Genomic DNA, 125,085 nt, shown 5'->3' on the forward strand with positions numbered 1-125,085 from the left:
AATGGCCGCATCATCAGTGTAGAGTGAGCAGCAGAGCTTAGCTGCTTTGGGGAGGATCTGGTTTATGAGGCCCTTTTGAGCTGCCAATGCTATACTTTTCTGCAGTGGATCAATTGCTAGGATAAACAACATTGGAGACAAAGGATCCCCCTGACACAGTCCTCTCCCATGCTTGAATTTTTTGCCCATGCTTTCCATTAAGTAAAACTCTAGATGAGGATGTAGCTAACAATGTTGCTATCCAATCTCTCCACTTTTGGCCAAACCCCATTGCTTGTAAAGTTTCTAACAAATAGACCCAGCTAATCGAGTCAAAAGCCTTGGAAATATCCAACTTGATAAACAATGCTGGCCTCTTCGCTTTGTGTAGAGTTTTTATCACATTTTTTACGTAGACAAAGTTGTCATGTATACATATCTTTTTGATGAAGGCATTTTGACAACCTGACACAAAATCATTAAGTTTTGGCACTAATCTATCAGCTAAAATTTTTGTGACTAACTTGGCCAGACTGTTGATGAGGCTGATCGGTCTGTAATCGCTCACACTAGTTGCATCCTCCTTCTTGGGCAGCAAAATGATGTTAGCTTCATTGACCAGCTCTAGTCTTCGAGTTTTGAGTGAATGGAATGCTTGTAGGGCTGCAGTTAGGTCTTTACCAATGATCGACCAACATTTCTTATAGAACAATCCAATAAAAACGTCCGGCCTAGGGGACTTCTCGGCCGGCAAGTGCATAACCGTGTTTTTTTTATCTCCTCCTCCTCAAAAGGGTCTTCAAGCTCGCTCAGGTTATGAGGCTGGTAACCTAAATTGGCCCAATTAAAGCTTAGAGATCTCTCTTGCGCCTTTCCTAGTAAATTGACAAAGTGATAAAAAACTATCTCTTCTTTCCGTTGGTGACTTGATGCAATTCCAGTGGCAGTGACTAGGGAAGGGATAAAATGTTTCTTTCTTCTGTTATTTGCATGCAACATAAAAAGCCTAGTGCAGGCATCACCTTTTCGTATCCAGGTAAGCCTAGAATGTTGTCTAGCACGTGATCTCTGAATTTCCACGAGGTTAAGTGATTTGGCTTTCAGGAATCTATGGAACTCCGACTCCTCCGGTGTGAGAACCGTGCCCCATCCAAATGCTTGAGGATCTCCTTAACAATCTCCCACCTAAGCTGCACATTGCCCATGTTTTGTCTTCTCCAAAGCTTGAGGGCTTTTGCCATCCGAATTAATTTGACATGCATGCGTAGAATGGCATCTTGCGTGTTGACTGGCTGGGTCCATGTATCTTCAATTACTTCTTTAAACCCAGGCATATTAACCCAAAAGAACTCAAATCGGAATCCCTTGTAACTCTGTTTTGCAATATCCCCAGCAAGAAATAAAGGGCAATGGTCGGATCCCATGGTCAGGAGTGGCTGCAGATCAATGTTTGGAAACCTGAGGTGCCATTCAGGTGTCCCAAACATGCGGTCAATGCCTCGAAGATCAATCTCCATGAGCTGGGCCTCATCGATGGTTTGTCTGAAATAGCTCATCATACGCCTATTTAACCTGTCATTACTTTTGTCTTCCGCTTTATAAATCAGATTAAAGTCACCTACTATAAGCCATTCGACCTGCACGATTTGCCTCAAGCCCTTAATCTCATCTAAGAAAGATAGTTTATCACGGTCCTCCTGTGGACCATAAACACCCGTGAGGGTCCAAGAAATATTGCCAACCCTCATAGTAATATCTGCTGACACATTATACTCAGTAGTATGGGAGTTGTGTAGGTTGAAGAAATTTTCATCCACAGCAATGAGGATGCCCCATCGAGTACCACTAGCTGGGAGGGACACAAAGTTTCTAGCAAAATGCTGACCGAGCGTATCCACTACCAGGTGTGTTGTCCAATGTGCGATCTTTGTTTCCTGAAGGCAAACTATAGATGCACCCGATGAGGTAACGGTGTTGTGGACACTCGCACGTCTTGCCGCCGCATTAAGTCCACGGACGTTCCAGCACAACAAGTTAACATTTTTTTTGCGACACAAAGAAACATCAAGCAACTCAGCAAATACTTACCAAACCAGCCTAGGAATGGACGCTCTACCAGTAGGGCGATTAGTGACGATGATAGCTTGGCGTGCTTCATGAACAATGGTACTAGGCGCCAGGCCCCATACAAAGCACCCATGAAGCTGCAGGGTCAAATTGCCGGCCCAATAGTGGTTACAAACAACAAGTTCTGAAGTCTCTTACTTAACATATCTAAAACACAAACATGACTTGATAACTAACTGACAAAATCCCCCACTTCCTCCTGGCGATTAGGCCATCTGTGTCCCAGCCTCCCCCGCAGGCATCCGGGCCACCTTACTCTTCTTCTTGCTCACGGCCTTATTTCCTTGCTCAACAAGAACTGTGAGGGCATCCATCGTCATCTTTGTGACAAGCTGCTAGAAATGCTGCACCACAGAATTGAAATCCATATTAGCTTTCTGTTTCAACTTAGGCGACAGCTCTCCTAGTTTATTAAGTAAAACTCTCTGAGCAAGATTCAAGCTGCCCTTCACTGGGTTAAGCTTAGCCTTGTCAGCTAGCCTGGTGCTTTTCCTCTGTGCCAATGGTGTTTCTGTGCTGATATGCTGCACTCTACTTGATTACTCATCATGTGTTTGCAAGTTGTTCACACGTGGTGGTGTGTGCAGTACAGGAACGGGAGGGGCACACGAGATGTAATTAATAAAAGAAGTCAGGTCATTAATTTCGTTATCTTCAGGACTCGTACTCACAACAGCAAACTTCATACCATATTCTATGATCGGGTGGTCATGATTATCCAGATGGCTCTCGTGCCTACGAAGCGTGAGGTGAAGAATGCTTGGTTGCGAATTGTGAGGGGTTTCTATCAAGTGGATTTGTCTTGCGTCTCGAGGTATTTGTAGCCAAAAGCTCTCATGTGCGGCTCTTGAACAACCAAAACTTTACTTGAAATAAAGATTGCTCCTTGTTTAAGTTTGTCCTCTCACCTACTTTCTATTTACTGGAGTGGTCTAAAACCGAGAGCTGCCGACGTACTCAATGATCATGTGAAACAGCACAGTTGAACTTAAGTGCAATTAACAGTACATGTACCACATTTTTCCCTTTAATACAACACCAACCGGTTGGAGAAGCTACACCATGTCATCGGAGGAAATGCAAGTAAATTTGCACTCAAGTGAACGTGTCTCAAAATAAGTTCACATTACAGAATCACTATGCGTATAAGGTATATTTTCTGTACAACGAGCAAAATGAAGCAGTGATGGGCTTTGCATATATTTACATCAATTTTTTTGCATATGTTCACAGTACTCTAAAGTAAAACATATATTTACATCATTTTTTTAAAAATAAAATAGATAAAATATCTTGAAATAGGCCAACTAGATTAGAAACTAGAAGAGAAACGTGGCATGCTTCTTGTACATTTTTCCCCTAACATAATACAGATAAATGAGAAGTGAGATATATGACATTTTGGAATGCAAATACAAGAGATATCTCTTGTATAACTAGAACAGCAAGTGTCAATTGCTTGTAGGTGTTACATTTTTTTAAGGTGTAGATGACACTATGTTCGTGACATTTGATTCAAAAAATGTATCTCCTTGCTGGAAAATTGCTTTTGTTTGGAAACAGTGGCCGATGTCATCATTAACTTCGACGCCCACTCTACCTCAACAAACGAAAATTTCAATTTATTTACACTACTTTTGGGGAAACCTTCCACCCTTCCGGTTCATAGTATCTGTTGTAGAAAAGACTGTTTGACATTGTCGGAATTATTGGAGGCCTGTTTAACATAAATGTTTTATTCACTTTATTTTATCTTCATTTTTCCCACTGTGGGCCAAGCCCGGATTTCATTACTTAAAGCAACAAAATTACACAGAGTTCACAGTAAGCCAACACCAGCCGGTGAAGTTTAGTATTCAGGTTCGCCCCCCAGAAGGTAGAGCAGCAAGATTAAGCAAAAAATATAACCAGGTCCACGAGCAAGAGAGATCGAACTAAGGAAATGACAAACAAGCCATGCCTCTTTTCCAAAAAAAAAAACAAGCCTTGCCTCGCTCATAAATGAGCCTAAATGCGCGCCTCTGACCACGCTATAGGATCAGAAACGAAGCAGCACGTTAAAGAAGCCTTCATCACTGTAGCCTGCACCTTCACTAGGATCATGTGAGTGGAAGTAGAGCGCCGCCGTCTTGAGAGCTCCCGCACCCGCCTCCTCCAGCTCTTCGCGGCCACTTTCATCTTGAAGCCCTGCCCAGTAAGATATGAAGGAACTCGCTGTGCAAATTTTCTCCGTTGGAGATGAGATTTGCTTCTTTTCAAAACAGATATTATTTCTAGCTTTCCAGATGGCCCAACAAATCGCAGCCAAACCCACCGTATAGTAAATGGTTTTTATTTCTTATAAACCTGGCTACCCAGTAGGCCAGTGCCAATATTGAGTAAAGGAGGAGGGCCAATGACAAAGGCCACCGGGCTCCACACATACTTAGCTACTCCCTCTATTCACTTTTGATAGCTATATTTCAAAAACTTAAATGTTCAAAAATGATAGCTATATTTACTATTAGCATGGGTATTGGCAATAAATAGCACTAGTTACAAGGAGTTCTTAGTTAAAATATTGGATGACCAACAAAAAAGTCTGTGGCATTTATTAGATTGATAAGCACACTTGTGGTGCTCTTGGTCATTGTGTCATATGGAAATATATCTATCAAAACTGAATGGAGGGAGTATGTCACACTCAAAGAATAAATGCACAATCGAAAAGTTGCCGAGTTCTTGCGTGCTTCCATGGTCGCTGACCAGCAAGAGACATAATCTAATGCCACTCGAAAAGATAGCTTATGCAATCTACATACTGGTGCACAGATCTGAAACAAGAAATTAAATCAAATCAACCAGTTGACGAAATTTAAGAAACAAAAGCATCAATTTCCTTGTAATACCTGTGAGCTGCAAAGGGATTCATTTTCCTGGATGGTTCTACATCTCCTTCGTCAAGCCAGGGTTTTACGTGTGAGGAAGAGCAAGCGGAGGGGGGAAGAAGACGGTGGAGACAAGGATGCGAATAAACCACATCGGACGGTTCCGCCATCGAACCACGAAAGAAGGGATGCGTCAGGGATGGCGATCTACGAATGCAGCATGAATGCCGGAGCTCGCCGCCGCCGTGCGCCCATATGGCCGCGCCGCCACAGCGAGCGGCAAGTTGGGAGGAGATGAGACTAGAACATGATGCGCGCTTTGCGCGCCCTATTTTTACCGTCTATACAAACATTACTATGGTATAATTGGAAATTACTAAAAGAAATGCTTGAAATGAAAAACTTATCACAACGTCTAATGCAAATATCTTAATAACATTTGTACTGCTAAATATGGCATGTGCAGTCCGTAGGTTTTGTCAGGCCATATATTACATTTGATGACCAGCATTAGTGCATCTGATCTACTACGTCTTTGCCTGATATGTCATTCTTGGATATGCTTGTAGGCTGCAAGCATGCCATGAGGTGCGTTAGCTGAGATCTAGGAGCCTCCATCAACGAAGAAAGCTGACTGCAGTGAGGTGAGTTCGTAGCTTTGTCTTCCATTTTTTCCCCGATAGATACACAGGAGAATAAAGTTTCTTATTCATTAGCTGATATATTTGTTGATCTTCTACATTTTTTCCATGGTGGTCCTCCTGTAAACTAACTGCATTCATCTAGGCTATTAGATTGTAGTGATCCTCCTTTGTCACTTTGTACTTGAATTGAGATGTGTTTGATGTGCAGTATCTACTGCAAGTTGTAGGTTTTAAGATAGAAATTTATAGGTTGTCTTCAAGAAATTGCTTATGACAGTACTGTGTCAACTGTTTTGGACATAGAATTTATTCCCAGCTATCTCTCTATTTTTAAATCTATTAAATATTGTCTGTATCTGGCAATAATTGTAGTGAGTTTAGTGTAACATACTTTCTAAACCAACTGATACTTTATAAGATGATAACAAGAGAGAAGAATAGAGGAACCTAGAGTTATGGCTTCCTGCGGCAGCTAGATCGACGAGGTGAAGCGGATGGAGTGGGTAGATAAAAGAAGAGGAGGAACTTATCTCGGCGACAGTAGCAGGAGTAGGTACTGTAGAGGGCCCGAGGCACAGCATGAAGCAGTGGCCACTATCCCCAGCCATCACTCTTGCTCCACCACCAAACGCGACTGACAGTAGGACCACTAAATCAATTGTCCATCAATCAGCCAGCGGTTTTTCTTTTCGGACCTTGTTTAGTTTAGATGTAAAATTTAAAATTTCAAAACTATTTTGCGGCACAAGCATAGAGTATTAAATCTGAACAAAATAAAAAACTAATTGTATAATTTATTTGTAAAATTACGAGACGAATCTAATAAGCCTAATTAGACCATGATTAGATAATAAATTGCTACAGTAAAACTACAATAAATATATGATAATGATAGATTAATTAGTGTTAATAAATTCATCTCATACTTTACAAACGAATTCTATAATTAGTTTTGTGATTAGTCTATATTTAATACTTCAACTATACAAAGATTTTATTTCAAAAATTTTACACGGTGCATCTAAACAAGACACAGTCTTCACGAGTTCAACAAAGTCACAAGAAATCCTGCTGCCCCGTAGCTGGCGAGCCTAGCCTGGCCACTTTTTGGGCGTGAGACGCGAGCGGATGAGTCAACGCTGGAGGCGAAGCAAGCCGCACCTCACCTGGTACCGTTCCTATCACTGCCTATGGAGCCAGGCTCATACAAGCCCCACCATTTGCAAGGTGGTCAAGAATCAGCATGGACGAAATAGCTGCAGTTCGCTCCTGCGCACATCTCACTCCTATTTATTGAGGTAAAGGAGCCACAACATCTGACAATGGGCCAATACCATTGCATGTTCCACCGGCCAGCTGCCCTTCTCAGCTCCACCCCAAGTGCACAACGTACAACCTCTCCGTGAACTGACTGGCTGTTGGAAACATGACCTTACTGCTCCCTGTTCACCTTGACTACTGCTCCCTATTTTTTTCTTGGAGCGACAGCAGCGAAGGATCCAAGATGACGTGACACACTGCAAACGACGCCGTACCCGCACAACACTCCAGTGCGCGGAGGAGGCACCTCTCTTTAAGAAAGCCAATAAGGGCTATTACGAATACGATGCCGTTCAAGGGCCTTTTTGCAAGTACGACAGAGCCGGTGGATTCGTGGCCATGTTCATCCTGATGGCTCTCATGCCTATGAAGCGTGTGAGATGAAGAATGCTTGGCTGCGAATTGTTGAGGGGTTTCTGTTCAGAGGATTTGTCTTGCATCTCGAGGTATTTGTAGCCAAATGATCTCATGTGCGGCTCTTAAGCAGCCCAAACTTTTATACCAGAAATAAAGATTATTGCTTCTTGTTTTGTCCTCTCACCTAGTACTTTGTATTTACTGGAGTGGTCTAAAATTGAGAGCTGACTTAATGATCATACATGCATGTGAAACAGTTGAACTTAGCCCAGTCTCAGTGGGAGTTTCATGGACGTAGATACTTAGACTAAGAACTAGATAACCGTGTCAGATGAGTTTTATGAAGATGAAACTCTGCTCACGTCCTATGAAACTCCATTCTTATCTCTCCTTACTATGTCAGCAAAATTGATGATATTTAAAATCATAAAACTCTCCATAAAACTCACATTGAGATTGGCCTTAAGTGCATGAGCATGAATATTTCAGTGCAACTAAACAGTATATGTACCACATTTTTTTCATTTAATACAATCTACCGGTTGGGCGAGCTACACCATGTCACTGGAGGAAATGCAAACAAATTCGCAATTCAAGCAAACGTCTCAAAATAGGTGCATAGAGTCACTATGTATAATGCATATTTTTGATATTACGAACAAAATGAAGCAGTGATGGGGTTTGCTATATATATGGTACTCTAAAGTAAAAATATATATATTTATATAAACTTTTGTTTTGAAAATTAAAAATAGGTAGAATATCTTGAAACAGCTTAGAAGTGACAAGAAGAAAAGAAAAAGTCTATATCACCCCTCACCTATTGGGGGTGGACTACATAACCCTCCCAAACTATAAAACAATCTATATCACATCTTGAATTTTCCAAAACCGGTCAAATTACCTCCTAAATCAGTTTTAAAAAATCATAGTAAATCACAGAAAAATCATAAAATGGAAAATCCAATTGTGTTAGACTCCAAATGAGTAGATCTACACAATGAACATATAATATGGTATGTTTTAGTAAAAATTTTTATAGCTATGAAGAAAAACATAGATCTAAAGCTACAGCAAAAAAAAATATACTAAAGTATACCATATTATATATTTATTGTGTAGATCTACTCATTTGGAGTCTAGCACAATTGGATTTTCTATTTTATGATTTTTCTGTGATTTACTATGATTTTTCAAAACTGTTTTAGGGGGTAATTTGACCGGTTTTGGAAAGTTCAGGGGGTGATATAGACCATTTCATAATTTGGGGGGTTAGAGCATCTCCAGCCATGGCCCCTAAATCAGGGCCCCTACATGCTCTTTAGGGGCCGTCCCTCATTAACAGAGCACCTAAAAATCATCTCCCAACTCCTGCACTAGCCCCTATTTGACAGCCTCTACTACATTTTTCTTCTATTTTCTCAAGAAAAAAATCTAAAAAAACATCACCACACTACCTCCTCCTTCCGCCTCCTCCATCTACTACCGCTCGACACTCCTCCCTCTCTTACCACCGCCACCTCCTCCCTCCGCCGCCGCCTCCTCCCTTCGCTGTCGCCGTCGGCTTCTTTCTCCTCTGATGGCGCTGCCTCTTCCTCCCTCCTCCACCGCCGCGGAGGAGCTGAGCCGCCAAGAGGCGGATCTGGCCGGGCGGAGGAGCCGAGCCGCCGAGTAGCGGATCTGGCCGGGCGGAGGAGCCGAGCTGTCGAGCAATGGATCTGGCTGGACGGAGGAGTTGAGCATGGCCGCAGGCGGCGACGGGGGGAGGTGGTGGCTGGATGCAGCGGTGGCGGTGGGGTGGTTGGATGTGGCGGCGGCGGTGGCTGGATGCAACGACATCGGTGGTAGCCGGAGCCAGGATGAAGGCGGCGGTGGTGGCCGCCAGTGTTGGTAGGGGTGGTGGTAGCGGCCGACGCAGGAAGGGGCGGAGTCCGTCGGCGAGCAGAGGGAGTTGGGGGGGCACACGGGAGAGAGGAGAGAGGGTGGTTGGAGGTGGGCCCCACTGGATGGGGGCTGGGGGGGAGAGCCCCCAGGGCTGGGGGCTGTGGGGGGAATTTGGGTGCCCACCTAAAATGGGGGCTGCTGTAGGGGCCCTGCTGGAGCTGGGTTTTTGCCCTCCAGCCCTCAAAATAGTGTAGGGGCTCTATTTAGGGGCCCTGCTGGAGATGCTCTTATGTAGTCCAACCCTCATAGGTGAGGGGGTGATACAGACTTTTTCCCAAGAAGAAACATGGCATGCTTTTTGTACATTTTCCCCTAACGTAATACAAATAAATGAGAAGTGACATATATGACATTTTGAAATGCAAATACAATAATAAGATTTTGGTGGAATGCAAACATGGGAAAAGTTCAAATTACTCCCCTAAGTTTGGCTAAAGTCTGAATAACCCCCTTAACTATTTGATATGTGAACTAATCAAGGGTTTAGATGTCAAATGTACAATACACTCCTGCTCAACACAATGGGAGACGCTCGTCGATCTCTCCTCGTCCTGCTCTGAAAATTGCAGCTAGTATGTATACTTCACTGAACGGCTGCACAAATTGGCGTCGAAAAACTGCAATTAGTTGCTGTGTCTTAGACTGATTTGGACACACAAGCCTCGTTATTAATTAAGTTGCGGCATTCATAAATAAAAGGTACTATACAGCATAGACACTATAAGAAACTGCAAATTTCGTACGAATATCCTGACGGCTCTTGTTCCTATGAAGAAGCGACATGTGACATGAAGAATTCTTGGTTATGACTTACGAGTTGCAAGGATTTCTTCTGTTAAATGGATGTATCTTGCATTGCTTCTCGAGGTATTTGTAGCAATATGTTCTCATACGCAGCTTTTAAACAACCAAAACTTTATTGGAAATAAAGATTGCTCCTTGTTTAATTTTGTCCTCTCACCTACTTTCAATTTACTGGAGTGGTCTAAAACCGAGAGAGTTGACGTACTCAATGATCATGTGAAACAGCACAGTTGAATTTAAGTGCATGAACATGAATAGTACTTCGTAGTGCAATTAAACAGTATATGTACCACATTTTTTCCATTAATAATAATTAATACAACACCAACCGGCTGGAGAAGCTACATCATGTCATCGGAGGAAATGCAAATAAAGTCACAACTCAACGTGTCTCAAATAAGTTCACATTACATAGTCACTATATATGCATATAAGGTGTATTTTATGTACAATGAGCAAAATGAAGCAGTGATGGGCTTTGCTATGGTACTCGAAAGTAAAATTTATATTTATATCAACTTTTTTGAAAAATAAAAATAGGTAAAATATCTTGAAATAGGCCCACTAGATTACAAGTAACAACTAGAAGAGAAACGTGGCATGCTTCTTGTACACATGTTTTCCCTAATGTAATACAAATAAATGAGAAGTGACATATATAAATAAAGAATCATGTTGTTTCACCACATCATCTGCGGGTGTACTACAACTTTATGAGTGTGGTTGATCTGTCGCAAATAAACATGTGCTCTCTTGCCTGCATGAATCCAACCGGGGGATGAGATAAGGTCGCCACACCAGAGGCTCCAATGCGACGCGAAGACAAGGGTATGAAAACCACAGCTCCTCTATGATTGCAAGTCCCCAAGGGTAGGTGTCTTGCAGGGGATCGAAGAAGACAACATCTCTCCAGGACAACAATGATGCGCACCGCCATTGCTGAGTTCCTTATCAGTGTCGTCGAAGTGGCGATGGACCACGAGAGCATCCAAAACACCATTTCATTTCTTGGGCCTTTGGAGTGGTTATTTAATAAGATGAAAGTTCTTGTCCAAAAGATTCTCTCAGCCAGTTGTTTTGCCATTGGACAGTGTCAGACTTGTACAACTCAACCAAATCATCCTAGTTTCTTGTTGCCAAACTCTAAACAATGGCAGCATCAAGTGCAAGTTTATTTCTCACTCTCTATCACCCCATCTCAAAGGAGCTGCCACATCAAATTTGTCTTATCAACCATGGTGACCGTGTTCTGTACATCTCCATTAATACTGTCACAAGAACTACATGGATTTATATACATGAAGCAACTAAGAAGATAGATAGAGATCAACTCAGACATATGATCAAACAATTGCAGCAACCATGGCACCCTGGAGGTTTAGAGTTTCTGCATCGACTTGAGGGCAAGTCGAATCTTGACTAGGGGAGAGAATGCTAGGGATCGTCCATGGTTTGGGCCTGGGGTTGTGATATGGGTCGAGCGGCAGACTAGACCAGGCAGCCCATGTGTAAAGCATACAAAAGAATAGCAAGACTAAAGGAAACGGGTCGATCAATTATCAGAACCAACTGTTCATCTTCCTCATCAATTCTCTCCCTCCTCTACTGTTCTTCCTCTAGATTATCTCCTACTCCCTGATGTATCTCTCGTCCCTTCTCTGAACCATTGTTTTGCTTGCGTATCTCAAACTCTATTTCTCTCGTGATTGTATTCTAAACTCAGATACTACTATAGCAGACCCACCACCTGTGTTGTTCTGTGGGACTAGGGAAGGGGGTTGTTAACACTCTTATCCGGTGGTCACGAATATCATGACGCCTCTTGTTCCTATGGAGAATGCTTGGTTAAAACTTCTGCGAGTTGCGAGGGATTTCTGTTGTTAAATGGATGTGTCTCGCATTGCTTGTTGAGGTATTTGTAGCCAAATGTTCCTCATGTGGGACTCTTTCATATAAACAACAGAAACTTTACTTGAAATAAAGATTTCTCCTTGTTTAATTTTGTCCTCTCACCTACTTTCTATTTACTGGAGTGATCTAAAACCGAGAGCTGACGACTTACTCAATGATCATGTGAAACAGCACAGCTGAACTTAACTGCAAGAACATGTATATTTCATAGTGCAATTAAACAGTATATGTACCACATTTTTTTCCTTTAATAAATACAACACCAACTGGTTGGAGGAGCTACACCAAGTCATCGGAGGAAATGCAAATAAATTCGCAACTCAAGGGAACGTGTCTCAAAATAAGTGCACATTAGAGTCACTATGCATATAAGGTATATTTTCTGTACAATGAGCAGAGTGATGGGCTTTGCTATGGTTTACTCTAAAGTAAAACATATATTCATATCAACTTTTTTGAAAAAATAAAAACAGGTAAAATATCTGTAAATAGGCCAACTAGATTAGATGTAACTAGAAGATTAACCTTCATAACTGAAAATTAATGATGTCCTAAAATCAATGTTTCATTAGGATCGATATAAATAATAAAAAACATGTTGCTTCACCACATCATCTGCAGGAGTATACAACTTTTCGAGCGTGGTTGATATCCGCCGCAAACAAACACGTGCTCTCGCGCCCACATGAAAACCAAGACGAGATAAGGTAGCGACACAAGAGGCGCCAATGTGACGCGACGATGAGGGGATGAAAACCAGAGCGTAGGTACCTTGTAGGGAATCAGAGAAGACAAGATCTCTCCAGGACGACAATGATGCGCACCGCCATTGCCGATCGAGCTCCTGAGTGTCCAAGTGGCGATGGACCACGAGAGAGCATCCAAAACACCCTTTCATTTCTTGGGCCGTTTCTCCTTGGCAGCTGGTACGAGAGGGCATCATAGAGGATGAACCCTAGTGAAGAGTCCACCTCTATCACGTCGACATCGAGCTAGCCAGAGCACTACCTAGGTTCTGCTATCGTGCTACCTGCTGGTAGCCTATGATTAGGAAATGACGAGCATCCTACCAAATTGTTCTTTCTTCTATTTTTTTTCGTTTTAAAAATAAAATTAAAAGTAAAACGCCAACATCGTACACGTGCCTAAATTCATCAATCACTCAATCAGTCTGCTCGCCTACATATAAGTGGAGCCATGCATCTTTATCTTCCATGTCTATGCAACCAATCAACCAAGGGAAGCAAATGCACATGGCCAGCAGCTCCGGCCACCGCTCTCCACGGCGCGCCGCCGCGACGGCGCTGCTCCTCGCCACCGCCGGCCTCCTCCTCCTGGCGCCGCCACTGGCACACGGGTCGTCGTCGCCTGAGCAGCAGCAGCAGAATGCCGACCGCATCCTGGGGCTGCCGGGGCAGCCCAACGGTGTGGCGTTCGACATGTACGGCGGCTACGTCACCGTCGACGAGCAGGCCGGCCGCGCGCTCTACTACTGGTTCCAGGAGGCCGACCAGCCGGAGGCAGCGCCGCTCCTCCTGTGGCTGAACGGCGGGCCCGGGTGCTCCTCCATCGGTGGCGGCGCGCTGGAGGAGCTCGGCGCCTTTCGCGTCCACACCGACGGCCAGACGCTCCTGCTCAACGAGTACGCATGGAACAAAGGTTTGGTATTGGTACACAACAATGATGGCTTCGTTAAGACTGAAATTAAACACAAGCAAATTAAACCGAGAGATATGAAACACAAGCAAATTCTAAACCGATTTCACTACATATAATTTGAATCCGAGATTATATTAATCAGCAGTAAAAATATTTCACATGTAATTAATGTGATGTGTCTGATGTGTACTACGTGGATGCAGCGGCGAACGTGCTCTTCTTGGAGTCGCCGGCCGGCGTGGGGTTCTCTTACAGCAACACCAGCTCCGACCTCGTCGTCGGCGACGACAGAACGGGTCGGTGACATAACGTGACCAGCTGCTTACATATATGATGATATCATTTTGATATGGTTAAATTGAACTTTTTTCCTTTTGTTTTATTTGCAGCTCAGGACGCGTACATTTTCCTGGTGAAATGGTTCGAGAGATTTCCTCAGTACAAGTACCGTGATTTCTACATTGCGGGAGAGAGCTACGCAGGTCAGTAGTACTTGTCACTCCCTCCGTCCCAAATTATAAGATTCAAAATTTGTACAAGGGAGATTTATTTGTTTGTGATTTGTTTGGTGCATTATATATATCCCAAATCCCCACATAAATCCTACTTCAAAAGGACATGCAAAATGTTGATCAAATTTCCACTTATCAGTCGAATTTCATCTAATATGATAGTAATTTGTCAAGATTTCTAATTTGCAGGTCACTATGTTCCACAGCTGTCCCAGCTTGTGTACAAGAACAACATCGGTGTAGAGAAGCCTGATATCAACTTCAAAGGATTCATGGTAGATTGACACTCATGATCAAAATCATAATAATTCAAACAATGGGTTTTTTAAAAGAATTTGAACCGAATGAACGAACACAAGTTAGACGACAGGACACATAAATAAGTAATTTATTAATTAAAAATGCATATCTAATCTTACTATTATTAATTGGAGGCTCCTTTCGAATCCTCCAGATCAAGCTAGGGGGACAATTTTTAAAAAATAGAGAAATCCTACAAATTCTCACAAAAATCAGAAACATCCGGCCATCGATTTGGCAACTCTAATCAAAATAGCCATTGGATTTGTTATATTTTTCTAATAATTACCCACTTTTGCTATTATAAAAATAGACTAAAGTAACCCCTATACATATATCTAAATTATCTACCTCTGTCATTATAAAAAATAATATAAAGTAACCCATTAGTCTTCATGTAAATTACCCACTTATGCCATTACAAAATAATATGAAATAACCCCCTAAATTTTTATATATATTATCCAATGATATCATAATAAAAAGTTAAAATAAATCTCAAATCCGAATCAAAATTATGTTATTATAATAAAATCTTAAAGCGCATTAATATAAACTTCTAAATTACTATTTTCATTATTATTAATATACTATTTATATAAAAATACTAATCATAATGTGTGTGTCATCATATATTCATGCTTAAGAGAAGAGATAAGAATACCCATTTTCATGTTGTGCACATAGCTCAAACAAAGTGTTCAATTAAATACATATCGAACATATGTGAAGGTGTGATGCAAAGTGAGAAAAATTGTTAGTAACTAAACCTATCACATTTATTACAATTACGTAATGATAAATATGTATCTTTATAGTACTATATTATAATATTTAATTAGTTAAAGAGAGCTTGAGATAGATAATTAATAGATATCTCTAGTTCTGTGCGGGAGCACGAATTTATAGACTAGTTTAACTAATTTAATCAATTCAAGGTCGGAAACGGCGTGACCGACGACCGCATCGACACTATCGGCATGTTCGAGTACTGGTGGCACCATGGCCTCATCTCCGACGAGACCCTAGACAGCGGGCTGAAGGTTTGCCTGGACAATAGCACCTTGACCAAGCCCTCGCCGGAGTGCCAGAAGGTCATGGACAAGGTCGCCGAGGAGCAAGGCAACATCGACGTCTACAGCATCTACACGCCACCGTGCGACAAGGGGACCCCATATGCGCACAGGCGCCGCCGTGTAAGTCACTTGCCGTTCATCTCCGGCCGCCGGCGGCCATCATCAGTTCTACTCTAGCTCTCGCCATGAAATTAATTAAAGTAACCTGACGATGATCTTGATGGTTGGGTCCTTCATATCAGACATTGATGCTGCCTCCGTACGACCCGTGCACATCCTTCTACTCGACCAACTACCTGAACATCCCCGAGGTGCAGAGGGCCATGCATGCCAACGTCAGCGGCAACAAGGGCCCATGGATTATGTGCAAGTCAGTATTATTACTCTGTGTAATCTGTAAAAAAAAATTTCCACACTTCTGAGTTCTGTTTGATCCATCCGAATATATATATATATATATATATATATATATATATATATATATATATATATATATATATTATATATAATTTCATTTTTTAACTGAATTTTTTTATCACATTCTTCTGAGTTTTGTTTGACCCATATGAATTATTTCTCCTGCAGCTTGGCCATATACGATAACTGGACAACAGACACAATCATTTCCATGCTACCCATCTACAAGGAGCTCATTGCAGCTGGCCTCAAGGTCTGGGTCTTCAGGTAATTACACACCCGGTGTCCCTTCGTTCTTCAGTGAGTTTCTTGTCGATCTGGGTGCAAATAAAATGCATGCTTTTGCATTTGCAGTGGCGACACCGACACTGCGGTGCCGCTGAGCTCGACCAGGCGCTCCCTTGCTGCCCTGGGCCTTCCTGTTAAGACCAGCTGGTACCCCTGGTACATTGTCCCAACCGAGGTCAGTGTTCAGAACAGGAGAAAATACCAATAACCTTCATTAGTAGTGTCTCTGAATCCAGCAGAGTTTCTTACACAAACAGTGTATTTCTATTTCCTCCATGGCCATGCATGCTGATATGAAATACATTTAGGTTGCTGGCTGGAGCATGGAGTATGAAGGCCTGACCTTCGTCACCGTCCGCGGCGCCGGGCACGAGGTTCCACTGCACCGCCCGGAGCAGGCGCTCGTCCTGTTCCAGCACTTCCTGCAGGGCGAACCGATGCCGGCCGAGGTGAGTTCAACTTTTCATGATCAACTTTGCTCGATCATGGAAATTAACAAACAACTGATCGATCATGCCTTCAGTTACTTATATTGGTCTCTGAATAATGTTGATTTTAACTTGTAGGCGAAAAATGGCAGCGTCATCCTCCTTCCTAGTGAGAAGGCGGCCTCCTACTGAGCACGGAAGCACCTGACGCTTGTGCTTGACGACGACACGACTCCACTACGAATAAAAGCTGCTGTTGATCTGGATGTTGAGAATGATAAAAGCTGGAGTACCTTGTTTCTTCAAAAAGCTATGAATAATGTGTAAACCGTTGGCTTGGCCATGGGTCTCTGTTGTTTTTCTCCTGAAAAGCCTTATATAAAATTATGAATAATGCATGTTTTGACTGTGCCGAGTTCAGCCACATGAAATTTTGAGGAATTTTTAGTCGTATTTCAATGACAAGGCCAACAAAGGGCTCAGACATATTTACTAGTCATACAAATCACGTTTACTAGTCATCATGCGAATTTTTTATTCTATACAGTATTTAATTACAAAAATATTGATAAGGAATGTAAATAACGAGCAGAGTAATACGAAGATAAAAAAGTGGATGGAATAAATTGATAATTTCACATTTATTTTGCATACGTGAGAGTGCGAGGCTATTTCATAATGTTATCCAACACCTGTTTGATGCTGAACTGAGAACTCTGCACTTCTCTTATAGGCATCGACACTATGAAACTCTGCGTACGTTTATTGAGAGCTTGGCTTAACAAGAACAGAATTTCGAAAAAACTAATTTACTTCGAGGAGTCACGCTAGGTTTAGCAAATACATATGACCATGAACTACCAGATCTCTCCCAGGCCTACACTGCAACATGTCGAGATGAAGAATGATGGATCGCCGTGTTCAATGGAGTGCCTCTAAAATTATAGTCAGAAAATGTTTGAATTTACAATGACATGTCAAAGCTTGAACCTTTTAGTGTTTATTCAATTGTATGCATGTGCAGCTCAGGAAAAAAGAACTTTAGTTGGGGAAAAACATAATGGCCCTCGCTTTAGTTCTATTACCTACTCTTGGGTTACTACAGCCAAGTAGGCATGCTGTTTCATCAAAAAAAAAGTACGCATTCTATTATTATCTTCATTTAGAAATGCAATTCATTTCAAATGTTCAAATAGAGATTCTTGCATTGCTTTCTACATAATTCTTAATATTGGTACCATGACAAAAGTTTGGACTATGTATACCTTTTGGTATACGTAGTCCAAACTAAATATTTTCATCTGCAGCTCTGAAAGCTATTTAATTTGGACTACATTTACCAAAATGGTCCTCGCTTTGTTAGTGCTCTCACCTACACACTGTACTGCATGCCTGATGAAAATTAGAAATGGCTTGCACGCTTGAGGAAGATGAAGCAGGGCTCGCTGCCTCCGTGCGCACATGGGCGCACCGCCACTGCGAGCGGCAAGTGCGGAGGAGACGAGATCATGAGCAAAATTCTTAGTTGAATGGAGTAAACTAACCGAGGGCTTAGACATCAAATATACAAACAAAACTCCTGCATGCTTAACGTACACATCCTGTTATCCGGACTGGACGTCTAGGCACACCCGGTGGTGCTTGACATGGTTTACACACATGCTGCACAAGGTCGATTGGAGACGGAACAGCTTGTCCTGCTCTGAAAACAGCAGCAAGTACTTCACATGTCATGGCATTGAAAAACGTAACTGCGTCTTAGACTGATTTAGACAGATGCCTCGTAGCTTCATTAGTCATCTTCTTGTGCTTGTGTCATATAGTTTTTAGCTCAACAGCAGTAAGCTAGGAACTGGATCAGGCAATGATTACTATAACCAGCATAACCAGTGTCATATAGTTTTTTTTACTCTGTTCTTGGTGGTTATGATTATCCTGACGGCTCTCATGCCTATGAAGGGACACGTGAGGTGAAGAATGCTTTGGTTGTGAGAGGTTTCTGTTAAATGGATGTCTTGCACCACGAGGTATTTGTAGCCAAACGTTCTCTTATCAGGCTCTTAATAAACAGCGAAACTTTACTTGAAATGAAGATATGTTGCTCCTTCTTTTGTCCTCTCACCTACTTTCTGTCTATTACTGGAGTGAAGTAAAATTGATAGCTGACTCGATGGTCATGTGATCCACTGATACAGTTGAACTTAAGTGCACGAAAATGTATATTCTGTAGTGCAATTAAGTATATACCACATGTTCCTTCAATACAACTAACCAACATCATAGGCGGAAATGCAAACCAATTCGCAATTCAAGTGAATGTGTCTCAAAATAAGTGAATGTAGAGTCACTGTGTAAAAGACATCTTTTCTGTGCAACAAACAAAAGAAACAGTGATGGCCTTTACTACAGTACTCTAAAATAAAACGAGCTCTTTTACCATGATTGTAAAGTACCCAAGGGTACTTTCAGGTACTTATTCCTTTGAATTTTTTCTGGTCGTTGATCTATAAAAATTAAATTAAATTAGTACTTGGTCCCACCATTTTTGCTACTTAGTCTCACATTTTAGAAGTACTAGGTACTTATCTTAGGTACTTCTGGGTACTTCCTACCTTTACCACCGTAGGATTTTACCATACGGACGGCTCCTATTTTTTTCAATCATTGTAAAATTTCTCAAATAAAAAATATATTTATCAACTTTTATTAGAAACAGTGATGGCCTTTACTACATAGAAAACTAAGAGTGCCAAACACCCACATTGAAAAAACTACGACTATTTGTAGTGTGGTTCTTCTTTCAGGGCATGATAGTATATGTAGTTGCGCTTGTTTGAGATTACATAGTGATGCAGTGTATTCTCACATTCAAACGGGTTATGCGAACTAATGTATCATCCAGAACCAAAGCTACTAACTACTAACGCATAAGGCAGACAGAAACAGAGGAACCTAGAACGTTCATGTCGAAATTTCCCCGCATTGCCTACAGAGGAACCTGTAATGAAGACTAATTTTCTTCGTCAATTTCTTTGGCTGCAAAGAATGAGTTTCGAGCCACGCTACATGTTCCTAATCCTTTCCATGCCTACAGAATATGATCGAGGAAGCAGGTTTGTATTTCATATTAATGTTTGATCATAAGCATTTTTCTCTATGTTTTTTGTATGGAAGTCCTTTAGCATCAATGTATATAGTATACTTCTTAATACTGAAAAATGTATAAAGTTATTACATAATAAAATTCAAGTATATTTTAGTTGCAAAAGGCATGTAGTCTAGTAGTGACAAGAGCCTTAGTATCATCTCAAGTACTAGGTTCGACTCCACATGGGAGCAAATATTCTAAGATTTAACTATATTGTGCTTTCAGTGATATGCGACGTTTGACTTTGTCAATCTTGAGGATTTATCGGCTCAGTGTTAAAGAATGCTAGTAGGGGTAGGATTCGCATTAATTAATGCATTTATAGGAGTGAACATGTGTGTGTTATGAGTATCTAAGTTGTACTATATAATCATAAAAAATATATTTTAGTTATTTAAAATTTTAAAATATAGGTCTCTTTTTATATTTCGCCCCAGGGCCTCAAAAACTTTGGTTTCTTCCCTGGGCACAACGCTAGCATCAAGGAGCAGGGACGGTTGGGAGGCGCGGCATCTGCATCAGGGCATGCAGATAGCCAGGTGGCACGTTTCGATGTCTGGATGGATGGCAGGTGGGGGGCGCGCGGCCGCGCGGCCGCTTTCGGCGTTGCGAGGGAGGGCAGCGCGCAGGCCCGCCGCCGCTAGGGAAGAGCTGTGCGCGGGTGGCTGTCGGGAAAGGCCATGCGTAGGCCATCACGCCGAGAAGCAGGTCGCGCCACTGTCGGAGTTTGCAGGCCGCCGAGTGTGATTAAGATTGAAGCAGTCAGCAATGGTCTAACCAGTTATTGGAGTGACGAACAAGACGTATTTGTGCTGAGAGTAAATTGACTAAACTGCCTCCGATTAAAATAAAACACCCTTAATTAAAATTAACGCTCCAGAAAACTTAGGCGTGGAGGAGCCACCGGTTCTTCCCAAGCACCATAACAAACCTCTATGAACAATGCATACTCTTGTACGGTGCTGAGATCAGCCACATGGGGCAATGGTTACTATATAGCAGAGCCACTGCAAGCTTCATACCATATGCTCTGATCCGATGGTCATGATTATCCTAACGGCTCTCATGCCTATGAAGTGACATGTGAGGTGAAGAATGCTTGGTTGTGAGAGGTTTCTGTTAAATGGATGTCTTGCACCACGAGGTATTTGTAGCCAAATGTTCTCTTATTATCAGGCTCTTAAACGACGAAACTTTACTTCAAATAAAGATATGTTGCTCCTTTTTGTCCTCTCACCTACTTTCTGTTTATTACTGGAGTGAAGTAAAATTGATAGATGACTCAATGATCATGTGATACACTGATACAGTTGAACTTAAGTGCATGAACTTGTATATTATGTAGTGCAATTAAGTATGTACCACATGTTCCTTCGGTACAACCAACCGGCTGGAGAAGCTACAGCAGGTCATCAGAGGAAATGCAAATAAATTCGCAATTCAAGTGAATGTGTCTCAAAATAAGTGCACATAGAGAAAGAGTCACTGTGTAAAAGACATATTTTCTGTACAACAAACAAAAGAAACAGTGATGGCCTTTACTATGGTACTCTAAACTAAACTATATATTTATATCAACTTTTATTGGAAATGGTAGTGATAGTTTGATATGCATTTCATCTTGAAAATGCATGAATTGTAACTTAAATACCTAGTGGAATCTTTATCCAGATTAACACACTTTTAATGTCTTCTGTAGTTGTTTGGTTTGCAAACTGTTGCTCCACGGCTGGATAACTAAGTGGTGGGCTGGGGCAAGCAACAGGTTTTCTGGTCAAGTTAAAAAAGGAGTTAACTCCATTATTATTCTCGGAGCTTGGTTAGTTTGGAAGCACCGCAACTACTATGTTTTTGATGGAGGATCCCCTGATCTGTCCCGTGTCATTTTTGCTTTTAGAGAAACAGCTCAGCAGTGGTCTGCAGTAGGGGCCCAAGGAGTTTCCTATCTCCTTGCCCTAGCTCCTGCTTCCTAGTTGTTCTAGTCTGGTGGTCTGGTCCTACTATTTTCTCCTTTTTTTTAGAAAGACAAGTTGAGCGTGTTCTTCGGGGTGTGTTACAGACTCTTTAACCCTGTAACTTTTTTCTGTTTTGGGAGCTCTTTATCCCCCTTTTCTTCTTAATATATTGATGCGCAGCTCTCCTGCGCGTTCGAGAAAAAAAACACACTTTAATGTCAGAGTTACTGGTGACAGCCTTTTGCAATGTTTACTGCTTAATTTCCGCCATCTCAGACTGCTGGTCCATTCGCTGCAGATGATGGGAAAAAAATGGATTTTGTTTTTGAACCAAATTGACAAGAGATCTTTGCCATTCATTAAGATAGGGAATAGAGTTTGAGAGCCACAATCACAATCCAAAGATCTTGGCCGTGATGAACCTTCTCTGCCTTGAACAAATATGCAAGGGTTGTAATCACAATCCACAATCACTACTCGACATCTGCAAGGACAAATATGCAATTTTCTCTGCCTTGAACTGATCAATATTGATACAAAAATTGAATCTTCAAGTGGCGAAGAGGACCAAAAGCAGGGTTGTAATAATTCTTCTATTGGCATCCCGGCATCTCCCTAGTTAATATTTTGTAGGGGTGATTCTTGCGACTGTCATATCATACATGGAGAGTGCAGCTCCTACCCTGCCTCTCCAATTTTTTTTTGAAAGAAATTCACTCAAATTTTGTCCTGCAGTCCTGCTAGGACTCCAGACCACGTTCATCCCATCATTCCCAAAGCCTCACAAGCCTATGCCTTACGCGGAAAGGGACAAAACATTTCTTATGCATACAACTGGCTGAAGACTCGTGAATGGGATGATCCGAGTCATTTTGGTGCGTCCTATACTTCCGCTCAGAGCAAAGTGCAAACACAAGAAATAAAAGGCTACACTAATGAGCTGCAACACTCACATTCTTATATAGTGCTTACTATCAGCTTGTTCCGCCAAGATGTCAGATGGTGTGGTGTGGGAGCAGGATCTCACACAATAACAAACCATGCACCCAAAAGGCTACTGCACCTGTGGTCGTTCAGTTGGCAAAAAGAAAAATAATTCGTGCGAGGCCAATTTAAATAGCAGTACGCCGACACAGTCATCCACCGTTCATGTGTGAAGTTTGAGCGAGGTGCACTACTTCAACAACATTGTGTCGACGAGCGCGAACCGTAGGCGCAAGTGGCCGTGGAGGCACGACAGTGTTGAGGCAGGGGCGGGCGTGGCGGCGACGGGTGTGAGTGACGGGTCCCGGAGCCACGGAGGCGTGTAGACAAGGGGGGCGTGGAGGCATGCACGAGCAGTGAGCTGTGGGAAGAACAGATAAGGATGAGAAAGAGGAAAGAAAAATAAGGAAAAATAGAAAGAAAAGAGAAAAAAAAATTAGAAAAAAACCCTTAATCTGATTGTAATATAATTATGTACTCAAGATACTTAAAAAATACAACAATTATTGACTTCAGCTCGTATTCAGTAAGAAAAATGAGATATGATTATCCTCATGGGCACTTCAGACATTTTACCATTCAACTTAGAGAATCAACTCAAAATAATCTGGATTGTCAAAAATATAGCTTATTTAGACAGTCAATTCTTCAGACAGATGCAGAACCGTGCTTTTCAGAGAAGGAGATCCAAGTAAGCGGAAACAAACAGGCCCACGTCCATTCCATCATTCCCAAAGCCTCACAAGCCAAAGTGTATCGACGAAACAATGCCTGCGAGACTCATGAATGGAACGAGCCGAGTCATTTCAGTGTGTCCTATACTTCTGTTCAGAGCAAAGTGCAACACACGAGAAACAAAAGGCTACACTGACGAGTTGTAACACTCTCATCCTTATATAATACTGCTAATTAGCTTGTTCTGCCAAAATGCCAGAGGGTGGTGTGGGAGTAACCATGCACCCAAAAGGCTGCAACTGTAGTAATTCTGAGAGTACAATCTGCTCATTCCGTATGCACAGTTGGCAAAAAAAAAAAGTACGCCAGCATAGTCATTCACCGTTCACGTGTGAAGTTTGAGGTGCACTGGCTACTTCAACAACATTGCCTCAATTTGCCTGCCATGGGCACACACAGGCCAGGGCACTCTGTTCGTAGCAGAGCATTCCTGTTCTTTCTCTGTTGTTTTTTCTATTTTTTTGTTAAACCTAGCGATTCAAATATACTGTGATGTAACTAAAATCTTTGTAATCATTCTATTTTCTTGGTATTGTGAATGCATAAAATTGCCATTAACGATCCAGATTGGTGGCACATTTAGCATGGGGCCGGTAAACTGAGTATGATAACAATCTTGTTGGTCTAGTAGCAACTACTGTTTGTTGATAGTGATTGTGCTATGATGGCCTGCCCTCTATAGAACAGGGCAATTAAAGTGTAATTCATTGTCTAACTCTGAAGCATCAATGATAGAGTATGTGCGACTGTAATTAAATTCACTCCAATTGATGATAGTAGCTGTATGGTAATGAAAAGGTAACTAAGAGGGAGATAGTCTTGCTAGTAACCTTGGAGGAGGGTGGTGTGTAGTGGAAACCATAGAGCCAATGTATACTGGAATTTATGCTTATTGTTTTACATCACTGGAGAGATCACTTCCCCATAAAAATCCATACGTAACTCAAAATTACACCGTGATGTATGGCTTTAAAATTGTTGCTCATAGAGGCGGAGTGCTAGTGCTTTTGCAATCGATGTTCAAATAACGCTTTATCATTGTAGCAACCCGAATTCTAGGATCATTTAATAAATTCACTAAAACATTTAAGCTTTTCGGTTTTTCAACAAAACCCAAGTAATTGGATTTATTCAATTAGTTTAGGAATAACTAAATTTTTTTTTTGTCCTCATGAACCCCAAACCCTAGATTCTCTCGGATCTTGATTACATTTGAATTTAGTTCAGTTAAATTTGTATTATTCCAAACCCAACAAAAAGAAACTGCAAACAACTTTCTAGACCAATTCCAGCTTCCGGGCCAAATTCCCTATCTCCTTTTATCAGTAACTGTTCCTACAGGACCACATTCCCTGTCATCACTAGCTCGGACCAACCCCCTCCAGCACAACACCTATCAGCCCGAGCTGGCGTGATAAACTGACTGTGTTTCAGTCGATCTACAGAGATTATGTGCATTTAGACAAAGATCTTTGACACAGAAATGCCATTAGCAGGCTTTCCATGTCCTGGTCACTTGCTGGTTACAGTACTGTCTCAGGATGATGGAAGTGGATGGAACAAGAGAGCCCAGGGAGTACTCCTAATGACACTCAATCCTATGAATATGCGTGAGAAACGGAATGTTTGATCAGACAGAATGGAGAATGCGAGAGGGATCCAGTTAGTGCCACTTGATGTAGAGGACAACAGCTCTCGACTGACCAACAAGCAAGCGCTTTACCAATCCATAAAGTGATACTGAGTTACATATGTACAGAGGTCATTGCGTGCATGCATTTGCTGCACCTTGCATGACAGTCTGTCGTAAGGTGACATTCAATCAGCTGTAAATAACATCCTGGTCGCCCGACAAAGGATCTGCACATTTTACATCTTTCTTATTTCTCCTAAGTTTTTATAACAATCCATCACGAACTGTGAAGAATCAATGTTTTTTTTTCTCGAATACGTAGGAGAACTGCGCATCATTGTATTAAAAGGAGAAGAAGAGTCTTACATAGACTCACACACAGACACACTCAAAACGCACACAGAACAAACACATCCTGACATGCTCCACAGATGGGCTTCTTCCTTTGCCATGACCAGGGCTGCAGCAATGCTGGGTGTAGCACCATTAAAGACACAATCATTCCTATGCCTCCAAATGGTCCAACTTCCTAGGATGATCAGTGAGTTGAGTCCTTTTCGCATGTCACCAGTGACCGATTGATCAGCTTTTGACCACCATTCATCAAAGGAAGTGTCACAAGGTTGAGGGGCAAGAACAGCTAGGCCGACCTGTCGGAGCAGGTCAAACCAAAACTGTCGGGCAAAAACACATCCAACCAGGAGATGCTGGATATCCTCTTCAACTTGATCACAAAGTGGGCAGCGTGCTGGGTGGGGAAGATTTCTTCTGGCTAGGCGGTCTGCTGTCCAGCAACGCCTGTGAGCCACTAACCACATGAAGAACTGACATTTGGGAGGGGCCCAGGACTTCTAGATTCGTTCATAAGGTGCAAAAGAAATTGCACCCTGAAATAGAGCATCATAGGCTGATTTGGCTGTGTATTGTCCTGAAGAAGATAACCTCCAGATGTGCTGATCTGGTGAGTCTTGCTGCAGCACCACCCCTTCGATGAGATCCCAAAGAACCAAGTATTCCATCACTGCATCAATTGACAGCTGCCCTTGAATGTCTTCCGGCCACCTCTGATTTGTAAGAGCTTCCAGTACAATCCGTTTGTTTGCCCTCCTTTTAGGCACTAGAGCAGCTACCTCTGGTGCAATAACTTGTATGCTTTTTCCATTCAGCCAATTATCTTTCCAGAAAAGAGTGGAAGCACCATTTCCAACTGTTGTAGTGACAGCAATAACAAGAAGGCACTCGATTTCCTTACTGACCTGGAGCGGTAGGCTCGCCCAAGGCTTATTGGGCTCAGTTTTCTTCAACCATGGCCACCGGACTCGTAAAGCATAGCCCAGCAATTTCAGGTCAGAAATCCCCAAGCCACCTAGTTCCCGGGCGCGACAAACTTTTGGCCAGGCAATGAGACAATGTCCCCCTTGTGCTTCTTTCCGTCCTCTCCAGAGAAAACCTCTCCTTATCTTGTCAATAGCTTTAAGTGCCCAGGTTGGTAGGCCTGTTGCCATTAGCTGATAGACTACCATCGAAGTGAGGACGAATTGCACCTGGACAACCCTCCCTGCCCTTGTCATCAAATCAGCCTTCCATCCAGTTAATTGGTCTGCAATTCTGTCGATGATTGGCTGTACCTGATCTCTTGTCAATTTTCTGAGAGAGAGAGGTATGCCAAGATACCTACACGGGAAGCTTAGAATCTCACAAGGCAATAGGTTCTGAATAGCAGATATACTATCATCCGAGCACTGGATTGGTAAGACACTGCTCTTTTGCACGTTGGTCTTGAGTCCAGAGGCCTCACCAAATAGTTGTAGGATGTCTAGTATCAAGGTGATGTCATTTGCAGCAGGTCAGAGGAAAAGAGCTACATCATCCGCATACATAGAAATCCTGTGTTGAATCGGTCGACTAGAAAGGGGCTACAGCAGCCCGTCCCGTGATGCCTTCGTGACCATTAAACTGAGGACATCCATAACCAATATAAACAACATGGGGGATAGAGGATCGCCCTGGCGAAGTCCTCGTCGATGTTGTATAACCTCTCTCGGATGGCCATTCAGGAGGACCCGAGTAGAGGAGGTGACTAGTAAACCACTCAAAAGATCTCGCCAACGTGGTCCAAAACCCATTTTAGCAAGCACCTCTAGTAGGAAAGGCCAAGAAACTGAATCAAAGGCTTTTGTGATGTCCAGCTTGAGGAGGATTCTTGGCTGTTTTTGGGAGTGCAAGAATCTTACAGTCTGTTGTACCAACATGAAGTTGTCTTGGATAAAACGACCCTTGATGAAGGCGGTTTGTCTAGGAGAGACCATCACATTGAGGCGACACGCCAATCTGTTAGCTAGAATTTTTGTCACAAGTTTGGCAAAGCTATGGACTAGACTGATGGGCCGAAAGTCCTTCACCTGTTCAGCATCTGCCTTCTTTGGGATCAAAGTGATATAAGCAGAATTCAGCATCCAAAGGTTCATGAAATTCTTCCCCCAAATGGTTTGAATAGCAGCCATTATGTCCTCCTTGATAATTGGCCAACAAGTCTTGTAAAATCTCCCAGTAAATCCATCAGGACCCGGGGCCTTATCAGAAGGGAGATTTTTGATAGTATTCCATACCTCCTCTTCCGAAATAGGCTGTTCCAAATCATCAAGCTCGTAGCTTGGCAGTTCAAGTGCCTCCAGGTTGATGGTTCTATTCCGGTTATCATCCGAACCAATCAGCTTGGAGTAAAAGTCCAGGATTGCTTCAGCCTTCTCCTCATGCCCAATTAGGACTCTATCTTCAGTTTTCAACTTGGCGATGAAGTTTTTCCATTTTCTGTGACGTGCGTGCATATGGAACATCCTGGTATTTGCATCCCCATCCTTCAACCAGCCAATACGAGAACGTACTCTAGCCACCGTCCGTAGTAGGGAGGACAGAGCAAGAGCATGCTTTTTGAGGCTGTTGCGGAGCCAGATTTCATCAGGTTGGAGTGCCCGGTTGTCTTGCACAATATCTAGCTGGTGAATAACCTCTTTGGCAAGGATGAGCTGTGAGTTTAGATGGCCTATCCTTTTTTGGCTCCAACTTTGTAATCTTTTTGCTGTTGCCTGAAGCTTTAGAGAGAGGGTCTCCAAAGGACAACGTCGAGGCTGCACCGATCCCCAAGCAATCTCCACTGTTGAGGCCAAGAATTAATGGACAGTGATCTGAGTCATGCGAGGCACAGCTTTGCAGCAAGCAGTATGGGAATCTATCTTCCCAGTCTGTTGAGCAGAAGACTCTATCCAACTTCACCAAAGTAGGGGAGCTGCTAGAGGACGAGCTGGACCAAGTGAATTTTCGGCCGTGCAGAGGGATTTCACTGACTGCCATGTCGTTAATCCATTTTTTGAACCTGCCCATCATGGCCCGATTTAGGTTGGCATTATTTTTGTCCTCATCCCTATAGATAAGATTGAAATCTCCCGCAACCATCCATGGGCCAGAGCAATGAGCACGGGTATCCCTGAGTTCCTGTAGAAACTGAATTTTTTCCTGATTTCCTTGAGGTCCATAAACACAGGTAAGCCACCAAGCAGCACCATTATCGGGGCAAAACTGAACTGATACACAGTGATGATCCACTCGGCTGCCACCAACTAGCCCAAGGCGGCTCCTCCATGCAACTAGGATTCCCCCACTAGCACCAGCCGAAGGTGAGAAACAGAAGTTATTATCAAAATCAGTTCCAAGCATCGAGAGTATTATCTGTCTGGAGAAGGAAGCCATCTTTGTTTCCTGCAAGCAGACGACATCAATTTTCGAAGATTCCACTGCAACTCTTACAGCATCACGGCGCGCGGTTGAATTAAGGCCCCGCACATTCCAGATCAAAATGTTGGATGGATCCATTAGATAAAATAAACATGACGACCAGGAATACAATCAGCCTATGCCACAAGCATGTCTGACTCAACTCCGAGATCCTCCGGAGGAGTCAGACCAAAAATAGCAGCCAATGCAGCAACATGTGAAGCAGGAGATTGACGAAAGCGTCGAGCATACTCATCGAGAACCTTCTGATCAAGCAGCACCCGCCCATGAGAATCATCAGCAACATCCATGTCTAGCGCCCGCATGACCTTCTTCTTCAGGTGAGGGGGGCATACCTCCGGGCTCAAGACCCCCAGGCCAGCTAATCTTCGGCTACGCCGCGGTGCCTCACTTGGTGTTGGTCTTGGTTTCTTCCTTCTTTTACTGATATGAGGGGCCGGCAGCAGTCCCCCCGCTGTCTTGGATAGCTTCGCAATGAACACAGCCGCCGGGGTGAGGAGCTGCGAGGGCGGCTGCTGGTTCTCCATTGGCGTTTGATTTTCCAGGATCAAGCTTCTCTTGAAGCGGCGTCGGGAGTAGACCTTCATGGCTCGTGGGGACCTCGTCGACCTGTCAGGGCTCTGCAACTGCGGCGGCGGCGGCGGCACACCCACTGTAGCTCGAGGGGGCGGCGGTGTGGGATTCACCGAGAGGGGGAGTTGCTGCGCCTGAGTTGGGATGTGCGGATCACTTCTTTCCTGGGTCGTAGGGGCGATAGTATCCAGCCCACAGGGGGAGAAAGCGGATCCAAGAGGCATGGCCTCCAACGTAGGCGACCAGGCACATGCCTCAATTGGACCCAGGCCCAAATCCGGTGGGGAAGACACCACCCGGGCTTCCAGATGTCCAGCCCCAGAAACAGTACATGCTAGCCCATTATTGTTTGGCGTCTGGGGAACCACCTCCCGGATCTCCTCAGGGTGTGCTGCCTGGGCCATCGCGCCCTCATTAGCATCTCTAGTAAAGTCTTCATCAACGGGCGCGCTCGTTAACGACACCCGGGCCATCTTGTGGGCGATCTCCGAGACCCCCTCGGGAGTTGATGCGGCCGCCGCCGCATGAATGCCTTCTGCAGGAGCTGAAGCATCACACGGCTGGGGAGCCGAGGAGGCCGCGATCCTCTCCAGAGAGTCCACGTGGCCACCAACCGTAGGGTGTGGCCCCAGCCGTGCATGCACCGGGACCCGGCCGCGAGGGGCGCTCGCCTGCGCCGGAGAGCCATCCGGCGAGTCTTGCCGCCGCCGCCGTCTCTGCCAGCATTGCTCGTCATCGTCTGCAGGCGGGGAAGGAGGATCCGCTGTGCCCAGCGCAGGCTCGGCAGAGGGGACTGAGATGGTAACTGGGTACACCAGCGTACGCTTTCCAGATTGCCCACCATCAGTTCCAGCGACGGGCTCCACAATCTCCAGTTCCATCTCCTGCGGGATCAAGGCCGGGTCCGAGCACCAGGCCATTACTGTGAACACATCTCGTCGATCAGCCGTATCGGGGTGGAGGCCTCCGATCCAACCGTGATCATTAAGGAGTAGCTCCGCCGTAGAGAGTTCCCAGGCATGGGCCGGGATTCCGCGAATGCCGACCTCGACAGCAACCGGCAGAGAGCCGCCCACCGTGGATTGCACGAAGCGCGTCCACCGCATGACATGGAGCCTGAGGGACGGTGTGATGAAAGCCCGGCCACCATTGTACACCCTCTCCAGTAGCTCCTCGCTCGGCAAGATCAAGAGGAACCTCCCATGCTCGAAGCGCATGAGAGACATGGAGGTTGCCTCGATCTCAAACCGGCTTGCGATGTTGTCGAGAATGGAGTCCGCACTGCCGCTGAGCACGGAGACAACCAAGGCACGATGAAGTCCATCCTCCCTTTGCGAGATAGTAGCCGAACGATCGAGAATACGCCGGGGCTTCCGTGGGGCGAGCGCTTCGCCAGTGGGCCGCCCCGCGCTGGAGGCAGACGCCGGGGCAGGCGCCTCCTCGCCAGAGTCGGGACGGTCGGCCTCGGGTCTCCCAGCTCCACCTCCCATCTTGCGACGCGGCTTGCGCCTGCGCTTCCGGCCGCCAGAACCACCAGGAGCCTCGGACTGGGTCGCCGTGATCGCCCGAGCGCCCGGCTCACCTGCCGGCATAGTCTTTGGCCGCCAAACGAGACGTAGGGGCCGGTGAGCATCGGCGGAGTGAGCAGAGGACGGTCGGCAACAGTCGTAGGAGCGGTGGCCCAACGCACGGCAGTGGAAGCAGCGCATCTTCGACGGGCAGCATGCTGCCCGGTGATTGGGAGAGAAGCAGTTGAAGCAACATCCCCGGAGATCCTCAGGGACCGGTCGACGGGGACGAAGAGCTGGACGCCGACGATCCTGGTGCTTCCGGCGGCATAGCACATGCGTCCATCCATCAGCATCAGGCGCTCGCGCCGGCAATACGATCCCGCACTCTGCTGCCCGCAAGACGATGCGAGGCGTCGCCAGTGAGGCACCAGTACCAGCAGCAGCCGAGGCTTTCTGGTGGATATCGCCAGGGGCCTGCAAGGCCGCCGCCGCCGGGGTCACTCCCGAAAGCAGGGCCTCCATGTACGACGAGGGACCGCCGCCACCGGACTTCCCCGTCGGAGGTGAATCGTCGGTCCACCGCTGCGCCTTGGAGCGTCCCGCCGTGACACAGGTGGAGCCGCCGGGGAAAGGAGTACAGAGGAGATCTTCCGGCACCAGGGGAGAAGGGGAAGCCGGGCGGCAGGGAGCCGCGGCCTTGGGGGTGGCCGCCGGACCCGGAATGGGCGCCGGCGTGGGGCTGGTGGTGGGGAGGGTGCCGGGAACCAGAGAGTCCATGGGGGTCACCGTTTTAAGAATCAATGTTTAGTAGCTCTGTATCTTAATTCTTAAATATTACTCCCTCAGTTCTGGTACAGAATCTTTTTTTTTTAGGGAAATGGCACAGAATTGAGGTTGCAGAGATCGCCATCGCCAATCTCGATTCTGGTAGAGGCGAAGAACGTTGCTTCAGCTACCGGTTCTTGGTCTATCGTAAGGCTGGCCAGCTGCGCTCTTCGGTTCTTTGCAGCCACAAGTTACATCTCATAAGAAGAAGACTCATGGCTAATAAATTGACACTGATAATGACGGTGAGCAAGCAAAGCACATAAGTCTTCCAATTCACCAGAAAAGAGTGCGCTGCTTCAACATCCATCCTACATTTCCAATGGCTCCCAAACCTACTTGTCTCGACACAAAGGGGCAACTCTTGTTTGTTGAATGAATTACCAGTTGTAACATTGTGAACTGCAACTCCTATAGGCTAACCTTTTCTCATTTCTCAAGCTTCCTGATAAAATGCCACAATTGTATAGTACATTCCACTTAATAACCAACCAGACACAGCTACAAGGCTACAACAACAGTATTAACTCAGCGAATACTTTTCCACTTAATGCGATAGATTCTTCTCATTCCCTGCAATAGCTTCCTCTGTGCTCAAGTACAAGCATTTCTAGGCTTTGTAAACTATATTAAATTTGGCCGAGTTTGGATAAAAGATTATTATCAAGGTCTAGCGCATCAAAGAAATATACTTGAAAAATAAATTTCATTAGGATCCAATAATACTAATTTGATGCCATAAATGTGCTATTCTTTTCTATGAGCATAGTCAAACTGACGATGGTTCGACATGCCTATATTTTGAAGCCGAGGGAGTATGTGGTACGGGCAATAGCAATATGCTCTGATCTGTACCAACCATCCATCGAACTACTAGGCAGTGTACCAATAAAAGACTTTTTAATTTTTTATATGTATTCTGAAATCTGTGTTCTTAGTTTAGCCTTAGTTACTTCTTCATCCAGCATTTTGCTACACACTTCTCTATTCCAAGATTAGGACAGTTAGATTGGATCTTCCAGTTACAGTAAAATGATAACACAGAACAAATGTTACTGACTCTATACGCTCGGCCTTAGCAAAACATGCAAATGTCTCAAAGGTTGAATTCTCAGGAAGAAGGTTACCAGCATTGTCTCTCGGCTTTTGCTACATCAATTCAATATATCCTATACCAGGTGTTTCTTATCCAATTTCCAAACATCAAGTTTCTAGATGGCTATGTGCTGGGAACTCAGAGTTATCTACACCAAATAGCCTGCAGTAGTTGATGACATATCACATATGTATATTGCCCAAGCAGCCGCCCTCGGCAGCAATCAGACACTTTGAAAAGCAGAGGAAGCAGAACATATGTTTCAAAAGCAGTGCTAGTGAATTAACTGCTTCCCTTTCAGCAGTGCATATGTTTCAAAAGCAGTGCTAGGTGTTCCTGGTACTTCCCAAGCCTACAGATCGAGGTGTGTCTCATGTATGTCCAACACTTCATGAATGAATAATTTTGATAGCTTGCTCTGCACAGATGCATATATATAGAGGACGGGTTGTACAAGGTCAGCATGGCACATAGTGTTGATTGACCACTTCTAGTAGTAGAGAACTGGACATGGAGAGTACAGTCGGGTTTTTTAAAGAAAGGACAGTTAACTTTTGCACAAGTGCAGAAGTGCCATGTCAACTTTATAATACTGGTGGTTGCAATTTTATATGCATCATCACTACAGAGTACAGACTGAGGGCTCCTAAACCAACTTTGGAAGTGAATTTGTATAGTCGATACCGACTTATAAATGAAGGCATTTTCACTATCCATATAAATAACCATCTATCTGCCAATTAACTGAGTGTATAATAATCGCTTATTTGTAAAATCCAATGTAGTTTAAGAACCATCACTAATAATATATAGATTGGATCAAAATTAGCTGCTTTACTTTGAAAATCCAAAAGAATTAGCTAAAAATGTGTGTACCAAGCATAGTGAAATGGCACAGTGAACCAAAACCGCTTGAATCATCTAAAGGCTAACTGAGTAAGAGCTTATAAATGTAGTAATTGCTTTTTTCATGGCAAATGTGTTAAGAACCGAGTATATTCAGCCTAAGTTCCCACTCACACATGTGCATAGCACATCTCTTAACTTTTATCCATCGTTTTTTGTAAAAGGATTAACCTAGAGGTGCAATCACCTCTTATAGCTCCGTCCACATGTCATGTCAAATGGTTAACACAGAGGTTTTTTGTTTGGATCACAAAGGCTTATAAACTAGATTACCAATATGGTACTAATCACAGAGACACCAAAACACTTGGACCACCAGTGCCGAAACCATAATATTCTGCCCGTTTGCCATGGCACCTTCAACATCTTATTACCATCCGGACGACGTGCCTCCGGCGATCGACCTCCTCGTCCCAGAACCTGACGTGGTGGCCGGGGGAAGGGCGGCGGATCGTCGCGTGCTCGTCTACCCCATCTCAATTGCTGTGACGCCCCTCGACGAGATGGCTGGGGCAGCTGCCCCCCGCCTCTCCCTCCTCCGGCGTTCGATGATCGGCGGCGGCGGCCGCGTTCCACGGCGTCTTTCCCACCGCCGGCAGCGCGGAGGGACCCAGGCTCGAGCGGGGCCCGCCGCGGCCCGATCGCCTCACGACTGGGCCCGACATACACTAACGACGGCGCGTCTTCCCGTGGCATCGCGCTGGGCCCGGTGAACGACGTCGCGCCCCATGTTCCGAGGAGGCCTGCGACCCCGGGACCCGAGGCTGTCGAGGTTTTGGACGCCTTGGAGTCTGTGACGGACGTGGGCGATGTTATTGCGCGTGCGGCGTGCCCCCTTCGACAGTCGAGCTGCCCGCCTTGAATGGGATCGCGGTCGTCAAGACGGCGGCGGCGGATGACGCCTCGCTGCCAGTTCGTGACTCCCCCCCTCCGTCTTTGAAGCTGGTGGTCCCCCATGATCTACCTGCTGTCGGAGATCACCGGAATTCCGATATTTGGTACCAGAGCGGTTACGTTCTCGGTGACCATGTCGGCCGCGTCTGCGCCGGTGATCGGCGGGCGCTCGCCATCCCCGCCACCGCGCCGCCGAGCCTAGCCATCTCCAGCGCTGCGCCGCGGACGTCATCGCGGCGAAGTCATCATCGAGCGCATCAAGGAAGGCGGCGGCGGCTCCGTGCAGTACCCTATGCTCACGCGCACCAACTACCAGGAATGGGTGTTGTTGATGCGCGTGAACATGCAGGCGCAGGGCATATGGCACGCCGTCGAGCTGGAGGAAGACGAAGTCATCGAGTACCATGAGGATCGCCTCGCGCTCGCCGCCATCCTGTGTGCCGTCCCCACCGACATGCTCGGCTCCCTCGCGCGCAAGCGGACTGCGCGCTCGGTGTGGGAGGTGGTGAAGAGTGTCCGCGTCGGCGTCCAGCGCGTCCGCGACGCCAACGCCAAGCAGCTCTTGAAGGAGTTCAACGACATCGCCTTCAAGGCCGGCGAGAGCATCGACGACTTCTCCCTGCGCATCGTCGGGCTCGCCAACCAAGTGCGCATCCTCGGCTGGAACCTCACCGACGCTGAGGTCGTGACAAAGATGCTCGAGGTCGTTCCCGACCACCTGTCGCAGGTCGCCATCACCATCGAAGCCCTCCTTGACGTCGACACCATGAGCATTGAGGAGGTGGTGGGGCGACTACGTCAAGTGGAGGAATGCAGAAAGAAGAAGGCCTCGCCGGCGACATCTCCGGTGGACCCAACCTACGACAAGCAGGGTAGGCTACTTCTCAGTGAGGAGGAATGGCTTGCAAGGCTCAAGATTCGCTGGGACGACGGGGGCAGCGGCTCCAACACCGGCGGCAAGAAGCCGGGCAAGACCCGACGCGGTCGCGGCGGCGGCAACGCTGGCGGCGGCGGAGGGGCGACGCGGGACCCCAACAAGCCGCCGAGCACCCCCTGCTTCAAGTGCGGCAAAGTTGGGCATTGGTCTCGCTATTGCCCCAACAAGCCCAAGAAGGAGCAGGCCAATCTGGCCCAAGGTGAGGAAGACGAGTCCAGCCTACTAATGGCCCATGCCTCTGTCGTTGCTGCGGCCGGCCACTCTACCTATCCGACACCGCCGCCGTCACACCGCCGCATCGACCTCAACGAGGAGCACGTCTTCGCCCAGCTTGGCCCTCACACAGATCTGAATCCTCACCGATGGGTTCTGGATACTGGGGCCACGAACCACATGACCGGGGAGAGGAGCGTCTTCTCCGAGCTCGACGTCAACGTACATGGAACCGTCCGTTTCGGTGACGGATCTGTGGTGGCTATCGAGGGCTGCGGCTCCGTCGTCTTCAGTTGCAAGAATGGAGAGCACCGCGCCCTCACCGGCGTCTACTTCATCCCGACGCTGCAGGCGAACATCATCAGCCTCGGTCAACTAGAGGAGGGCGGCTGCCGCATCGTCCTCGACGCCGGCGTCCTCAGCATCCACGAACCCTGGGGAAAACTGCTGACGCGGGTGAAGCGCTCACCCACGCGCCTCTACTTGCTGGAGCTCAACATAGGGCATCCGGTGTGCCTCTCTGCCCGGAGCACCGAGACGGCCTGGCGCTGGCACTCCCGATATGGCCACGTCAGCTTCCAGTCGCTGCGCCGCCTCGCTCACCATGACATGGTGCGCGGCTTGCCACCGTTGGAGCAGATCGAACAACTCTGCGACGCCTGCCTCGCCGGCAAGCATCACCGCAGCCCCTTCCCCGAGCAAGCACACTGACGCGCGATCGGCCTCCTCGACCTCATCGATGGGGACCTCTGCGGACCCATCTCTCCCACGACTCCGAGCGGCAACAAGTACTTCTTGCTGCTCGTCGACGATCTCAGTCGCTACATGTAGCTGGTGCTGCTGCCAAGCAAGGATCACGCCGCGTCTGCGATCAAGAACTTCCAGGCTGGCGTTGAGGTGGAGACTGGGCAGAAGTTGAAGGTCCTCCGCACTGATCTTGGGGGGGAATTCACCTCTGTTGAGTTTGGCAGGTACTGTGCGGAGCGCGGCGTGCACCGGCAGCTCACTGCTCATTATTCCCCACAGCAGAATGGGGTGGTGGAACCCCGGAACCAGAGTGTCGTGGCCATGGCGCGCTGCATGCTCAAAGCCAAGAGCCTGCCTGGATACTTCTAGGGGGAAGCCGTCACCACCGCTATGCACATCCTGAACAGAGCGCCGACGCGTGCGCTCGACGGCAAGACGCCGTTTGAAGCCTGGCATGGCGAGCGACCACACGTCCACTACTTCAGGACCTTTGGGTGCATCGGCCACGTCAAGAACACATGCCCAGGGCTGAAGAAGCTAGAGGATCGCAGCAGTCCAATGATCTTCATCGGCTACGAGAGCGGATCCAAGGCGTACCGCTCCTACGACCCCAACGCCGAGCGTGTCGTCATCTCCAGGGACGCTGTCTTCGACGAGGCCGGGGCGTGGAAGTGGAAGGACGATGGCGCAAAGGCCTCGGACATGGGGACCTTCACCATCGAGTACACGGAGGAGTACATCCCGGCGGCGCCAACAACAGAACACGGGAGTGCAACTCCACGCACCCCGTCTCCAGTCGACGTTCCTGCAATGCCTGAACACGACGCTCCGGCCACCCCTGAACACGATGCTCCGGCCACACCAGTCCAGTTCGTTTCCCCTCCGCCGGATGACGAGCTGGACCTGGATGACGACCATGACGACGCCCCACTGCGGTTCCGCGCCATCGACAACATCATCGGCGCCAGAACCACGCCGCCCGGGGCCGGCCACGCGGAACCTCAACGCCGAGCTCCACTTCACCTCCGCAGAGGAGCCAGCCACGTTCGCCGCAGCAGAGCGCGAGCCGTGCTGGAGAGCCGCCATGACCGAGGAGAAGATGGCCATCACCGACAACGCCACCTGGGAGCTTGTCGAGCTCCCGACGGGGCACCGCGCCATCGGCCTCAAGTGGGTCTACAAGGTGAAGCGTGACGAGCACGGGAACATCGTCCGGCACAAGGCGTGGCTGGTGGCTAAGGGGTACGTCCAGCGCGCCGGCGTCGACTACGACGAAGTGTTCGCCCCCTGGCGCACATGGAGTCTGTACGCCTGATGCTGGCCGTGGCGGCGCACCAAGGCTGGGAGGTCCATCACATGGAAGTCAAGAGCGGGTTCCTCAATGGAGAGCTCAGGAGGAGGTCTACGTTGCGCAGCCGCCCGGCTACGTCGTCAAGGGCGCTGAGCACAAGGTCTTGCGCCTGTGTAAGGCGCTGTACGGCCTCAAGCAGGCACCCAGGGCCTGGAATGCCAAGTTCGACGCCACCATGTTGGCACTTGGTTTCCAGAGGAGCAGCTCAGAGCACGGTGTGTACACACGTGTACAGGGTGAGCACCGGCTCATAGTCGGCGTCTACGTCGACGATCTGGTGATAACTGGGGGCAGCAACATCGACATCCACCAGTTCAAGGCCGAGATGCAAGAAGTTTTCCGCATGAGCGATCTTGGTCTTCTCTCCTACTATCTCGGCATCGAGGTCCACCAGAGCGACAGCGGCATCATGCTCCGTCAAGCCGCCTACGCCGACAAGCTTCTGGAGCGCGGTGGGATGCAGGACTGCAATCCTGCCATGGCGCCCATGGAGTCCCGCCTCAAGCTGAGCAAGGAGAGTACCACTCCAGCCGTCAATGCCACGGAGTATAGGCGGATCATTGGTGGACTCCGGTATCTGGTGCACACCCGGCCAGACCTCGCCTACGCGGGGGGGTACCTGAGCCGGTTCATGGAGTCGCCACATGAGGAGCATCTGGCCACGGTGAAGCGAGTACTTCGGTATCTCGCTGGAACGCGCGGCTATGGGCTGCACTATGGGAGAAAGAAGGGCGATGCACTGAAGCTGATCGGCTACAGCGACGCTGACATGGCCGGGGACATCGATTCCCGGAAGAGCACAAACGGTGTCATCTTCTTCCTCAGAGACAGTCCGATCACTTGGCAATCAGCCAAGCAAAAGGTCGTTGCTCTGTCCTCATGTGAGGCAGAGTACATCGCGGCGGCCGTCGCCGCATGCCAGGGCGTCTGGCTTGCTCGCCTCCTCGGCGACCTCGTCGGGCTGGAGCTTGCAGTGCCGGAGATAATGGTGGACAACATGTCTGCCATCGCCCTCACCAAGAACCCGGTGTTCCATGACCATTCAAAGCACATCGACGTGCGCTACCACTACATCAGGGAGTGCATCGAACGGGGCAGGATCGTCATCGACTACATCGAGACAAAGATGTAGCTCGCGGACATCCTCACCAAGGCGCTCGGGCGCGTCCGCTTTCAGGAGCTGCGCGTCAGGATCGGCGTCAAGGATCTTCCAGGTGATCTGATCAAGGCTTAGGGGGAAAATGTTGAAATTAACCCTCAATCGATCACCATCATGTACATAGCTTTAGTTAGTTGGCTCCTTTACTAATTTTAGCTATTAGCTGCACGTTCTGTGGGATGGCGCGGTCAATTAGCGACCTGCTTGTCCGTGACCGTCGATCCTCCGTTCGCGTCTCTGGCCCCCATGCATCTCGTGGGCGTGGCCGTTGACGACGCGCAGCCGGGAGATTCGCCTGCGACTGCTGGAGGGGCGGCCATCAACGTTGGGCCGCTGATCCATGATGCGGCACTGGGTCCTTGCGGCGAAGAGGAGATTTCCCGCGCGCTGGCCCGCATGCTACTGGTCGCGGGGGAGGTGCCACTGGTACACGTGATCTCTAATGGCGGCGCTCCGTCGACCACTGCGACCAGTGTGGCACCTACTTCTCCGCTGGCTGAAGCGCCCACGACGGCCGCTCCTCCTCTGGATGCGGAGCCTGCAGCGGCCTGTTCCCCACCGGCGAGAACGACTACAACTGTGTTGTCACCGCGGGCTGCGACCACTAACGCGACCACCGTGGTGACTGCTCCGGCAGCTCCGACACCTCTGGTCCCCAGCTTCAAGTTGGTGTACTCACGGCGACAAAGGCAACCACACCCTGAGCCGGAAACCCCGCTGCAGGGGGACGCCATCTCACCGGCACGCCCAGGCTCCCCCAATTCATGCCAGCGGAAGCGCTTCTTGGTGAAAATTTCTAAAAAGACGGCAAGGATCCTCCCTACGCCAATGGCGAGCAGACTGCGTTCCCGCGCCTGCGCACCTTGCGCTCCGCGGCGCAGCCGTCGCATCGCTGGGATGGAGCCGGATGTTCCTAGTGGCGGGACATCCCAAAGAGCAATGAAGAAGGTAATGCGTGCCCAGGACCTCATTGGGGAGACTGCCGGCATCGATCAGCAAAGCTTGGAGAGGTACTGCAAGCTATTCACTGGCTCGGCGAGGCTCCTGGACTCCCAGGCTTTGGCGCTCTCGGCTCTCTTCGGATGGGCCGCTCCTGATGAGGAAGAGTTGCGGCGGGTGACTGGTTGCTGACTGTTGCTGCCAAGGTCGTTCTTTTCCTTTGCCAGACATGAATCCGTCTAAGATCCTTTGCTGGAACGTCCATGGATTAAATTCCAGGGCACGACAAGACACTGTAAGAACCTTGATCACCACAGGTCGAATTGAGGTAGTCTGTTTACAGGAGACAAAAATGTCGGGTGTTTCTCATAGCTGCATTCTTTCTATGCTGGGCTCTGATTTTCCTCATTGGGTAGAGCTGCCAGCGGTTGGTGCTAGTGGGGGTATTTTAGTCGCTTGGCGACATGATCTAGGACCAGCTACCACCACCAGGCTAGATAATTTCAGCTTGTCTGTTCAATTCTCCCCTGCCAACTCACAAGCCTGGTGGATAACTTGTGTGTACGGTCCTCAAGGGAATGATAATAAAGTGCTTTTCATGCAAGAAATTCGTGATGTGAGATCAGCTTGTCCTGGACCGTGGCTTCTGCTTGGGGATTTCAATTTAATAACACACACTGATGATAAGAACAGTGGGACTGTTGACAGGGCAATGATGGGAAGATTTCGCCGTTTGATCAGTGACTTGGAGCTAAAAGATTTGCCTCTGCTTGGCCGCAAATACACGTGGTCCAATCAGCAAGACCAGCCGACACTAGTCAAACATGACAGAGTTCTTTGCTCAGCCAATTGGGAGCAGATGTTTCCTAACTGTCTATTGCAGAGTTGTGCCACAGATGGGTCAGATCATTGCCCCCTCCTGCTAGGTTTGAATGATGTACAACCGGCTAAAGCCAGATTTCATTTTGAGGCCTTTTGGCCCAGCCTGGATGGTTTTCAAGAGGTAGTTGCAGCAGCTTGGGCATCTGAGGCAGTTTCTCATTGTCCATTTGACACCCTGGCAAGAAAATTCAGAACACTTGTTAGAAAACTTCAAAGCTGGAGCCAAAAGAAAGTGGGCCATGTCAATTCACAACTAGCACTAGCCAGGGAAGTGCTCCATCAGTTAGAAATAGCACAAGATTCTAGGGAATTATCCAGGCTCGAATTATGGCTCAAGAACAAACTGAAGCCGCATTCATTGGCTCTTTCCTCTCTGTAGCGTACCATCGCAAGAAGTAGATCCCGCATTGGTTGGCTTAAGGAAGGTGATGCCAATACATCTCTGTTTCATGCACACGCCCGACACCACAAGAGGAAGAATTTCATTGCTAAGATCACCACGGTCGAGGGGATAATCCTCACCAAACATGAGGAAAAGGAGCAGCATATCTTTGATTTCTATAACAGTTTGCTGGGCAGCAGTACTGACAGAGAGATGACAGTTAATCTAGCAGAATTAGACATGCCAAATATTCCTCTACATGACCTAGAAGTTCCTTTTTCATAAGAGGAAGTTTGGAAAACAGTAAAGGCATTACCTCCCGATAAAGCTCCTGGCCCCGATGGGTTTACAGGCAGATTCTATAAAGTGTGTTGGCAGATTATCAAAGTGGACATAATGGCTGCGATATCAGCTGTATGGAGCCGAAAATTCACCAACTTTGAGCTCTTGAATTCAGCTTTTGTCACTCTCCTACCAAAGAGAGAGGATGCCTCCAGTATAAAGGATTACAGGCCCATCAGTTTAGTGCATTCATTCGCCAAGCTGGTAACAAAAATCCTCGCCAACAGACTTGCCGGGTATTTGAATCAGCTGGTTTCCCCCAACCAAAGCGCTTTCATTAAAGGTTGCTTCATTTTTGACAACTTCATGCTGGTCCAACATACCACAAAGTTCCTGCACCAACAGAAACAGGCTCGCATTCTTCTCAAACTGGATATCACTAAGGCCTTTGACTCGGTTTCTTGGCCTTTCCTCCTGGAATTGTTGAATCAATTGGGTTTTGGGCAAATTTGGTGTGATATCATAAGTGGGCTGCTAGGCACATCTTCCACTCAGGTACTCCTTAATGGCTCTCCAGGAGAAAAAAAATTATCATCAGCGAGGCCTTAGACAGGGAGACCCACTGTCCCCCATGCTCTTCATACTAGTCATGGATGTGCTGTGTCATATAATAAATAAAGCTGCAGAACAGAATATGCTACAACCATTGGCGAGAAGAGCATTACGCCATAGGATCTCCTTGTATGCCGATGATGTGGTGCTTTTCTTGAGGCCCTCGGCTAGTGATATTGAGATCACTTTGGATATATTGCAGCTATTTGGAACAGCTTCTGGGCTCATAACAAACCTCCAAAAAAGCAGTGTCCTTCCCATCCAGTGCAGTGAAGATGACAAAGTATTCTTGCAGGAATCCTTGCCATGCCAAATCTCGGAGTTTCCATGTAAATACCTAGGGGTTCCTCTCTCCCCTCACAAACTCACCAAAGCTCAAGCAATGTCCATTGTGGAAAGAGTAGTAGACAGACTCCCAAGTTGGAAGGCTGACTTGCTCACCAAAGCTGGTAGGGTAATATTGGTCCAGTATGTGCTCACCTCAATGCTCATCTACATTTTGTTAGCACTTGAGCTACCACCCAGTGTCTTGAAGGCAATAGACAAGATCAGAAGAGCTTTCTTATGGAAGGGCAGGAAGGATGTTAAAGGAGGGCATTGTTTGCTTGCATGGCCAAAAGTCACAAGACCAGTTCTTTTAGGAGGGCTTGGCATCTCTGACCTCCAAAAACTGGGATGGGCACTAAAACTTAGGTGGCTATGGCTGCAGAAAACTGAACCTGAAAAGGCATGGTCTTTTTTCCCAATTCAGGCCCAACACCATGTCCAGTCCTTTCTTGCAATGGCTGTCAAAACAGTAATTGGAAATGGAAAAAACACTAGTTTTTGGACAGATGGCTGGTTGCTTGACCAAAGCCTAAAACAGACCCTGCCACATCTATACAGCGCAGTAGCAGTAAGAGCAAGGAAAAGAACAGTGTTCGATGCTATAACTGATGGAAGGTGGATTTCAGATATTAGAGGAGTATTGAGCGTGCAGGTTCTGATTGAATACATTCATCTTTGGGAGCTTCTTTAAGATGTTGAGCTACAGCCAGAGGTGGAAGATTTACATATTTGGAAGTTCACAGCCTCTGGTCTTTATTCCACCAAATCAGCATATGAGGCTCTTTTCATTGGTGCCACCCAATTCGACCCTTGGGAGAGAATTTGGAAAAGCTGGGCTCCGGGGAAATGCAAGTTCTTTTTGTGGACTGCTGCCCATAATCGATGCTGGACAGCAGACAGACTTGCTAAAAGAGGCCTTAACCATCCACCAAAATGTCCACTTTGTGATCAAATTGAAGAAACAATAGACCACCTACTGGTTTCTTGTGTCTTCACCCGGCAATTCTGGTTCATCATCTTGCAGCAATTTGGGTTACAAGCTGCAGCACCACAGCTAGCTGATATCTGCTTTGTGGATTGGTGGGGAGGAGTTAGCAACATGCTTTCTGGTCAGGGTAAAAAAGGAGTTAACTCTATCATTATCTTAGGGGCCTGGTTAATTTGGAAACATCGCAACCGTTGTGTGTTTGATCGTGAGACCCCCAATGTTTCCCGGGTTGTGGAAGCCTTTAGAGAGGAGGTCCAGATGTGGTCTCTAGCAGGGGCTAGAGGAGTTTCATATCTCCTCGCCTTAGCTCCCTCTTAGCTGAAGAGGGTGTGTGTTCGTGTGGTCTGGTCCCTGTTAGTGTCCAGGTTTTTTAAGAGGGAGAAAGTACTAGTTTTTGAGGGTGTGTTACAGACCCTTTATCCCTGTAATATTTTTTTGGGGGGCTTTACCCCCACAATCTCTTCTTAATATATTGATGCGCAGTTCTCCTGCGCGTTCGAGAAAAAAAAACATCTTATTACCACATTCACAGCAAGATCTAGAACCCAATCTGGTTATAACTAAAGATTACATTGTCTTGGAAAAAGATAAAACTACTTCATTATGCCAACGAACTGAATTGGAGAGAAAAATATGTTGTACTTCTGCTTGTTTCAAAATGATGACATACAAACTTAAGTTTCGTGTGCAACTTCCCTCTGCTAATAATTTACTAATTATGATTCCACAAGCATTGGTTGGTAAGTTCGTATATGCTAGGATGTAAACTGAAAAGGCTACTTTTCATCGTCTTTGGTGCATGGTGGGTGCAGCAAAGATTAGATTCCTTGACCGTAATTTCCTCGCAAACTACCACCAGAACAGCACAAAACTTTTTCTCCCAAAAGTCTCTATCTCTACTTCTACCTTACAATAGAATCTTTCTATGTTCTTCTAGATGTGTTCAATTTTATGTTTTTGTCAAGGCTCAAATTATATTGATATGAATGAATTCCTCATGGTTTCTAAATATGGCATTAGATTGGTCTTTGATCTGATGAGAGTGGTCTTCCTTACAAAATTTGAAGAAGTTAAATTGAGTTCTGATAATTGGGCCAGATTGTGACAGTCCAAGTGCCCGTTCATCTATCCATCATATATGGTCAGGCACTCAGACTACGTTGTCTTCAGGTGTAACATGAATCTTAATGCCTGAGATAATCTGCCTGCCGCAGCACAGTTATCGTGCTGTGTTTATAAAGCTCACTACTGAAGTTAACAGCTGGGGCTCCAAGTTTTCTCAGCACACAGCTGAAGCATATAAAACTGGATCATCTACCAATCTCTGGGCACAGCATAGCACACAAGATTGGTCACACTGTCAGGTTTCCCTCAAATAGTCAACAGTAACTGCAATAATAATGGTCTTGTAAGAACTTTATATGATTTCTATAAAAGCAGGGGGACCTTTACTAAAAAAACTGCAACAATGGTTTCTTCAAAAAAAAAAACTGCAACAATGAACGCAAAGTTTGAACCAAATTAGTGCCACATTCAACAATGAATAAATTACCTCCCTAACATATATAACCTCGTTTTTACTCAGTCCTTTTGTTAATTGATGCACCAATGGGCAGTTTTACTGTTATTCGCTGCAGCAGTTGACAACTTTCCTAAAACGATGTCGTTGCGTAATTTGACACCTCAATCAGTGGATTGTTTTGGAAGGTATCCTTGCATTTCCCTCCTTGGCTACCTCAAGATTACCCAGCTGGATGGATTCTTAATTAATTTGTTCCAAAAGTGTGCCTTGCATTGTGATCACTATGAGGAATTCTTGCAAAGTCATACTCAAAATTTCATTTTTTTTTACCGAAAATGAGATTATTGTGTTTGCCAATGAAAACATTCCTTAGACACGTCCTGATGAGTGGTGTGACATGTAAATTCGTCTCCCTTCCACAGTTAGAAAAATATTGTTGTTTCAAACGTACAGCCAAATTATTAAATAAATTAAAGCCACATGCACGTAGCTGATACGCGTACACGCGTCCCTAAATCTAATACGACGGTCTTGTTTACCATCGAAGTTGGGCTGTCAGGGTCTCAGGGATACTGAAGTTAGTTAGCTCTACCTGAACGTGGGGTCATGTGACCTCGCTCGTCAGGCACACGACGTGCGCCTAAGCCTTCTCCTATATATAAGGCGCCTCACTATCTGCCCTCCATCCTCCTCTTCACACTGCACGCCTCTCTCTCTCTCTCTCTCTCTCTCTCTCTCTCTCTCTCTCTCTCTACATGTGAGAAACCAAGGATCAGTTCACACCCAAGCCATGGCAGAGAAGGTGATCTCTCTCTCTCTCTCTCTCTCTCTCTCTCTCTCTCTCTCTCTCTCCCTCTCTCTCCATGAGCGCTCTGTGGTGCACAACTGCGCGTTCTTGTTTTCATGGATCTCAATTTGTGGTGGTTGATCATGATCACTAACCTGTATGCTGTTCTTCTGAAACTGAAAGGGTTAGTGGAGCAAGAATATGTTCTAAAGTTTTGTGTACTCACTCATGTTTGTCTCTAGGAATAATATCTCCATCCCGTATTTCAGAATCAAACTGTTCAAGAGCTAGCATGTTGCATCACTTTATCTAAGTGATTGATGCTTTTCAAAATTCCCCTTCTTTCCGATCAATGAAAATCCTTCTTGTTTTGACGGAACTTGTCAAGAGATTATGATGGTCCTGTTAATGGTATTTCAAGTTTACAACAAAATTCAAGGCTGAGTTGATGGGGGGAGTTACCTGATTAAATTGTCCGTTTCTAGAGAAATCAAAATTTTACTGTCACTGATTGTTCCACACTAGCATCTATTCTACTGTTACTAATCACAAGAGAAAAAAAGAAAATGCATGCATTTGCTGAATTTAAGAAAAATTTGCAATGTTTGAAGAAGGATGCCCTTTTGTTATAGTTCAGTGCTGTCAAAAAAAATATTTTACTACTTACTAATTACCACGCCGCTGTCAACACAGATCTCCATGATAATCGTCGTGGTTGACCTTGATTGCCACAAGTGTTACAATAAGATCCGCAAGATTCTATGCCAGCTCCAAGGTAAGAGAAATACTATCATCGAAGCCTCTCTTCAGTAAGATGATTCATCACTGGCTCACTGCAGTTTGGAAGTGCACACAAATTCGAGCAAAATTTCAGTGCTTCAAAGTTGAAACATCTCTAGGACGATCGCACGAGTTCAATCTAAAATCTGGAATTGTTCGTGCAGACTGCGAGAGGATCCGGACAATCTCCTTCGACGACAAGAGCAAGACGATCACCATCGTGGGGCCGTTCGACCCGCACAGGCTCGCCTGCAAGCTCCGTTGCAAGGGCGGCAAGGTGATCAGGGACATCCACATCGTGGACAACCCCGGCGGGAAGCCGCCGCAGAAGATGGCGGAGGCGCCGCCGCCGCCGCCGGCGAAGAACGGCAAGCCGCCGAAGAACAAGGAGAAGCCCCCCGCTGCTGAGCCGCCACCGCCATCGACGCCGCCACCTGAGCCCGCGCCGGGGCCGCCGCCCGACATGCCCCCTCCGTCGCCGGCGCACCAGGCTCCGCCCGACCGGGAGGTGTCGGCGATGGTGCCGGCCTTCGTCGAGGAGAAGCCGCCGAAAGCGAGGCCGGCGGAGCTCGAGCAGCCGCCGATGTCGCCGCCGCGGAAGGAGAGGCCGCCGATGGACTTCCCGCCGCCGGCGTCGCCGGTGAAGGAGAGGCCATCCCCGGCGCGCCCGCCCTGCAGGCCGGTGGAGCAGGCGGCGGTGGAGTACGTGATACCGACGGTGGAGATCCCGTCGTTGCCGGCGCCGCCGGTGGGGCCGTGCGGGTGCCCCTGCTGCGCGCCGTGCTACCAGGGCTACTACGAGGCGTGCCGGTGCTGCTGCTGCGGCGGCAGGTTGTACGCGCAGCCGCTGCCGGCGCCGGCGGGGTGCGGGTACAGAGGCTGCCGGACCTTCAGCGACGAGGACCCCACGGCGGCGTGCACCATCATGTGATGGCTGTCACTTTTCAGTGGAGTCATGGTAGCAACAAGTTCTGCACAGTGGCCAAATGTCTATGGGAGTTTTAATTTTCAGTGTTTTTTTTGCGTGGATTTAATTGGGGTTTTCAGTGGGTTTTGCACAGGTTGAAATAAGCATGTTTCACTGATCTGAGAGATTGGTCAAAAAACTATATAGAGTTTATTTTCTTAACGAATCGCATGTATAAATCTCAATGTCAGTTGTTAACATATGACTGAACACTGAAGATTGTTGTGTTACAGTGCTATGTTGAGTCTGCAAGAGAAACACAAACAGGATCAGATTCTCCTGAAAAGGACTGCAACCATAAAAGGAGGAAGATGCTTGTGGCTTGTATTCCCTGGACCATTAGCACAAATCTGGAGTAATCATTAGGATGATTCGTCAAAAAAAAAAAGTTTTCCCATCTTGACAAACTGTCATCAGTCTTTCACCAACTGCCATTTACCAACGTTGTTAACTGCTTACGTGCAGCAAAAGCAGAGTCTCGTCAGAGAACTAGTCTCTGGAGGAATCCAAGACTGTAATTTATTCACGTTAGACCTACAGTTCAAAAGTTTGGGAGCTCAGCGTCCCTTGAAAATAAACTAGAACAAAAGCTAGCCAGAGGAATTTGTTCCTGTGATGTGCTGTGAAGCTGAAGCACAGACAAGTGCCTCAATCGTGGCTGTTCGATTCTCAGAGGATCTGGCGGTGCCAAAACAAAGAAGCCACACATCATCATCGATGTGCTAGCTAGTTTTTCGTCGATGTAGGTAGAAAGATCTTTGACAGCGAGGATTTGGTCCTTGATCTAGCATCATCGATGTCGCGCTGTAAATATTGTGAAAAATCAGTTACTTTGTTTGACTAATGATCAAGCATATAACGATTGCATCAACAGTTCAGTACCAAAGCACAAAGTTATGATTCTCTCTAACTTCTTCTGCGAATACAATGCGCCCAAGCTAGTCACAAGATGCCTTTATATTATCATACTGTACGTACTAGGCATTTAAAAACGAATTATGCTGTATATAACACTAGAAACGGCATCGTTCAATTGGTTTCTTTTTAAGGTGATTAGAGAGCCTCCATTCACCGATTCTCTCTTTTGAGTTCAAAAGCACACATAGTGGTAAGTTGCTTACAGCTTAGAGCAATAAAGTGATAGCATAATGTGGAGGTTGGGGCTCAGCCAGAAACTACCAAAGAGCTGAAGCTGCTTGAGATTCCTGCAGGCCGCCATTGTTGACAGGACACCTACAAGAACTGCTCCAATACCAAATCATCGGAGGAAATAACATGTGTGGCACCAAAAAACAATTGCATATATTTAGTTTTCTTGCATGATATTGTGGTTATATTGTGCCGCAGGCCACCGACATGGCTTTCCTTGCATGGTAAAAACCAGAGCAATGCGGCCTACCTACCTTTGGTGCTGCAGAAGGAAATACAGGTCATGTATGCAAGTCACCTCTTAAAAGAAAAGAAGAAAAATGCTTTCAAATTCAAACAGAAAGAAAAGAAAAAATAAGGCTTATCTTGTGTTGCTTCAATTGTTGTGGTTGATGTTTTATTGGTTCGTGTGCGAGCAAGAGCAATGGCATGTCCACCTCTCTCTCAAACTATTTAATATCATGAGAAACACCTATAAAAATGTCTGGAAATTATCGTAAGATATTACACATGGTATTGTATCATATTGAAGCAATAATAACAAATTCATTTGCGATGTGCTTGTTCCAAAAGAAAAAACATTTGTGTGAGGTGCGATAGCCTTGAGTCTAGGTCATACTATGTATCTTTTGGCATCCTTGTCCAAAACTTTTAAGAATGCACTAATGATTTATTATTTGGTACTTAATTTATTAATTTCATAGTTTAAAAATGTGAAATAGGTCAGAAAGTACAAGATACCTAAAACTACTGTGGCCATTGTTGTCTTTTGCAATCCAAAATTCCATAACTCCACACTTATAGTAATTTGATTTGCTCACTAGGTCAACAGCTTATTTCCCTTCAACTTCTCAAAAACCAAATTATATAATCTAGAAATTTTAATTGGACTATATAACTATATAAGGTGGCCAGGAAGCTAAGAGGACCTTATAGAACAACTACCAAGCTCGAAGCTTAGCCGTGAAATGCAGACTCAAAAAACACTAATGTGACCATACGTTCACTCATGGAATAAAGTTTTCATTCCACCCAAAGCTAAGACAAGATATGCTGCTCTTGAAACTCTGTAGTGCACACACAGCACGCACAAACAGCCTGAATCCCCAACGCTTCCCATTCCATGCTTGTGGCTTGTATTTGACAGGAGGAACTAACAGGAGGAACAGCTTATTGTGCTGTTTTCTGGTGGCAGTGGGGTTTTATAGTGAGGAGCACACGGCTCTGCTGGCGAGGGCACTCAACATGATAATAAATGTTGTTTAGCTACAGCCGGACAAGTAGCTGGCCTGTATTTTTTTTTTTCATTCTTTTGCAGACTCTGATTGAAGATGCCGTGGGCCACATCCTCGACATTATGGGCTTCAAGTCCGTGCTACTCACTCATCCAACGAACCAAAATTGGGGCTTTTGAGACAGTTATGGGCTTCAGTTTTCACTCGACCTGCAGTTAGAAGCCTAGCATCCTGAACCGCTAGATCTACGGCCTAGAATGGATCACCCAGCTTTTGAGACAAGTCCGACTCCAGCAGGCAGCAGGAGGGCAGCAATCAGCAGCGGCAGCCCACCGATTGTCACGAGACCTGATACAGTCTCTGATACTGCGGTGCGTCGCTTTTCATGGGCTAAGAAGCCGAACCTCTGGTTAGTGGGCCGGAATGGGCAAAGTAGGAGCAGCCCATGAATGGGCATTGCTGTAGCGTGTTCACGCATGGCTTGTAACATTTAAAGGGAGAGAGAGAGAACAAGTCATCTTGGAACTTGTCGGTCTAGGTGGCGGCGAGCTACGGCTCGAGAATTCCGGCGAGTCCAATTCCTCTATACTGTGAACTCGTGAGATATTCCAACACAAACTCGTAGCAGCTACATCCTGGGTGTCACAAATTGGCATCAAAGCCTAAATCCTATCATTCAGATCTAATCCCCGATCTGAATCCACCTCACCACCATCACACCCGGCTGCAAGTTCGGATCGGAGCAATGGCGCCGCCGGTGATGGATTCCATCGCCACCATACTGGCGATGCTGGAGGAGTTAGCCAAGAAGGTCGATGAGTCGAATCTGAAGGCCGATGACACTAATCGCAAGATTCAATAGCTTACTGATGAGCAGACCGCGGTGAAGGCTTGGAAACCGGCCTAGTGACCAAGGTCACCGATCAGCAAATGTCAATATATGATCTGCGACAAAAGGTGGATCTCTTCATCCATGAACTCCCTAAGAAGAAGATCATCGTCGAGGAAGGGACCACCGAGGGGACGTCCGATCCTGGCCATCTGGGAGCTTCTGCTGATGCAAGGACGTCTAGGCCAGCTGGCTCGGCGATGAAAAACATCACCGGAGTGTTGGTGCTAGGGTTGTCGCAACACCTGGTGTCACCTCCGGTCACAGGTGCGGATCGGTTCTCCCATTTGACCCCTGTTCCATTTTGTGGTTTAGATTCTGCATATAATTCCATGAATTCCCATGTTTCATCCTATGGTTGTGCTATGCATCAAATAGAATTCCCTAGATTCAATGGTTCCAATCCTAAGATCTGGTTAAAGCAATGTGAGAATTACTTTGATGTGTATGCTGTTATGCTTGAATACTCGGTGAAATTAGCCACTATGCACTTCACTTAGTCTGCTGCCTTTTGGCTTCAGTCCATAGAGATGGATCTGAAGAAGTGTACCTGGTAAGCCCGTAGCAAAGTTGTAGTAGAGAGGTTTGAAACAGACCAGCACAACCATGTCATTAGACAATTTTTCCACATCAGACAGTCTGGCTCAGTAGTAGAGTACGTAGAATCGTTTGATGAACTAGTCCATAAACTCCATGCTCATGATCCCTATTTTAATCCTTCTGTCATCACCAGTTGCTTTGTTGATGGTTTAAGAAATGAGATTAAGGCAGTAGTACTTGTCCATAGACCAAAAGATCTAGATACTGCTAGTTCTTTGGCAATCTTGCAAGAGGATGTGCTACAAGGATACTCTGGCAAGGAAGTTAAGAAACAAGAGGTTCTCAGTCCAGTCAGGTATTATAACAAGAATGGCAATGATCCCATTAATAGAAGTCCTGCAAGTTTCACTCAAGATGACAAAAAATCTCCAAGTTCAGTCAAGATCAAATCTGGCAATGACAAGTTGGCTGCTCTGATGGCTTATAGAAAAGCCAAAGGTCTTTGTTATAAACATGGATTGAAGTGGGGTCCCCAAGACCAGTGTCTAGAGAATGTTTCTCTACATGTTGTTGAAGAATTGTGGCAAATGGTAACTGATCAGTCTCCAACCTTATCTCTAGAGGGTTTAGATTCTGATTCAGGGGATGATCTCATGGCCCTGTCAGATCTTGTAGCCAATGGTACATATACAGGCAAGACAATCAAATTTCAAGGATACATTCAGCGACACAAGGCCATATTTCTAGTGGACTCTGGTAGTTCTCATACCTTTGTGATTGCGCAGTTTGCAACCAATCTTCCTAATTGGAAATCTTTGGCTAAACCTATTGGGGTCAAGGTTGCTGATGGAGGAATACTTCAATGTACTCATGAAGTGCAATTGTATGATTGTCTTGTTCAGGGAGTTCAGTTCAGAATTCCTTCAAGATATTGCCCCTTAAGTGTTATGATGCCATCTTGAGTATGGATTGGCTGGAGATGCACATCCCTATGAATGTGCAGTGGAAACAGAAGTGGAGGTCATTCTGTCATAAAGGGAAAGAGGTCAGACCGCAAGGTTTACAAGCCCAGTGTGCTCAATGTTTGCCAATTTCTGGAGATCAGTACTATGCTATGCAAAATCATGACAATATTGTTTGATGAGCCCACTGGTGTGCCTCCTACCAGACCTATGGTGCACACAATTCCTTTGATGGCTGGAACTCAACCTTTTTGGCTTAGGCCATGTAGGTATACACTAGCACAAAAAGATAAGATAGAGTAGCAAGTGGCCACTCTACTAAAGAATAAAATGATCCAAGAAAGTACTAGTCCCTTTGCATCACCAGTATTGCTAGTAAAAAAGAAAACTGGAGAATGAAGGCTATGTGTTGACTTCAAAAGGTTGAATGCCTATACTATCAAAAACAAATTCCCACTCCCCATTATAGAGGAGTTATTTAAGAACTGAAAGGAGCTAATTGGTTCACTACACTGGATCTGAGGTCTGGGTTCCATTAGATTTTGGTCAGTCCAGAAGATCAGTACAAAACAGCTTTTCAAACCCACTTTGGGCAATTTGAATATAAGGTGATGCCTTATGGGCTGACAGGGGCTCCAACCACTTTTCAAGCCATCATGAATCATATTTTGGCACCTCTGCTCAGAAAATCTAGTTGTTTTCATTGATAACATTTTGATATATAGCAAGAGCTATGAGAAACACCTGCAACATGTACAACAGGTGTTTTAGCTGCTCCAACAACACCAATTCAAGGTTATGTTGTCAAAATGCTCATTTGCCCAGCAACAATTGAAGTATCTGGGGCATATTATTAGCGCAGAATGGGTGGCTATAGACCCTGGCAAGATAGCTGATGTTAAAAAATGGCCAGTACCTACTTCAGTGAAGGAACTTAGAAGCTTCTTGGGGCTGGGAGGATATTATAGGAGGATTGTCAGAAATTTTGGCATTTTGTCTAAACCTCTAACTGATCTGTTGAGAAAGGGGCAAATCTTTGCTTGGACTACAGTCATAGATCAGTCCTTTCAAGCTGTCAAGCAAGCATTGACCAGTGCACCAGTGTTAGCTCTCCCTGACTTCAACAAGCAGTTTGTGATGAAAACAGATGCTTCAGATAAAGGGATTGGGGCAGTATTACAACAAGAAGGCCACCCATAGCTTATGTCAGTAGAGCTTTGGGTCCTAAGAGTCAAGGTTTCTCAACCTATGAGAAGAAGAGTTTGGCTATATGATGGCCATTGACGGCCATTGACCACTGGAGATCTTATTTGCAGCCAGCCGAATTTCTTATCCAAACTAACCAAAGAAGTCTCATACATTTTGATGGTCAGAGATTAAATTCTTATTGGCAACAAAAGGCTATGACTAAACTTTTGGGTCTATAGTACAAAATCTGCTATAAGAAAGGCTCTACAAACAATGCTACAGATGCTTTGTCTAGAGTATCTCATGGTGGTTTTGCTGAACTCCTGACTGTGACTATAGCACAACCTGTTTGGTTAAAAAATCTACAAGCCAGTTATCAGGACGGTGAGGAGGCTCAGCAGTTATTGACCAGCTTACTACTCACACCAGTTCAGGTCAAGTTTAGCTTGAATCAAGGCATCATTAAGTACAAGGGCAGGATCTAGTTGGCTCACTGTGTACTTTTGCAGAAGCAACTGATGGAAGCTTTACATGCTAGTCCGATTGGGGGTCACTCAAGATTCTTGGTCACTTATACTAGGACCAAGAAATTGTTCTATTGGCCACAAATGAAGCAACAGATTCAGTGTTTTGTTGCACCCTGTGCAATATGCCAGCAAGCCAAAACTGAAAGGGTCCCTTGCCCAGGACTTTTACAACCTCTGGAAATACCCAAACAAGCTTGGCAAGTAGTCACCATTGACTTTATTGAAGGGCTGCCAGTGTCTTCCTCTTATAATTGTATCCTTGTTGTGGTTGACAAATTTTCCATGTACTCTCACTTTCTCAAACTGAAACATCCTTTCATTGCCCTCAAGGTGGCACAACTGTACATGGACAATATTTACAAGTTACATGGTATGCCACTTGCCTTGGTTTTTGATAGGGGCAAAATTTTCACTAGTCAATTATGGCAAGTGTTATTCAAATTTTTTGGAACTCAGTTGAGGATGAGCTCTGCATATCACCCCCAAAGTGATGGCCAAACTAAACGAGTGAGCCAAAGTGTGGAGGCTTATCTCAGGTGTTTCATTCATGCTTGTCCTGCTAAATGGTCTCAGTGGTTGGCCTTAGCAGAATTCTGGTATAACACTAATCTGCACTATGCTCTCAACAAGTTCCCTTTTGAAGTACTGTATGGCCATTCACCTCGCCATTTTGGCCTTGAGGACGTTGATTCTTGTCCAGTTACTGATTTGGGGGAGTGGCTTAAAGAAAGGAAGGGAATGACTGAACTGTTATAATACCAGTTAATGCGGGTTCAGCAATGCATGAAAAGCCAAGCACATTGTGACATCCTGACTCAGGGCTTAATAGGATTAATAGGAGACTCATACCAACAAGTTGCAACTTCTTTTTCAGAAGCCGGTCTCGAAAGAACTCCGAGGTTAAGCGTGCTTGGCCTGGAGCAATTTCGGGATGGGTGACCGACCAGGAAATACTTTTTGGTTGCGCACGAGTGAGGACAAAGTGTGCAGAAAAGATATGTGTTGGTCTGTGAGGGCAGTCTATGACCTAGTTAAGCTGCCAGATGTAAGCGGGCCAGGCCTCGGGGAGGCGGGATGTTACTGAATGGTATCAGAGCCGACTCGCGGTTTCACGAGCACGTACGGGCGTATGTGCGCGGGCATGAGCACGGGCGCGTAGGGTCGCAGATGCCACCGGCATGTGGACGGGCGCGTGGCGGGTTAGTGCGCGGGCATCTGGGATGCGCCATTGGCACTGGACCCACGAACGTGGCACAGAGACCATTGGCACTGGATGCATGGACGTGGCACATGGGCCGTTGGCACTTGACGTACGGAACGTGGCTAAGAGAGGACGTTCCTGGCTTGAGATTGACCAACGAGGACATCGGTCTCTTAAGGGGGTGAGTATGTGACATCCCGACTCAGGACTTAATAGGATTAATAGGAGACTCATACCAACAAGTTGTAACTTCTTTTTCAGAAGCCAGTCTCGAAAGAACTCCGAGGTTAAGCATGCTTGGCCTGGAGCAATTTTGGGATGGGTGATCGACCGGGAAATACTTCCAGGTTGCGCACGAGTGAGGACAAAGTGTGCAGAAAAGACATGTGTTGGTCTGTGAGGGCAGTCTATGTCCTAGTTAAGCTGCCAAATATAAGCGGGCCCGGCCTCGGGGAGGCGGCACGTTACACACATAAACATCGCTCTAAAAGAACTTTTGCTGTGGGAGTTAAAGTTTGGCTCAAACTTCAGCCTTATGTTCAGACGTCTGTGGCATGTAGAGCCAGTCACAAATTGGCTTTCAAATACTTTGGCCCCTATGAGGTGGAAGGCAAGATTGGATCGATGTCATATAAGCTCAAATTACCAGCCAAAAGCACTATGCATCCTGTCTTTCATGTCTTGCTCTTGAAAAAGGTGGCCGTCTGAAGAACAAGAGGAATCGTGCTGTCACTCAACTGCTCATCAAGTGGAAAGGGTGGCCGGCTGAATTAGCCACCTGGGAAGATGGAGATGTCATTATGCCTCGCCTTTCTTCTGCAATGACTTGCGGACAAGCCGTTATTCAAGCATGGGGGGATGTCACGAGACCTGATACAATCTCTAATGCTGTCTCTGGTATTGCGATGTGTTGCTCTTCGCGGGCCAAGAAGCCGAACGGTCTGGTTAGTGGGCCGGAATGGGCAAATTAGGAGCGGCCCATGAACGGACGTTGTTGTAGCGTGTTCACGCACGGCTTGTAATGTTTGAAGGGAGAAGAGAGAGATAGAGAGAGAGAGAGAGAGAGAGAGAGCAAGTCGTCTTGGAACTCGTCGGTCTTGGTGGCGGCGAGCTACGACTCGAGAATTCCTGCGAGTCCAATTCCTCTATACCATGAACTCGTGAGACATTCCAATACAAACTCGTAGCTACATCTTGAGTGTCATACCGATCCCCTGACCCCAACGGAGACGATGAGCATCAAGACGCCGGCGATCTCCACCTCCTCCTCCCCCGACGCCGGCGACCCTGCTCCGCCTCTTCCTCCGGGATCATCGCTCAACTCTATCTCCTGACTCGGAAGCAGCCATGGTAACCACCGCACTCGCATATGATCTTGAGTCCTTAACTGCTCGCTAGTACTCGATGCCCCCCCCCCCAAGATTGCATCTTTAGCACCGTTGGATGCGTAGAGCTATGGGTGCTTAGATCCTGCTCTGATTCCCACTGTATCTGGTCCAGAATTGCATCATCGGCGCCTTCAACCTGCCCTACGACATCTTCGTGATCTTCTCCGATGAGAGGACCAGGAAGCAGGTGCGGTCCAGTCCTCTGCATTTTCTTGATTCTTCAAGTTAGTGTCACAAATTTGTGTCAGACTGGCTGCTGGATTGATTGATTCGACGGTCTTGTCATTGATTGATTCGACGGTCTTGTCATTCTTGCAGGTGACAATTAAGAAAGACAACGGGAAGGCGGCCATGGTGCCAGCCTTCCAGAGCCTGGACACCATCGCTGGAGAGGTAGTGCCAGTGTGTTTTTGATGCGTGCTTATTCTGGTATGTGAACTTGTGATGCTGAGTGTTGCGTAAAATTTGTGATGAATTGGTGGTGATCAGGTGTCCATTGCTCCAGTCCCCGGTAAAAGGCGCGAGCGCACTAGTATTAAGATCGAGCTGCTGGGTCAGATAGGTAAAAAATTTTCTAGACCCCAACGATTTCTCCCTTGCCCCTCTGATTGATTCTGAATATGAGTGCTTGGATGGCTAAGCTAATTGCATCTGTAGGATGCTGTATTGGCAGGCTTACTGGGTTAGGTTGCTGAATGTGTGATTGTAGGAAAAACCAATTTGTTGTGATACACTCATGGTTAGAACTTTATATACTTTCTATAAAAGCAGGGAAATCTTAAGCAAAAAATAACTGCAACAATGAAACATACCAACGCAAAGTCCGAACCAAATTAGTGCCACATTGAATAATGAATAAATTAATTACCGCGCTAACATAAGCACACGGTTTTTACTCAGTCCTATTGTTACTTGATGCACCAATGGGCAGTTTTACTGTTACTTGATGCCACAATTGACAATTTTCCTAAAATGTTGTCGCTACGTAATTTCACACCTTAGTGGATTGTTTTGGAAGGTATGTTTGCATTTGCCTCAGCTCGTTGGCTACCTCAAATTACCCAGCTGAATGGATTCTTAATTTGTTCCAAGAGTGTGCCTTCCATTGTGCTTACTACGAGCAATTTTTTCAAAGTCATACTTAAAATAGCGTTTCTTACCGAAAGTAAGAATCTTGTGTATAGCCAAATGGCCAAATAGAAAAATAAATTGTTCTTCAAATGTATAGACAAAGCCACATGCACATAGCTGATACGCGTACACATGTTCGGAATGCAGTGGTTTTCTTTACCCATCAAGCGTGCCAATCCCTCAATTGGCAGGGAAACTGAAATTAGATCTACCTGAAAGTGGGGCCGTGTGATCTCATTGGGCCCACGACGTATGCCTGTCCTTCTCCTATTTATAAGGCGCGTCGATCACTCTCTGCCCTCCTCTTCTCTTCACACTGTACGCCTCTCTCTCTCTCTCTCTCTCTCTCTCTCTCTCCCTCCCGCAGATCACTCTCTCTCTCTCTCTACATGTGAGAAACGAAGGATCAGTTATTCATACCCAAGCCATGGCAGAGAAGGTGAACCCCCTCCCTCCCTCCCTCTCTCTCTCTCTCTCTCTCTCTCTCTCTCTCTCTCTCTCTCTCTCTCTCTCTCTGATCTCCGCGGTGCACAATTGTGCGTTTTTGTTTTCATGGATCTTAACTTGTGGTCATTGATCACTAACCTATATGTTGTTCTTCCGGGTTTTTTTTTGCAAAAGGGAGGTTATATTAAATTAGCACAATGCATCCCATCTTTTACAGACAGCACCCTGAAGAAAGGAAAATTACAACACGCAACCTCCATCTTCCAGAGCACCGCCGCCATCGTCCTTGGTCCCGTCTGTAGGAGACAAACGCCATGACCGAGCAAGATCCGCCTCCCACCTCGCCAAGGGACTCCAAGCTTTGGTATTGCCGCAAGAGCCAACGCCCGGAACCCCAAGCGTATCAATTCCGCTGAACGAATATCGACCGTCACCTTGGCAAAGTAGAAGAGGAAGAAGAAATCCACCGTCGCCAGCCATGAAACCAGCGACCGGAAGAATAGTCCACCATCGCTGAGGGTCCCAGCAACCCGAACAAGCAATCCACCTGCAGGGATGCTACAAACTCCCACCCTTTCGCAAAAGAACAGGAGATATACACTCACGCTTCCATCGCCGAAGATGATGAAGAAGCTCCCACCTGCCGCAGCGCCAAAACCTGTCACACCGCCGCAGATGAAGCAGCAACCATCCACACAACCTCCGGAGACGACACAACGGAGACAAAAGAACCCACCCGACGCCATCGAAGTGGGTAGATGAAATCCTAACCTACCAAATCCTAGCAAGTACAGGGTATATACGTTGGACACCGATTCCATGGATCCCCCCATCCTCTGGTGCCGACGAGGCCGCTGGTGGTAAGGGGATCCGATGAAATCGGCGCCGGAATCAGAGATCGCCCTCAAGTCGCCCTCTTGTACTGTAGAAAGGGGAAAAGAAAGGGACCAGAAGCCCGTGTATGTGATGTTCTTCCGAAGTTGAAAGGAGTAGTGGAGTAAGAATATGTTCTAAAGTTTCTAACACGTGTTTGTCTGTAGGAATATGTCCATCCTGTATTTCAGAATCAAACTGTTCTCTTCACTTATCTAAGTGATCGATGCTCTTCAAAATTCCTTGTCTTTCCTATCAATAAAATCCTCCTCCTGCAAGAGATTAAATATGTTTTGATGGAACTTGTCAAGAGATTATAATGGACCTATTAGTTGGTATTTTCAAGTGCACAACAAAATTCAAGGCTGAGTTGATCGGGGGAGTTACCTGATTGAATTGCCCGTTTCTAGAGAAATTAAAACTTTGCTGACTCCGATCGTTCTACTTTAGCGTCTACTCTACTGTTAGTAACCATAAGAGAGAGAGAGAGAGGGAGAGAGAGATCGAGCGAGCATCTGCTGAATTTAAGAAATTTTTGGAATGTTTGCTGAATTTAAGAAAATCAAGATCTGAAATTCTGAATACGTTTTCCCCTTGCTGTGCTATTACTGTAGTGTATTTGATGCCCTTTGTTATTGGGCTTTTTACATCCGTGCCATTAGTTGAGACCCCACCTCAGTTTTGCCACTAGTTCTGAATCCACCTCAGTTTGCCTTCGTCAATGTTTTTCTTTGCTCAGTTTTGCCATTCCGTCACGTTTGCCATCCATTTTTGGCGTTACTGACCGGTGGGTCCCGCACATTAGTCCGACAGGTGGGCCCAGCTTGCTTCATCCCTTCCCATCCCCAAATCCACCCGATCCCCACTCACCACCCCAGCCGCCGCCCCGCCCCCCGATCCCCAATCCCCACCCCAGCCGCCGCCCCGCCCCGTGTTGGCCCAGACGCCGCCCCGCCCGTGAACCCCGCTGCCGCCCCGCCCGTGCACGCGGCCGGCCGGAGAGGCCAGCCCCACGCCGTGAATCACCTCGCCGTGGAGCCACGCACCAGCTTCGCCGCCGCCGCACGCGTCCAGGGGAGGGGAGGGCCGGCGCGAGATCCGGCCCGCCGCTCCGGGCAGCCGCGCGACCCCCGGGCGGCGCATCCCCCGCCCCCTCCCAAGAAGGCCGGGCAACTACAAGGGCGCAACCTCTTCTCTGGCCGTCCCACGCGCCCGCGCCACCCTGCCCTCCCCGTCATTGCGGAGTCGAGATCCCGAGTACGCGGGCGCCCTCCCGAACGAGGCCGCCGCGAGATCTCTCCGTCTGCGAGCTCCGCTGCCTCCACGACGCCGCCCCCTCCTGGAAGCGCCGGCCCCTCCGCAGCAAGCCTGCTCGCCGGCCCCTCCCCAGCCGCTTGCTTTGCAGGGCGCCGCGCAGGTCACTGCTCGTACAATGCCGCGAGGATCTGGTCTAGGCCGAGGCGGAGGCTCAACCCGAGGAAGGAGAAGAGTAGCACACGCATTCAATGACACGCAGACACAGTGGGGCGCTCATCTGGAATCCGTCGGCAATGACTCGGAGGTAAGTGTTTGTGATTCTTGGTTGGGGCTTGTGATTTGACTGAAATTGAGGCTACAATGGTTCAATTTGTGATGAGAATGTCCCATTTTGCCTATTGATTTTGCAGCTTGAACATCTACTTGATGAGCATAGGGAGGGGATGGTGGTCAGGACTGGGCTGAGATGCCACCATGATCTGTACCCGATCTTGAGCTGTAGCTGGTCGGGTTCAGATGCAGGAAGAAGGTACTTGGCATGCCCACAAGTGTTGCAGCCATGTTCATTCAAATATTGGATTGACCAGGAGTTTAGTGGTAGAGCAAGAAGGGTGATTGAAGACCTCGTGTCTATGAAACAGAGCATGACAGAGTTGTATGTGCATTCCTCTGACCAATGGGATTCCATGTATGCTGATAGACAGAGAGCACGAAAGGAAATTTCTGAATTGAAATCAACAATTAGTGAACAACGTAGTTGCATTTGGTGGTTGTTGTGTTTCTGTATTGTAATCGCTGGAGGCCTATGGCTCATTTTGTAATGTAAAATGCAAGTATGAAATGATGTTGCAACAATTGTAACCATGTATTGTTGAAACATTGATGGTTGCCTTTGCATATTCTGCTGGTGATGCAGTCACGGCCGTGGACAGCGGGAAGAGGGCGCTCGAGATACTGGGCTCGGTACGTGTTCTTCTGTCAGCCTTTGTTCATTGATGCAATGTGCATTACATTACATTACATTACATCTGACGCAATGTGCATCTTGGTAACTAGGAATCGTCGGAGCTCAAGCAAATCCCGGTGGTGATCATGTCCTCCGAGAACGTTCCGACATGGATCAGCAGGTTCGCTCCTGAACCACCCGATCCCATTGCCAATCCTTTATGTCACCTTCTTGCTGATAAATAGAAACTAATGAGAGGCCACGACGACGATCTGAATCTCTGTCCACTTTTTCTTCAGGTGCATGGAAGAAGGCGCCGAGGACTTCCTGCTCAAGCCCGTCAGGCCGTCGGACATCTCCCGCATAACCACTCGGATGCTGCACTGATCAGTGGCCACCACAGTCGTCAGATTGTCAATAGTGTTTTGCAGTTACAGTGGACGTAGCGATCGAGTTTATTCAGAATAGCAGTTAGACACCGTTCAAAAAAAAAAGGAATAGCAGTTAGACTGTAACGGGGGCTCGGCTAGCTTGCTGCCTCAGTAGTAGCAGGAGTTAGCTGTAGGCTTCCAGTAGCGAGTTTCTCAAGATATAAGATGTGTGCATGGATCGTTTCGTTTAATGGAAAATTACAGTGGCTGACCCTTTTGCCACTAGCAAGTTTTGTTTGCTCACTATGTGTGTCCAGGTGCTGCTGGCAGTTCTGTTCCTGCTACCAAGCCACTGAATAAAAGAACTTGACCATTGTCCAGGTGGCATTAGTTGAGACCCCCACCTCATTTGTTTCTTATTGCTAGACTGAAAAAAGAAGATATGGAAAGGAATTAGTTTACTGTCCTTGAGTTGTATGAAGCATGGAGAACCCAGGGACATCCCACTCGTTTTGATGTGCAAAATATGTGTGCGCCGCAGAGACTTGAACCAGCGACCTTAAGTTTGGGAAGGCTAATGAGTGGAACCGCTGACCAATTGCTTCAGCTCAGTGTTTTGTTGAATTTGGAACTGTAATATAATTTATTTATACCTTCCGGAAATATAAGTAAAATTCAAAAAGTGCAGCAATTTTGAACTGTAGGTACCTCGATTAAGTTACAAAAAAATCTATAAAAATTACAAAAGCATAAGAAAAATCAAATAAACATAATTGTGCCTAAAAATTCCAAAAAAATGGACGGAATAACTAAAATATTTCAAATTTGTATTTGAGCGTCTTTTAAAAAAAATAAGAAAATGATAACTATCACCAAAATTTCTGAAACTTGGCATGGTGTCATTATATCATGATAGAGCCCTGAGAAAAAAAATTCACAGTGTTTTGAAACATTTAGTGTCAAAGTCTTCACAAACTCAACATATCTCATGTAAGTTTCTTAAACATTGAACTAGATCCCTCCATTTTATACTACATAGATGAAGTTTCTCATTATTTTCACTTAAATTTTGGAACATACATTCTTCTTTAGTTTTGTATGACATAGGAAAACTAAATTTATTTTGATACGTAGTTTCAAATTGGACGGTATAACTAAAATATTTCAAATTTGTATTTGAGCGTCTTTTAAAAAAATTAAGAATATGAAAACTATCACCAAAATTTCTGAAACTTGGCATTGTGTCATTATATCATGATAGAGCCCTGAGAAAAAATTTTGGACAGCATATCCCCACAAAATTCAAATTTTGGACAACATTTCCCTACAAAATTCAAATTTTGGACAGTATGTCCCCACAAAATTCAAATTTTGGACAGCATGTCTCCACAAAATTCAAATTTTATCAGCATCACAATAAATGAGAATGGAAACATACAATCTGAAACAAAATACTAGTTCAATTTCAAGAAAAATACAAGTCCAATTTCAAACAAACATACAAGTCCATGAGACACACATGTCTATCACAAATTCGAAGTTCGACCCCACTAAAGGTTAAAATATTCTGAAATAAACATCACAAGTCAATGACAAGTTTCATTTTGCGATTTCTTTGACTCTTCCTTGTGTTTTTGGCCGGACTATCTTCAATTGTGTGCACCACCTCTTTACCTCTCTTTCTTTTCTTAGCTTGTGCCACTAGTTTGGACGGCTCAGCTAGTGACACGATAGCTTCGGCTTCTTTGCCTCCCTTCTTTATCCTCTTTGGCAGATTTTTTTTCCTGTGCAACCTACAAACAAATAATAAAATATATAATTACTGATAAACATAAGAAAGGAAGAAGTATGTAAACGAATAATACCTAGCTTTTGTAGCATTAGAGACCTCAGATAGTGGCACAACAACAACATCGGAGGGATCAGGCAGAAGTGGCACAACATCAACATCGGAGGGCTCAGCTAGTGGAGACTCAACAGCAATTTCAGATGGCTCAACTAGTGGAGACTCAGGTGCAACATCAGAGGGTTCAGCATCTGCCTCTCTAGCATTTTCTGCACCCCAATGCTCATCTTCATTAAAAATTGGGTCAACAGCATTTTCTGCACCCCAATGCTCATCTTCACCAAAAGCTGGGTCAACAACATTTTTACAAGTTCTAGCAAAATGCCCAGATCCTCCACATCTTTTACATTTCCGCTTCCTAGGTCCAAGTCCTTTTCTGCCTTCTGCACTTGATCTTATTCTGACCTTTCTTGGCCTTCCTGGTGCTCTCCCCTGAACTGGAGCATGAAGAACAAATCCCGGATCAACTGTTGTCCACTGGTGCTTTCCCTCAATAGAAGGCACATTATCAACATACGTAGCATTAAACCTGGCAACAGAGTAGTACTCATGTACATACTGATCAATCTCACAAGCTAGACCACGAAGAGAAGTAATGAAATACAAGGCATGAATGCACGGCAATCCAGTGATCTTTCATTGTCTGCAACTGCATGTCTTTCTCTGTAAATTTACAGGATACCTCCATTCTCTCTTCTCTTTATCCATTGCTGTCACCTCTGCCTCAAAATTATTGCGCCTAACCAATGTCATTCTGAGACCGTCAGTTTTATCATGCAATTTCTTCATGACAGCTGGAATAATTTGGTGGCTAGCAAACTTTGCAGCTGCAATTTTTTGGCGCAGTGAAAACTTTGCCATAATCATCCTTCTGATGGCGTCCAACAAATCTACCAAATGAAGTCCCTTTGTATCTCTAATCCATGAATTGAAACACTCTGCAAGGTTATTGTTCACATAGTCAACCTTGCAGAGTTCATTGAATTTGCTTCTAGCCCACACCTTCTTGTGGTTATCTTGTAAGAATTTCTTCAGCTTAGGATTTCTATACAACTGATTCAAGTGGTTGCTCACAAGGTTGGGAAGAAGGAAAAGAATTGGAACCACTCCATTTTGGTGCTCAAGGATATCATCACCAATATGAAGGGGCCTCAAATGGTGTGGGTTCCAAAGGAGACTTAAAGCCAAGGACGGCTTCGGGGGATTTGGAGGCTTAGCTTACAAGTGGAAGTGAAGGTTCAAGCCAAAACAAGCTAAGCTCACAACTTGGACATTTGTTGCCCAAGTCCCCCATAAGGTAATAGTAGCTAGATTTCAATTCAAGTATCATGTAGATCCATTGCTCTTGCTAGGATGTTTGCATGGTGATTCAAACACTAAATGCACACATTTCAGGGGAGTTCATCCTATAGGTTGTGATTTTGAGACTAACATGTTTGCAAGTTTATCTTTTGTAGTCTCACGTGGAGTTAACACTCTAAGAGAATGTTATTCACGATCAATGTGAACAAACAACTCTATAAGAGTGATAAGATAATTTGTGCTTTCATGCATATTGAGCCATGCTTTATTGAACTTAAATACTCATATCTAAGTTCATAGGCTATGTGCTCATACATTTGCTTAACCTTGGTGTACCAAGTGATCTTTGTTTAAAGACTTTCAATTGGTTGCAAGTCACTTTCAATTGGTACATGCAAGGTAAACAAAGCACCCCCGGAGGTATGCAAGGTTCTAAACTCATTCAATTGGTATAATTGTTAATTTCTTATCTTTTTTAGAGCTACCTCCGTGCATGATATGATCTAAGCTTTCTTGTTGAAACTTTTAGTTGTACACTTGATTTTCACATTATCATGTTGTGTACACACTTGTGAAAAGCTTAGCTCATGTCATGCTAGTTTCGTGATTTTATGATCCACCATAGTAAATTTTCAATTGGTATCTTCATTGATATCATGCAATTGGATCATGAGTCATGAAACAAACTCCCTAGGCTACTAATCTTCTCTTGAGCTATATTGTTTTGCAAGACCTTTTAGGTACAAGACCTTTTAGGTGATTTGATTCCAAAGGGGGAGAAATGTTGATCAAAGCAAGGCATGTTCCCAGCAAAGAGGGAGAGATGTTCCCAAGAAGGAAAAATATTCCAAAAGGGGAGACATGCCGAGTGGATCAAGTCAACATATGAGAGATGAGTAGCAAATAGGGGGAGGAACAAAGGGGGAATCATAGCTGTAGGGGGAGGCCAAGTCAACATTGGATAGTGGTAAGCATCCAAGCAAGTGTAAGTGGTTAAATTTGTCAAATTTTTGTAAATTTCTGTTTGTTTTGATTGTGTTGTCATCAATCACCAAAAAGGGGGAGATTGTAAGGAACATGGCCCCATTTAGGCCATTGTTTGTGATTTTGGTGATTGAGTGACAACATAATCAATGGGACTAATGAGTTTGTGAGATCACACTTGTAGGAGTTTTTAGGTCCCATGGATATGAGTCAACATGTATAATTCATCGTCAAGACGCAATGTCCAATCTATCGTCGAGACGCCAAGTCCAATTCACCATCAAGATGACAAGTCCAATCCACCGTAGACATGTCAAAGCATAGTGGAAATCCAGAGATAGAATACCCCAGCTTCAAGTTGGTGTACTCCGGGCGACAAAGGCAACCACACCCTGAGCCGGAAACCCCGCTGCAGGGGGACGCCATCTCACCAACACGGCCAGGCTCCCCCAATACATGCCAGCGAAAGCACTTCTTGGTGAAAATTTCTAAAAAGACGGCAAGGATCCTCCCTACGCCAATGGCGAGAAGACTACGTTCCCGCGCCTGCGCACCTTGCGCTCCGCGGCGCAGCCGTCGCATCGCTGGGATGGAGCCGGATGTTCCTAGTGGCGGGACATCCCAAAGAGCAAGGAAGAAGGTAATGCGTGCCCGGGACCTCATTGGGGAGACTGCCGGCATCGATTAGCAAAGCTTGGAGAGGTACTTCAAGCTATTCACTGGCTCGGCGAGGCTCCCGGACTCCCAGGCTTTGGCGCTCTCGGCTCTCTTCGGATGGGCTGCTCCTGATGAGGAAGAGTTGTGGCGGGTGACTGGTTGCTGACTGTTGCTGCCAAGGTCGTTCTTTTCCTTTGCCAGACATGAATCCATCTAAGATCCTTTGCTGGAATGTCCGTGGATTAAATTCCAGGGCACGACAAGACACTGTAAGAACCTTGATCACCACAGGTCGAATTGAGGTAGTCAGTTTACAGGAGACAAAAATGTCGGGTGTTTCTCATAGCTGCATTCTTTCTATGCTGGTGTGACATCCCGAAAAATGCACCAAAATAAAACACGCGCTAATTATAATTTTCGAAATCTTTCATCGTTGAGCTCAATCCTTTCCTGTCCAAGAATCGTTTCCCGCCTGATCTCCCGATGTCCAATCACTGTCGTGGCCCTCTCTTTTTCCTGTGCCACGCATCACGAACCACCGACCGCCGCGCCACGCCGGACCAACGCGTGTGCGCGTGCAACCGCGGTCGACGCCGCGACCGGCGCCAGCGCGAATCTCTCCCTCCCTCTCTCTTTCTCTCTTTCTCCCTCTCTCTTTTTTTCCTTTTTCTTTTCTCTTTTCTATTTTCCATTTTCTTTTCTATTTTCTCTCCCCCTTCCTCCTCTCTTCCTTCCCTCCTCCACGCGCACTGCAGAGCCGTCCGGCCTCCCCTACTTGCCGAGCGCGCCCGGCTCCCGCCCCACCCTCACCGCCAAAGCAGCTCGCCACCACCCTCTCGCCGCACGCGCACGCCGCACCCACACACCGCACGCCCGCCCGCCCTGCACCGCCTCGCGCAGCATGTGTTTCGCATGCTCCGGGCCCTGCCACGCTGCTTGCCGACCCGCCACCGCCTTCCTGTGCCGCCATCGCTGCCGGCCGCCTGTGCGTGCACTGCACCCACGTGGAGCACGCCACTGCTCGCCGCGTCTCCCGCCGTCGAGCACTGCATCGCCTGCCCCGCGCACGCCTGCCCGAGCCGTCACCTCATCCTGTGACCGGCCTCGCCGCCCGCGACGCCGGAGGCCATTAATGGTGCTCCGCGCCGCTCGCCGGCCTCCACCTACACCCGGACTCGCCACCGCCTCTCCTCAGCTATAAAGCGACCCCCCCCCCCCCCGCGCCGCTCCTTCGCCCCACGACCACCTCCGTCACCTCCAGCTCCTCTCTCCCAGCCCGCAGCGCCGCTGCTGCACACACTACAGCACGCCGCCGTCGCTCCCGTCGCCCCGCTTCTTCGTGTCGCCCCGGCCCAAGGTAGGGGGCACACTAGGGTCCTTCCTTCCCTCTCTCCCTTTGCCCCCCGCCTGCTCACCCCAAGCCGCCCCTGCTCGTGCCACCCATGGCCGCAGACGTCCGCCGCGACCATGGCCGCCGCGCCCACTCCTGCAGGACCCCTTCTCCGAAATTGGAGAGGGGAATCGAACCCCCAAGCCTCCACCTCCTTTTTCCCCATGATCCCGGCCACCCTAGAGCCCCAGACCACCGGCCCAGGGCCGCCGCCGGTGAGCCCTCTCCCTCCCCTGTTCCTCAGCACAAGGGGGAGGAAGAAGACAGGGCATATTAGCCCATAACCCCCTCCCCTTCTTTTTAATTAATTAAGAACCCTTCCACCCTTGGTTTTCTTTCAAATAAAACCCTGTCCTTTATGGTAATTACAAACAAAAACTCCACTACATAAACTTAATTATAAATAGGACCCTACTCTTTTCCCGAATAACCCAAACCTTTCCAGAAATTACAACCAAGCCCCTGCCTTCTCAAATATAATTACAAACAGGTCCCTGGACCCCTGTTTAGACCCTAAACACCCCATTGACCTATCATTTCATGTGCCAAACGACCTCGGATCTACCTAAAACATTACCACGCCTCTCATGACATAATTTTGTCCATGCCATTAGGAAACCGCCCGAAAATATTACTCCAAACTCCCTATCTTAATTATTTCCGATTCGAGCTCAACGATAAAACTTTTATTTCTTTTTCCTAATTGTGTGTTTGTTTGTATGTGTCGTAGACCACGGTGTGAACGAGGGAGAGCCCGTTAACGTACAATACTGTGAGCAAGCAAACGAGGACCATTTCCACGACCCCGAGCCCGAAGGACAGTGCTTCGACCAGGACCTCCCCGAAGGCTTCGAAGACGGCAAGTTCAATCCCATCCTTTGATGCATGCTTTTATCCTAGTTTTCATAAACACAACCTATTGGCCTGTTTTACAAAATTGCATATGTTTTGCTTGCTGAAAACACGGTTGGATAGCCACCCCTTGATTTGTTATAACCATTCCTTGACCACCAAGATTAATGTCTGATTTTGTTTGGACGTTAATCGCTGCTACAACGCTTAGGATCTTATACACATTTCAACTCATTTTACAAAGAAAATGTGTGTGTGTGTGTGGAAAGGGATAAAAGTGGAATTTTCAAAAGATAAGTCTAGACGGGATGGATGGCATTTCTGTGTGAATTGCCGTTTGGTGTGCTTGTGCTTGTGTGGCAGAGCAAGGAAGGGAGATATCCATCTTGTCACCACTAAGGACTGAGTTGGTGTTACATCTCACCTAACTCCACTTTCGTGCAAACCACTTGACCGTTGTATGGGCAACGGCTTAGCATAAACCCCACTAGTTAGTCTGATAGCCATCAGTAGAGCTGAGAGCAACAGGTGACCAAGGAGAAGGGATATGTTCTGTGTGACTTAGGCCCCGGTTAAACCTCAGAGATAGGTCAATGTCCCCTTGGTGGAACCCGTGGTGGCTAGTCAGGTCTAGCTATGGTGGGTAAAGGCTTTGTTGGGATCTGCACCGACACTAAAGTGATCGTGTTGTGGTACCCCACTTGTGGGTAAAGTTGCACACCTCTGCAGAGTTGAAACCTATTCGAATAGTCCGTGACCACGGTACTGGGCGGGTTACGGTGTGGTCACATAACTAGTGTTTACTTTGGGATGGGTTGGCATGAGTTGTTTTGGAAATGTGTCCGGCAGCTATGCCGTGTGCCACGGCGGATGAGGAGTCCGGTAGCATCTTAAAACTTGGATCCCGTGGGGATCAACCCCTCGTGTTACTTGGTACAAGAAAACTGGTTTTGGGAAAAATGCTTTCTTTCAAATGAACCCCTGCATAAAATATTGCTTTCAGCAAATCAAACCCTAGCCCTATCCTTGACTTACCATGTGTATGATATTCTGTTATATCCCCTCCGTGGGTGTGGTTGGACTTGCTGAGTACGTTTGTACTCACCCCATTCTTTATTTTTATAGAGGAAGATCCAGACTTTGTACCTGACGATGTTGAGTAGGGGTACCGTCCTGCACCCAGCCTTGCCTGTGGATTTGGGTCACCCGCAGGAGTTATCGCATGGCGCAAGACTCTGATGACTTTCTTTTTATATTTAATATTGTTACGTGTGTATGGATTGTAATCCTCGCGATAGTGGCGCTTCTCTGCTCACTACCGCGTAGAGTTGTATGGTAATGAACCATCTGATGTAATAAATGTGTCATCAACCTCCTGGGACTGATGTTTGTAACACATTTAAGTCTTCTCTTATGAGGGGACGCTTCAACTGGGCTCTAATTTTCCTCATTGGGTAGAGCTGCCAGCGGTTGGTGCTAGTGGGGGTATTTTAGTCGCTTGGCGACATGATCTAGGACCAGCTACGACCACCAGGCTAGATAATTTCAGCTTGTCTGTTCAATTCTCCCCGGCCAACTCACAAGCCTGGTGGTTAACTTGTGTGTACGGTCCTCAAGGGAATGATAATAAAGTGCTTTTCATGCAAGAAATTCGTGATGTGAGATCAGCTTGTCCTGGACCGTGGCTTCTGCTTGGGGATTTCAATTTAATAACACACACTGATGATAAGAACAGTGGGACTGTTGACAGGGCAATGATGGGAAGATTTCGCCATTTGATCAGTGACTTGGAGCTAAAAGATTTGCCTCTGCTTGGCCGCAAATACACGTGGTCCAATCAGCAAGACCAGCCGACACTAGTCAAACTTGACAGAGTTCTTTGCTCAGCCAATTGGGAGCAGATGTTTCCTAACTATCTATTGCAGAGTTGTGCCACAGATGGGTCAGATCATTGCCCACTCCTGCTAGGTTTGAATGATGTACAACCGGCTAAGGCCAGATTTCATTTTGAGGCCTTTTGGCCCAGCCTGGATGGTTTTCAAGAGGTAGTTGCAGCAGCTTGGGCATCTGAGGCAGTTTCTCATTGCCCATTTGACACCCTGGCAAGAAAATTCAGAACACTTGTTAGAAAACTTCAAAGCTGGAGCCAAAAGAAAGTGGGCCATGTCAATTCACAACTAGCACTAGCCAGGGAAGTGCTCCATCAGCTCGAATTATGGCTCAAGAACAAACTGAAGCCGCATTCCTTGGCTCTTTCCTCTCTGCAGCGTACCATCGCAAGAAGTAGATCCTGCATTGGTTGGCTTAAGGAAGGTGATGCCAATACATCTCTATTTCAGGCACACGCCCGACACCGCAAGAGGAAGAATTTCATTGCTAAGATCACCACGGTCGAGGGGACAATCCTCACCAAACATGACGAAAAGGAGCAGCATATCTTTGATTTCTATAACAGTTTGCTGGGCAGCAGTACTGACAGAGATATGACAGTTAATCTAGCAGAATTAGACATGCCAAATATTCCTCTACATGACCTAGAAGTTCCTTTTTCAGAAGAGGAAGTTTGGAAAACAGTAAAGACATTACCTTCCCATAAAGCTCCTGGCCCTGATGGGTTTACAGGCAGATTCTATAAAGTGTGTTGGCATATTATCAAAGTGGACATAATGGCTGCGATATCAGCTGTATGGAGCCGAAAATTCACCAACTTTGAGCTCTTGAATTCAGCTTTTGTCACTCTCCTACCAAAGAGAGAGGATGCCTCTAGTATAAAGGATTACAGGCCCATCAGTTTAGTGCATTCATTCACCAAGCTGGTAACAAAAATCCTCGCCAACAGACTTGTCGGGTATTTGAATCAGCTGGTTTCCCCCAACCAAAGCGCTTTCTTTAAAGGTCGGTTCATTTTTGACAACTTCATGCTGGTCCAACATACCACAAAGTTCCTGCACCAACAGAAACAGGCTCGCATTCTTCTCAAACTGGATATCACTAAGGCCTTTGACTCGGTTTCTTGGCCCTTCCTCCTGGAATTGTTGAATCAGTTGGGTTTTGGGCAAATTTGGTGTGATATCATAAGAGGGCTGCTAAGCACATCTTCCACTCAAGTACTCCTTAATGGCTCTCCAGGAGAAAAAATTTATCATCAGCGAGGCCTTAGACAGGGAGACCCACTATCCCCCATGCTCTTCATACTAGTCATGGATGTGCTGTGTCATATAATAAATAAAGCTGCGGAACAGAATATGCTACAACCATTGGCGAGAAGAGCATTACGCCATAGGATCTTGTATGCTGATGATGTGGTGCTTTTCTTGAGGCCCTCGGCTAGTGATATTGAGATCACTTTGGATATATTGCAGCTATTTGGAATCGCTTCTGGGCTCATAACAAACCTCCAAAAAAGCAGTGTCCTTCCCATCCAGTGCAGTGAAGATGACAAAGTATTCTTGCAGGAATCCTTGCCATGCCAAATCTCGGAGTTTCCATGTAAATACCTAGGGGTTCCTCTCTCCCCTCACAAACTCACTAAAGCTCAAGCAATGTCTTGTGGAAAGAGTAGCAGACAGACTCCCAAGTTGGAAGGCTGACTTGCTCACCAAAGCTGGTAGGGTAATATTGGTCCAGTATGTGCTCACCTCAATGCTCATCTACATTTTGTTAGCACTTGATCTGCCACCCAGTGTCTTGAAGGCAATAGACAAGATCATAAGAGCTTTCTTATGGAAGGGCCGGAAGGATGTTAAAGGAGGGCATTGTCTGCTTGCATGGCCAAAAGTCACAAGACCAGTTTTTTTAGGAGGGCTTGGCATCTATGACCTCCAAAAACTGGGATGGGCACTAAAACATAGGTGGCTATGGCTGCAGAAAACTGAACCTGAAAAGGCATGGTCTTTTTTCCCAATTCAGGCCCAACACCAGGTCTAGTCCTTTTTTGCAATGGCTGTCAAAACAGTAATTGGAAATGGAAAAAACACTAGTTTTTGGACAGATGGCTGGTTGCTTGACCAAAGCCTAAAACAGACCCTGCCACATCTATACAGTGCAGTAGCAGTAAGAGCAAGGAAAAGAACAGTGTTCGATGCTATAACTGATGGAAGGTGGATTTCAGATATTAGAGGAGCATTGAGTGTGCAGGTTTTGATTGAATACATTCATCTTTGGGAGCTTCTTTCAGATGTTGAGCTACAGCCAAAGGTGGAAGATTTACATATTTGGAAGTTCACAGCCTCTAGTCTTTATTCCACCAAATCAGCATATGAGGCTCTTTTCATTGGTGCCACCCAATTCGACCCTTGGGAGAGAATTTGGAAAAGCTGGGCTCCGGGGAAATGCAAGTTCTTTTTGTGGACTGCTGCCCATAATTGATGCTGGACAACAGACAGACTTGCTAAAAGAGGCCTTAACCATCCACCAAAATGTCCACTTTGTGATCAAATTGAAGAAACAATAGACCACCTGCTGGTTTCTTGTGTCTTCACCCGGCAATTCTGGTTCATCATCTTGCAGCAATTTGGGTTACAAGCTGCAGCACCACAGCTAGCTGATATCTGCTTTGTGGATTGGTGGGGAGGAGTTAGCAGCATGCTTTCTGGTCAGGGTAAAAAAGGAGTTAACTCTATCATTATCTTAGGGGCCTGGTTAATTTGGAAACATCGCAACCGTTGTGTGTTTGATGGTGAGACCCCCAATGTTTCCCGGGTTGTGGAAGCCTTTAGAGAGGAGGTCCAGTTGTGGTCTGTAGCAGGGGCCAGAGGAGTTTCATATCTCCTCGCCTTAGCTCCCTCTTAGTTGAAGAGGGTGTGTGTTCGTGTGGTCTGGTCCCTGTTAGTGTCTATTTTAAGAGGGAGAAAGTACTAGTTTTTGAGGGTGTGTTACAGACCCTTTATCCCTGTAACAGTTTTGGGGGGGTACCCCCACAATTTCTTCTTAATATATTGATGCGCAGTTCTCCTGTGCGTTCGAGGAAAAAACATCTTATTACCACATTCACAGCAAGATCTAGAACCCAATCTGGTTATAACTAAAGATTACATTGTCTTGGAAAAAGATAAAACTACTTCATTATGCCAACGAACTGAATTGGAGAGAAAAATATGTTGTACTTCTGCTTGTTTCAAAATGATGACATACAAACTTAAGTTTCGTGTGCAACTTCCCTCTGCTAATAATTTACTAATTATGATTCCACAAGCATTGGTTGGTAAGTTCGTATATGCTAGGATGTAAACTGAAAAGGCTACTTTTCATCGTCTTTGGTGCATGGTGGGTGCAGCAAAGATTAGATTCCTTGACCGTAATTTCCTCGCAAACTACCACCAGAACAGCACAAAACTTTTTCTCCCAAAAGTCTCTATCTATACTTCTACCTTACAATAGAATCTTTCTATGTTCTTCTAGATGTGTTCAATTTTATGTTTTTGTCAAGGCTCAAATTATATTGATATGAATGAATTCCTCATGGTTTCTAAATATGGCATTAGATTGGTCTTCGATCTGATGAGAGTGGTCTTCCTTACAAAATTTGAAGAAGTTAAATTGAGTTCTGATAATTGGGCCAGATTGTGACAGTCCAAGTGCCCGTTCATCTATCCATCATATATGGTCCGGCACTCAGGCTACGTTGTCTTCAGGTGTAACATGAATCTTAATGCCTGAGATAATCTGCCTGCCGCAGCACAGTTATCGTGCTGTGTTTATAAGGCTCAGTACTGAAGTTAACAGCTGGGGCTCCAAGTTTTCTCAGCACACAGATGAAGCATATAAAACTGGATCATCTACCAATCTCTGGGCACAGCATAGCACACAAGATTGGTCACACTGTCAGGTTTCCCTCAAATAGCCAACAGTAACTGCAATAATAATGGTCTTGTAAGAACTTTATATGCTTTCTATAAAAGCAGGGGAACCTTTACTAAAAAAACTGCAACAATGGTTTCTTCAAAAAAAAAAACTGCAACAATGAACGCAAAGTTTGAACCAAATTAGTGCCACATTCAACAATGAATAAATTACCTCCCTAACATATATAACCTCGTTTTTACTCAGTTCTATTGTTAATTGATGCACCAATGGGCAGTTTTACTGTTGTTCGCTGCAGCAGTTGACTACTTTCCTAAAACGATGTCGTTGCGTAATTTGACACCTCAATCAGTGGATTGTTTTGGAAGGTATCCTTGCATTTCCCTCCTTGGCTACCTCAAGATTACCCAGCTGGATGGATTCTTAATTAATTTGTTCCAAAAGTGTGCCTTGCATTGTGATCACTATGAGGAATTCTTGCAAAGTCATACTCAAAATTTCATTTTTTTTTACCGAAAATGAGATTACTGTGTTTGCCAATGAAAACATTCCTTAGACACGTCCTGATGAGTGGTGTGACATGTAAATTCGTCTCCCTTCCACAGTTAGAAAAATATTGTTGTTTCAAACGTACAGCCAAATTATTAAATAAATTAAAGCCACATGCACGTAGCTGATACGCGTACACGCGTCCCTAAATCTAATACGACGGTCTTGTTTACCATCGAAGTTGGGCTGTCAGGGTCTCAGGGATACTGAAGTTAGTTAGCTCTACCTGAACGTGGGGTCATGTGACCTCGCTCATCAGGCACACGACGTGCGCCTAAGCCTTCTCCTATATATAAGGCGCCTCACTATCTGCCCTCCCTCCTCTTCACACTGCACGCCTCTCTCTCTCTCTCTCTCTCTCTCTCTCTCTCTCTCTCTCTCTCTCTCTCTCTCTCTCTCTCTCTCTACATGTGAGAAACCAAGGATCAGTTCACACCCAAGCCATGGCAGAGAAGGTGATCTCTCTCTCTCTCTCTCTCTCTCTCTCTCTCTCTCTCTCTCTCTCTCTCTCTCCCCCCCCCTCTCTCTCCATGAGCGCTCTGTGGTGCACAACTGCGCGTTCTTGTTTTCATGGATCTCAATTTGTGGTGGTTGATCATGATCACTAACCTGTATGCTGTTCTTCTGAAACTGAAAGGGTTAGAGGAGCAAGAATATGTTCTAAAGTTTTGTGTACTCACTCATGTTTGTCTCTAGGAATAATATCTCCATCCCGTATTTCAGAATCAAACTGTTCAAGAGCTAGCATGTTGCATCACTTTATCTAAGTGATTGATGCTTTTCAAAATTCCCCTTCTTTCCGATCAATGAAAATCCTTCTTGTTTTGACGGAACTTGTCAAGAGATTATGATGGTCCTGTTAATGGTATTTCAAGTTTACAACAAAATTCAAGGCTGAGTTGATGGGGGGAGTTACCTGATTAAATTGTCCGTTTCTAGAGAAATCAAAAAGTTTACTGTCACTGATTGTTCCACACTAGCATCTATTCTACTGTTACTAATCACAAGAGAAATAAAGAAAATGCATGCATTTGCTGAATTTAAGAAAAATTTGCAATGTTTGAAGAAGGATGCCCTTTTGTTATAGCTCGGTGCTGTCAAAAAAATATTTTACTACTTACTAATTAACACACCGCTGTCAACACAGATCTCCATGATAATCGTCGTGGTTAACCTTGATTGCCACAAGTGCTACAATAAGATCCGCAAGATTCTATGCCAGCTCCAAGGTAAGAGAAATACTGAAGCCTCTCTTCAGTAAGATGATTCATCACAATTGTTTGGAACTGTACACAAATTCGAGCAAAATTTCAGTGCTTCAATGTTCAAACATCTCTAGGACGATCGCACAAATTCACTCTAAACCTCGAGTTGTTCATGCAGACTGCGAGAGGATCCAGATGATCTCCTTCGACGATAAGAGCAAGACGATCACCATCGTCGGGCCGTTCGACCCGATCAGGCTCGCCTGCAAGCTCCGGTGCAAGGGCGGCAAGGTGATCAGGGACATCCACATCGTGGACAACGGAGCCGCCGCAGAGGATGGCAGAGCGGCCACTGTCGCCGGATCGGAGCCGGCGAAGAACGGCAGGCCGAAGCACGACGATGAGCCGCTGCGGTCACCTAATAAGCCGTCAAAGCCGCCGCGCCCGCCGTGTAGGCCGTGCGAGCAGGCGCCGGTGGAGTACGTGATACCGACGGTGGAGATCCCGTCGTTGCCGGCGCCGCCGGTGGGGCCGTGCGGGTGCCCCTGCTGCGCGCCGTGCCACCTGGGCTACTACGAGGGGTGCCGGTGCTGCTGCTGCGGCAGGTTGTACGCGCAGCCGCTGCGGGCGCCGGCGGGGTGCGGGTACAGGAGCTGCCGGACCTTCAGCGACGAGGACCCGACAGCGGCGTGCAGCATCATGTGATGGTTTTCAGTGGAGTCTTGGTAGTAACAAGTTCTGCACAGTGGCCCAATGTCTACGGGAGTTTTTCAGTGTTTTTTGCGTGGATTAAAATTGGGTTTTCAGTGGTTTTTGCACAGATTGGTGGATTAATATGAAATGAGCATGTTTAAATGATCTTGTGAGATTGTTCAAAAAAAACTATATATAGTTGATTTTCTTAACGAATGGCACACTTGACTGAACACTGAAAATTGGTGTACACCTGGTGTGCCTAATTGGTAGAGCTTGAGTTCTTTTAGAGAGGTGGAGTGCGGGCTCTCTTTGTAAATTTTTTTTCCAGTTTTGTAGCCTCTTGGCTTTACTCTCTCCTTATTAATACAATGGGCAGCTCTTCTGCCAGTTCCGTTTCAAAAAAAGAACACTGAAGATTGCTGTATTACAGTGCTATGTTGAGTCTGCAAGACAAACAGGATCAGATTCTCCTGAAAAAGTCTGCAACCATAAAAGGAGAAAAGATCGATGCTTGTGGCTTGTATTCCCTGGACCATTAGCACAAATCTAGTCATTAGGATGATTCGTCAAAAATTGTTCCCATCTTGACAAACTATCATCAGCCTTTCACCAACTGCCATTTACCAACGTTGTTAACGGCTTACGTGCAGCAAAAGCAGAGTCTCGTCAGAGAACACGTACTCGATCTAGTCTCGGGAAGGAATCCACGACTGTAATGTCTTCAGGTTAGACCTACAGTTCAAAAGTTTGAGAGCTCAGCGTCCCTTGAAAATAAACTAGCACAAAAGAAGGCAGAGGAATTTGTTCCTGTGCTGTGTTGTGAGGCTGGGAGATGAGCACAGCATAGACAGGTGCCTGTCTATGCTGTGCCAAAATGAAGAAAGAGAAGCCACACATCATCATCGATGTGCTAGCTTTTTGTCGATGTAGGTGGAAAGTCTTTGATGGCGAGGATTTGGTCCTCGATCTAGCATCATCGATGTCGTGCTGTAAATTTTGTGGAAAATCAGTTACTTTGTTTGCGTAATCAAGCATATAACGAGATTGCATCAACGGTTCAGTACCAAAGCACAAAGTCCATTTTTGGGATGCTGAAGATTTGTCAAGGGAAAGGCATTATGATTCTCTAAAGCTTCTTCTGCGAATACAATAATGCGCACAAGCTAGAGTCACAAGATGCCTTTACATTATCATACTGTACTAACCTTTTAAAAATGAATTATACCATATAACACTAGAAACGGCATCGTTCTTTTGGTCTCTTTTTGAGGTGATTAGAGAGCCTCCATTCACTGATTCTCAGCCCGTTCGGTTGCTTGTAATTGGCTGAGCTGGTGGCTGGGCGTACAGTTGCAGCTGGTAGCTACTTTTCCTGCTGGAAAAAGTGGCTGGCTTATCCACTGAGATGGCTGGTACCCTAGCTGAGATGCGCGACGCGAAAGAGCGAGGGGGGAGCCGGTCGCGGACGCCGTGGCTTATCCAGCTGTCAGGCTGGTGATGGGCTGCCGGATCAGCCCGGCCGTTCCCATCCCAGCCCAGCCAATTACGAGCAACCGAACAAGTTGTCACTCTTTTAAGTTTAAAAGCGCACTTAGTGGTAAGTTGCTTACAGCTTAGGGCAAGCCCAATGCATGTGGCTCAGATGGCATTACGGGTGGGATCCGTTGCAATTGACAATAACTATAGTTAGGTCCACAATGGCAAAAGCCTCTGGCAGAGATAATATGGTTCCTACTGGGTCCCACTTAGTCTAAAAAAATCAGCCACCAGAAACATCCGTGAACTCTCATTCGCGCAAGAAAAATCCCCATCCGCGCTGTTCCTCCGCCCGATCCCCAATTCCACCGGCGGCGCTCGTTTGGTTTCCAGGGTGGCCATGCTAGATCCCGCAAATCCAATCCATCCCCAACCTCCACCACCCGGCCTATGACTCATGGAGATCCTTCTGGTCATGGATTGCCCGTCGCCCGGGGGTACGCCCCTCTAGCACTGGCGCCCTATCTCCTCTGTGATTGGATTCATGGCGAGCCACGGCAACGACGAATCGAGGTGGCGGACTGGTGCCACATCCCTGAACAGGCGCGCACCATGGCCAACCTTGCTCCTACGGCAGATCCTTGTGGTGGAAGAGGATCCTGGGGTCTGCATCTATGACGATGGTACATGCGAACAATAGGTATGAAAAGTTGCTTAGTAGCTCTTGCCTGCATCCATTGCTTCCAGTAGATAATAATCTATTCACTGATAGAAAATTATACATAAGAACACTTGGTTGAACAGCTTAATTTCACGGTTGAGACAATGTTACTAGTACATGCTTCAGGTAGGCATACAAGCAAATTAGATGAACTGAGTAAACACTACTACAATATAAAGTTCATAACATACTAATAAACTCTAGTTTTGTTGTGGCTGACTACCAAATTTTTGCCATATGTGCTCCACCAAATCAGCCTTGAGACGCCGATGGATTGTTCGATCACGAATATTCGTGTCTTGCTGTAGGACCTGTGCAAATCCATGGACTGGGCCTTGGGCAAGTCCGGTAATTTATGCAGAAACTTGAGATTGTTCGTATGTGTTGTCATCAGGTATCCCATAGGAGTCCCTCTCATCCTCAGTTATCATATTGTGCAAAATAACACAAGCATACATAATATCAGCTAGTTGTTCCCTTTCCCAAAGTCGTGCTGGATGACGGATGATGGCCCAACGTTTTTGCAAAACCCCAAATGCACGTTCGACATCTTTTCTTGCTGATTCTTGACATTGTGCATACAATTTAGCCTTGTCATTTTGAGGTCTAGTAATCGATTTGGCAAATGCAGCCCACTCTGGATAAATTCCGTCAGCTAGATAGTATCCCATGTTATATTCTGTCCCATTGACGGTAAACTGAATGGTTGGAGCTCTTCCTTGTAGCACTTCATGTCAGACCCGGGGCAGCAGGACTGCTCACGGGTATAGAATATTCTAGAGTAGGGAGTACCACATAGATACACCCTACCTCCAGTGTAACTATTCGTACAAAAGTAGGACTAGCCAAAATACAAGAAAACTACCCGACCCACTCGGAGTAGGACTCTAAACGTACTCAGCTAGGACTTTCCATGTAACCCCGTTCCCCCAGATCATATAAGGGCGAACGGGAACCCCTCCAAAACATCGAACAATACCAGAGGGAATACAAACCAACACACAGAACGTAGGGTATTACGCTCCGGCGGCCCGAACCTGTCTAAATCCTTGTGTTCCTTGCACCATCGAGTTCTGATCTCGGCGAGTCCCTACTCATAACCACTCTCCTTGAGATACCCATCGGAGAACCCGACGGTAAAACACCGACACTTCAGTGAATAATGGCGACTGTTTTAAAACATTAATATCATTGTTTGAACCAGCAACACCAAAAAAGGCATGCCAAATCCATATGTCCGCACAGCTTCAAGCATGATAGTGGGTACACCAATATCACCACCAGGGGCGGAGCCCAGTGGAGGCGAAACTGGGCTCCGGCCCCCCTTGCCTAGAGCAAAATTTTAAGACCCGTGTATTGGGCAACGCTTCCAGCCCACTGTAAGTCTTATATGACCAGCCCAAGGTCAAAACTAAGGAGCAAGCCCATCATCAGGCCACCTGTACTCAATAGTTTACCATCCAACTAGTTCCTAGCAAGCTTACGGAGCCGGTCAGCCCAAAGCAGCAGCAACGCACGGATGCCAGTAGCTGAGGGCCAAGGAGGTGGCATTGTCCGGCCTATGTGCTGCCCCGGCCACGGTGATCTCGCTGGCTCACAACTCGGTATTACTGTAGCACCGCTAGGCAAATCCCCCCCCCCCCCCCCCCTCGTTTTACTTCACCCTCCGCCACTGATCACCACTTGTGAATTGTCCCTTCCATGCAACGTGTGAATTGTTGCCGGGTAAGCACACCTGCAAAAACTGCCCCTCCAAATTACATGCACATGCACCCATACTTCCCTATTCCTCCCAAGCTTGCGATGACCATTGAGATTTTGAACCAAATCGTCGGAGGAAATACACGTGTGGGACCAAATTAAACAAATATTTCTCATATATTTAGCTTTCTTGCATGGTGTTGAAACTCTTATGAAACTCTTATTAAACAAACAGCCTGAATTCCCAACGCTTCCCATTCCAAGCTTGCTGACCTTGATTGCACATATATATAGCACTAAACTAACAGGAGGACACAGGAGGCCACTGAACATGATAAATGTTGTTTAGCTTTTTTTTTATTTGAGGGGGATAAATGTTGTTTAGCTACCGCTGGAGAAGTAGCTGGCCTGAAATTTTTTTATTTCTTTTGCAAGACTCTGATTAAGGATGCCGTGGGCCCCATCCTCGACATTATGGGCTACAAATAATTTGGGCTTCTGAGACAGTTATGGGCCTCAGCCCATCTGCCTCGGTCTTTTTTTATTTTTATATTTTTTATTTTTGTTTTTTACAAAAATATATTTTCGTGTTCGAAATTTATATGAATATACCCCGGCCGCCCCGCTGCCGGGCGGCCGGGACCTGGCCGCCCGGCAGCCGGGCGACAGGGGCTTATCTGCAAAAAAAATCGACAAAAAATTGCGCCGAGGTCCCTGGAGGACTGGCCGCCCGGCAGCGGGGCGGCCAGCCCTCCAGGCCGCCTGGCAGCGGGGCGGCGGGCCCTGGCCGCCCGCCTGGCAGCGGGGCGGCGGGCCCTGGCCGCCCGCCTGCAGGGCGACCGGTCCCCCCAACCCTATAAGGTGTTGGCTGCCCCTCACCCCTCATTTGCCTCACTAAAAATCCAGAAAAAAAGAAAAGAGAGGGAGGGAGAGGAGGGGTGAGGGAGAGGCAAAGCGGCGAAGCCCTGCCGGATTTTCAAGCCGGCGACTGTAGGTAACTAAAATTTTCTATATTTTATAAATAGATTATGTTGTAATTATTTTTTTGAAACAGTAGATTAGCAATCAGTTCAATTATTGTTAGGAGTGATTAGTGTAACAGTAGAAATTACAGAAAAGGGCCTGGTGCAAGTGGTAGTGCTTGCCGCCTGTGAACCGAGAGGTCACATGTTCGAGCGGTGGTCTCTACACATTGCACGGTGTGTGGGAAAGACCTCCTGCTAATAACCTCCCCCAGACCCCGCGCAGTCCGGGAGCCTACGGCACTGGGTACGTCCTTTCCTTTTTTTAGTAGATTAGCAATCAGTTTAATTATTATTAGGACTGATTAGTGGTATATTTAGATGTAGTTACTTGTAGTGATTAGCGTTGATATAGTACATTAGCAATCTAATTAATTAATATTAGTAGTGATTATTGCTAGATTAAATATTAGAAAGTAATAGAAAATTATTAGAGAAGTATTAGAAAGTCTTAAAAATTGTAAGATAATATTAGAATATTTATAAAATGTTAGAAAATATTAGAAATTATTATGAATTGTTAAAAAATCTTAGAAATTATTTAGGAAATATAAGGAACTATTAGAAATATTTAGATGTGTGTGATTGTATTGTATTGTTTTGATCTTACGTGGTAGGTATGGCCGGAGTTACTCCTGCGATGCTGGACCCAACAATAGACTCGGGTCACCGGTCCTTCCTTGCGAAGGTTCAGCACCAAGAACTAAACGTGCTGCGTTCACGTCCACCTGCAGAGTTGGTTCCTGTAGACCCACGATGGGTGCCCAGGTGATATGTCGTCTATTTTCTGTTTTTATCCGTTATACATTTCGTTATATAATGTATTAATATTTGTGCAGTATATGATGCAGGCTGAGCGAGGCAGGTCTTCTCACTGTGGCTCGTCTTGCTGAGAGTGCTTTGGTGAAGCTAGACAGGTCTCTACTTTCAGCTCTCGTTGACAGATGGAGACCTGAGACACACACGTTCCACCTCCCTTGTGGGGAGATGGCACCGACCCTGCAGGACGTTGCGATGCTGCTTGGTCTTTCTATCACCGGAGACGTTGTCGGGCCTCGCGTGGTACCTTCTACGTGGCTGGAGGATCTTGAGGAACGTTTTGCAAGTGTTGCCACCACGATTGATCCTGAAGGTTTCAATGAGCACCCACAGTCGAAAGGCCCTTCCAAGTCATGGCTCCTACAGTTTCAGGTACAATTTCGTACAAAACGATGTGTTGATGTATTTTATGCTTTGAAATACCTCATGTGTTTCTTATTCTCAATGTTCGTACTTCATTGCAGCCGGATCTGTTGGCAGCCGATGCTGATGAGTACAGCGTGACTAGATCACTCGAGGCATACCTGCTGTGGTTGTTTGGGTACATCATGTTCAACAACTCACACGGCCACTGTGTGGATAGGGTGCTTCTGCCCTACGCACAGGAGATCGCCGATGCAGATGAGGATGCCATACCCTTATATAGTTGGGGTACAGCGGTTCTTGTATGCACATATCGTGGACTCTGCAAGGCATCATGGTAGAATGATAGGAATGCTGTCCTAACGGGGTGCCCAATTCTGCTACAGCTTTGGTCTTACGAGAGGATTGCTATCGGTCGTCCTATGATTGACCAGTCACCGTACAAGCTGGATATGTCCGGTGACACGGAGGACGACAGACCCACCATGGGGACTCTCTAGTACTCTCGACCGGTATGGACCCGATAAAAATTTAGATTCTATGCATACTATGGTCATACATTGTTCCCTCAATACCTTTCTTATGGACACATAATTTTTATTTTTGCAGAAAACATGGGCACATGTACAGACCCGGCGGTCTTATCCTGAGTTTGTTGCCGAATTTGATCGATTGACCCCAGAAGACATTGTGTGGGAGCCATACAGTCCTTCGGCTATAGCCGCACGTGCACCGCTTGGGATATCTTCGGTGTGCACACAGGACCAGGGCCTATGGATGACTACTGCAGCTTTGGTGTACGACATTGCAGTTGAGGCCCACTGCCCGGATAGAGTCATGAGGCAGTTCGGTCGACGCCAGTCTTTCATTGTGTCTTCAGCGTTGGATCGTGTTCAGCGCCATGATCATAGGTAACAAAAATGTATAAGCCCCCACGTACTAATAACGTGAAATTAATTTCTATTTAACATGCAGTTTATAAAGGGCTGTACATCCTTTCTCGACAATGTGGGTCACTAGATTACAACCATGGGTGGCTGCGTGGGATGATGCAGGCGAGCAGTTGGCTGAGGATACCGGTCCACACACTGAGCCTTCGTTTCGGGCATACCTGACCTGGTACGAACCGAAGACTCGTTGCCGTTTGACTTATATTGACATGCATCCACAGCCGCATGTTGTGACTTCGCAGGATCGCTATGGACGATACAGGGATGAGGCATTAGCTGGGTGGTGAGTAAATGTTGACGACATTTTCGATCTTTTAAGATTTGTATACTAAGTTTTTTTTTTGTTACAGTTCGAGGCCTGTAGGTTGCTCGAATTAGATTGCTCACTGAATGTAATGAGGATTCATGGCGGGTCTACGATGAGCATGCCGGCACAACTCGAGGCCTGGACCACTCAACATGATAGAGCCCGAGGCATCCTTCAGGCCTTTGGTACGCGGACGGAGTACGAGGATTCCTACGGATCGTCGCAAGCGTCGACGTCGGTTCCTTGTGGTCCCGTATGGCAGCAGCCTCCCTTATACCACCGACAGTACGAAGGTATGGTGTGATATTTATCAATCCGTATGTTTATATGCAGTATTTAAATACGACTCCACACAGGGTACGGGTACCCCGGTTCTCAGCCCTATGGAGGGCCAGGTGCCTCGCAAGGGCTCCATTTCAAGAAACCCAATTTACCTCTATGCCACCAGCTGAAGGGACTTTAGGTAAATATGTGGTGCATAATTTTATTTGCTTATGTTTTATGGTCGAAGGCTCATGCGTTATTATTTATACACAGGATCACAACAGTTCACCGGAGCGGGGTCATCTTCGTAACCCCTTATGCCGCCACCAGGAGGATATGAAGGAGTTTCTTCCTATCCACCACCACCTCCACCTGTAACACAGGGTACGTAGTATAATTTGTACGGAATTTCATTCACGTATTGAATGTTGCTTAAAAAAATTTTTGTGATCTGTAGGGTGGTCTGAAGACAACGACGCGGCCTCCTTCGACGACTTTACACGGTTGTTTGCTACGCTTGCCCAGGACGATGATCCCAGGTTGTATACACCTGTGGCTTTGTTACGCCGTCCTGCCAGAGACGTTGGGCTACCGGAGCGTCATAGTTACCCTACAAATCACGTACACGCACAACGTAAGAGAGGTCGGAATGGTAGGGGTGGTTAGTTGTTGGCACTTGTTTCTCTATTGTTATTATGGACTGTTTCGACTGTTCGGATTATGGTTGTTTATGATTGTGGTAGTTTACTTGTCATTTGTTTCTATAGATATTATTGATGTGAACTTGTTATGTTTGTGGGTTCCATAATGCTCGTGAAATAATGTAAGTTCTTGCGAATTTTTTCCGTGATTTAATGAAGGACAAGTTAGGTGCGGGAGGAGTTAGCGGCCGAGATCCCGCCGACGATGATGACGACTACCGCATACAGCGTAAACTTCGTGACACGCTCGTATAGCTCAAAATAGGGACCATAGTGTATCTAGCTGCGAGTATGAGATCACAGGTTGCCACTGCTCAGCACGGCGATCACGGGTTTCCCATATGTCGCATTGTTTGCCCAGACAAACGTGACAAAAGACGACAGCCCAATAGCAGTGCCATTTCACCATTTCAAAAAGATGTGACAACACGGCAACCACACCAGCTCACCTTCAAAACAGTCTCTTGGGCGTGGACGACGGAACTGTCATTCTACAGCGAAGGTCTATGGCGTGTAGTGGGGAAGGCGGCATCTAGGCACGATCGACCGAGCGGCAGCGATGCAGTGCTATGAGTCTGCATGCACTTAGATGCTCTACATGCACAGAGATGCATCGAGTAGTCACTTCGAGAATTGAATCTAGCCTTTTCAGTGTTCGGTCAGCTAGCCTCTTCACTGTGTTGTCATGTAGGCTTTTCAGGTGCATTTATGCTCCACACTCCGGATATCAAACCTTTGTGCGCCTATAAATACTCCGAAGTTTGTGAACTCCCAGCAGCACTCAAACACCAAAGCTCATTGTATACCCAATGTCTGGAGATGGGTCTAGCGGGAAGAATTACTACGGTTTTGGGAAAGGAAAATGGGGAAGAAAGGGAGACCCCATAATATGGGAGGGGCCTCTTGGACCTGATTTCTTTCCGGAACCAGTGTTTGAGTTTCCGCCACAGCACAAGAGTGAATTTACCAATGAAACTCCTCTTCGACAATATGATAACCGTAGAGAACCGTGGCCAAAATGCAGACATGGTGAGGACTGCTTAGTGCAGATGTGCACCGACGGGATGGATGGCGGTCGGCGTTTCTTCAAATGCCCACACACATGGGTAATACTCGGTTGTTTTATTTCTTTATCTTCATTGAGACACCTTACATGAAATTTATTTTGCAGTCTTCAGATGCTCCAGAAAACTGTGGTTTTACCAGGTGAGTCGATCCTGCAACAATTGATTCAGTTCAGGAGTTCATCGAGTACCTCCAGATAAAGATCTTTGATCTGGAATGTAAGGTGAACCATTACGAGGAAGTGAGCGAGGGTAACAAAGACGACGAAGATGATGATACCAGCAATGCTTTCGCTTCACAGGATGAACCATGCACTATTCCTTACTGCAACTGCCCTTGTCACAAGAAGAAGGGCCATGCCCCTCCGGTACCACCGCCTGCACCACCTGCAATGGGTGGATACTGCGGAGAAGGCTCAACACAGTTTGCTACGTGGGGGTACGGCTACGAGGACTACCTAGTGCTAGTGACATGCTGCATCGTTGTGTTTGTTGTATTTTTTAAAATTACCTAAGACATGTTAGCTTAGTTCAGAATCTGTTTACCGTAGTTGCAACGGGTTCTACCATGCCACTGCATGTCTGATGTGTGTTTCATTAACATTGTATTATGATGTAATTCTCATGGTTTACCTTGTGTAATGCAGTTTTTAGTTCTTAATTCTTACTGTTATATGATGTGTGGTTCACAGTATTCTAGTCTCCAGAAAAAGTCCGAAAATATTAAAGGCAAGTTCGAAGCTTCATTAGATTGCTTGTGCGTGCGTGGCACCTTGGCACCGTGATCTGTGGCGCCAAGACGTGTTATCTCGGCGCCACATATTACGGCGCCAACCCTAGGGTCTATTTCTGCAAAAAGTTACAAAAAGAGCACATATGTGAAATTCTTTCGTGAAAAGGGCTAAATTACAAAAATTACGGCCGGTCGCCCCGCAGCCGGGCGGCCTGGGGGGCCGGCCGCCCCGCTGTCGGGCGACCGGCCCCCAGGGAGCTGCGCGCAATTTTTTCCGCGAAATTTTTTTCAAAAATGTCCCTGCCGCCCCGTTGCCGGGCGGTCACGTCCCGGCCGCCCGGCTGGCCGCCCGGCAGCGGGGCGGCCGGAATATATTGCTGTAAATTTCCAAATCGAAAATATATTTTTGTAAAAAATGAAAATAAAAAAACCGCCAGTTATGCCAGCCAGAAGATTGGATGCGCCAATGCCCATGGACTCCAATTTGTCAACAACTACCAGCTCTACTACTACGGCAGCAGGCAGCAGGCAGCAGGCAGCAGGAGGGCGGCAGCCCACCGATCCCCTGACTGAGATCAGCGAGCAGGCGATCTCCTCCCCCTCCTCCTTCCCCGACGCCGGCGACCCTGCTCCGACGCCTCATCCGGGATCACCGCTCGACTCCACCTCCTAACTCAGAAGCAGCCATGGTAACCACCGCACTCGCATCTGATCTTTGACTTCTCGCTAGTACTTGATTCGTTCCCCACTCCAAGATTGCATCTTTAGCACCGTTGGAGGCGCAAAGCTATAGGTGCTTAGATCCCGCTCTGATTCCCGCTGTATCTGGTACAGAACTACATCATCGGCGCCTTCAAGCCGCCCTGTGACATCTTCGTCACCTTCTCCGATGAGAGGACCCGGAAACAGGTGCGGTCCGGTCCTCTGCATTTTTCTTGATTTCTCAAGTTACCGTCACAAATTTGTATCGGACCGGCTGCTGGGCTGATTGATTCGACGGTCTTGTGATTCTTGCAGGTGGCAATCAAGAAGGACAACGGGAAGACGGCCACGGTGCCAGCCTTCCAGAGCCCTGACACCATCGCCGGAGAGGTAGTGCCAGTGTGTTTTTGATGCGTGTTCATTCTAACCTGTGATTTTGAGTGCTGGGTAAAATTTGTGATGAATTGGTGGTGATCAGGTGTCCATTGCTCCCGTCCCTGGTAAAAGGCTTGAGCACACCGGTATTAAGATCGAGCTGCTGGGTCAGATAGGTAAATATTTTGCGAGACCCCAACAAATTCTCCCTTGCCCCACTAATTGATTCTGAATATAAGTGCTTGAATGGCTAAGCTAATTGCATCTGTAGGATGTTGTATTGGCAGGCTTACTGAGTAAGGTTGCTGAATGTGTGATTGTTGGGGAAAAAAAATTGCTGTGATACACTCATGGTTAGACTTGTGTAAGGCTTACCATGATAAAGTATGAGCAGCGTTGGCAGAGAAAATGTAAAATAAAAATGTTAATGCGAATTGCGCCTTCTATTATTTATCTTTCTGATAATATTGTATACAGCAGCTCTTTGATAATTCAGACTCCGCAATATTCTAACACTATTGTCTGTGGTCATTTCTATGGCAGAGCTATATTTTGACAGAGGCAATTTCTACGACTTCACTTCATTAGGTAGGTTCTCTCTTGAGTTGTTTTTTTTTTCAATAGTGTGCTGTACAATAGCCCAATGACCTCGTTTTCTATTGAGATATCCATGTACAACATTTATTTTTGTCTATATGGTATGAACTGAATCTTGGTAAACTGTTGGGTTTTATATTGTTGAGAAATCATAAGAGACTAAAAGTGCAACTTATGGAAACTTAAAAGCTGCAGTGGTGAAAAAGCTTAGTTTTTACTCACATCACTCCTTAAAGATTATTAGATATCTAACATAGCACCTCTTGGAGCTAGCTTACTGTCTCTCTGTAAGTCAATCTGATCCTTGAAGTGCCTGTTTTGTCCATGCAGTGCGCGAGTTAGAGGTTCCTGGTGAGATCTATGAAAGAAAGACTTATCCTTTTGAGTTTGCTACTGTTGAAATGCCATATGAGACGTATAATGGGACAAATGTCAGATTAAGGTTGGAATGCATCTTAAACTGCTTACACTATGTCGTGCATAGTTTATTACAAGAATAGCTTGCATAATGTGCAGCATCAGCAACATTGATTACATTATATCTGAAGTATGAACTGCCTATTTCTTGTGCTTGCAGGTACATATTGAAAGTGACAATTGGCAGAAATTATGTCGGCAATATTGTCGAAACCCGGGATTTCTGTGTAAGTTTAAACTTCATCTCATACCTCCAACTTGCATAATAGAGATGATTTTAATCTGATTAAATGTCACATTTTTTTTTGGTATTCTACCCCTTTATGAAATGTTCTTGAATGATCCCAGGAGATTTAAGTTTATGTTCCTATTTTCTACTTCATTTTTAACTTATTATTATGTTTTTTTTCTTTTTTTTGCAGGTAAGGAACTATTCTCCCGTTCCCACAATTAACAATAGCATCAAGGTGTGTCGTCATAACTGAATGGCTTAACTTATTGATAACTATGAAACTTCATGTTCTGGTAGCATACCAGTAGATTGCCTGGTGAAACAAATGTACAACTAAGAATTTGATCTTCCTTTTCAGATGGAAGTTGGAATTGAAGATTGCTTGCACATTGAATTTGAGTACAGCAAAAGCAAGTAAGCTCCATAATTGAAGATTAATTTGATGCGTTTTAATGGTCACCAGAATGGCCAAGTCCAGAATTCTGATTATCTTTCCTATGGATGAAACCTTATTCAGGTACCATCTCAAGGATGTCATTGTAGGGAAGATCTATTTTCTTCTAGTCAGAATAAAGATAAAGAACATGGAGCTTGAGATTCGTCGGCGTGAATCTACAGGATCTGGTCCTAACACATATGTTGAGACTGAGACACTAGCAAAATTTGAGCTGATGGATGGTGCCCCAGTTAGAGGTATTACTATTTTTTTCCTCTTATTTTCTTTTTCAAAAGAAGACATCATGTTCAGGAAAACTTACTGTCACTTATTCAGCTCATAACTGTTTAAATGGTAACCTGCATGTAAGCATTGTTTGGTGCAATCTTTTCAAAAAGCATTGTTTGGTGCCCATTAAGACATGTGCAATGTATTTTCTAAGTAATGCTCCACTTGGTGCTGAATGCTGAGGTTATCAAAAATCATTGTGCAGGAGAATCTATTCCAGTAAGACTATTCTTGACTCCTTATGAGCTGACCCCAACTTACCGCAATATAAATAATAAGTTCAGCGTCAAGTACTACCTGAATCTAGTCCTTGTTGATGAGGAAGACAGAAGGTATTTTAAGCAGCAAGAGATCACCATGTATCGCCTTGTAGAAACTCCAGAATCTTCATAGATTTGTGTCACTGAGACTTGAAAGCAGCAAGAGGCACACTGTGTGTTTGTTGCAAAAGAGCACCAGAGAAACTTTGACCCTTTCTTCTGCTTGTACATAATTTTCCTCAAGGGTAATGCAGTCCTATGCACCATGTGATGTTGCTTTGCTAATTATTACTCCTTTTCATTTATTAATTCAAATCTGCCTGACAGTTGCTGTGAAATTGTTTGGATCAAAGAGTTCTAAACTTGTTTTCTTTCTTGTCATTGTTGGACATGTTTAGGAGATTCATCGTGTCTATTATAACAATTTGCTGCTTCTTTTTTTCTCATTTGAAAACGATGTCTGTGCATCATTATCTCCAGATTGTTTGACCTTGTGTCTGATTGTCATTATCACTCGTAGAATTCTGAGCAGTACAACCTTTTCTCACTCTTTTTTATTGGCCCTGACTGGTAGGGTTCCAGCTCCCATAGTTTCAGATTTGCTCCGCGCGGCGCTGTCAGTGTGGGTGTTTGGCTAGCACAGCAGGTTGGCTCCAGATCCTGAAATGAGGGTGGAAAGGGTGAGTTGGCGGCGTTTGCTAATCCATACTGTGTGTTTGCTTGTTTTGTGTGCTGGTTTCATCGAATGAACGAGAGGCATTATCTTCCTTTGTAAAGAGAAATCGTTGCTATTTTCCAATGAAGCTAATTTTTTTTCCAACAAAAATAACATAATGAGCAATGGACACTTACGAGGTTCAAATTAATTTGCTTACAGTATGACATGTCTAAATTGATAATCCTGGAGCAGGTATCAAAATAGAGTACATATCCATCACAAGCAAAGACCACAGCAATGGCCAAACGCATCCGTGTTGTCAAGTCGATCCATTTGAAGCGATTTGTTATAAAACATAAGTACTTGTTTAGCTTAAGAGGACAACACATTTGCATCTCGATTATACTCGCATATTCTCCAATACGAAGTTGTGATTTGTGAAGGACCATTGAGTTGCAGGATCATTTTCTCTCTCAAAGAACTGGGGAATTTTGACATGTCTGCTTTCGGCTTATTTCTGCAAAGGATTATTTATTTTTCTTTCTTAGACATTGCATAGCATTTTTAGAAGCTCGCAAAGGGTATTTTGAGTTGCAGGATTGCAGGCCGATCAGAGTAACTTCAACAGATTGATCTTTTTCTTTTCACTTTCTCACTATATAGGGAAATCATCTTGCTCAATTTCAACATATATGGAAGAAGTGCTCCAGCAGATTGATTTTCCCCCCTTTCTATATGAAAAGGGAGATGCAATGTCTCCCCTTTCTATTAGAGATTGGAGAGATATTATTGGGGATTGAGAAAAAATATAGAGGAAAGAGAGATGAAAAATCAATCTGCTGGAGTATGTTTTTTCAACTTCAATCTCTTATATTGAAAAAAAATGAAAAGAGAAAAAGAGAAAATCAATCAGTTGGAGTTCTCTCATCACTCGCAAGCTCTCACACTCTTTCTATAGCTGTAGAGAACCCGACCGTGGGGCCCTCCATCCAATCATCCAACCCCACGTCATCTCATGACATGACGCCACGTCGCCATGGTCACCCGCAGCAGCACGCCGCATGATGAAGCTCGCACAGCCTCACATGGTGATTGCTCCACACGCGTCGGTGGTCGCCACTCGTCAGTCGACACCCCCACCAAGGCCCTGTTTGTTTCTCCCTAGCATAGCATAGCACACAATTCCCAAGAAAAGAATCTTACATGCATGGAGTACTAAACGAAGTTTATTTGCAAAACCTTTTCACGGATGGGTGTAATTTTTCACGACGAATCTAATGATAGTAATTAATCGATGATTGACTACAGTGATGCTACAGTAACAATCCTCTAATTGTGCAGTCAAAGACCTCATTATGTTTGTCTCGCGAAGTAGAACAGGGCTGTGGAGTTAGTTTTGTAAATTACCTTTATTTAGTACCTCTAATTATTGGTCAAAATTTTTGTACTACTTGCGCTACTCTCATCCAAACAGGGCCCAAATCCTCCTTCCTCCCCTGTTCCTAGAAAGAGCCAAGCGAAGCAGGAGAGCACCTCACCCTACCCCCGCGGACGCAGTCAACGCGGGAGGCGCCGCAGCTTCTCCTCCCGCCCGTCGCCGTCGGCGCCGGCGCGTACCGGGTCCGCGGGCCTCTCGCGAAGGGACCCAATAAGATAAGCCTCCCCCTCCTCCCCCGTCCACCTATAATAAACCAGCAAACAAGGCAAGCGGCAGCAGGACTCGCGAGGAACAGCGCCCGCCCAATCCGCCGACCCCCAATCTGGCCGCCGCCGCCGGCCGGCCCGACACGCTGGGATCTTTCTTTCCTTAGCTGATCGGTCAACGCCGCGGATTTTATTCTTCTTCTTTCCCTTCCTTCCTTCCATCCTCCCTTCCATCCTCCCTTCCTCCCCCCGGGGCTCTGGAGGTTTCCGTAAACCCGTCGTTCGTCGCCGCGGCGCCGCCCCTCCCCCTTCTTTCTTGCAGAGGTGAGAATCCGCCGGGCCCTCGTTCTTCCCTCTCTTTCCCGGATCTAGCCTAGGTTGGCCGATTGGGGAGGCAGGGTAATCGGGAAAGGTGGGATTTTGATTTGTCTGTCGGGGGAGAGGGGGGGGGGGGGGGGGGGTTGGAATCCCAGGTGAGCTCCGTGGCGTGAAGGTTGGATTTTTTTTCACGGGTTTGGTGCCGTTCGTGGGTAGGAGGCGAGATTCTGGAGACACGTCTGTCGATCCTCTGTTTCTTAGTGATATACGATTGGATGATTTGGTTGATAGACGCTGGAATCGATTGGGGTGCAGCCGGCCTGATGAGTTTTTTTTTCTCTCTCGCATCAAATGGGGTGGATTGCCGGATTGTGGTGTTGTGTTACCAGTCTGAACTGTCTGTTCTGTCAAGAATATTGTGGGATGGTGATTAGAGGGGGGGGGGGGGACGGGATTTTGGTGGTCCTGTAGCCGAAGCTTTGCGTTCAAGTCTCAACTTGCAGAAAGATGGAACTTTGTTGTCAAGTTCAGATACTTTTTGTCTTGATTTCTCTCTATCGCTTCCTCTGAAATAACCTGATTTTCTGCCTGCCACTGATAGGTATTGACGAGCAGTCGTTCCATTGCGACGGCCCTTGGATTGCCTGCTTCGGATTTTTTAGGGCATTTGGATTGCACATCAGTTTGCTGCCTTTGAGCATTTGGTGTCTGGTTAGTTGGGACTCGAGGAGTTCTGCTTAAGGAACTCCTCTGTGAAGGTTTGCTTGGATTATGGGAGCTTTCTGTTCATGCCTGCAACCTGATTATTCTGACCACCATGGGAACCACACGTCCTCAGCGTTTAGGAACTGCATGTGCCTCAGATGTTTTACTCAGCAGCTCATCAATGCGGTATGCTGTTCTCACCCTGGTTGCCACATTTCTTACATATTGAATTTTGTTCTAGTCAGAAGTGAGCAAATGATGTAGTTGGGATCAGAAACATTAGCTGATATTTCTGAATTCAATTTTTAAAGGGAACAAGGTTAGCCATAATTGTGCATTGCAAATAGATAGCTGTATTAACTTTTCAGTTAGAACATTTATGCAATGGTATGTCATGTAACTATTTGAAAAAAGGAAACGTTGCCGTGTGATTTTTTTCAGGTATTGAAAACTTTTTTTTTCCTCCTGAGGAATGAGTACTTGACAACTTATGTAGCATACTGTTCTCATTGATAACATTGTGTTTGTTGTTTCAGTAGTTGTCCAAAATTGATGAACATACTGAGAAAAGTAATATACTAATGTAGACGGTTCCTCAGTTAAAACAATCACGTTGCTTTCTAGACTGGTTGATGGCAAGCATGGGGAACTCAATACAACAAATAAGATGTTCCACTTAATTATACTGATTTAATATCTGATAAAATAATTAAATAAACAGCTTGTATTAGCTGAGCTGATTCAGGAAGGAATGGATGCAATTTGACCTTCTCTTTTGTTTTCAGTACACTGTTTTGTTCCGAGCTGGATCAGTGCACTCTGTTTCTCAGGCTATAGAAGCCACCCCTGTGGATTCAACTGAGAGTTCCTTTGATACATATCGTTCTCCCCCAAGACCGCTGCCCTATGACGATCCACGATTTTCCCCTCCTGCTCGTGACTGGTTAAGACATGAGACTCCAAGCCATTCCCCAGAGGAATCAGAACCACTTAGAGCAAATGGTGATGATGAGGACATGGAGACACCAAGTAGAATTGACAAGGCAAGTAAAACAAACTATGACACAAAAATGAAGATATGCAGCTCTGCCTATGGAGATAAGGTGCCACCAAAGGAACATGGAAATTACTTCAGCTACTTTTTCCCATCTGCTGAAGATGAAGATGTCTGCCCAACATGTCTTGAAGGTATCAGTACGCGACATTTTTATCTTCATTATATATTGGAGAGGTGTTTATTATTTTGCAAAATGCTATATCTAAATTTCCTGAAACATGGTATGTGGTAAACAGATTATTTATAAAAATCCTTGCGACTATGGTCACTACTCACTAGATGTATAGATTCGTGCCAAGTTAATGGAATACCATCCTCAAATCTCAAGGATGAAGTAACCCTTTATGAGCATTGTATTTTCTCTCTCAACATTTGATACTCATTCTGACATGATTATACCAAAATGCAGATTATACATCTGAGAACCCCAGGATACTGACGCAGTGCTCACACCATTTCCACCTTGGCTGTATTTATGAGTGGATGGAAAGAAGTGAGGCATGCCCTGTCTGTGGAAAGGTAATGAATTGGAGCTCTCTTTGCACATTATAGTTCCAACTTCTTTACATACTATAAAACAGCAACAAAGACTTTAATCTGCATGTTACTGTATTGGAATTTTGTAAAAGTAGACTACGTAAAATACATTGCCAGGAACCTGTATAAAGGTAACCTTGGGATGATAGTACTGTGTGCATTAGGGATTTGATGCAGATAAATATTTAATGTTAGAATTATGCCTACTGCATTTTGACTATTTGATATGTAGTACGGCAATAGGTGAAAAATGGGAAATGGGTGATCTCTGATTGTTGTGTCTGATTTTTCATTGATTCTTCTCCTTGATACAAAGATGCGCAGTTCTTCTGCGTATTCGAGAAAAAAAAAGATTTTCATTGATTAGTAAGCTGGCCTGTGTTGCCTGAAGTTTTAAGCAGTAGTAAACCAATAAATAAATGTATATTGCTGATTCATTTTTCACACTATGATTTTCTTGTATGGACTCTTAATTGACCTCCCCACTATTTTCTTGTATATCTGCAGAAAATGGAATTTGACGAGACAACTTAATCATCTGTCTGGACTCTACATCTTGGATTAACAACCTCATATGGTACTCTGAAAAGACAGGTGATCTAGCTCCAGGAAGTTCTCTGTAAATACACCCTGTAAATAGTGAATCGGTAATGCGCTCTTCGCCATACAGTGTTCGAAATGCTGGATCAGTGCACATAAACATTCTTTTTTATTTCTTCCAAATAGTCAGCAGGTGAAGGTTTCCCCTTTTCCTGTCTGCGCCCCTGCCTGGACAGGGCTTAGAGGCGCTGTGATTGTCGGTGATAGTATCATCGGAAAGATGTAAATTAGCGACATGTTTTCATATAATCATATGAAGCCCCACGCATGGTTCTGGTGGTTCCAGGGTTTTTAAGGCGTCGCCTAGGCGACAAGGCGGTTCCCCATCGCCTTGCTTAAGGCTCGCCTTAGCCCGGCTAGGCATTGCCTAGGCGACTGAGCGGCTCCCCATCACCTCGCCTCGCCTTACCGCTTTAAGAACCTTGGGTGGTTCTTGCAATAACTATTTGGCTTCAGATAATGACACGCTGACATTGTAGTGGTGTCATTGGATTGAATTTCTGAGGTGTTTGATTAATTGTTTCTGTCGTGTAGCTGATTGCAATCCATGGTGTGGCATTGTCGTGGTCATTGGATCGAATTTCTGAAGTGGTTATTGCTAGTTGTAATCCATGGTGACATATCAAGAGTGATGGTACTTTGATACTCTTTGGATGGGTCATGTTTTTCTTGTCTACTTTCGCGGTTTCTGCAATGCATGTTTGTTAAATTCATGGGCTGATTCTGAAGATGGTGTGGCTTGTTTGTAAGCTAACTAATGTGGCCCTTCAGTTGCCTAATCCTTTTAGAGCCAAGATGGTCTTGTTCACCTGAGATGAGATCTTTATATCAGGCTAAACATTGAGGATCGGTTCTGCTGAAACTATTACTCTGTAGTCATATAGAATTCTGCTTGTATGTGACTTCAGCCATCTTATTTCAGAAGACCTAGCAGATTAAAACGTTGGACTCCGAAATAACAAATTCATTTATGCAGAGTCTGCACCTGAAAGTACTATTCATCCATTGGCTAGATCATGGACACATGTCCCAATTTCAAGCTTTCTACAGAAGCTGGATCATTAGTAATTTAAGTACTAAGAACACTCGGATACAAATCTGATGAACAGCCCAAGAACAGGGAAGGCTTGTTACTGATGAGTGATTACAGGACAAAGTCAGATTTTGAAATTCACACAAGTAGCTGAGTTCACACAAGAGGACTGATGACACAAACGCCAATAGCTGTTGTACTGAAGAGTGATGAGACAGACACCAATGGAGATGACAGAGTTTCTTTTTTTTTTTCGAGAGGAGATCACAGAGTTAAACATGAACAATCCTTTTTCAGGAAAGTAACCGTAAAGGAAGCAGGTTATGATGAATTGATGATAAGCTACTGAACTCCAAGCATGCGCAGTAGGCGGCGGCGGCGGCGTTCTAAGCGAGCTCAGCTCGGCTTCCAAGCCTGATCCGGGAAGCCAGGCGCCCAGGCGACCATCACTTGCCGCCGAAGAGGTAGTCGAGCGACGAGCCGCCGCCGGGCGCCGCGTGCACCTTAGTCGACGGGCGGTCCTGCAACGCACGAGCAACCATGTCAGCAGGAAGGACGGTGGATTCCACGAGGTTGTTCGCCTTGTCTTGTCTTGATTTGTCTTGGTTTGTTTTCTCTCAGAATACTATTTATTCTACCAGTCCTACACTATTTATGCGGTCAGCCGAACAGGCTCCATGTCCAGAAGCTTCGGAGAAAGATGGGGGTGCGCCGGCGCCGGCGACTGACCGTGAGGAAGTTGCCGCAGTTCTGGCCCTGCGCCCGGAAGTAGTTGTTGGTCTGGCTGCCCCGGACGCCGGCCGGGATGCCCTTCAGCTTCTCATTGTCGGTGCCCACCGCCGCCGCCGTCGGCTGTGCCGTGGCCGCCCTCTGCTCCGCCGCGGCCGGCGGCGGCGGCCTGGCGCGCGCCGCGGGGGCCTCGTCGCCGCCGCCTCCGCCGCCGAAGAGGTAGTTCAGCGAGCTCTGCCCGCCGCCGTAGCTCACTCCCCGGCCACGCCCCATCCTCCGGCTAGCTACCTCTGCCTGTGTTTTTCAGCTAGGAGAGGACGACGACGAAGTTGCGTCGCAAACTCGCAATGCCGCCGCCGTTGCTCGCCGGAGGGCCTTGCTATTAATAGAGGGGAGCGCGGGGGCCGCCACCGACGCGCCACCGCATCGCGGCTGTCGGCTCGGGCCTGTCCACGGATCGGACGGCGAGGACGCCCCGTCGGTGGGGGTGGGGGGCCACGCTGGCGGCGACGTGGAGGTTTTCCACTCGCCATGATTGGAGATGATGGACGGGTGTTTCGGTCGGTGGCTCCCTCCGCCATGATTGGGAGATGACTGACTGACCGACCCCCACGGTTGGGTTGGTGCGTGGCGCGTGAATCCTTTGCAAATTGGTTCCAAATCGTACGAAATCTATGATAATTTCGATTTCAAAAACCTCGCTCCCACATTTGAACTGAAGCAAGCCTCCACGTGAACGCAAGCCTTGGAAAATGAAAGTACGAAGACGAATCTATAGCCCATCCATTTTTAAAGCTTGATTTGAAATATTCAGAAAGATATTGATGGCTAAAACTAAGAGGGCGTTTGACAGGACTTAATCCTAAGGGGCTTGTGGCTCCTCTAAAATAGCTCTGACTTTTTTTATTAAAAAATGGCTCCTCATACAAAACGTTTGCCAGAGCTCCTGCAGAAACCTGGAGCCATTGCAAAGCCTTGTCAAACAGGGCCTAAAATATGTTGACCACACGTAGACTAGAGGGAGTACATTCTTGGCTGATTGTGCTAAATTGCGTTTTTTTCGACATGCTTAATTTTTATCTCTATGTGACACCAAAATTGAAAGTAAAAGTGAAACTCATGTAGGGTATTGATATATGCAATGGATGATAGTGCTACCTACATATTGCAAAGCTAGACAAAGAAGAGGCATCTCTTTGATGGTCATGAGCCACTGTATTGTAGTGGACTGCAGAATAGTTTGATACGGCAGGTACAAAGCTGATGAGTCTCAAGTGAAAGTTAAAGCGCAATCAGTGGCTGATAGCTTGTGGTTGGAGAAAGCATCGGAGACCAAAGAGGCTGCCCGGGGCACAAGTTGGAGAAAGGGATGTGCCATCTGCTGCTAACTGGCTACCATACATCCCTATCCATCTGTTGCAATCACAAAGTAAGGTTCCCAGAGTTAGGTATACTGCGGCAGAAAAAGAATAAAAAAAAGCAGAGAAAGGAAAGAGGAAGAAAGAAAAAGAAATAAAGGCAAGTTGCATTAGGTCAGATGGAGGAATCCATGGCTTAATGATCCTGACTTACGCATAGGTCACTGTAACACGCTACTAATAGATGAACATTGAACATGAACTCTGCAAAGAGATCAACAGTGGAGACATATCAATTGCAAAGACTCCGGTCCCCTACCCGGTGGTGCTTTTTAGGTGTGGTGGCGTCATGGTATCTTGTGTTGATTGGTGTTTGAATATATTTTTTCTAATGTTTTGTGTATCCTCCCAGTGTGTACCTTTGGATCGATATCGGGTCAACTGATTTTCTTCCAGTGATTTCGAAAGGTTTCGATAATTTGTTTCCCAATGGAAATGTTGTAGAGAGTACAGATCTCTGTTTCAGAAGAGATGACTCGAGTCTGAACTCCGAAAAGCAGCACCTTGAAAGTGGCACAATACAGCATTATTGGTTTCTCAGCATTATTGGTTTGCTTTGAGATAATATACACTGTTTGAAAGACAAGTCCCCGAATACTTGCAAAACCAAAAAGGTGTGATTCATCACCTAAATGTGATGTAATTCATTACTTTCGTACTCAACAGTTGCTTAAAACATAGGCTTCACTCACAATATCGGAACATAACTGTCAAACTTGTAGTTCAAGATCATCCATGAAAAGTGGGGGCAAAAAAAATAACAAATACTTACAACCAGATAGTTCAGCTAAATCTAAGAATGGCCAATGACATCTACATCTTGAAATGTGCTGCAATTATTTCACTGCTCAGCGTCAAGAATGCGAGGTTCACAATTGCGGTAAGTGGTCAATTTATGGCAACTTGGTGATCAGCTCTTGAAAGTCGAAAACAACCCAGTCAGCTTCTGCTGCAACTGGTTCTCTCATCTGAACACCGGCATAACAGATGAACAAGTCTGCTCCCCCAGGTTGCCGAGCCTGCAGAAACACAGGGAAATTAGTGTAGCTCTATACATTTGATTATGGTACAGTACTATAATTAAATTGCTATACACTGATATATGAGCAAAGTCCCATAACATTCTCTTTGACCCACTCATTGTTACATCATGATAAATTATATTTTGGCAGAAGTTCACTGGCCTGTCATTTCTATCTCATACTACATGAACAAGAGAAATAACATGAGGATATCTGATTGAAAAAAACAAACAATGAAAAAGGTTTCAGCCGTTCAGCGACCTGCATGCCTCATCAATCAAATCAACCAGGAAGCATCTTTTTGACCATACCATTAAGAAATGAAGTCAGTGTCAATAACTTTCCTTTACCCAAGAAAACATATTATCATTATACATATCTATTGTCAGGATAGAAGTTTCAAAGGGACTATTCAGTCATATACCTCAAGATCAGTTGCACCATCTCCAACCATAACGACTGTCTTGTAGCCATGGTTCTGGACACAAAGAAGGTCAGCAAGGTGGTAAGAAGTAAAAAGTGTAGCCAAAAGTTATACAGTTTAACTAGACCTGTTTTATTTGTTGCACTGCTTTTGCTTTACCCCCACTGCGTGAAGTGGGCTCTGTGGGATCAAAACCAGCATACTCCCCGGAAGTTCCAAATAGCAGTTGGTTTGCAATGATGTTTTCAGAAGAAATACCAAGCTCAAATGCCACAGGCTGTAATCAAGGCAAACAGAAAGCTGATGAGTGCTTTATGGATCATTTAATGATAACACATTAGATATAGGAAAATCACATCCACATGACATAATGGTCAACAAATTCAGCCGGTACATATGTAGTGTAGTTGTGTAAAAAATTGTACTTATTCAGGTTTTCTAACAGAAGATACATTCTTTATTATTGCAATGGACAAACAATATACGTTTATGACAAATGATAGAAACAACCAATGGTTAAGTTTGCTCCAACCTTTTAACAGTAATACAAGCAGAAATTTCAGTATTCCTATAAAAAGGCAGCAAAAACAACTCATGGTATGTTATTCCAGGACCACCAGCAGTGCAGCTGTATAGTGGAATGATGCACCTACCTTGATCATTTGTCGGAAGCCTCCTGACACAAGGAACACATCAGTACTATTAGCTTTTAGCTTCTTAATCAAATCAGCCATTCCTGGAGAAATCCTGAAAATCAGAAGGCACCGCTTTTGATAATTCTCTTATGTGAGTTGCAGTTCTATTGCAGTGTGGGAAAAGAATGTTGAAGGAGTTTCTATCTTAGTTTAGACTATAATCAGAAAATTGTTAGGGCATCACTACATAAAGCATAAGGTGAATTGGGGCCAAAAGTGTTATACTTTGGTCGGCTCAATATAGCTAAACGGCTTCTCTTCTACGCACTAAAGGAGAAAACAGGTAAAAAACAATTAGCATCCCAAAGAACTTTCTGTTCTAGTTTTCTGCTCAGAGTTAGATATAAGGGGGAAAAGAGACAAGCGACAGGAACCTATAGCACATATCCATATTTACCAATGATAAATAGCAGAAATGCACAGCCTAATAAGACCCAGAAGGCCAAAATAGGAAGAAGAATACTGCACCAAAATACTAACTACTATCTAGATGAACAGAAGATAAAGACTCAGGTATCATACCTGGGCGGCCTCTTCTCCAAGCACTCCTCAACTTGGGAGAGTGATGGCTTAATTAAAGACAGCCTGGCGGCCAGGGCCTCCTCAAATGGAACATCCCCTGTCATTGCTCTGACAACAGTAACGCAATGTTAGATCAGCTAACAGAATTAACAAACCAGATGAATAAATCCACATAATGGAGAATTTACTTCGCTGTCCACTCGGCGACAGCCTTCCCTGCCCCACAGAAATCAGCGAGCTCGTCAATACCCTCATCCATGATGACAGTGCTATCGACATCGAAGCATACTGCATCGGCGTTGCGCAACGTCTCAATAGCATCTGAAAACATGTAGGTACGCGATAACCAAGTTACCCACAACTCACGGTGCATGTACTGACTCTCAAATCCACACCTGATCAGCTGCACTGCATTCTATCCTAAACAACCTTTGGAAGCCTTCAGGATAAGAAAAAAAAAGGAACAACCTTTGGAAGGCTGGCGATTGGCAAGAACCGCCGAGGAGCCGTCCTTGGAGACCTCCAGCGCCGCTGCTGCCACTAAACCACGGCTCTTGCAAACCTTAGCAGAGCGGAACGGAGGGCTCGTGAACCGAACCGGCACTTGCGAAGCCGGCGGTAGCAGCCGAGCTGAAGACGACAGGCGAACAGGCAGCGAGCTCCTCAGGCCGGCGGCGCGTGCGCTGATCAGGCCGTCCATACCATACGCACTGCAAATCAGGCAAGGCAGCACCAACGTGTTACGTGGTGAGTAACAACAGCAGGCGACAAACAAGCGATCTCGAGCGGCGGCAGGGTAGCGTCCGCGCGCCTCGCGCTCCCGCTGGCACAAAGCGTCGAACACCAGGCGCGCGTGCGCGGCAAGTCCCGAGTTCCCTCCAGCTGAAAGAGATGATTCGGAGTGGGGGAAGCAAGGACGGGAAATGGATCGCGCGCGAGCTCACCTTGCGCCAGGAGAATCCAAGGGGATGGACGCACGCGCGGCGCCGCCGCACCCTCCCGCCCGTGGGAATCCCGGCGGCTGGTGGTGGTGGTGGCGGCGGCAAGTGGTTTCCCGTTGCTGTCCGCCCACCTACCCACCTCCTCCTCCTCGCTTTCCCTGACACGTGGGCCCTGCTGCGCGGCTTTCCCTGCCGACCGGTGCAAAACATTTGCAAGCCACCCCCCTAGTTTGGACCGAATTTTACAAAGACCCTCTAATTATTTTCAGATGAGTCCGCCGCCGCCGCCCTCCTCGGCCGCCGGTCCCCGGCTCAATCCCTAGCATCAGCCCCCACCAGTCGCCTCTCCTTGGCTCCGGAGCGCTGCGGCGCGGCGGCGTGGACCTGGCTTCCCCAACCTGCCGCGTGTTTGAATTTTCTTCACCAAGCTGGCTTCCCAACCTCCTCATGGACCGAGCTGCACCTCAAGGAGACCTTCTCCTCCTCTCCGGTTGGCGCCGCTAGCTCCTTCTCCTAGCCTCCTCGCAGCGGAAGGAAATCTCCGCTACCAGAAGCCGGCGGCGACGGTGGGGTTCCGGTTCCTGCCTAGTTTCGCGAGGCTGCCGGGAGGTGGTGTCGTGCGTACTTCTCTTGCTTTCTCACGGATTCGTAGAGGTTGGTTTGGGAGTTTGGGGGGTTTGATTTATGTGCAGTTCTGAAATTTGCAGGAAGCATCTGGCAGATTTTGGGGGGGGGGGGGGGGGGGGGGGGGGGGGAGAACAGTCAGCTGAGCTGTTCTCTGTTTCTGATGGGCGTATTCTGATATCTTGGGCACTTTGGAAGCTTGCAATTCTCGATTTTTCGTGGATATCTGAAATTACCGTCAGGATCAAGATCAACAAGTATGGGTAACAGACTAACAGTAACAGCAACTAAGCAGGCAGTTAACCATTGCAGCTCGTTGGTTCTTGATTGATTTAGCAGCTTCCAGTTACTTGGTATGTTGGCAGTTTATTGGTTCTTCTGAAGCAAGGAGGAAGCCATGGACGGGATCATGGCGAGTGCCGCGACGGGGGCGATGAGCTCGCTGCTCGCCAAGCTCGCCGAGCTGCTGAGGGAGGACTACTACCAGCTGCACAAGGGCATGAGGCGCGAGGTCGCCTTCCTCAGGGACGAGCTGAGCAGCATGAACGCGCTCCTTGAGAGGCTGGCCGACGTGGAGGTGCTCGACCTGCAGACTAGGGAGTGGCGCAACCAGGTGAGGGAGATGTCGTATGACATTGAGGACTGTGTCGACGGTTACATGCGCCGGCTGCGGAACGAACCACAGAGGCCTAGTGGAGTCATGTGGTTCTTCTTGGGGTATGTTCAGAAAGTGAAGGAGCTTGTTACGCGCTGTGAGATCACCGAGCAGATTCAGGAGCTCAGGGATCGCATTGTCGAGGCGGGACATAGAAGGAAGAGGTACAAGATTGATGATGCGGTTAGTTTCGGTGGCATCAAAGTGGTGCCTGTGGACCGGCGGTTGCCGGCACTGTATGCAGAATTTGGTGGCCTTGTTGGTATCGATGTTCCCAGGGATGAGATCATCAAGCTAGTCAATGGTGGGGTGCCGGGGATGAAGGTGGTGTCTATTGTTGGTTGTGGAGGACTGGGAAAGACTACTGTTGCAAATCAGGTTTACCGAAACATTGCCGACCAATTTGATTGCCATGCTTTTGTGTCAACAACAACAACAACATAGCCTTTTTTCCCAAGCTTTTGTGTCACTGTCCCAAAATCCTGACATGGTGATGATATTTCGGTCTATACTGTTACAAGTCAAGAAGAATGAGTTTGGCATCACCAATTCATGTGATCAGGAACATCTCATCAGGGAACTGAGGGATTTCCTAAAGGACAAGAGGTATCTAAGTATTATAAATTAATCTGTACTAGCTTGAAATACTCTTTAACATTTTTTTGTTCAAAGAAATGCTCTTCATTCTCTTTCTATGAATCAAATTTGAATTATTTATATATACACTTTTCATTTTATTTCAAATGCCGGATATAAATCCATCCAATTGTGAAGATTTTCTTAAAACCATTACCCCTATCATGATAGGAAATTGATAAAAAACAAACACTAGGAATTAACATCTCCTTGATACAGTAGGTTAGGACTCTGAATGGTGAGATATGAGGCTTTCTCACACTTGTATTATTCTGTGCTAGGTTTCAATTGAACCATAGAGCTATTTCATTTTTGTAGGTATTTAATTGTAATTGATGACCTGTGGAGCACCCAATCATGGAAGACAATCAAATTTGCTTTGTTTGAGAATACTTGCGGTAGTAGAATAATAGTGACAACAAGAATTGGTACTATTGCCAAATCATGTTCATCCCCACAGCGTGATCTTATATATGAGTTAAGGATGCTAAGTGAGGATGACTCTAAAAGACTTTTCTTTAGAAGGATTTTCGGCTCTGAGGATAAATGTCCTTACCAACTAAAGGAGGTTTCAACTGAAATAGTTAGAAAGTGTGGTGGTTTACCATTGGCCATCATTACTATGGCTAGTTTGTTGACTACGAAGTCATACACCAGAGCTGACTGGTTAAAGGTTTGCGATTCAATTGGTTCAGGACTTGAGAAAAATGGGGATGTGGTGGAAATGAACTTGATATTATCTCTTAGTTATAATCATCTTCCTCATCATTGAAGGACATGTTTACTGTATCTAAGTATGTTTCCAGAAGATTATGTGATCAAGAGAGATTATTTGGTAAGAAGGTGGATAGCAGAAGGATTTGTCAGTGGAAATGGTGGACGAAGTTTAGAGGTTGAAGGTGAATGCTATTTTAATGAACTTATTAACAGAAGCTTGGTTCAACCAGTAGAGTACCAGTATGATGATAGAGTATATTCATGCCGGGTGCACGATATGATTCTTGATCTCATTACATGCAAAGCAGTTGAAGAAAATTTCGTCACTGTTGTTACTGCTAAAAAACAAATGCTGGCTCCACAGGACAAGGTTCACCGGCTCTCACTTGACTACCATGGTCTTGATAACGGAACAGCAAATCCCATTGTTACTACTTATGTTCGATCCCTGAACATATTTAGATACTCTGAACAAATGATTCCTCTTTCAGACTTTCATGCTCTAAGAGTGCTTGATCTAGATGGTAATGAGAATTTACAAAGCTGTTATCTTCAAGATGTAGGGAAGTTATTTCAGTTGAGGTACCTACGGATTAAAGCAAGCAATTTTACACTTCCAGAACAGGTAGGAGACCTCCAGTCCTTGGAAATTCTGGATCTTCTGAACTGTCCTAATCTAGGTGAATTGCCTGCTAGTATTGTTAAACTTCGGCAGTTGAAATGGTTACTTGCTCCTCCCGTGACCTTACCAGATGGAGTTGGGAACATGCAAGCTCTAGAGTCTGTATCATTTATAACTGTGGACTTCACTACCTCCATAACGTTGTTGCAAGAGTTGGGCAGCTTGACCAGATTGAGAACCCTCGGATTGGATTGGCGCATCAATCCCCTGCATAGAGATAAAAAGATATATGAGGCTAATTTTGTTTCGTTGCTTGGTAAACTAGGCAGTTCCCATCTTCAACGTTTAACACTCATCAGCCCTTGGCCACTAGACTTCTTGTTGGATTCTTGGTCCCCAACTCCACAGCTCCTTCAGGAATTAGGGATCAAAGGATGGTATCTCAGTAAGATTCCATTGTGGATGGCATCACTAACCAACCTCACATACTTGGATGTTGAAGTTAAAGTGAGACAGGAAACTCTTCAAATCCTTGGCGATTTCCCTGCATTACAATTCCTGAAGTTGTACTCAAATCCAGCAGGCCCTGAGGAAAGGTGCCTTGTTATCAGCAACAATGGATTCCCGTGTCTGAAGAAGTTCAGCTTTGTTGGTTGGGTAAATATGATATTCAAAGAAGGAGCCATGCCAGTGCTTGAAACTCTTGAATTTCAAATCATTGTGCATGAGATGCAGATTGCATGTGTGTTTGGTTCTCCCGATTTTGGCATTAGCCACCTTTCCACCCTCAGGAACCTTGTTGTTACTGTTCATTGTGAAGGTTCAAGAATTGAAGAGGTGGAAGCTTTAGAGGCTGCTATCCGGAGTGCAACCAGTATGCTTCCTAACAATCCTACACTAGCTTTGCATAGATTTCTCGAGTCAGAGATGGTAAAATGATGATGTATTGGACATAGGAGTATTGAGTTGCGTGCACCAAGCAATCCAACTCATCCTTTATTAAACAATATTTGATGTACATACTACCCTTGGATCAAAGAATATACACTGTACTTAGCTTTTCTCTATTTCCCTTACGGTGTGAATATATGACTTATGTGTGCTGTCGTGTTTATTGAGGGTAATGTTGTTATGTTTGATGGCAAAAGTTTAAGGGGCATTTGTATTCTTACCCCTACTTTGAAGTGTAATTATGATTTTGCTCTCATTTTCCTTTAACTTTGTGATTTTATATTTCACTATTCACAAGTCAATACAATTTTACCCCTAGTCAACGGTCAGAATAGGGCAAATATGTAAAGATCAAGAGTAAATCGCAATAACTAGTGAGAATTAAAGTAACATCCCAAAAATCGCAATAACTAGTGAGAATTAATGTAACATCCAAAAAATTCACCAAAGTAAAGCACTCACTAAAATTATTTCAAAATCTTTTCCGTCGCTGAGCTCCAATCTCTTCCCGGTGAATTCGTTGTCCCGACACCAAAATCAGTCACCGTCCCCTCCTTTTCCTCATTTCCTCGTCCCGACACCAAAATCAGTCACATACCCAGGGCAAAAGCCACACCGCTCGCTCGCGACCGTCGCCGTGAATTCCGCTGCGTATCTTTTTTCCCTCTCTCTTCCCTTTTTCCTTTTTCCTCTACTTCTTTTCCCCCCTCCTTCCTCCTCTCTCTCCTCACGGCCGAACACCACCAACACGCGCAGCACGCGGCCAGCCACGCACGCCACGCGCGGAGCCGCGTGCAGGCGTGTAGCACGCCGCCGCTACGAGCCACCGCCCACGCCTGCGAACCGCTTGCTCGCGACCGTCGCTGCGAATTCTGCCGCCTATTTTTTCCCCTCTCTTCCCTTTTTCTTTTTTCCTCTACTTCTTTTTCCCCCTCCTTCCTCCTCTCTCTCTCTCCTCATGGCCGAACACCACCAACACGCGCAGCACGCGGCCGGCCACGCACGCCACACGCGGAGCCGCGTGCAGGCGTGCAGCATGCCGCCGCTACGAGCCACCGCCCACGCCTGCGAGCCGTCGCCTCAGCGCCACCGCGCCGCTCCACGACGCCGAGCCGGCCCCCACTGCCATTAATCTTCTGGTCAAGCTTGCCGGCTGCCACCGCCGCGTTCCCACCTCACCTGCGCCGCTGCAGCATCGTTGTCGGCACTGTGGCCTCGTTGCTCGCGCTTCAACATTGCCGGCGCCGCCGCCATCGACGACCAAAACCTCTGCTCGGCCACAGCACCTACATTGAAGTCGGGCAAAGGAGCGTCGGCACAGCTCTGCCCTCGCCGACTATAAATAGCCCCAAGCTGCTCTCCCTCGCCACCACCGAGCTCGCCGAACTGCCCAGCCACGCCGCTCATCTTGTTCCTCGCTCCAATTTCACCCTCCTCTGTTCTTTACTGAGAACTCACGCTTCCGTGGATCTTCCCCATCAGACCGTTTTGTTCCAAATGCTCACGCCAACATACAAATAGCCCAAATACTCACGCTTAATTCCAATTTTCGGAATTAATTAGACACCCAATCTTACAACTACAATATCTCACCCATCCAAGCTCCAATTTCATTGATTATTTTTGCTAAATTCTTCTAAAATCTTACCAATTTCATTGATTCTTTTTTCTAAATTCTTCTAAAATATTATACTATCTGCTCCTCCTATTTTCATCTTCTCTTGAGCTCATTTTATTTTATGTTTGTGCTTGCTTGTGTTTATTTGTTGTGCGTGCCGGCCGTAGCTGACGGAGTGATCGAGGAAGAGAACACTGAGGAGTTTGGAGACCAGAACCGCGAGCCGGAGCCAGAAGACCCATACTGCGAGCAGGAACTCCCAAAAGGCTTTGAAGACGGCAAGTCCAATCTCATCTTTTGATGCATATTTATCCCAGTTTTACAGCCATAATCTATTGGCCTATTTATAAAATTGCATAATATTTTATAGCTGAAACATGATTGGATAGCCACCCCTTGATTGCTATGATCATTTCTTGATAACCTATGTTTGCCTCTAAATATGACATGCTCTGTTTGGATGGTGAATACTGCTACAATGCTTAGGACCTTGCTACTCACTTTACTATACTCCAAATATAATTACGACGTGTTTTATTAAAGGAGAAATGCGTGAGATTATAAAAGGGAGAAAAATGAAATTCTTAGAAAATAAAAAAAAGAAATGCTTAGATGAGATGGATGGGCGTTTTTTGTGTGAAATGCCACTTTGTGCTCGTACCTTCGTGGTTGAGCAAGATTGGAAGCTATATCTATCTTGTCATAATTAAGGACTAAGTTGATGTGCCATCTTACCTAACTCAAATTATCGTGCAACCACTCGACCATTGTGTGTGGCAACGGCTTAGCATAAATCTCAATAGCTATTCTATTAGTCATCAGGAGAGCTGGTGTGCAACGGGTGATCAAGGAGACAGAATAAGATCTGGATGACTTATGCCCCGGTTAAACCTCATTGGTAGGTCAATAACCCCTTGGTGGATCCCGTGTTAGCTTGTCAGGTCTACTAAGGTGGGTAATGGCTTTGATAGGATCTGCACCGACACCAAGGTGATCGTGCTGCGGTCCCCTACTTGTGGGTATTGTTATACAATCTCTATAGAGTTAAAACCTATTGGAATAGCCGTGACCACATCATTGGGTGAGTTACAGTTTGGTCACATAACTAGATTTTGGGGATGGATGGTTCTACGACGGGAGTTATTTTTGGAAGGTGTCCGGCAGTTATGCCGTGAGCTACAGCGGACGGGGAGTCTGGTAGCATTAAAACTTGAATCCTTTATGTAGGATCACCCCACTTACTACTCGATTATTAAAGAAATGCTTTGAGAAATTTTTTTCTAAAGTAAACCCTTGCATGTGTAAAATCTAACTTTACTGCAAATTAACCTCAGTATAATCTGTGTTGTGCCCCTTCGTGAATGGGGTTGAACTTATTGAGTACTTTTATACTCACCCCGATATATGTTGTTGCTTTAGAGGAAGACTCGAACTTTGTTGTTGAAGACGTCGAGTAGGTGGTCATTTCCGTACCCAACGCTGCCTGTGGTGTTGTCCCTTTGCAGAATGCTTTCTCTGGCATGTCACTCTGAGTCCGATCTGGACCCCAACTTAGTATTGCTTTAGAATATCATTGTAGCCATTTTACTGCTTGTTATCATTTGTATCAAGTATCTGCCTCCACGGAGATCGTACGGTGACTGAATTATCTATCAAATAAATGTGTTATCAGCCTCTTGCGACTGATATTTGTATCACATTTAGTCTCTACTCATCTATCTAATAAATGTGTTATCAGCCTCCTGGGACTGATATTTGTATCACATTTAGTCTCTACTCCGGACAAGTAGAGACTAAAGTGATACAAATATCAGTCCCAGGAGGCTGATAATACATTTATTCGACAAATAATCAGACACCGTACCACCTCAGTGGAGGCGAATACTTGATACAAACAATAGCAAGTAGTAAAATGGCTACAATGATACTCCAAAGCAAGACTAAGTCGGGGTCCAGATCGGGCTCAGAGTATCACGCAGCAGAAGCATTCTGCAAAGGGCCAACACCATAGGCAGTGTTGGGTGTGGAAGCGACCACCTACTTGATGTCTTCAATAACAAAGTTCGAGTCTTCCTCTGGAGCAACAACATATATAGGGGTGAGTACAAAAGTAATCAACAAGTCTAATCCCATCCACGGAGGGGGGATAACACAGATTATGCACAAAATATGCCAAGGATAAGGCTGAGGTTAATTTGTAGTAAAGTTAGATTTCACACATGAAAAGGGTTTATTTTAGAAAGCTTTTCTCAAACAAATTCTTTAATAACCAAATAATAAGTAGGGGTTGATCCTACACAAAGGATCAAAGTTTTAATGTTACCAAACTCCTCATCCGCCATAGCTCATGACACACCTGCCAGACACCTTCCAAAAACATCTCATGCCATAGAACCATCCATCCCCAAAATCTAGTTATGTGACCAAACCGTAACTCGCCCAACACCGTGGGCAAGGCTACTCGAATAGGTTTTTACTCTGCAAAGGTGGTACATCTTTACCCACAAGTAGAGTACCGTAGCACGATCACCTTGGTGTCGGTGCAAATCCTATCAAAGCCATTACCCACCTTAGCCAGAACTGACTAGCCAACACGGGATCCACCAAGGGATTATTGACCTACCAATAAGGTTTAACCGGGGCATAAATCATCTAGATCTTATCCTGTCTCCTTGATCACCTGTTGCTTACCAGCTCTCATGATGGCTAACAGATTAGCTAGTGGGTTTATGCTAAGCTGTTGCCACACACAACGGTCGAGTGGTTGCACGATAATTTGAGTTAGGCAAGATGACACATCAACTTAGTCCTTAATTATGACAAGATGGATATATCTCCCAACCTTTCTCAACCACGAAGGTACGAGAACAAGTGGCATTTCACACAAGAAACACCCATCCATCTCATCTAAGCATTTCTTTCTTTTATTTTCCAAGAATTCCATTTTTCTCCCTTTTATAATCTCACACATTTCTCCTTTAATAAAACACATTGTAATCATATTTGGAGTGTAGTAAAATGAGTAGCAAGGTCCTAAACATTCTAGCAGTATTCACCATCGAAACAGAGCATGTCATATTTAGAGGCAAACATAGGTTATCAAAGAATGATCATAGCAATCAAGGGGTAGCTATCCAACCATATTTCAGCAATAAACATTATACAATTTTATAAATAGGCCAATAGGTTGTGTTTGTAAAACTGGGATAAATACGCATCGGAGGATGAGATTGGACTTGCCGTCTTCAAAGCCTTTCGGGAGCTCCTGCTCGCGGTACGGGTCTTCTGGCTCCGGCTCGCGGTACTAATCTCCAAACTCCTCGGCGTTCTCTTCCTCGATCACTCCATCGGCTACGGCGACGACGGCGCACACCACAAACAAACACAAGCAAGTACAAAATTAAAATAAAATGAGCTGAAGAGAAGATAAAAATAGGAGTAATAGTTAGTATAAGATTTTAGAAAAATTTAGAAAAAAGAATCAATGGAATTGGAGCTTGGATGGATCAGATATTGTAGTTGTAAGATTGGGTGCCTAATTAATTCCGAAAATGGATTAACATAAATTGGAGGAGCTGCACGTGGTGGTTGTTGGGCTGTTGGTTCGGGCTTTGCGGCTAGTACTTGGGCTGGTGCTTAGTTTGTTTAATTGGGTTTGCTGGACTAAACAAAACAGAGGTGGGAGAGCCGAAGAGCTCGTGCTACAAATCACCAATACATCGCCTTAAGAAATCCACGGTGTAGGCCCAATAACTATTCCAATCTATAGCCGCGGCCCAACTTGGGTGTGATGTGCTCCAGGCCCACGCCTAGCCTGCTACGCCAGTTACTAGCTGCGTTGACCAAGTTGTAACCATAATCATTATGTTTTTTTCTGGGCATTGGCTAGCCCGCTGGCTTACTACGTTACGGTGCTTTGTTTTTTTTCCGCCCGTCTTCTTTTGCTTTTATTTTTATTCATGACTGTTTCTTTCTCCCTTCCGCTACATTCTATCTTTTATTCATTCAGCAGAATATTTAGATCTACTTTTACTTTCTTTTATTTCTTTTTTCTTCCTCCTGTTTACTATTTAATTTTTCTTAATTCTACAAGCAGATGTTTTTATCTATGTAATTCATGTCATTCATTTTTATTTGTTCGCAAATGCAAATTATTTGTTCTCTTTGTAGATTAAATTGTTCCATGGCGGTGATCCATTTGTTCGCGACATTCATTTTTCTTAGTTATCATATATAATTAAATGTTTGCAATGTGTTATATTTTGTTCGTTGTATATTTATTATTTGTTCGTTATGTTTAATTTTTTATTCATCGAAATAATAATTTGTTCGTGTCCTTAAAATATTTGTTCCCAATTTTCGAAATTAAGTATTTAGTATTATGAAAAGTTTTTTAAAAAATATTTTCTAAACATAGAAAAGTGTAATCTTGTTTTGAAGATCTTGTCGTAAAAAAGATAATGGTGCAATCCAATTTTAATTTGGATGCTTAATTTAATAGTTATAACTTTTTTAATTTTATATTTGTATGCATCTGAGTGATATCATCAATTTTGTCGCTTCTGCATGCATGCAAAAATTCTGTCCACTTTAGCCGTCAACATGCACAATAATTAAACATAAATGGGCTAGCCCAATATCATATTCCAGAATTACTGAAAGAGTTGAGCCCATACGTTTCAGGTGATGGCTTGCTTAACCATCACTTCAAGTGAAGGATAACCGCACCCGTGGGAGAGGGTCACAGGAAGGAACAGAGGGACGTCGTCCCTGTGCTCAGTGCCGCCATGGCTGGACAGCTCGAGCTCGAGCCGGTGGCAGCTCCGGCCACTGTTTTCGAATCCGAGAGTATGGGAAGAGAGAGGAGGGTGAGGGGATTCCACTTTGGCGACTTTGGGCATGGGAAACGGAAGTTGGCTCCGGCGGCTGCGACAGCCATGGCTTCGACATCCTGCAGCTCGTGGGGAGCTTTCTGATGGGAGGGAGAGGGAAAGTCACGGGTTGGGCCGTTGGGGCTGGTAGAGGAAGGTATATGGGGTGCTCACTGTGGAAGGAATTGAACCAAGACGGCTCGGTGGACGAGGAGATTGACGAGGCGGGTCTGTTCTTGGTGAAGAACAGAGCAACCAGAAATTGGAACAAGGAGATGAGTGGCGTGGCTGGGCTGGGCGGTTCGGCGTGCTCGATGGTGGCGAGGAGAGTAGGTTGGGGTGGCTTTTATAGGCGGCGAGGGCGGAGCTGTGCCAAAGCATCAATGGCGACGCTGTGGCCGAGCAGCTGCGTGGTCGTCGATGGCTGCGGCGCCGGGAACTTTGAAGGCGTGAGTAACGAGGCCACAGGGCCGGCGACGATGCTGCAGCAGAGCTGATGAGGTGGGAATGTGGCGGTGGCAGCGCGGCGATGTAGGCGTGGAGGTGGGAACGTGAGTTTGCATGTGTGCGTGCTAGAGCTTAGAGTTTGGAGATGAGAGATGATAGAATGGATGTGGCAAGTTTGTGCATGGGAGCATACGTGAAAGGAGGGATTAGCCATTGTTGGTAATTAATAATGGCTTAGGGAGAAGATTGTACTAATGGAAAGACAAATGAATGTAATAAGAGATATTAGGTCTTGGAAAGGATGTTAGATGGAAAAGAAATTGAGGTCAAGAAGATTTTTTTGCAAAGTTTTGAAATCGATTTTTGCGAGCGATATATCTCGATGAATTTTACGGATGTTACAAAACTTTGCAGTAATTGCAGTTCTCAAGGTCTACATTTTACTATTACTTTTAGTGATTGCTTGTAACAAAACACTATGAACTTATAATATTTTGAAATTACCCTTCGCTAACCACGTTTTTCATGGGCTTGCACTGGGCTGTGCGTGAAGCACAAGGCCGGCCCATGGGGCGATTTCCTCTCGTAGGCCTAGGATTCGGATTAAAAAAAAACTATTCACACAAGGATGTAAACTGGCTCAGAAAAACATCAAAGGTCAACAAGCAGGGGCGGATCCAGCATGGGGGCAGGGGGGCTGGAGCCCCCCTACCTCCATGCATCGCATGGAGCCCCCCAAATTACTACAGAAACGATTTTTAGCAACGCCCCTTTTTTTTCAAGGCGGGTGTAAATGTACCCCGCTCCTACAAAAGGAGCGGGGCACTGTAGCAGATAAACCGCCTCTAGAAACAGGTGTTTAGGGGCGGCTGGTGCTATCAACCGCCCCTGAAAATGGGGCCTATTTTCAGGGGCGCCTGACGGTATCAGCCGCCCCTAAAGATATAATTTCTCTGGGTGGCTGGTGCTATTAGCCGCCCCTGAAAATGGGGCTCCTTTTCAGGGGCGGCTGATACCATAAGCCGCCCCTAAAGATCAAATTTTCAGGGGCGGCTGGTGTTATCAGCCGCCCCTGAAAATGAGCCCCATTTTCAGGGGCGGCTTATGGCTTCAGCCGCCCCTGAAAATATGTTTTTAGGGGCGGCTTGTGGGGTCACCCGCCTCTGATAAAAACTATAAATATGCGCGAGACCTTCTTCTTTCTCGCGACAAAACTCCTCTTCTCGGGGGAGGTGCTGTCCGAAAATGCCATAAATCAAAAATAGAGGAGGAAAGGTTTTGAACTTGATTTCCTTGGAGTTGGAGGCTCTATAAGGTAAGTAGATGCTAACTCTATGGTTTTACTAAGCTTTTGGGTTAATTTGAAGGCTTAAATTGCTCTCACATTCCCTAGCTAGATCTAGATATCCATTGGATGGATTTACCATCTAAGTCACGATTTGACTTAAGTTTTTGGATTAAGTTATGCTAAATTAGATGGAGAGCATAATTATGTAATTATTTGCAACCAATCTTCTTGTTTTAGCCTCATTTCTAGGAAAACAAATTACTAGATATATAAAGGAGAGAGAAAAAGAGTTGATTTCCCCTTTTTTCACATAATGTAATGGGTTGGGGTTTGAATTTTTTCCCCTTTTATTTGTTTCCAATATCTACTCATAGCTGTTGAGTTGTTTAGCATTTATTTCCAATATTATTTAAGAGCTTGTTTTAATCCGTTGAAATTATGTATTGATTTTGTGATGTTGTTATGTTGTTGGCGTTTAGAGATGGATAGGACATGGATGTACACAGCACGAAGGATGGGTGCATATTTCCGTGAACAACTTAATAAATTTATTCAAGCTGCAGAAAATCATGCAAGAATTGAGAAGACACATTTGATACATTGCCCATGCAAGCCCTGCAAAAATATGAGAGTATTTAGCGATACAACTATAATTAGATCGCATATCTTGATTAGCGGTTTCATAGACAACTACATGATCTGGAATAAACATGGTGAAGAAGCAGCACCTCCGAGAGAGAATCAATTTGAAAAAATATTGCAAGACCCCCAGTTTAATATATTGTTTGATGATTATGATGATGTGTGCGGTGATGATGAAGATGTTGGTGGTGGCTATAGTGATGGTTTGGATGGTGGGCCCATCGATATTGGCAGTGATGATGATAGCGATGAACTTGATGATGGTGATTTCCTGAGCCAGTTGTTGCAGCACACTAAAGCAGAGCTGTTGGTCGGTAGTGCAAAGGGGATAGAAAATTTTGAGATGGTGAAGAAATCAGCAGAGGAAAATATATACGAGCGATCTAAAGGATGTCCGAAACACTGGACCGTTCGTTTTGTACTTGAGTTATTGACCCTAAAGGCTAAGCACAGCTGGTCAGATAGTAGCTTCAATGATCTCCTGGCTATGTTGGCCTGGTTGATTCCGAAGCCAAATAAAGTGCCTGCAAACACATATCGAGCAAAGAAACTTGTCAGCCCGTTTACAATGGGTGTGGAAAGAATTCATGCATGCCCAAATCATTGTATTTTGTATCGTGGGGATACTTTCAAAGACTTGGACAAATGCCCTGTATGTTCTGCAAATAGATACAAAAACAATGCTGGTTATTGTGGTGGCGATAACCAAGGTCCAACAGACAGGAACAAAAGGAAGAGGCAGGGTGCCTCAGTGGAGCCACCAGACACTACTTTGGGCATATCCGAGAAGCAGAGGCGAATTCCTGTGATGGTTATGTGGTACCTTCCGGTTGCCGACCGTCTAAGACGCTTCTTCTCGAACCCAAAGGATGCTGAATTGATGCGCTGGTGGGATTTAGATAAGCGCAAGAAGGGCGATGGAAAGCTTCGACATCCAGCTGATGCTCGCTAGTGGAAGAAGTTCGATGAGCAGTATTATCTGGAATTTGGAAAGGACTCGAGGAACGTTAGATTTGCGTTGAGTACTGACGGAATGAATCCATTTGGTGAAAGGACTAGCACGCACAGCACATGGCCGGTGATCTTGACGATGTACAACCTGCCTACATGGTTGTGCCAGAAGAGAAAATATCTTCTGTTGTCCATCCTTATACAAGGACCCAAGCATCCTGGCATCGATATTGATGTTTTCCTTGAACTTTTGATGCAAGAGATGGAAACACTATGGAAGGAGGGTATCGATATGTTTGACGGTTTACACGGCAGACCTTTAATCTCAAAGCTATTATCTTCACCACCATCCATGATTACCAGGCTCTATTTGTCCTATCGGGACAGATCAAAGGTAGGACGGGCTGCACGGTCTGCGTGGATGAGACTGTATCATCTTTTCTGGAAGGTTCTAGAAAGTTAGTTTACCTTGGACATAGACGTTTCTTGGTGGAAGGACATCGTTACCGAAGTAAGAAGTTCCACAACTTTTTTTATGGCAAGCCTGAATTACATTATGCTCTAGTAAAAAGAGATGGGCACTATGTTTTCAAAATGATGAGGGCCATCCAGGTCAGTTATGGGAAGGTGACAAAAGATGGGAAGAAGAAAAATAGAGATAAGGCACCAATCGCAGGCGTACCATTTAAGAAACAGTCCATATTCTACAAGTACTTGCCGTATTGAGGTGATCTTGAGGTCCGCCATGCAATTGATGGGATGCACCTGAAGAAGAATGTGTTTGGTAACACGATTGTGCTCCTTTTAGAGACATCATCAAAGACAAAGGATACATTAAAGTCACGTCAAGACCTGGTAGCCATGGAGATAAGAAAGGATCTTACCCTATTGAAAAAGGAAATAGAAGATATGAACTTCCTCCGGCTTCCTACAACTTGACACATGATGAGAAGAAGGCAATGTGCGAGAGCTTACGGGGGATCAGAGTGCCTAGTCGTTTTTCATCCAACATAAAGAAACTAGTCTCGATGAAAGACCTCTCGCTATGCGGATATAACTGTCATGATTGTCATGTGTTGTTGACGGTGTTCCTCCCTATTGCAATTAGAGCGATCAAGCCAGTATACGTGAAGATGGTAATCACTCGACTGTGCTATTTCTTCAACAAGATTTCTCAAAAGGTGATCAACGAAGATGAATTGAATGATCTTCAAGAATTTATTGGGGAGACTATGGCAAAACTAGAGATGTGCTTCCCTCCTGGTTATTTTGATATAACATAGCACTTAATTATTCACATAGTCGACCAAATACGTACACTGGATCCACTTTACCTACACGAAATGTGGACGTACGAGCGTTTCATGTCCATTCTAAACCGGTACGTACTAAATCATGCTTATCCTGAGGGTTCTATGATCGAGCGATACAGTACTGAGGAAGCCATCGAGTTGCCTTGGTTACCTAAATGATAAAGTATCCATTGGTCTGCCCGTTCCTCGCTTTTTTGGGAGGTTGGAAGGGGTTGGGACGATTGGGAGAAAAACATTTATTGACAAGGATTTTAAAGGAGTGCAACATGCACATTATAGCATCTTGCAGCATCTCACGATAATGACTCCTTTAGTCAATGAGCACTTGAGCATGATTCGTGCCGAATGTAATGGCCGCTCAGATGATTGGATCATGAGAGAGCACAAGCGTCGATTGACTGCATGGTTGAAGGATATGATTCTATCAGATGGAGATACCTTGGAAGAACAAACGATTAAAAGATTAGCAGCAGGTCCATCTAGCCAGGTCACATCATGGCAAGGGTATGATATTAATGGATATTTATTTTATACTGCCGCAAAGGACAAGAAGAGCGCCTTCCAGAATAGTGGTGTCCGCATTGAGGCCTTGGACGAGAGAACAGGCGAAAGTACCAATTACTATGGTGTCATAGATGATATATGAGAAATACACTATGGTTACAATATACAAATACCAGTATTTCGGTGTCGTTGGGTCAAACACCCTAGAAGTGTTGAGGTGGATGTCTATGGACTCACGATTGTTGACCTCAATAATGTTTGTTACAAAGATGACCCATGGGTACTTGCTTCACAAGTCGCACAAGTACTGTATGCAGCTGACCCTGCAAAGAAAGCAAAACATGTTGTTGTTCCTGGAAAACAAGAGATCATAGGAGTTGATGGTATCAATGATGTGGAAGATTAATCAGTACAACGAAATGAACCTCTTTACAGACCTACCACAGAAGATGAACATTATAGAAGCAAGCTTAAGAAAAGATGACAAGCCATGGGCATGCAAGGATGGCGAATCTAGAATTGTTACCGCTTGAATCAGTAGCTATTTAGAGTCGAGTGCATGTAATCGGATTCATGAAACTTGGATTATTAGATGCATTTATGAAACTTGGAATATTTTGTTGACCTCATATTTTTCCATTGTTCTATGGGTCTCAAAAATAGTGATCTCAGATTTTTCCCTTGTTCTACCGGTCTCAAAAATGGTAGGGTAAAATTTTCAATTTTTTTGGATATGATTTGCTTTTTTTCTGGATAGAACTCAATTTCATGGAGAATTTTTAAAAATATTAAATTAGATCAAAAGAGGCGGGTGGAACCACCACCCGCCCCTACAAAAAAATTCTAGGGGCGGGTGGTTATATCACCCGCCCCTACAAACTATTTTCAGGGGCGGTTGGTGACGTTACCCACCCCGGAAAATCGTCCTCCTATATCTACCTGCGAGCTTTCGGACTTGGCCATTTTTCGCGAAAGACGAAGGACGACGCCGCCAGGCTGCCAAAACGCGCCGCCGTCCTCCTCTGCTCGCGTGGCCACCGTGCCCCTCCGCCCACACCGCCTCCGTCCTCCTCCGCCCGTGGTGCCCGCGCAGATCGACGCCGCCGTCGTCCTCCACTCCGGCGCCGATCCCAATCGTCCACTCCGGTCCCGACCTCCTCCGCCGTAGTTAGCTTCCTCGCGCCGCCCTGAAGCTCGTAGGCCCGGCCACGCCCCGAACCCATCACCGAAGTGCCTCCGCCGCCCACTCTTCCTCGCCGGTGAGCCGCCTCCGGCCATCTCCGCCCCAACCGAAGTCTCCCTGATGTAGCTTGCGACTTCCTCTTGCTCTCCCACCCCGGTTCCCCCGCCGCCGGTGACTACACCCGCCGGATTTCGGCCGGCGCGCCTCCCGTGCTGCAAGTCCGGCCAGGGACTCCATTGCAAGGCCACAAATCTTTCCAGGGGCCTCTGTGCAATGTTTTGTTTCTTTTTTTTTCAAAACAGTGAACTTCAAAAATCCATAAAAAATCATAGAAAATTCAGAAAAAAAATACAAACTCAATTGTTCTAAGTTCATTGTAACTAGATCCACACTTTTTGTTACATGCACTTTTTCATTCGACAAGTAGTTTTTGCTCCAATATAAATATAAGTTTATTAGGTTTTTATTTATATCTCAAGTTATAGCCATGTACAGTGTGTTGCAGGCAAAAAGTGTCTAGTTGCTGTACAAAAAGTTTGAATGTTTTTAGTTAAGAACAATACCTCAGTATACAGTACATGTTATGTTTTAGTTGATATTGTAATATAAAAAATTAGGCACAAGATAATTTTGTTACTATTAGGCATGATATTTACTATATAACAAATTTGTTGATCAACAAGTATTTGTTGATTTACATGTAGATTGACAAACCGATGGCGGATTTTTATCGTGAACACTTAACACTCATTGACGAACTAGAGCTCACGTACAATATCCGGCGTTTTTTCGGCCGCGTAGTAGTTGTCACCCCGGCTCCATCTCTAGAAGCTCCTCTACAGTCCCCCCTCCAGATCCATCGCAGTGCGCTACGTGATGTAGTGTTACAGAACAGTGGGGTAGAGCTTCCGCTAGAGCATGTCTCATGTTACATGTCAGGTTACTTGCTGCTATGCCCTTCACCCGAGGAGGCCAATCGCATCGTGTCGGCACCATCCATCCGTTTTGGGGAACATGTCCTTGCCCTCCAACCCTGGACTCCCGGTTTTGGTTCCACTGAAGTACCTTGTGATGAGCAACTACCACAACAACCCCTGACACCAGCTAGATGCCCACGATCACCACAAAATCGCATACGACTGCACTTGGTCATATCTGGATTGCCACTGCATCTATTTGCGCAGGTGCAATTGGTGTTACCTAGAATCTTCGCAAACATATGTCAGCTCATCGACGTCGAGAGGGATACAAGTGATTACTCATTCAGGGCAAACACATTTGCAGAATTGGAATCTATACCTAGGCTCGTATATGTAGGCGTCCAAAAAGTTGGACAAAGTGGTCCCTACGTGCAGCTGTGGGCAGTTTGGATTCAACCATTTCATCTGCCACCGGCGGACCCACAGACAGTCGAGCAACACAAGAATGGTAACTGCAGTATTTACAGAACTTTGCTTCGTTTATCTTACACTATTCCTTCTAACATTTGTCGCTCTTATTGCAGATATGAGAGAAGTTCGAGTTTGATTATGTCTTCACCCTAAACCCGCTCCTTGCCAGGGTGCGGGGCCTTCCGGACAAGGAGCTGCACAAGCACAACAACGTGTGCAATTATGTATGGTTCAACTAGTCAATAAATCGTCCTAATTACATACTTGAGCACCCAAACAATCCATAAACTGCACTATCTCATGTGGATTCTCATGCAGGTCTGATTGAGGAATATGAAGGCAACCCCTCTCCACGTGAACATGGAAGTGGATCCACCATTGTGGAGGAGACACCACCGGACTCACCATCGGAGGGAACCGAACTAGATCTCAAAGCATATGGCGACGACGAAGATACCGGCAACTACGAAGGTCCCACCCAAATGGTCTCCACACAAGGGTATATTTAGTTGAGCTTCAATCCTTATGTATATAACTATCCAACTAAAACAGAATGATGGTGTCTACTCGTCTGTTTGCTAACACAACTCCTTTACAGTGACAAAGAATAATAATTCGAAACATGAGGAGACACTGGAAGCGGCAAGCACTCAAGTAAACTATGCTAGATGCCAGGAGCACGTGTCCTCAGGCTTGCCCACGGAGTTCCAGTCTGTTCAGCCCACCAGAGCAACGTTGTCGTCGTGAAATACTCGTTGCGCTATGTGTGCTTGTATCATTTCCCTTGCTTTCTCTATTGACTTGTGATAATATGGACTACTAGCTAGTTGTATGGACTCGTATCATTTCCCTTGCGTTCTGTATGGCATTGCATTCTGAATGATGGAATGATTGTAATGTTTATTGCGATGAATATTAGATGGAGTTTCATATCGTTCTTTCTCGTCACAGCCACGCCGCCTCCTAAAACCATATAGTTATGTGATATAGTAGTGATAGGGTTATAATGTGATTTACTTACAATGAAATGTAATACATCCTGAAAACTTAAATCTATTATTTTTTCCTTGTTTAATGGCTCTCAACAATGGTAGGGTCAATTTTTGAGTTTTTTTGGATATGATTTGCTATTTTTCTGGAAATAAAACAAGTTTTAGGATATTTTAAAAAATATTTATAGGGGCAGGTGACATCACCACCCGCCCCTGAAAATGCATTACTAGGGGTGGGTGGCATCACCACCCGCTCCTGAAAATCGTTTTCAAGGGCGGGTGGTGATGTCACCCGCCCCTACAAATCATTTTCAGGGGCGGGTCGTGATATCACCCGCCCCTGAAAATCCCTCTCCTATAAATATCTAGGCGAGTTGGGGACTTAGCCATTTCTCGCACTTTGCATCCCGATGCCGCCAGGCTGCCAGATCTCCGCCGCCATCGTCCTCCGCCGCCGCCCCCCTCCGCCGCCATCGTCCTCCGCCGCCGCTTCCGTTCTCTCCTCCACCCACGCTCGCATCGCCGCGTCCTCCGCCGTCCGCTAAAGCGCGTCCGCGCAAGCGCCGACACTGTCCTCTCCTCCGCCCTCGCCTGCGCCACCGCGTCCTCCTCCGCCCGCCCAGGCGCCGCCGCAGTCCGCGCCGGCCGTGCTCTGGTACATCCGTGCCTTCCTCTCCGCCGCACGCGCAGGATCCGCGCCGTCCTCTCTACCGCCGCGCCCTGGCCGTTCCGCGCCTCCGGTGCCCTAGCGCCGCCACCCCTGCTCGATCCGCGCTGCCGGGACCGAGGCCAGTGCCGAGCTCCTCCGATCCGCCCCTCCTCCGGGCAAGAGCGGCGCTCGCGGGCCGGCACCTCCTCCCCGCCGGCCCACCTACTCCGGACGGCCGCCCGAAGACATAGGTTTTTTCTTTTTTTTCTGGTGGGCCGACTGACCAGTGGGCCCCGCTGGTCAGCCCCTGTAAATTTGTTATTTTTTTAAGCAGTTAACTTGTAAATTTGTTTAAATAATTAAAAATAGCAGAAAAAATTCGAACCAAAATGGCTAGATGAAAAAGCAATGAACTTGGTTTGAATGTGATTGAAACAATGGAAACTAGATGAAAAATTCATACCAAATTTGTAATTTCCTAGGTTAAATAAATTTCAAAAATGTTTTTCATTTATGGAGTAGTTTTATTGAATGTGTGGAACTAGTTATATTTAGAACAATGAAAAATATTGAAAAATGTATTATTATTGTTATATGAATTATTAGGCAGAAGATAATTTTTTTTGTTAGATGCAGATGTCAAAATGAATTACATGTGTCTTGTTTTATTAAAGATAAAATAAGATGTGTCCTCGATTTGATTATAAGAAGGAATCGGCAATGTCTCTATTATTTCTCTCTCTCATTCGCGAGAGACAAATGTTTTTCATTTATGGAGTAGTTTTATTGAATGGAGTAGTTTTATCGACGTCGAGAGGGATACAATTGGAAGTAACTGTAAATTTGTAAACAAACTTAACAGAGTGAAAAATAATAAAGGAAATGTCTCATCTACATTTATGCTTACGTTTTCAGAAGTCATAAATGTCTCATCCGTCGTCACCTTCCCCACAAGGGGAAAATGCGAGGACGCAAGACGAGGAAATTGAGAAAATTGCATCCCAGATGGACTGGAACGATCATGGCGATGCTCAAGATGAATCTGGGGATGACGAAGTTCCGGAGATAGGACGAGGGGCTTACGTAGGCGGATTGTGGCAGGATCCTCTAGATCCACATTCGTTCCCTGAAAGAGAAAGACGTTCAAGGTCGGAGTTTGATCCGAATTACGTACCGAGTCCAGTTCGGGTAAAGACTTACTAGCGAGCATTTATTATACATTTTCAACGACTGCGCGTACTGAGTAGCCGAATTGTATGGTCCATGTAGGAGCTTCGGTCAGGAAGAGGTGATCGCCGACGCCAACCTGCAAACGCAACAGAGGAAGAACTTGAAGGCAATGAAAGCTCTGGTCCAGAACCTCAATCGACTTCCTCTGGCAGCCAATATAAAAGGAAATGGGGTCAGCGTGGAAGAAACAAATACCCCAAAGGCCAATGGACGGTCAATGTAGTTAGTCCAGCAGGCGAGCCTATAGAGCCTCTTGATGTAAGTGCAAAGTTTCATAACGCAATCGGTTCTATAATAAGAACAAAGATGGTTTTGGATCCAACGATCCCCGATTGGCCAACAGTTCCAGATGGTAGGAAGGAGGCGATGTGGCAACTATTGAGCCGAACCTTTATTTTGCCAAGAGGAACTCAAGATAAAGTGAAGCATTATGCTAAGAAGATGTTGGGTTAAAGTTTCCGCCGGTGGAAGAGTGAACTAAATACCAAGTATGTGCAGAAGGTCCTAACTCCTTTTGCAGATTATGGGGACATCACACCACAACAATGGGAAGAGTTTGTTCAGCAAAAAAACTCTGAGGAATCTCTAGCTCTGAACAAGAGAAATAGAGATCTAGCATTGAGTAATGTACATAAAGTCCGGCTTGGCCCGGGGGGGATACCAAAGGAAGGCCGATCAGTGGCGGCGTGAAAGAGAGGCTATAATAGCCGCAGGACTACCTGACCCTTTTCAAGGCCTTACCGATCGTGGCTGGTTCTGGCTTGAAGCAAGGAAGCCTAAGATAGTGGATGGCAAGCCACATTTTGACGAACCACATACCGAAGCCGTCGCACAAAAAATGTATGAACTTACCGACCTTCAGAGTCGAGGAAAGTTCAAAGCCAAGAGGGACAAGGATGTGCTTAGTACAGCCCTTGGATCCAAAGAGCATGGAGGTCGCGTCAGATGCGTGTCCTCTAAGTTGTCATTTAAGGATGGGTTCCAAGAGGACCGGTCAACCTACAAGAGGCATGACCGCTACAAGGAAGAGATAATACAAGTGGCAGAGCAAGCAGCAGAATCAAAATTTAGGGAAATGTTTGCACAAATTGCAGAGCAGCAGTCCGGCCAGATTGTGACGATG

At 45.8% G+C, this 125,085-nt stretch overlaps 8 protein-coding genes, 1 long non-coding RNA gene and 1 pseudogene across 15 annotated transcripts; 8 read left to right on the top strand and 2 right to left on the bottom strand.

Moving 5' to 3' along the window:
• The first annotated feature begins 13,162 nt into the window (after positions 1–13,162).
• On the top strand, positions 13,163–17,057 carry LOC120645085 (P-(S)-hydroxymandelonitrile lyase-like). Its single transcript, XM_039921831.1, has 10 exons — positions 13,163–13,612; positions 13,816–13,908; positions 14,002–14,094; positions 14,314–14,399; positions 15,363–15,620; positions 15,743–15,870; positions 16,086–16,184; positions 16,272–16,380; positions 16,514–16,654; positions 16,772–17,057. The coding sequence occupies exons 1-10, from the start codon at positions 13,168–13,170 to the stop codon at positions 16,823–16,825; spliced, it is 1,506 nt and encodes a 501-aa protein (XP_039777765.1). The 5' UTR covers positions 13,163–13,167; the 3' UTR covers positions 16,826–17,057.
• A 28,650-nt stretch (positions 17,058–45,707) lies between these two features.
• On the top strand, positions 45,708–47,798 carry LOC120645086 (early nodulin-75-like). The gene is made up of 3 exons (XM_039921832.1): positions 45,708–45,828; positions 46,507–46,588; positions 46,758–47,798. The coding sequence occupies exons 1-3, from the start codon at positions 45,817–45,819 to the stop codon at positions 47,522–47,524; spliced, it is 861 nt and encodes a 286-aa protein (XP_039777766.1). The 5' UTR covers positions 45,708–45,816; the 3' UTR covers positions 47,525–47,798.
• Positions 47,799–56,978: 9,180 nt separating this feature from the next.
• On the top strand, positions 56,979–77,299 carry LOC120645087 (protein PYRICULARIA ORYZAE RESISTANCE 21-like). 3 transcript variants are annotated; one of them, XM_039921835.1, is made up of 4 exons: positions 56,979–57,032; positions 57,129–57,201; positions 76,194–76,275; positions 76,430–77,299. In XM_039921835.1, exons 3-4 carry the CDS (start codon positions 76,200–76,202, stop codon positions 76,954–76,956), a joined length of 603 nt encoding a protein of 200 aa, XP_039777769.1. In that variant the 5' UTR covers positions 56,979–57,032; positions 57,129–57,201; positions 76,194–76,199; the 3' UTR covers positions 76,957–77,299. The 3 variants fall into 3 exon arrangements, with proteins under 3 accessions (XP_039777769.1, XP_039777767.1, XP_039777768.1); XM_039921833.1 differs by lacking the exons at positions 56,979–57,032; positions 57,129–57,201 and adding an exon at positions 57,229–58,209; XM_039921834.1 differs by lacking the exons at positions 56,979–57,032; positions 57,129–57,201 and adding an exon at positions 75,386–75,501.
• Positions 60,443–62,100, top strand: LOC120645089 (two-component response regulator ORR7-like). Its single transcript, XM_039921836.1, has 4 exons — positions 60,443–60,651; positions 60,758–61,310; positions 61,404–61,474; positions 61,593–62,100. The coding sequence occupies exons 2-4, from the start codon at positions 61,230–61,232 to the stop codon at positions 61,678–61,680; spliced, it is 240 nt and encodes a 79-aa protein (XP_039777770.1). The 5' UTR covers positions 60,443–60,651; positions 60,758–61,229; the 3' UTR covers positions 61,681–62,100.
• Positions 77,300–78,605: 1,306 nt separating the features above from the next.
• On the top strand, positions 78,606–85,360 carry LOC120645090. Of its 3 annotated transcripts, XR_005664127.1 has the most exons (11): positions 81,764–81,839; positions 82,485–82,635; positions 82,719–83,058; positions 83,151–83,561; positions 83,659–83,960; positions 84,025–84,168; positions 84,242–84,282; positions 84,350–84,599; positions 84,663–84,769; positions 84,844–84,954; positions 85,028–85,360. It is a non-coding gene; the product is annotated as an uncharacterized LOC120645090 (long non-coding RNA). The 3 variants fall into 3 exon arrangements; XR_005664128.1 differs by lacking the exon at positions 81,764–81,839 and adding an exon at positions 78,606–79,123 and having other exon boundaries at positions 84,025–84,282; XR_005664126.1 differs by having other exon boundaries at positions 84,025–84,282.
• A 2,147-nt stretch (positions 85,361–87,507) lies between these two features.
• LOC120645091 (vacuolar protein sorting-associated protein 26A-like) lies at positions 87,508–90,781 on the top strand. Its single transcript, XM_039921838.1, has 11 exons — positions 87,508–87,757; positions 87,903–87,977; positions 88,086–88,160; positions 88,249–88,321; positions 88,689–88,733; positions 89,073–89,184; positions 89,320–89,386; positions 89,582–89,626; positions 89,750–89,805; positions 89,909–90,084; positions 90,321–90,781. Exons 1-11 carry the CDS (start codon positions 87,755–87,757, stop codon positions 90,506–90,508), a joined length of 915 nt encoding a protein of 304 aa, XP_039777772.1. The 5' UTR covers positions 87,508–87,754; the 3' UTR covers positions 90,509–90,781.
• Positions 90,782–92,510: 1,729 nt separating this feature from the next.
• Positions 92,511–96,548, top strand: LOC120645092 (E3 ubiquitin-protein ligase At3g02290-like). The gene is made up of 5 exons (XM_039921839.1): positions 92,511–93,001; positions 93,597–93,886; positions 94,486–94,888; positions 95,167–95,276; positions 95,802–96,548. The coding sequence occupies exons 2-5, from the start codon at positions 93,767–93,769 to the stop codon at positions 95,826–95,828; spliced, it is 660 nt and encodes a 219-aa protein (XP_039777773.1). The 5' UTR covers positions 92,511–93,001; positions 93,597–93,766; the 3' UTR covers positions 95,829–96,548.
• Positions 96,549–96,943: 395 nt separating this feature from the next.
• LOC120645093 (protein SPIRAL1-like 2) lies at positions 96,944–98,024 on the bottom strand. Of its 2 annotated transcripts, XM_039921841.1 has the most exons (3): positions 97,842–98,024; positions 97,657–97,811; positions 96,944–97,448 (listed from the first exon to the last, which is right to left on the bottom strand). In XM_039921841.1, exons 1-3 carry the CDS (start codon positions 97,927–97,929, stop codon positions 97,374–97,376), a joined length of 318 nt encoding a protein of 105 aa, XP_039777775.1. In that variant the 5' UTR covers positions 97,930–98,024; the 3' UTR covers positions 96,944–97,373. The 2 variants fall into 2 exon arrangements, with proteins under 2 accessions (XP_039777775.1, XP_039777774.1); XM_039921840.1 differs by having other exon boundaries at positions 97,657–98,024.
• A 1,665-nt stretch (positions 98,025–99,689) lies between these two features.
• Positions 99,690–102,823, bottom strand: LOC120645095 (phosphoserine phosphatase, chloroplastic-like). The gene is made up of 8 exons (XM_039921842.1): positions 102,682–102,823; positions 102,206–102,447; positions 101,926–102,058; positions 101,738–101,845; positions 101,174–101,267; positions 100,648–100,797; positions 100,521–100,574; positions 99,690–100,093 (listed from the first exon to the last, which is right to left on the bottom strand). Exons 2-8 carry the CDS (start codon positions 102,435–102,437, stop codon positions 99,968–99,970), a joined length of 897 nt encoding a protein of 298 aa, XP_039777776.1. The 5' UTR covers positions 102,438–102,447; positions 102,682–102,823; the 3' UTR covers positions 99,690–99,967.
• Positions 102,824–103,413: 590 nt separating this feature from the next.
• On the top strand, positions 103,414–107,056 carry LOC120645094 (annotated as a pseudogene). The gene is made up of 4 exons (XR_005664129.1): positions 103,414–103,559; positions 103,668–104,371; positions 104,415–104,563; positions 104,912–107,056. The product of XR_005664129.1 is annotated as a disease resistance protein PIK6-NP-like (transcript).
• The last annotated feature ends 18,029 nt before the right edge of the window (positions 107,057–125,085 follow it).

The sequence above is a fragment of the Panicum virgatum genome, chromosome 8K, assembly GCF_016808335.1.
Source record: "Panicum virgatum strain AP13 chromosome 8K, P.virgatum_v5, whole genome shotgun sequence".
NCBI lineage: Eukaryota > Viridiplantae > Streptophyta > Magnoliopsida > Poales > Poaceae > Panicum > Panicum virgatum.

What these genes read in the sequence shown, in the direction of transcription:
- LOC120645085 (XM_039921831.1), top strand. Translation starts at nt 13,168, where the DNA reads ATGTCTATGCAACCAATCAACCAAGGGAAGCAAATGCACATGGCCAGC. An exon ending in CGTCGGCGACGACAGAACGG is followed by an intron (nt 13,909 to 14,001) that starts GTCGGTGACATA and finishes TTTTATTTGCAG; the next exon opens with CTCAGGACGCGTACATTTTC. An exon ending in ATGCGCACAGGCGCCGCCGT is followed by an intron (nt 15,621 to 15,742) that starts GTAAGTCACTTG and finishes CCTTCATATCAG; the next exon opens with ACATTGATGCTGCCTCCGTA.
- LOC120645086 (XM_039921832.1), top strand. An exon ending in GATTCTATGCCAGCTCCAAG is followed by an intron (nt 46,589 to 46,757) that starts GTAAGAGAAATA and finishes TTGTTCGTGCAG; the next exon opens with ACTGCGAGAGGATCCGGACA.
- LOC120645087 (XM_039921833.1), top strand. An exon ending in GATTCTATGCCAGCTCCAAG is followed by an intron (nt 76,276 to 76,429) that starts GTAAGAGAAATA and finishes TTGTTCATGCAG; the next exon opens with ACTGCGAGAGGATCCAGATG.
- LOC120645089 (XM_039921836.1), top strand. Translation starts at nt 61,230, where the DNA reads ATGGTTGCCTTTGCATATTCTGCTGGTGATGCAGTCACGGCCGTGGAC. An exon ending in CGCTCGAGATACTGGGCTCG is followed by an intron (nt 61,311 to 61,403) that starts GTACGTGTTCTT and finishes CTTGGTAACTAG; the next exon opens with GAATCGTCGGAGCTCAAGCA. An exon ending in GTTCCGACATGGATCAGCAG is followed by an intron (nt 61,475 to 61,592) that starts GTTCGCTCCTGA and finishes CTTTTTCTTCAG; the next exon opens with GTGCATGGAAGAAGGCGCCG.
- LOC120645091 (XM_039921838.1), top strand. An exon ending in ATGAGAGGACCCGGAAACAG is followed by an intron (nt 87,978 to 88,085) that starts GTGCGGTCCGGT and finishes TGATTCTTGCAG; the next exon opens with GTGGCAATCAAGAAGGACAA. An exon ending in CGAGCTGCTGGGTCAGATAG is followed by an intron (nt 88,322 to 88,688) that starts GTAAATATTTTG and finishes TTTCTATGGCAG; the next exon opens with AGCTATATTTTGACAGAGGC.
- LOC120645092 (XM_039921839.1), top strand. Translation starts at nt 93,767, where the DNA reads ATGGGAGCTTTCTGTTCATGCCTGCAACCTGATTATTCTGACCACCAT. An exon ending in CTCAGCAGCTCATCAATGCG is followed by an intron (nt 93,887 to 94,485) that starts GTATGCTGTTCT and finishes TTTTGTTTTCAG; the next exon opens with TACACTGTTTTGTTCCGAGC. An exon ending in CTGCCCAACATGTCTTGAAG is followed by an intron (nt 94,889 to 95,166) that starts GTATCAGTACGC and finishes ACCAAAATGCAG; the next exon opens with ATTATACATCTGAGAACCCC.
- LOC120645093 (XM_039921840.1), bottom strand. Translation starts at nt 97,929, where the DNA reads ATGGGGCGTGGCCGGGGAGTGAGCTACGGCGGCGGGCAGAGCTCGCTG. An exon ending in ACTGCGGCAACTTCCTCACG is followed by an intron (nt 97,449 to 97,656) that starts GTCAGTCGCCGG and finishes CGTGCGTTGCAG; the next exon opens with GACCGCCCGTCGACTAAGGT.
- LOC120645095 (XM_039921842.1), bottom strand. Translation starts at nt 102,437, where the DNA reads ATGGACGGCCTGATCAGCGCACGCGCCGCCGGCCTGAGGAGCTCGCTG. An exon ending in CAATCGCCAGCCTTCCAAAG is followed by an intron (nt 102,059 to 102,205) that starts GTTGTTCCTTTT and finishes ACATGTTTTCAG; the next exon opens with ATGCTATTGAGACGTTGCGC. An exon ending in ATGGTGCAACTGATCTTGAG is followed by an intron (nt 100,094 to 100,520) that starts GTATATGACTGA and finishes GTGTTTCTGCAG; the next exon opens with GCTCGGCAACCTGGGGGAGC.